The sequence below is a fragment of the Aethalodelphis obliquidens genome, unplaced genomic scaffold (assembly GCF_003676395.1).
Source record: "Aethalodelphis obliquidens isolate GAN/ISIS:26980383/991018 unplaced genomic scaffold, ASM367639v1 scaffold46, whole genome shotgun sequence".
Lineage (NCBI taxonomy): Eukaryota > Metazoa > Chordata > Mammalia > Artiodactyla > Delphinidae > Aethalodelphis > Aethalodelphis obliquidens.
The window spans coordinates 1,679,035-1,823,213 of record NW_020837990.1 but is presented as its reverse complement, the minus strand read 5'-3'; the positions used below and the strand labels follow the sequence as shown (position 1 = coordinate 1,823,213).

The 144,179-nt window shown below is 44.9% G+C and overlaps 2 protein-coding genes and 2 non-coding genes across 6 annotated transcripts; all 4 read right to left on the bottom strand.

Annotated features, from left to right (window-relative positions):
- Positions 1-35,108: 35,108 nt before the first annotated feature.
- HSPA8 (heat shock protein family A (Hsp70) member 8) lies at positions 35,109-39,801 on the bottom strand. Its single transcript, XM_027081981.1, has 9 exons — positions 39,686-39,801; positions 38,767-38,976; positions 38,290-38,495; positions 37,945-38,097; positions 37,302-37,857; positions 36,889-37,091; positions 36,430-36,628; positions 35,849-36,081; positions 35,109-35,541 (listed from the first exon to the last, which is right to left on the bottom strand). The coding sequence occupies exons 2-9, from the start codon at positions 38,969-38,971 to the stop codon at positions 35,344-35,346; spliced, it is 1,953 nt and encodes a 650-aa protein (XP_026937782.1). The 5' UTR covers positions 38,972-38,976; positions 39,686-39,801; the 3' UTR covers positions 35,109-35,343.
- On the bottom strand, positions 35,661-35,747 carry LOC113607218 (small nucleolar RNA SNORD14). The gene has a single exon (XR_003427845.1). It is a non-coding gene; the product is annotated as a small nucleolar RNA SNORD14 (small nucleolar RNA).
- LOC113607207 (small nucleolar RNA SNORD14) lies at positions 36,745-36,830 on the bottom strand. Its single transcript, XR_003427836.1, has one exon. It is a non-coding gene; the product is annotated as a small nucleolar RNA SNORD14 (small nucleolar RNA).
- Positions 39,802-45,104: 5,303 nt separating the features above from the next.
- On the bottom strand, positions 45,105-134,504 carry CLMP (CXADR like cell adhesion molecule). 3 transcript variants are annotated; one of them, XM_027081982.1, is made up of 9 exons: positions 134,319-134,504; positions 133,399-133,730; positions 63,268-63,425; positions 51,381-51,476; positions 48,821-49,022; positions 47,957-48,124; positions 47,362-47,484; positions 46,655-46,796; positions 45,356-46,061 (listed from the first exon to the last, which is right to left on the bottom strand). In XM_027081982.1, the coding sequence occupies exons 2-9, from the start codon at positions 133,424-133,426 to the stop codon at positions 45,761-45,763; spliced, it is 1,218 nt and encodes a 405-aa protein (XP_026937783.1). In that variant the 5' UTR covers positions 133,427-133,730; positions 134,319-134,504; the 3' UTR covers positions 45,356-45,760. The 3 variants fall into 3 exon arrangements, with proteins under 3 accessions (XP_026937784.1, XP_026937783.1, XP_026937785.1); XM_027081983.1 differs by lacking the exon at positions 51,381-51,476 and having other exon boundaries at positions 45,105-46,061; positions 134,319-134,498; XM_027081984.1 differs by lacking the exons at positions 133,399-133,730; positions 134,319-134,504 and adding an exon at positions 70,984-71,076.
- Positions 134,505-144,179: the final 9,675 nt, after the last annotated feature.

The following is a 144,179-nucleotide window of genomic DNA, read 5'->3' as shown; positions in this document are numbered from 1 at the left end:
CGTGTGCCACAACTACTGAAGCCCACACGCCTAGAACCGGTGCTCTGCAACAAGAGAAGCCACCGCAATGAGAAGCCCCTTCTCGCTGCAACTGAAGAAAGCCCGCGTGCAGCAACAAAGACCCAACTCAGCCAAAAATTAAAAAATAAATAAAAAATAAAAAACTTCTAACTAAACAAAGATTATTGATCATCTGATATGTATAAAGTACTTTACCAGAACATAAGTTCTTGAGACATGTAACCAGCAAATTAAAGATCTTTTAACATAATATCAAACAATTATCAGAGCATCACCGTTCCACCAGCTAGAAACCCCATGACTCTCTTCTTGTACATCTCACCTGTAAGTATCAAAATTAATTAATTGCTTTGTTCATTCATTGATTTTTAAAATTAAAGGACTAGGGACTAAGCCTCACGCTGGGAATACAACCATGAGTAAGCCTGACATAAATCCTTACTTTCAGTGAACTAAACGTCACATGGAGATAAAACAGTCAATTACAAATTGTATAATAGGTGCTGTGATGTATTAAGCAATTGTGGCAGTGTAACATCACACACAAACTCTAAGGCTATATTTTCTGGATTGAAATCCTGGTTCTACCACTAGCTGTGTGACTTTGAGAAAGATACTGAGCTTCTCTGTGCCTCTATTTTCTCATCTGTACAATGAAGGTGATAGTACTATATCTGTATCCTATAGTTGTTGTGAAAATTAAATGAGTTAATTTTATAAAGCACTTAGAACCGTGCCTGGCACATAGTAAGCTTTATAAAATAAATGGGAACAATGGGTAGGGGGTATTTAACCCAAAACGTAAAGAAGGGGAGTATTTAAGAAAAAAATGTTCCACAGCAAGTGACATGTAAGCTGAGACCCCAAAAGCAAAATGACTACCAGCCTTCGCAAAGGTAGAGAAATGAGATAGGGCAAAGAGATTCACAAACCTGAAAGAAGATGTAAATGTCTGGAATTATGAGTGGTGAGTAGTGAGAAATGAGGATAGGGAGATAAATAAGCAGGGACTAGATCATGCAGGGCCTTTTATGCTGGGTTAAAGAGTTTGGACTTGATACCTTTAAAACTATGGGAAAGAAAAGAAAAAGAAAATAAATAAATAAAACTATGGGAAGCCAGGACAAGATTGAGGCAAGAGGCAATGTGACCAGTTTGCCCTTTAGAAAGATTTCCAAGGCAGCAGAGTGGAGATTTACAGAGGATCACATTGGAGCCAGGATAGTCAGTAGGTTTTTGTGGTGATCCAAATAGGAGAGGGTGGCAGGCTGGACAGAGAGAAATAGACAGATTTGAAAGATACTTAGTAGGCTGAATTAATTTACTTTTCACTAAGATATGAACACTATGAGAGGAGAATTTTTTTTAAATATTTATTTATTTTTGGCTGCATTGGGTCTTAGTTATGGCACGCAGGATCTTTGTTGCGGCACATGGGCTTCTCTCTAGTTGTGGCGTGCAGGTTTTCTCTCTAGTAGCACGGGAGCCCATGGTTTCTAGTTGTGGCACGTGGGCTGGAAAGCATGTGGGCTCTGTAGTTTGCCGCATGCGGGCTCTCTAGTTGAGGCACGCTGGCTCAGTAGTTGCGGCATGCAGGCTAAGTTGCCCCACGGCATGTGGGATGTTAATTCCCCGACCAGGGATCAAACCTGCGTCCCCTGCATTGGAAGACAGATTCTTTACCACTGGACCACCAGGGAAGTCCTGAGAGGAGAATTTTTTAAACATCTTTATTGAGATATAATTCACATACACACAATTCACCCATTTAAACTGTACAGTTCAATGACTTTTAGAGATGTGCATCCACCACCACAATCAATTTTAGAACATTTTTGTCATCCCATTCCCTTTAGCAGTCATTCCACGTTTCTCCCCAAACCTCTTCCCCAAACCCCTCCCCCAACCCTAGACAACCACCAGTCTTCTTTCTGTCTCTATAGATTTGCCTATTTTGGATATTTCCTATTAAAAGAATTATATAATATGTGGTCTTTTGTGACTGGCTTCTTTCACCTAGCACAATGTGTTCAAGGTTCATCGATGTTTTAGCATGTATCGGTACTTCGTTCCTTTTTATGGCTGAATAATATTCCATTTATGGATATATCACATTTTATTTATCCATTCATCAGTTGATAGATGTCTGAGTTGTTGACACTTCCTGGCTATTATCGATAATCCTGCTCTGAACATTTGTGTACAGATTTTTGTGTAGACATGCATTTTCATTTCTCTTGAGCATATAAGTAGGAGTGGAATTCCTGAGTCATATAGTAACTCTGTGTTTACCTTTTTGAGGAACTGCTAGACTGTTTTCGAAAGTGGTCACACCATTTTATGGGAGTTCCCTGGCAGTCTAGTGGCTAGGATTTGGCTCTTTCACTGCTGTGGCCCGGGTTTGATCCCTGGCCAGGGAACTGAGATCTCGCAAGCTTCATGGTGTGGCCCCAAACAAACACACACACACACACAAATGGCTGCACCATTTTACATTCACACCAGTAGTGCATAAGAGTTCCAACTTTTCAACATCCTAGTCAATATGAAATGGTATCTTGTGGACTGGAGGTGCATTTTTCTGATGGCTAATGGTGTTGAACATCTTTCCATGTGCTTCTTGGCCATCTGTATATCTTCTCTGAAGAAATGTCTATTCAGATCTAGTCCCCATATTTAAATTGGGCTATTTTTCTTTTAATCACTGAGCTGTAAAAGCTTTTTATGAGTTCTTGATACAAATCTCTTATCATATGTATGATTTATAAAATCTCTCTCCCATTGTTTTGGTTGTCTTTCACTTTCTTTTTTTTTTTTTTTTTTTTTTGCGGTACATGGGCCTCTCACTGCTGTGGCCTCTCCCGTTGCGGAGCACAGGCTCCAGACGTGCAGGCCCAGCGGCCATGGCTCACGGGCCCAGCTGCTCCGCAGCATGTGGGATCTTCCCAGACCGGGGCACGAACCCGTGTCCCCTGCATCGGCAGGCGGACTCTCAACCACTGCGCCACCAGGGAAGCCCCTTCCCTTTCTTGATGATATATTTTAACATGCAAAAGCTTTTAATTTTGACGATGTCCTGTTTGTCTATATTTCTCTTGCTGCTTTTGTTTTTGGTGTTATATCTAAGAAACCACTGACCAAATCCAAGTTCACAAAGATTTACACCTATGTTTTCTTCTAAGAGTTTTATAGTTTTAGCAGTTGCATTTAGAACTTTGATCAATTTTGAGTTAATTTTTGTATATGGTGTGAAGTAGGGGTCTAAATTCTTTATTTTGTATGGCTATTCAGTTGTCCACCTTGATGAGATTTTGATAGGCATTGTTTTGAAATCACTTCCAAGAAGAGTGGGGAGGGAATTCCCTAGCGGTCCTGTGGTCAGGACTCTGCGCTTTCACTGCTGAGGGCTCAGGTTCGATCCCTGGTCGGGGAACAAAGATCCCACAAGCTGCGCAGTGCGGCCAAAAAAAAAAAAGAAGAGTGGGGAATGGAATCTAGGAGCGTTCCTCGAGTAACACTATTGGTTAAGGAACAGCAGAGAAATGCTGGCATTTCTGTTATTCTATAGATAGAATAGAGAAAACCCAGGAGAGTGTGATGTCAGAGAACCCAAGGGCAGAAAAAAGTTCATAGAGAAGAGAGACATTAACAATGTCAAAATTCTCAAAGAGTTCAAGCAAAATAAGAACTGAGAATATCCATTGACTTTAGTGACCAGTTGGTCACTGGAAATAAGGAGAGAGCAGTGTTGGTGGAAGGTGGGGTTCACAGCAGAGTCGAGAATGAAGGCGAGGAGGAAGGAGAGATGGCAGAAGGAGACAAGTCTCTGAAGTCGTTTGACAAGGATGGATTGAAAGCCTGAAGTAGAACGACTAGTATTCATCATGCATCTACTATGTGCCAAGAACTTCCATAAATTTCTGTCATTTATTCTCTTCAACCACCTATTACATCAAGACTCCCTACGTCTAGAGCATGGCCTTGTCAGAATGGAAATTATACCTCATTCTTCTTTCAAAGGTACGTCTCCTTCAAAAATGGCAGAAAACATTTCTTTTTCATGATTTATTCTATAACTTTGCCATGATCAATTTCATTATTGGTCTATAGTTGGCAGAATATATCTTTCCTCTGCCACATTTATCTATTTTTTTGCTTTCTGATATCAATTTTTTTTCATAATTCTGTAGCCAGGACTGATATTGTTTCTGTGATTAAGTGGATTCAAGAACATAGCTTCAGAAATACACAAGACCTAGAATAAATAGCCTTATGTCCTGCTTTCTTTGCTTCCCATCCTCCATAACTTCTAACCTGCCCCCCATCAGCTCAAAGAACACAAATGTCACTTCACAGACAGCTCTTATAAAAGCTCCCCAGCTTTCTCCTAACATTAAAATACAGCTTGACATTAAACCCAGACCAAGAGAAACTGGGCAAATTTTGTTACTCAGTTTTATCCACTGCCTGCCTTCCCATTTCCCTGAGCCCTGCTGCCTGGTTTTTAAATGGGGCCCACTCTGATTATTTTTAGGCATATGGGGCCAGGACTGATTTTCTGAACTGTTTTCAGCACAATAGGGCATTCTCACTTCATACAAAAAAAAAACCCCACAAAACCATCATGCTTTCTTCACCTGCTCAAAGATGCAGCCCCACCATCCCCATCTCCCTAAAAGCTTTCTGCAGCCCACTAAAAATATCCAATGTTGACAGATGCAAACTATCAATACAGAGAATCAAGACCCCAGGGTGAGAAGTGGCCAGAGGTGAAGTCTTGATAAACAGCTCAAATTGGCTCTTACTCCACAGGTGATGCCTAGTTTATCTGGGTAATTGTAAAGGGCATTTTACAGCAAATCAATTAAATGAAAATCTTTTAAACCCTTTTTAAATGGGGGAGGAGGGGGAGGGTGGAAAGGGCCAACCTTTGTAAGCTAACAGGTGATTTTAATTGGAACCAGCAGTGTTATACCATGGATTTGACCCATTCGGTAAAGGCAGAAAAAGAAATCAATAAATTTCCATCAGCATTTGCCCTCCTGGAGTCTTATAAGTAGAATGGAGACACGAACCCCAGTTAATGGCTTCATCAAGCACCTCACTGATTCTCTAACAGAATTAAATAGGTTGCAGGTCTCTCACCACTGTCCTCCACCAATGAGACTCAAAAGGCCCCAGGGTGCTGGGTGCTGCTAGGTGACACGTCGGGTACCATCCTCCTGTTTATAAGCACAGGTTCCCCTGCCCTCCACTAGGCCCAGTCATGGCAGAATCTCCTAAAGCAGTCCTGTGTCAGGGATGTGACATCCACATGCTGATCCTTTATTGAAAGCAAAACACTGAAGCTCCAAGTTTCACTCCTGGAAATAGATCCATAGAGAATCCACAGGGCCTAAGTGTCAGGAGTGTGACTTCAGCCGCATATCAGCTGTGTAACCTTGGGTAAATGACTTAACCTCTCTAACCGGCCATTTTCTCATCTTTATAAGGGGAAGTAATGATACCAGCCCCCTACCTCCTTGGTTGTTCTGACATTATTACTGTATGTCAATATAATACTTAAAAGTCCATGCGAAGATCTGAACAGGCAGAAAAATGAACATAGTCATCCAATACATGGGAAGACTCACTACCTCACTCATAATAAGGGCAATGCAAAATAAAACTATATTGAGATACTGCTTTACATCTATCAGATTGGCAAAAATCCCAAAGTTCAAGAGTATATTCTATTGATGAAGTGGTGGGGAAATAGACACTCATTCGATGTTGGGGACTCAAAAAGGCATCATTCTATTAGAAGGGGATTTGTAAATATCTAGAAAAACATGTGCATTAACCCTTTGATCCAGAAATCTCACTACTAGGAATCTACCCCAAAGATACACTAGCAAACATTCAAAACAACTTATATAAAGTTAATCTTTGCAGCATTATGTGTAATTGCAAATAATCGGAAACAATTCACAATTCAAACGTCCATGGATGTCTAGTTGAATGTATGGTACATGCATGCAATGGATACAGTGAAGCTGTAAAAAGTAATGAGATAGACCCGTATATGCTGATGTACAGTGATCTCTAGGATATACTAAGTGAAAAAAGCAAGATGTGGATCATATATGTATATAGAATGTCACCTTTTGTGTAAAAAGGGGGAGGAGGAACCAAGTGCAAATATGCATGTGTATTTGCTTATATTTGCAAAAAGAAACACTGAAAAATAGATCAAAAGCTAATAAAAGTGAGGGAGAATTGGCAGGATGATAGTTGGAAGCAAGATTTCTTTAAATATAACATATCAATTTGACTTTGGAAACATAAAAATGGTTTATATATTTAAAAATGACAGTATGTATGTTAAAAAGTAATTTCTAAAAGTTAAAATGAGCAAAATTAACTATAAATCAATTTGATGAATAAACACTCAGAGAGAAGAATTAGTCCAAGTGACGTTAGACCACAGTAATAGAGAAATGTATTCTAAAGGCAAATAAAGCTGGAGAGAAACTTTAAACTTCATTTGGTAGTTCAATTGTTAGTAATAATATTAATGCAATTATTTAAAAACTGTTTTATGTATTGTAGAACAATGCTAATAAGTAATTATACTAATGTTGTCAGAAACCAAGATTTTTAATGTAAGAAAAAAGATGTAAAGGGTAAATTTTTAAAAGCTAGTAAAGATCTTGGCAAATAGAGATTATGCAATAAATCCTAATTTCTTCTTCTTCTTTTTTTTTTTTTTTTTAATTTTGGAAAGAGACCTTCCACCTGGATTGGGTATGGACCAAAGGGTCCAGAATACAGGGAGTTTCTTCCCTTTGCCTGGGGTTCTCTTATACTGAGTATTCATTACAAGCAACAGAAATAGCCTCTGACTGCCTTGAGGGGAAAAAAGACCTATTAGCAGGATAGTCACAGGCTCAAACGAAGTGCTGACCAGTCACGCTTTGGGGAGAGCCCTTCGAGTAGGACAGGCTGGGAGCTGTTTTATTTTTCTATTGCAGCAGAGCAAACCAGCACAAAACTTAGTGACTTAAAATAATAGCATATTACTTCTCATTCCCCTTATGTGTTGGCTGGAAATAACTTCGGTTGGTTTCTCCTGGACTCACTCATGTGACAACATTTAGCTGGTGGACAGACTGGGGCTGGGCTCAGCTGGGAAGGCTGTGAAGACTGGCCCTCTCTTTCCACTGATCTTTTATCTTCAAGGAGGCTAAACCAGCCTCTTCACATGGTGATGGGAAATGCTTCAGGGGGTGAGAGTGGAGCTGTAAGGCCTGTAACTTCTCTTATGTTCTGTTGGTCAAAGAACCTCACCAGAATAGCCCAGATTCCAGGGTTGAGGAAACAGACTCCACCCCTTAATGGGAAAGACCACAAAATAATTTGTGTCCATTTTTAATTTGCCACAGTCCATCCTTGGGCCACAATTGTTTGCAGCTCCTCCCATCAAGAAATGGAGTTCAGGGCTTCCCTGGTGGCACTGTGGTTGAGAGTCCGCCTGCTGATGCAGGGGACACGGGTTCATGCCCCGGTACGGGAAGATCCCACATACCGCAGAGCGGCTGGGCCCATGAGCCATGGCCGCTGAGCCTGCGCATCCGCAAAAAAAAAAAAAAGAAATGGAGCTCAGGGACTTCCCTCGTGGCCCAGTGGGTAAGACTCCACACTCCCAATGCAGGGGCCTGGGTTTGATCCCTGGTCAGGGAACTAGATCCCACATGCATGCCACAACTAAGATCCCGTGTGCCGTGAGTAAGACCCGGCACAGCCAAAATAAATAAATATTTTAAAAAAAGAAAAAAAGAAATGGAGTCTATGTCTCCACCCCTTCACTCCAGACTAGCTTGCAGCAGGTTTTGAATGGTAAAACATCGGGGAAGACTTGGGCTGCAGTGTCTTGCCTTTTCCCTCTTGGAACACTGTCTCAGCATGTGAAGAAGCCTGGTCTAGACTTCATGAGGATACAAGACCACATGAAAAGAAAGCCACCCCAGGCTCAGTTCCCAGTCAATCTGCCACCTGGATGCAGCTGCATGAGTGGGCCCAGAAGAAGAGCTTCCCAGCCAATTCACAGAGCTATGGGAAACCATAAATGTCTATTTGAAGCCACTACACTTTGGAGTATTTGTTATGCAGCAATAGGTAACTGCTACAGGGGCTCTCCACAGCAGGAGTTGTGCAAAGTCTGAGTTGTCATTATGTGACTGCTCCAAAACCTGGTGTCCAGGTCTCTTGGCTACAAGTTTGAGTCAAGAGTCTACCTCTGAATCAACCAGCTGGGAGGTGAGGGGCCAAGTCTCCTGGCACAGACGGGTGCCCAGGAGTCACCCAAGTTGAAAATCTCCCATCACCTCCATGCTGTATCCCAAGGAGGCTGCTATCTCTGCTTTTAACCTTCAAACCCAAGCCCAGGTAGGATGAGTGTCCTTCCTCGCTTCACTTTAGCACAACTGAAAAATGCTGAAACTTAAAAAAAGAAAAAAAAAATTGCCCAAACTTCAAGAGGAACCAAAGAGACCAAAATAAAGGAAAATGAGAAGTATCTAATAATGTAAATAACAAGGTGTCTGATGTGTACAGACTACACATGGCTGTCACGATGAATTCTATCGGTCCTTACATCTCACATGCTGAGAACAGTTCTGTCCCTGTTGCAGATCGGACAGCATATCAATATCTTGACCATGCAATACACGTCTGTAGAACGTGGGTCTATTCCAGAAACTTTTCATTTACAAATTCCACTAGGGGAAGTTTTTTGGGGGGAGACAGTATTGCACAGTGTTTAATATTATGGATTTTAAAGAATTAGACTAGTCTTCTCATTTGTAAAATGGGAATAAAATGTATTACCTAAGATTATGGGGCAGACTAAAAGAAAAAAGCATGTACAGGCATCCCTCGGCATCTGCGGGGGATTTGTTCCAAGACCCCCACAGATACCAAAATTCACAGATGCTCAAGTCCCTTATATAAAATGGCATAGTACAGCTGGCCCTCCACACCTGCGGATGCAGAACCCCCGGCAAGAGAGGGTTGGCTCTTACAGCATAGCTGGCCAACAGTGCTCAATAAATGCTTACTGTTAATAATAAACTGAAAACAGCTTTGAGCACAGGGACTTGCCCCTTCATCTTTGTACCCTCAGATACCCTCAGCATATCCTAGGGGTACAATAAATGTTCACTGAATGAGTCACTATGTCTAGGGGTTGGGGAGCACAAGGACACCCAGCAATAAAGACATTTGCCACTCTGCCACTTCAGAGCAGAGTTTATAAATCTCTCCAGTGTGGGTTTCCCTTTAAGTCTCTTGCTTCCGGCATGTTTAGATCGTACCTGACTGAGCATAAGTCTTGGGGAGAAAGATTCAATCAAGGTTCCAAGTCTGATTCTATTCCAGCCAGAGCTGAGTGTCTGTCTCTCCTTTTCCCTGGGCCTGCGACAATCTTGACAAATAGGCTTTTAAATTAAGTAGTGATTTGGAATGTAAGTGAGTGCATTTAAGATGATAAGAGACAGATCCTAATGGCTGAAATATTTGTCATATCACAAGTAAACGGAGTGTTTCGGGGAGTCACTAATATAACTAATTTTTTCCAAACCCTCCTGTGTTCTGTGTGAGAAGATGAGGTCAGCACAGGTTGAGCCAGCCCGCAGTGAGCAGCTGTCGGGGGACTGAAGAGAATACTGATGGATGGCCCAGGCACCCGGACTGTTTTCCTAGGGAAACCAGGGCCCAATTGCGCAAATTAAGCTGCGGCTGCCCAACAACCAGCGGCAGGTTGCTGCAAATGAAAAGGTGGGGGAATGAGCGTGCAGCCCAGACGGCCTCCCCCCAGAGAGCAGACATGCTGATGGTTTGGGCTTAGCTCCATGCTGGGGGCTCTGAAGGGAAAGTAGAAATAATCTCACGCAACGCCCTCCTCCTCACTCCCACCCCCTACTCTTGATTCTCCTCTGCAGCAAACCCAAATCATGTTCAGCAAACCTCTTCTTGACTGCTCCCAGAGTCTGGGTTCTCACTACCTCCGAGGCAGCCCACTTCAATCAGCACGTTCAGCAGAACCCAGCAGTGTCCTTTACAGCAGCCTTATTAACATTCTGCTTGTGTTGGCAGTGAACCCAAAGGTGGACAGCCCGGTGAGTAGGGCTTGGTGCTTGGAGTGTTTACACTTCCAGCCAAAAACCTGAGTTCAGATCTTGACACCACCACCAAATCTGCTGTCCTATCTTCAACTAGGAACAATGCTTGCTGAGACCCTTCTGGTTTGTAAAAATGGGGATGACATCTACCCCATGGACTTTCCCAATGGGAAGTGTTGATGGAGAGAAAGAGTCATTTCACCTGAGTCTCACATTAATGAAGCTCCCTAAATTTACATTTTGACATTATCTCAAAATGAGTGTACATTCAACTGCAGAGAAATACTGATGAGAGCGAAAGATGTTCATCCTCCACTTTCAAGCTGATGTGTCACACAGCTTCACCACACCTTCTGTGGCACATTCTAAAGGATTTTTTAAAACAATTTTGTCTGGGACAAGCATATGGCATTGTATTTTTTAAAGTATTCATTTATTCCATGTAATAAAAATGTTAATATATCACAATTTTTTAAATCTCAGTTTCAGGTTTCTTAATATCTTCAGAGTCTAAAAAAGAAAAATGGAAATGGTCCAGGACTCTAAAAGGCTCTGTCCTACCTGCTTATAAGACTATTGTTGTAGGACTTCCCTGGTGGCGCAGTGGTTAAGAATCTGCCTGCCAATGCAGGGGACAGGGGTTCGATCCCTGGTCCGGGAAGATCCCACATGCCATGGAGCAACTAAGCCCGTAAGCCACACTACTGAGCCTGCATTCTAGAACCCACGAGCCACAACTACTGAGCCCATGCACCTAGAGCCTGAACTCTGAAACAAGAGAAGCCACCACAATAAGAAGCCCGCACACCGCAAGGAAGAGTAGCCCCTGCTCGCCGAAACTAGAGAAAGCCTGCGTGCAGCAACGAAGACGCAATGCTGCCAAAAATAAATAAATAAATTTATTTTAAAAAGAGATTGTTGTAATCAAATAAGATTAAGACGGTAAAAATTAGTTGGCTATAAAAAGGTCTTACATATTATATGAGATTTCTAGAATAGTCACCGTTAGAAAATATAATGGTACTTCTACTTTCCCAGGGGCTGGGGGGAGTGGGAAACGGGGAGTTGTTGCTTCACGGGTGCAGAGATTCAGTTTTATAAGATGGAAAAGTTCTGGAGATTGGGTGTACAACACTGTGAATATACTCAACACTACTGCACTGTACACTTAAAAATGGTTAAGATGGTAACATTTGTTATATGTATTTTACCCCAATTAAAAATATTTTAAATCTTAAAAAAAAACTTTTTTAACATTTAATATAAATATTAGGTGTTGCTGATAATATGAATACTAACAGTAATTATATACCCAGCCTCTCTTTAAATACATCTTTGTGTATCTACTCTGCACAGTGCCGGACACCATGCAAGGCCCTAGGGAACTTTTAACTATAGGTGGTGAACCAATATAACATAGAACTTCTTGAGATACGTGACAGGAAGTTTATAAAAAGGTAATATAAATTAGTATCTGAGTGTTGGAAGGCTCACCAAACGGAATTCCAGCCTAGAGTGGCAACCTGCCCTACCATCAGCATGGCAGCAGGAGAATGCTAGAATGAAGTCAGTTGTCCTAGACTCTAATCTGGGCACTACTGCTAGTTAACAGCAACAGAGAGAAAATGGGTAAAAGTAGGAACTCAAGCCAGAAATCTTTGGTCCAAACCTCGGCTTTGCAATTTATTATCTGTGTGATCTTGGGCAAGTTACTTACCCAGGCTGTATTTTGGTTTCCCACCCTAGGAAAGGGGGATTTATAACAGTACCTACAGGAGAATGTGATTATGGTTTAAATGAGCTATTTATCAAAGTGTTTAGAACAGTGTCTTCTATATAGTAAGTGCTATATATAAGTATTAAATGAAACTTTCTTGACAGTAGTTAAGTCAGGGTCCAGTGAAGAAACCAGAAACCATACTAGTGATTTCAATGGAGAGAATTTCCTGTAAGAAACTAGGTACTGGATAACTGACAAAGCTAAAAGGGGACACTGAGGTAATACAGAGATAATAACTTCAGTCACCTCATCCAAGGCTGGGGCACAAAGGGACGGGGAGAGGCTACTGGAGCCTAGAAGCTTAGATGAGTCCCCAATAAAGCTGGACCCAGACCTCTGAGGAAGGGCACTGCCTCGTTACTGCTGGGACCTCAGGAGGTTGGAGGGGAGCCCAGTGGAGCTGTGACAGAGACCTCTGAGGGGGCAGTTTTACCCAGTGCTGATAACCTCTGAAGGGCCACAATGATATTTGCTCCGGGTGTGCTGAAAAACAGCTGAACACTAGAACAAATTGCCACTGTCATGGCAGAGGGCCACTGCTGAGTAACGCTATCAGTAGCAGCAAACCAGAACATGGACGTCCCTTATCCTTCCTCCTGCTCTCCAGGCTCCCTTTGATGCCCCCTAACTGGCGAACTTAACGATGATCCAGCTGGAAAGGAGAAATATGATTTTCAGAGTCCCAGGCCCTACATCAAAAAGCAGAGTCTTGGGGGCTTCCCTGGTGGCACAGTGGTTGGGAGTCCGCCTGCCAATGCAGGGGACACGGGTTCGTGCCCCAGTCCGGGAAGATCCCACATGCTGCGGAGCGGCTGGGCCCGTGAGCCATGGCCGCTGGACCTGCGCATCTGGAGCCTGTGCTCCGCAACGGGAGAGGCCACAACAGTGAGAGGTCCGTGTACCGCAAAAAAAAAAAAAAAAGCAGAGTCTAAAAGAATTGGTTTGGCACTAGAGAAAATAACTTCATAACTGACAGCCCCCAAATTGCTTCCTGTTACTTCAACTCAGCCACAGATGCCGGTTCTGACCTCCAGAGTAACCCTGATATATTCACACTCTTCAACTATGAAGAGTAGGTAGCCCACAGATTCAATGCAATCCCTATCAAATTACCAATGCATTTTCCACAGAACTAGAACAAAAAATTTTTTTAATTTGTATGGAAACACAAAAGACTCTAAATAGACAAAGCAATCTTGAGAAAGAAAAATGGAGCTGGAGGACTGAGGCTTCCTGATTTCAGACTATACTACAAACCTACAGTCATCAAAACAGTATGGTATTGGCACAAAAACAGAAATATAGATCAGTGGAACAGGATAGAATGCCCAGAAATAAACCCACGCACCTTTGGTCAATTAATCTATGAAAAAGGAGGCAAGAATATACAATAGAGAAAGGACAGTCTCTTCAATAAGTGGTGCTGGGAAAACTGGACAGCTACACGTAAAAGAATGAAACTAGGGGGACGAGGGGAAGATGGTGGAAGAGTAAGACACGGAGATCACCTTCCTCCCCACAGATACACCAGAAATACATCTACACATGGAACAACTCCTACAGAACACCTACTGAATGCTGGCAGAAGACCTCAGACCTCCCAAAAGGCAAGAAACTCCCCAGGTACCTGGGTAGGACAAAAGAAATAAGAATAAACAGAGACAAAAGGATAGGGATGGGACCTGCACCAGTGGGAGGGAGCTGTTAAGGAGGAAAGGTTTCCACACACTAGGAAGCCCCTTCGCGGGCGGAGACTGCGGGTGGCGGAGGGGGAAAGCTTCGGAGCCGTGGAGGAGAGCACAGCAACAGAGGTGCGGAGGGCAAAGCGGAGAGATTCCCTAACAGAGGATCGGTGCCGACCAGCACTCACCAGCCCGAGAGGCTTGTCTGCTCACCCGCCGGGGCGGGCGGGGCTGGGAGCTGAAGCTCGGGGCTTCAGTCGGAGCACAGGGAGAGCACTGGGGTTGGCGGCGTGAACACAGCCTGCAGGGAGTTAGTGCACCACGGCTGGCCGGGAGGGAGTCCAGGAAAAGGTCTGGAGCTGCCAAAGAGGCAAGAGACTTCTTCCCTCTTTGTTTCCTGGTGCGCGAGGAGAGGGGATTGAGAGCGCTGCTTAAAGGAGCTCCAGAGACGGGCGCGAGTCGCGGCTAAAAGCACGGACCCCAAAGACGGGTATGAGACGCTAAGGCTGCTGCTGCCACCACTAAGAAGCCTGTGTGCGAGCACAGGTCACTATCCACAACCCCCTTCCGGGGAGTCTGTGCAGCCCGCCACTGCCAGGGTCCCGGGATCCAAGGACAACTTCCCTGGGAGAACACACGGCGCGCCTCAGGCTGGTGCAACGTCCCGCTGGCCTCTGCCGCTGCAGGCTTGCCCCGCACTCCGTGCCCCCCCTCCCCCCGGCCTGAGTGAGCCAAAGCGCCCGAATCAGCGGCTCCTTTAACCACGCCCTGTCTGAGCGAAGAGCAGACGCCCTCTGGCGACCTACATGAAGAGGCGGGGCCAAATCCAAAGCTGAGCCCCTGGGAGCTGTGAGAACAAAGAAGAGAAAGGGAAATCTCTCCCAGCAGCCCCAGAAGCAGCGGATTAAAGCTCCACAATCAACTTGCTGTACCCTGCATCTGTGGAATACATGAATAGACAACGGATCATCCCAAATTGAGGAGGTGGACTTTGAGAGCAAGATTTATGATTTTTTCCCCTTTTCCTCTTTTTGTGAGTGTGTATGTGTATGCTTCTGTGTGCGATTTTGTCTGTATAGCTTTGCTTCCACCATTTGTCCTAGGGTTCTATCCGTCTGTTTTTTTTTTTTTTTTATTTTTTTCTCTTAATAATTATTTTTTGTTTTAACAACTTTATATTTTATCTTACTTTATTTTATTTTACTTTATCTTCTTTCTTTCTTTCTTTTTTTCCTTCCTTCCCTCCTTCCTCCCTCCCTCCCTCCCTCCTTTCTTTCTTTCTTTCTTCTACAAATTCTTTCTACTTTTTCTCCATTTTATTCTGAGCCATGTGGATGAAAGGCTCTTGTTGCTGCAGCCAGGAGTCAGTGCTGTGTCTCTGAGGTGGGAGAACCAACTTCAGGACACTGGTCCACAAGAGACCTCCCAGCTCCACATAATGTCAAATGGTGAAAATCTCCCAGAGATCTCCATCTCAACACCAGCACCCAGCTTCACTCAATGACCAGCAAGCTACCGTGCTGGACACCCTATGCCAAACAACTAGCAAGACAGGAACACAACCCCACCCATTAGTAGAGAGGCTGCCTAAAATCATAATAAGTTCACAGACACCCCAAAACACACCACCGGACATGGACCTTCCCACCAGAAAGACAAGATCCATCCTCATCCACAAGAACACAGGCACTAGTCCCCTCCACTAGGAAGCCTACACAACCCACTGAACCAACCTTAGCCACTGGGGACAGACACCAAAAACAATGGGAACTATGAACCTGCAGCCTGCAAAAACGAGACCCCAAACACAGTGAGATAAGCAAAATGAGAAGACAGAAAAACACACAGCAGATGAAGGAGCAAGAGAAAAACCCACCAGACCTAACAAATGAAGAGGAAATAGGCAGTCTACCTGAAAAAGAATTCAGAATAATGATAGTAAAGATGATCCAAAACCTTGGAAATAGAATAGAGAAAATGCAAGAAACATTTAACAAGGACCTAGAAGAACTAAAGATGAAACAAGCAACAATGAACAACACAATAAATGAAATTAAAAATACTCTAGATGGGATCAATAGCAGAATAACTGAGGCAGAAGAACGGATAAGTGACCTGGAAGATAAAATAGTGGAAATAACTACTGCAGAGCAGAATAAAGAATGAAAAGAACTGAGGACAGTCTCAGAGACCTCTGGGACAACATTAAATGCATCAACATTCAAATTATAGGGGTTCCAGAAGAAGAGAAAAAGAAAGGGACTGAGAAAATATTTGAAGAGATTATAGTTGAAAACTTCCCTAATGCGGGAAAGGAAATAGTTAATCAAGTCCAGGAAGCACAGAGAGTCCCATACAGGATAAATCCAAGGAGAAATACGCCAAGACACATATTAATCAAACTGTCAAAAATTAAATACAAAGAAAACATATTAAAAGCAGCAAGGGAAAAACAACAAATAACAAGGGAATCCTCATAATGTTAACAGCTGATCTTTCAGCAGAAACTCTGCAAGCCAGAAGGGACTGGCAGGACATATTTAAAGTGATGAAGGAGAAAAAGCTACAACCAAGATTACTCTACCCAGCAAGGATCTCATTCAGATTTGATGGAGAAATTAAAACCTTTACAGACAAGCAAAAGCTGAGAGAGTTCAGCACCACCAAACCAGCTTTACAACAAATGCTAAAGGAACTTCTCTAGGCAAGAAACACAAGAGGAGGAAAAGACCTACAATAACAAACCCAAAACAATTAAGAAAATGGGAATAGGAACATACATATCAATAATTACCTTAAATGTAAATGGATTAAATGCTCCCACAAAAAGACACAGACTGGCTGAATGGATACAAAAACAAGACCCGTATATATGCTGTCTACAAGAGACCCACTTCAGACCTAGGGACACATACAGACTGAAAGTGAGGGGATGGAAAAAGATATTCCATGCAAATGGAAATCAAAAGAAAGCTGGAGTAGCAATTCTCATATCAGACAAAATAGACTTTAAAATAAAGACTGTTACAAGAGACAAAGGAGGACACTACATAATGATCAAGGTATTGATCCAAGAAGAAGATATAACAATTGTAAATATTTATGCACCCAACATAGGAGCACCTCAATACATAAGGCAAATACTAACAGCCATAAAAGGGGAAATGGACAGTAACACAATCACAGTAGGGGACTTTAACACCCCAGTTTCACTAATGGACAGATCATCCAAAATGAAAATAAATAAGGAAACACAAGCTTTAAATGATACATTAAACAAGATGGACTTAATTGATATTTATAGGACATTCCATCCAAAAACAACAGAATACACTTTCTTCTCAAGTGCTCATGGAACATTCTCCAGGATAGATCATATCTTGGGTCACAAATCAAGCCTTGGTAAATTTAAGAAAATTGAAATTGTATCAAGTATCTTTTCCGACCACAACGCTATGAGACTAGATATCAATTACAGGAAAAGATCTGTAAAAAATAAAAACACATGGAGGCTAAACAATATACTACTTAATAATGAAGTGATCACTGAAGAAATCAAAGAGGAAATTAAAAAATACCTAGAAACAAATGACAATGGAGACATGACGACCCAAAACCTATGGGATGCAGCAAAAGCAGTTCTAAGAGGGAAGTTTATAGCAATACAATCCTACCTTAAGAAACAGGAAACATCTCGAATAAACAACCTAACCTTGCACCTAAAGCAATTAGAGAAAGAAGAACAAAGAAACCCCAAAGTTAGCAGAAGGAAAGAAATCATAAAAATCAGATCAGAAATAAATGAAAAAGAAATGAAGGAAATGATAGCAAAGATCAATAAAACTAAAAGCTGGTTCTTTGAGAAGATAAACAAAATTGATAAACCATTAGCCAGACTCATCAAGAAAAAAAGGGAGAAGACTCAAATCAACAGAATTAGAAATGAAAAAGGAGAAGTAACAACTGACACTGCAGAAATACAAAAGATCATGAGAGATTACTACAAGCAACTCTATGCCAATAAAATGGACAACCTGGAAGAAATGGACAAAATCTTAGAAATGCACAACCTGCCAAGACTGAATCAGGAAGAAATAGAAAATATGAACAGACCAGTCACAAGCACTGAAATTGAAACTGTGATTAAAAAATCTTCCAACAAACAAAAGCCCAGGACCAGATGGCTTCACAGGCGAATTCTATCAAACATTTAGAGAAGAGCTAACACCTATCCTTCTCAAATTCTTCCAAAATATAGCAGAGGGAGGAACACTCCCAAACTCATTCTACGAGGCCACCATCACCCTGATACCAAAACCAGACAAGGATGTCACAAAGAAAGAAAACTACAGGCCAATATCACTGATGAACATAGATGCAAAAATCCTCAACAAAATACTAGCAAACAGAATCCAACAGCACATTAAAAGGATCATACACCATGATCAAGTGGGGTTTATTCCAGGAATGCAAGGATTCTTCAGTATACGCAAATCAATCAATGTGATACGCCATATTAACAGGGGCTTCCCCGGTGGCGCAGTGGTTGAGAATCTGCCTGCCAATGCAGGGAATACGGGTTCGAGCCCTGGTCTGGGAAGATCCCACATGCTGCGGAGTGACTGGGCCCGTGAGCCACGGCTACTGAGCCTGCGCGTCTGGAGCCTGTGCTCCGCAACGAGAGGCCACGACAGTGAGAGGCCCGCACACCACGATGAAGAGTGGCCCCCGCTCGCCGCAACTAGAGAAAGCCCTCGCACAGAAATTAAGACCCAACACAGCCAGCATAAATAAATAAATAAATAAATAAATTTATATTAAAAAAAAAGAAAGCCCAGAGATAAACCCACGCACATATGGTCACCTTATCTTTGATAAAGGAGGCAGGAATGGACAGTGGAGAAAGGACAGCCTCTTCAATAAGTGGTGCTGGGAAAACTGGACAGGTACATATAAAAGTATGAGATTAGATCACTCCCTAACACCATACACAAAAATAAGCTCAAAATGGATTAAAGACCTAAATGTAAGGCCAGAAACTATCAAATTCTTAGAGGAAAACATAGACAGAACACTCTTTCACATAAATCACAGCCAGATCCTTTTTGACTCACCTCCTAGAGAAATGGAAATAAAAATAAAAATAAACAAATGGGACCTAATGAAACTTCAAAGCTTTTGCATAGCAAAGGAAACCATAAACAAGACCAAAAGACAACCCTCAGAATGGGAGAAAATACTTGCAAATGAAGCAACTGACAAAGGATTAATCTCCAAAATTTATAAGCAGCTCAATAACAAAAAAACCAAACAACCCAATCCAAAAATGGGCAGAAGACCTAAATAGACATTTCTCCAAAGAAGATATACAGACTGCCAACAAACACATGAAAGAATAATCAACATCATTAATCATTAGAGAAATGCAAATCAAAACTACAATGAGATATCATCTCACACCAGTCAGAATGGCTATCATCAAAAAATCTAGAAACAATAAATGCTGGAGAGGGTGTGGAGAAAAGGGAACACTCTTGCACTGCTGGTGGGAATGTGAATTGGTACAGCCACCATGGAGAACAGTACGGAGGTTCCTTTAAAAACTACAACTAGAACTACCATATGACCCAGCAATCCCACTACTGGGCATACACCCTGAGAAAACCATAATTCAAAAAGAGTCATGTACTAAAATGTTCATTGCAGCTCTATTTATAATAGCCCGGAGATGGAAACAACCTAAGTGTCCATCATTGGATGAATGGATAAAGAAAATGTGGCACATATATACAATGGAATATTACTCAGCCATAAAAAGAAACGAAATTGAGCTATTTGTAATGAGGTGGATGGACCTAGAGTCTGTCATACAGAGTGAAGTAAGTCAGAAAGAGAAAGACAAATACCGTATGCTAACACATATATATGGAATTTAAGAAAAAAAAATGTCATGAAGAACCTAGGGGTAAGACAGGAATAAAGACACAAACTTACTAGAGAATGGACTTGAGGATGTGGGGAGGGGGAAGGGTAAGCTGTGACAAAGCGAGAGAGAGGCATGGACATATATACACTACCAAACATAAGGTAGATAGCTAGTGGGAAGCAGCCGCATGGCACAGGGAGATCAGCTCGGTGCTTTGTGATCACCTGGAGGGGTGGGATAGGGAGGGTGGGAGGGAGGGAGACGCAAGAGAGAAGAGATATGGGAACATATGTATATGTATAACTGATTCACTTTGTTATAAAGCAGAAACTACCACACCATTGTAAAGCAATTATACTGCAATAAAGATGTAAAAAAAAAAAAAGAATGAAACTAGAAGGCTCCCGAACACCATACATAAAAATAAATTCAAAATGGATTAAAGACCTTAATGTAAGACCAGATATTATAAAACTCTTAGAGGAAAACATAGGCAGAACACTCTTAGACATAAATCGCAGCAGCAATATCTTTTTCAATCCGTCTCTTAGAGTAATGGAAGTAAAACCCAAAATAATCAAATGGGACCTAATTAAACTCAAAAGCTTTTGCACAGCAAAAGAAACCATAAACAAAACAAAAAGGCAACCCACAGAATGGGAGAAAATATTTGCAAACAATGTGACCAAGAAGGGATTAATCTCCAAAATTTACAAATAGCTCATACAGCTCAATATCAAAAGAACAAAAAAAACCAACCAAAAAATGGGCAGAATGGATGGGAGGGGCGTCTGGGGGAGAATGGATACATGTACATGTATGGTTGAGTCACTTTGTTGTGCACCTGAAACTATCACAACATTGTTAATCAGCTATACTCCAATATAAAATAAAAAGTTTAGGGCTTCCCTGGTGGCGCAGTGGTTGAGAGTCCGCCTGCCGATGCAGGGGACGCGGGTTCGTGCCCCGGTCCGGGAAGATCCCACATGCCACAGAGTGTCTGGGCCCGTGAGCCATGGCCGCTGAGCCTGCGCGTCCGGAGCCTGTGCTCCGCAATGGGAGAGACCACAACAGTGAGAGGCCTGCATACCGCAAAAAAAAAAAAAAAAAAAAAAGTTTAAAAAAATGTGCAGAAGACCTAGATATTTCTCCAAAGAAGACATACAGATAGCCAAGAGGCACATGAAAAGATGCTCGACATGGCTAATTATTAGAGAAATGCAAATCAAAACTGCATTGAGGTATCACCTCACACCAGTCAGAATGGCCATCATCAAAAAGCCTACAAATAATAAATGCTGGAGAGGGTGTGGAGAAAAGGGAACCCTCTTACACTGTTGGTGAGAATGTAAACTGGTATAGCCATTATGGAGGACAGTATGGAGGTTCCTTAAAAAACTAAAAATAGAGCTACCATATGATCCAGCAATCCCACTGTTGGGCATATATCCGGTGAATAACATGGTTCGAAAGGATACATGCACTCCAATGTCCATTGCAGCATTGTTTCCTGAAGCCAAGATATGGAACCAATCTAAATGTCCATTGACAGATGAATGGATAAAGAAGATGTGGTACATATATACAATGGACTATTACTCAGCCATTAAAAGGAATGAAATAATGCCATTTGCAGCAACATGGATGGACCTGGAGATTATCATACTAAGTGAAGTCAGAAAGAGAAAGACAAATATCATATGACATCACTTATATGTGGAATCTAAAAAAAGTGATACAAATGAACTTATTTACAAAATAGAAATAGACTCAGAGACTTAGAAAACAAACTTATGGTTACCTAAAGGGGAAAGGGTGGAGAGGGATAAATTGGGAGTTTGGGATTGACACATACACACTACTATATTTAAAACAGATAAACAAAAAGGACCTATTGTATAGCACAGGGAACTCTGCTCAATATTCTGTAATAATATTCTGTTATTCTTTTCCCTAAATGGGAAAAGAATCTGAAAAAGAATAGATATATATATATGTATAACTGATTCACTCTGCTGTACACCTGAAACTAACACAGCACTGTAAATCAACTATAGTCCAATATAAAATAAAAATTTTTTAAAAATAAAAATTTTGGGAATTCCCTGGCAGCCCAGTGGTTAGGACTCCACGCTTCCACTGCAGGAGGCACAGGTTTGATCCCTGGTTGGGGAACTAAGATCCCGCATGCCGCATGGCATGACCAAAAACTAAAAAAAAAATAAATTAATTAAATAAAAATTAAAAATAAATTTAATTAAAAAAAAAAGAGTAGGTAGCTCAGCTGCCCCAGGCTTTCCTTTTCCAGCCTAACAGAGACTTATGCTGATTTCTCCACTGTGGGCTCCTAAGACAGAGTCTCTGGGACTCATTTCTGTGCCCCTCTGGAGTCAGCATAACACTACGAACACACCAGGTGCTTTCTCAGCGTTGATGTGAATTGTCAGATGGCTCTAAATGTTGGGAAGTTAGTCTTTATACTCAGCCCAAATCAGCCTGTCCTTAAAGCAAGTGGTCTATTCAATTCAGGACACCACCTCACCCACTTAAGACCCTGGCATGATTACAGTTCAGGACTCCCCAGATGAGAACTCTCTGCGTGCCCTTTGCACCTTCCTCTGTCACTTGGCCTAGCTGCCTTCTCCTCCTCAGATCATGCAAGCACTCTAGAGCATTAGCCAGTGGAGATTCTTTGTAAGAGTGGTGGGCTTTCAGGAGGGATCAATTTTGGCCAATTTCAGGGATAGTCTTGCCTGGCATTGCTCATGGTAGGCTCAGTACAGCGTGGAGGGGAACCAAACAGGCTTGGGAGTCACCTGTGTTCACATTTCTGCTGTGTTCCTTCTTATGTGAACTTAGGCAAGTAACTTGGGCCTCACTTACTCAACTGAAAATTAGAGTCAATAATGGCACTGAACTCAGAGCGTTGTTACTATTCATGACATATAATAAATGCTCAATATATATTAGCTACTTCTGAGCACTGGATACTTGATACTGTACAGAGTGTCCTTTGCTACCCTGTCATTTAAACCTTTGCGTGCCTTGTGACTGGGTATATCACCCACCTTTTACAGATGAAGACACTGAATGTGAAGTGGCCACATAGACAGAAAGAGGCAGTGCCAGGGTTTTTGAACCCAGAGTGATTTCTGAATGTCTTCCAGATATTCATGTAGATGAAAAAGCTTTCTAGGGCTTCCGTGGTGGTGCAGTGGTTGAGAGTCCGCCTGCCGATGCAGGGGATACAGGTTCATGCCCCGGTCCGGGAAGATCCCACATGCCGCGGAGCGGCTGGGCCCGTGAGCCATGGCCGCTGAGCCTGCGCGTCCGGAGCCTGTGCTCCGCAATGGGAGAGGCCACAGCAGTGAGAGGCCCGCGTACCGCAAAAAAAAAAAAAAAAAAAAAAGCTTTCTATAAATAATGTTGTATAAAAATAACATGAAGTCTTTTTTGCACAATTGAAAAATACACTGAATTTTTCCAGAAGGTGAATACCATGTAAAATAAGAAATGAATGTCCTTGCTTCATTTGGGACAATACAAAGATTTGGTCAGCATTTCAGAAGAGTGTATCTTGACAGCAGTGCCACTGATGTCTAAGCCACCAAAACAATGGCCTGAATTCTGCTTTCACAAGGATTCTGCAGAAGGGGTGAGCATCCCACTAGTTATGTCTTCCAGTTTAACTGAACTTGAGCGTCTATTGAAACACACGTCATTTTATTGCAAACTTTTTCTTTCACTCTTCTTCAGATTTATAATTAGAACATTAAATGCAATATTTTGATTACCTATGAATTTCATTCCAGAATAGTAAACAGATATTATAAAATATTTGTTATAAAAAAGAAATTCAAGTTCTAATTGGATTGGGAACTCCACTGCATTACAGTATACACTTTCTAAAGCCTGGTAGGATTTAACTAATTAAGTTTCCACTCACCCTGTGTCTGGGACCATGCAAGATTGTCCATTTGTTCATCTCTAAGCCACACCTCTGTTCCAGTAAAAGAAACTGTGTCCCTTGATTCAACACATATGCACTAAGTGCCTACACCCAAAAAACAGCAGGTAGCAACTACCTCTAAGATAGGTATTATTATTCCTTTCTTTATAAATGAGAAAACGGAATCTCCCACAAGTAAGAAACAACTTAGGTACAACTTCTTAGAAGGAAATCATATTTTAAAGAAAAGCATTTTCAGAGGGAAAACTTGTTGAAGTTTGCACAGCTGGAGGAACATGCTACGCAGACCCCAGAGCTCTGATTCTGCTCCGTGATTCCCAAGGAGGCAAGGCCTCAAAGGGGTAGGGGGAATATGAAAATGGAGAAGCCTCAGTCCCTACCTCAAAGGATCTCACTGTCCACGGGGAGAGAGCCAGCCACACAGACAGCTCCAAAATGTGTGAAAAGTGCTCTACTAAAGGTATCAAATGTATAGGGAGCAATGAATGGGGGCGTCACCCACGTTGCCCAGGAGAATCCCGAGAGGGACTATTTCAGCTTTTGAAAAATGAATAGATTGGGACTTCCCTGGTGGCACAGTGGTAAGAATCCACCTGCCAATGCAGGGGACACAGGTTCGAGCCCTTGTCCAGGAAGATCCCACATGCCGCGGAGCAATTAAGCCCGTGTGCCACAACTATTGAGCCTGCGCTCTAGAGCCCGCGAGCCACAACTACTGAGCCCATGTGCCACAACTACTGAAGCCCATGCACCTAGTGCCCGTGCTCCGCAACAGGAGAAGCCACCGCAATGAGAAGCCCATCCATGGCAACAAAGAGTAGCCCCCACTTGCCACAACTAGAGAAAGCCCGCATGCAGCAACGAAGACCCAACGCAGCCAAAAATAAATAAAATAAAATAAATTTATTAAAAAAAAAAAGAATAGATCAGCAGGTGGAGAGGAAGAAGGAAGCCATTCTAAGCCCACAAGTCCCATCTTGAGGATTTTATTCTCTCTTGGCCCTACCTATGTCCATTCTTCCCAGGCAGGCTGTCTCTGAAAACCACATTTTGCAACACTTCCTGTTTTCAGTTTCAGTCACTTTCTTTAAATTGTGAGCACCTACATTTCTTGCGTTAGTCTCCTTCCTCCATCCTGGTCTTTGCTGGCAGTTTTATCACGGACAGGCTGCCATGCTCAAATTTACCCTTAATACAAGCATGATACCAAAACCCAATTTGTTAAAGAATATCTATGAAAAACCCAAAGTTAATATCATACTTAATGGTGAAATATTAAATGCTCTCCTCCTAAGATCAGAAACAAGGCAAAGGATGTCCACTCTCACCATTCTATTCCACATTTTACTGATGGTCTCAGCCAAAGCAATAAGGAAAGAAAAATAAGTAAAATATGTACATATTGGAAAGGAAGAAATAAATCATCTTTCCTTGCAGATAACGTGATTGCTTATGGAAAAAATCTTAAGAAACTCTTCAAAACCAGTACTGGAATTAATAAGTGAATTTAGCAAGATCACACAATACATGGTCAACATTTAAGTTCCGCTGTATTCTTACAAAGTAAGAGCAAGTAATTGGAAAATGAAAATTTGAAAACAGTTCTATTTACAATAGCATTAAAAAATGTAAATGAAAACCGATTAAAAAAAGGCAGAAGCTTTCTTCATTCTAAACTACAAAACATTGCTGACAGAAATTAAAGAAGACCTAAAAAAACGGCAAGCTATGCCACATTCATGGGTTGGTATTCAATATTGTTAAGGTATCAGCTTTACCCAATTTAATCTATAGTCATTAAAATTCCAATTATAATTCAAGAAGGACATTTTTTAAAAGAAATGAGTTGATTTTTTGGGCTTCCCTGGTGGCGCAGTGGTTGAGAATCTGCCTGCCAATGCAGGGGACATGGGTTCGAGCCCTGGTCTGGGAAGATCCCACATGCCGTGGAGCAACTGGGCCCGTGAGCCACAATTACTGAGCCTGCGCGTCTGGAGCCTGTGCTCCGCAACAAGAGAGGCCGTGATAGTGAGAGGCCCGCGCACCGCGATGAAGAGTGGCTCCCGCTTGCCACAACTAGAGAAAGCCCTCGCACAGAAACAAAGACCCAACACAGCCGTAAATAAATAAATTAATTTAAAAATTAAAAAAAAAACTCAAAGAAATGAGTTGATTTTTTAAATTTACATGGAAAAGAAAAAGATCTAAGAGTCAAAACAAATTTGAAAAAGAAAAACAAAATTGGGGGACTATGACTGCCTGAATTGAAGACTTACTATCAAGCTATGGTAATCAAACTTAATCAAACACAAACTTTACCAAACTTAACTGTTCCAATTACCTGTCACTGTGTAACAAATCGCCCTAAAACAGTAGCTTAAAACAATAACAATCATTTATTTTGCCCATAAATCTGGAGGTTGACTGGGCTCAGTTGACCAATTCTCACTCAGGGGCTCTCTGAATGAAGATGTAGTCAGTTGACGGCTGGGGCTGGAGTCAACTCCAAGGTTGCTTCACTCATGTGTCTGGTACCCAGACTAGGACCACTCAACAATGAGGTTCCTCAAGCATCTCTTTCTATGTGGTCTTTCCACATGGGGGACTCAGGGGACCAGACTTCCTACAGGGCAGCTGAAGACTCTACAGTGAATGTCCAGAGAACCAGGTGGAAGCAGTAGGAATTTAATAATCTAGACTTGGAAGTTACCCAGAGTTGCCTGCTCCACCTTCTACCCATTAGAAGTCAGTCCCCGAGGCCAGCCCATATTCATGGGGAGAGGAATTAGACTCCATTCCTTGATGACAGGAGTGCTCAAAAAAATTGCAGACATGTTTTAAAACCACCACATGAACTAAACAAGTGAAGTAAAAATCACTCTTGGCCTAGAAGAAAGTATGGTAGAAACACAAAAGCATCTGACAAAATGATGGGAAATACCATCCGGGACTTTTTGAGCTTCCTGAAGCTCCTGATGAGCTTTATCAGCATGACAGGCAGGTAGAAGACAAGAACCCAGGTTGAGAGAGGGACCTGTCCCCACCTCATACAAAGTATTGGCCTCAACTAGATGAGGTCTCCAAATTTCTTGGGCCTTCTCTTTCATTGCCAGGCCTTTCCAACATGCTGTTCCACTGACTAGCATGCCCTTCCTCTTTCCTATGACTACCTCCTACTCATTCTTCAGGTTCAGTTTAGGAATTTGTCCCTCCAGGAAGCCCTCCTTGACCCCCAAGCCTGGGTCAAGGCCCCTCCCATGGGGTGCCATAACTTCCTATACTTTGCCCCTTCTCAAGGCTCATTAGTGTCTTGTGGCTACTTATTTACTTATTGATCCCTCTACCGCTTACTAGAGTTGAAGTTCCCTGAGGGCACAAGGCAGTACTTTGTACTCTGGGAAGGCTGATGAATGACTTAAGTGAGGGTGTGGAATATTCCTGATCTAAAATAGGACTCAAAGCTACACAAGGAAGTGGCTGCGAGATCTCTTGCATCACCTCCCTGCATAGGCAAACTAGAACTGGGCAGAGCAGATCTGACAAGAGTGACTAGCTCCCTCAGTGTGAACAGCTGACACTGCAATCTGCTCAACCATGGCCTCCCCTCCAGCCTCCCCAAATCAGCAACTCCCCTTCCCAGCTCCTCTCTGAGAGTAGATCGACCTGCTTCCCACTAAAACCATAGATGCGATAATAGGAGGAAAAAAAGAGGGTCGAGGTTAGGACAATTGGTGGCAACGAGATGAACACAGATTAATGACGAGGACCTCGCCCTGGCCACCCACCCCAGCCTGGGCTGGCGAAGGTTCATAGTTGATACCCATTAAAGAGCTTAATTAAATAATTATAATTCACACCCCAGAGCATCAAAGAATCAATACCGGGGAACTTTGGGCCACTCTGGGGGTGGCATCCCACTGGCTTCACAGTTCAGCACAGCAGGCAGAGCTGGTGGAAGTAAATGCAGTTGACACGGAAGTTGCATTAAAAGAGGGCAATAATAGATTAAAAGCTGCCAGGATCCTGGCGACTGGCTGTCAATATCCTTTATTCCCTACCTCGCCCCAATTCTGCCCCCTCCACACACTATTAGCCCAAATCGATGGGCTGTCAATTGACAACACCAGCTCCAGCATTAATGCGAGCTCACAAAAGAAGCCCGGCCCCATATTATCACTTCTCTTGCTTCCAAATTACCACATAATGCAGGCCGCGGGCAGCTTGTGACATATTAACACCATACACGATTTGTTGGGATTGGACTAAATATTTCATGGCTAAAGATTTCATCAGAGACTTGATGACAGAAATAAACTGCTGCCCACAGGGAAATCACTGGAAATAACAGAATTAGGCATTGTTGGAAAATCCAGAGGGACCAAGGGCTGGTAAAGGGATAGAGAGGAACACTGCCCACAGCTGGTGACCTGCGGTTCAGGGAAAGAGACTGCAATGAAAAAGCCTTTTTATTGGTCCCACAAAAGAACAGGTATTTCGATTTCGTCTTGTTTACTTTCTATTCTTGTGCAAAAGCTGGGGAGGAGATTCCTCTTCTTGATAACAGGGAATGTGATTGTTATGGGTTGAACTATGTACCCCCCCCCCCCCCCCCCCATAAAAAAAAAAAAGTTAAAGTCTTCATCCCCACAACCTCAGAATGTAACCTTATTTGCAAACAGTCTTTACAGGGTAATCTAGTTAAAATGAGGTCACTAGCGTGGGCCCTAACCTAGTACAACTGGTGTTCTCATAAAAAAAGGAAATTTGGACACAGACGTGCACAGAGGGAAGACAATGTGAAGACACACAGGGAGAAGACAGTCATGTGACTGGAGTGCTGCATCCTTAAGCCCAAGGACACAGGAAGCCACCCGAAGCCAGAAGGGAGGCACAGGACAGCTCCCTCCCTGAGCATGCAGGGAGCATGGCTCTGCCAACACCGTGATTTCCGGCTGCTGGCCTCCAGAACCACAGCACGATACACTTCTGTTGTCTAAGTTTTTGGTACCTTGTTATGGCAGCCTTAGGAAATGTTAATATTATCACTTAATTCATTTAATTAATAGTTAATAACCCTTACTAGCACGTACTCTATGCGTCAGGCACAGAGCTAAACTCTCCACATACCCTGGCTCACTTAATCCTCATAACACACCTAATGGCTGATTATTATAATCCCCATTTCATAGGTGAAGATAATCAGCTTCAGGAAGAATAATTCACTGAAGGTCACACAGGTAGTAAACAACACAGCAGGTCCCAGACACACGAGAAACACTAAATCAACAAATAAATAAGGTTTCTGATGAATATCTGCAATGTCTGTTTTGATTTTTTTAATGTGGCTTGATCTAATTTTTTTTTAAATTTAGTTAATTTTGTTTGTGTTGGGTCTTCATTGCTGTGCGCGGGCTTTCTCTAGTTGTGGTGAGCGGGGCCTACTCTTCGTTTCAGTGCGCCTTATTCTCATTGCGGTGGCTTCTCTTGTTGCAGAACACAGGCTCTAGGTGCACAGGCTTCAGTAGTTGTGGTACGCAGGCTCAGTAGTTGTGGCGCACGGGCTTAGTTGCTCTGCGGCATGTGGGATCTTCCCGGACCAGGGCTTGAACCCGTGTCCCTTGTGTTGGCTGGTGGATTCTTAATCACTGTGCCACCAGGGAAGTCCGTTCAAATGTATTTTCAAGTGGTTACTTGCCTGCAGCCTGCTTTCTTTTCAGCCCAATCTAATTTTTTCAACTCTTGGGTTTGGAAGCTGTATCAGCTTGGTTTGAGAGTCCACAGTCTCAAAGGGATGTGTAGACATTAGAAGGCAACAGCATAGGGCAGTGGAGAAATGGGAGGATTTGGTGAAAGGGTACACACTTCCAGTCACAAGATGAGTAAGTTTGGGGGATCTAATAATGTACAGCCTGGTGACTATATTTAACAACACTGCATTATATACTTGGAAGTTGCTGAGAGTAGATTTTAAATGTTCTCACCACAAAAATGAAACAGTAATTATGTGAGATGATGGAGATACTAATTAACCTCATTGTTTTTTTAATTGGAGTATAATTGCTTTACAATGCTGTTACTTTCTGCTGTGCACCGGGAAGTGAATCAGCTATATGTATACATATATCCCCTCCCTTTTGGATCTCCCTCCCACTCCCCCTCCCCCTCCCCCATCCCACCCATCTAGATCATCACAGAGCACCGAGCTGAGCTCCCTGTGCTATACAGCAGGTTCCCACTAGCTATCTATTTTGTATATGGTAGTGTATATATGTCAATCCTAATCTCCCAATTCATCCCACCCTCCCCTTCCCTCACTGTGTCCACATGTCCGTTCTCTATGTCTGCATCTTTATTCCTGCCCTGGAAATAGGTTCATCTGCACCATTTTTTCTAGATTCCATATATATGCGTTAATATACGGTATTTGTTAAGTCAGAAAAACTAACCTTATTGTTGTAATCACTTCACAACATGTATCAAATCAACACTTTGTACACCTTAAACTTATACCATGTTATATGACAATTATGTCAATAAAGCTGGGGGATAAAACGGAAAACCACCGCACAGCCAATGTTATTACTTACTTCCTTGAGAGTAAGAATATGGTTTCATATTCACATACATTCTCTCTCCCCCCACTTTGGGGAAGCCAGTTCTGCAGCCTCCTTCTTTTCTAACTCAAAAAAAATTTTTAAGTGCTTTGTTGAAATACTATTCATATACCACACTATTCATTAATTCATCTATTTAAAGTATGCAATTCAATATTTTTAGTATATTCACAGAACTATGCAACCATTGCCACAACCAATTTAGAATGATTTCACCATCCCAAAACCCCATACCTGTTTGCAATAACTGCATTTTCCCCCAACTGGCCTTTCCCCCAGCCCTAGGAAACCACCTCTATCTCAAAGGATGTGCCTACTCTGAACATTCCACATAATCATACAGTATGTGGGCTTTTGTCACTGCCCTGTTTTCAAGGATCATCCATGTTGTAGCATGTATCAGTACTTCATTCCCCTTTACTGCTGAATACTATTTCATTGTATGGACATGCCATGTTTCACTCATCCATTTGCTGATGGACATTTGGGTTATTGCCACTTTCCGGTTATTATAATCCTGCTGTGAACATTTGTGTATAAATGTTTGTGTGGATTTATGTTTTAATTTCTCTTGGGTACATAACTATGAGTAGAATGCCTGGGTCATATGTTAATTCTAACTTTTGAGGAACTGCAGATTGTTTTCCAGACCTGCTGCACCATTTTACATGCGCACCAGCGGTGTATGAGGGTTCCAATTCCTGCACATCCTTGCCAACTTGTTCTTGTCTAGGCATTCTAGTGGATATCAAGTTCTGCCTCACTGTGGATTTGATTTGCATTTCTCTGATGGCTACTGATGTTGAGCTTCTTTCCATATGATTATTAGCTATTTCTGTATCTTCTTTTGTCCATTATAAACATTGGTTTCTCTTTTTTGAGTTTTAAGAGTTTTTGTAATACATGCTGGATAGTACTACTTTGTTAGATCTATGACATGCAAATATCTTCCCCAAGGCTGTAGGTTGTCTTTCTTCACTTTCTTGATGGTATCCTTTGAAGCACATTTTTACTTTTTATGAAGCCCAATGTTTTCTTTTGCTGCTTGTGTTTTTGGTGTCTAATGCAAGGTCAAGATTGGCAGCCTTTTCCTTAGGGTCCTGGGGCTGCTGCATCCTGAGTGTTCTGTGGCCCAGCTTTAGGCTTCAGTTCTCCTGGCAGGCCCTGACTGTCCTCTCATATTGCAGAGACTATGTACACTACTTCTGCTCATCCCACTCACGCCACACACTGCCCAGATCTCAGGGGCAATCTGAAGACTGCAGGTGGTCCTTTAGGTCAAAGACTTGGACAGTTCTGTTACTGCCAACTTTCATTTGGCTAGAGCTGCTCTGGGCTTGATCGTTTCCTCATCTCATGCCGCTCTAATGTTGGCTCCCCCACCCTGCAAGGAGGAACTGTAGTGGAGATCTGCAGGGAGCCTGAACTCAGCCAGCCAGCCAGCCTCTCACCACTCCAAGAGCCATGACCATAGCATCATAAAGCCCAAAGGGAACACATTCTATCACTAACTTCTGGGGTGCCTGCTCCATCCCTTCTCATTCATTCACTTGACATATGTTTACAATGGGCCAGACACTGGCTAGAACTGTAGGAGTGCGTGGATATTCTTGCACTCATGAGTTTCAGTTTGGTGAGGAATTCAAACATTTCATACAAGTCATGAGTCTCAGGAGTCAGAGTCAAGGGTGATGAGGGAAATAACACAGCGTTTTAAACTAGAAAGAGCGGATCAGGAAAGACTGTTTTCTCTTCCCGGGGAGACTCATCTTTTTTTCCTGTGTATTTCAAAGCTCTGTCTGTATTTAACCTGTCTGTCCCAAGTACCCTAAAAATCTCTCCTCAAACCCATACCCCACAGTCAAGACACTTGCTCAACTTATTCAGCCGGGAATGATTTGCCTGGAACGTGAACATTCGGAGCTTTCTTTCCTCAGCATTTACTGTGCTTCTAGTTAGGCAACTTGTGAAACAAAAAGCACAAACCTTAGTGAAAATGTTCCAGCAGCCTCTCTCAGCGACCCAAGTAGTTTTCTAAATAGCTTACTGCCATCTAGTGGATAAAGATGTCCTTACAGCCATATACACCAAAGAAAAGAAAATCCTCAGCCTTTCCTATTTATGTCCCACCAATCACCCATTTCACCTTAACAGAACCCAAAAGGCTATTTTTCCTAAGAAAGTATATTGTAGGTACTCAATATTGTTTCAGCAAAGCATTGTTTGCAGGCATCGTTTTCTTTACAGTACATTTTAAGTACATAAATAACTGCAGTAATGTTACTGGGAGTAAATGTATTGCTGTGGCTTCTAAGACGAAAATTATTCCCTTAGATTAAAAATTACAATTACTGTTTCTCCATAAAAATACATTTTTAAACATAACCATGTTACTGCTAAGTCCAACTGAAACCAGCATGTAACTCTTAAAATTGGACGTGGAGATTGAGGGCCACTGAACTTTTTTGCTCTCACTTTCTGATCCAATGGTGCCCTGTGCAAAATTTAAATGCCAGGCATCCCAGGGCCATGACCTTAGATTTATAACAATTCATTATAATAATCCACACAAAAGTGAAATTACTTTTGTCATCACCCTATACAGACTTACACATGCACAGCCAGACGATCCAACCATCACTCTTAAGGTTGTTAGGATAATCAAATAGAGTAAGACAAGCCAAAACCATTAAACTATCTAGACTGAATGGAGAACTGTAAATGCTGTTCTTATGGCCACCTTCTCCACATCATCTTCTAGGCTGTAATAAACAATCTAACTTACACTTACTGCCATTGTTTCCCCGCAAAAAGAGTGCCATTTTGTAACTGTCTTCATCTTGTGAATGTCAGTCTCTCCTATAAGGCTGGAACACATCTTCCCCAGCTTCTGTATCTACTCCTGCAGTCAGGGCTTAGCCCACAGCAGGAAACTAAAAAATAAGGCAAAGTGAAAGACAAAAATTGACTTGAGTCATTGGGTTCAAATCCCCAGACTGCTTAGACTTCTCGCAAAACGTACGTCTCCAAGTTTGAACACCCAAAGGACTGATGGGGGGAAAGAAAGACAAACGGAATTATCTGAAGGACACTGGGACCAAGTTCTTAAGCACGTAATTGCAAGTGTTTTCAGAAGCAAGATTACAAATTCCCTTGGTTTAAAGAAATCCCTTCCAGTACACATGAACCCCAGGCTCTACATTGAGATGAACCAGTACTTCATAATTCACTACACTGGGATGCAGGAGGGAACATACAGGTCTTGGAATAAGTCTACCCCAAATTCGAATGCCTGGCTGGCTCCCCCCCTCCACTGTATAATTAAACCTAGCAAATTGTTAACCTAATCCGTAGCTCCTCCCTGACCCCACTTATTTTCTACTACACAGGCCCAGCAATGCATTGTTTCTCCCACCTGTGTAAAGGAAATAGTTTTATTTCACTGATGAAACTTACAACTTATGTAACTGTTGAAATTCAACAACTTCCAGTAATGGCTACTACTGATAACCTTCCACTAGGCCTTGTGCTAATTTTCAGTCACACTCGATCTTCAATTTTCTTACCAAGATCCCATGGTTCATGCACGAGACCATGTTACTTCCTTGAGAGTGGTCTCAAAAAACCACCACACATGGTTTGCTCCAGGTTCACAAACAATGCAGTAAATACTAAAACACAGGTCAGATTCCCACTCACTTGAAAACAGGTGCAAAAAAAAGGTATATCAACTACGCTTTCATTTGTAACCCTTGGAGAAAACAAATTGGGTGCAGTGCTATAAACTCCTGGAGAGTTGCCAAACATTAACACACACCTAAGGCACTAAACTTAGTCAATTTGATGTATTTTTAGAAGAAACATCAGCTGTTTTACGAATTATAGCCTTTAGCTATACCCACTAACCTGAACAAGGGAGGGTCAACGCTAGGTAGTTATTGGGGAAACTCTTATGAAGCTCAACTGTCATCTGCATTATGCTAGTTGGGTCATCCAAGAACTGCTACAGAAAGGTGAAGGAAAGCTAAAGCAGAAACTAAGATTGGGTCATTCTGCTGAGAATGAACTGTGACCCAAGACATCCCACCATACCAAAACTGAGAATCTTCCCAAGTGACCACTAGGTGGCTGGTTGGCACTAAGCAGGCCCATCTCACACAAACATGACTTTACAGGATTCACTCAGGTGCAATACCTTCTGGCCTGTCAACTCAAGCTAACATACCAATGGCCCAATGAACAAAGAACCAATGAGAAGGCCTTTGCTCCTAAGCAAGCTTACCTAAAGACAGTCCAGCGTAATTAGGCTTGGTAAACACAATTGTTCTGCCTGAAGTTGCTGAGTTACGGTTGGCTATGATTTAAGATGGGATCAGAATTAGACAATTTCCTTAACGTCTGTTTCAAAGGGGTCAAGGGACATAACTATGCCAACCTTACAGCTAGCTCCATTAATTCCCAGCCCTTAATACTCAGGTGAGAAAACAGAAAAGCCTCTGCCCACGGATTAAAGGATTTCAAATGGACACTCTACCTGAAGTCACCTGTGTATACCACATGTTGTTACTTCTGACAGGATATTTCCTTGTCCTAATTTTGGCCTCAAATTTATCCTCTTTTGAACCCTCAGATGGTTTTAGGTATACCACATGGAATACTCAAAAATATCTGGGATGCCCCTTTCCAGTCTAACAAACACTGGAAAGCACGATGACCTGCAGTTCAAACTACGCTAACACTTATGTAGACTTAGTACTAAATGAGCCTAGCTAGCAAAAGGTCTACACATTTTCCCATTTTTTATACCTTAATTTAAAAGGTTCAGGCAGTTGCCTAGACGTAACAATTTGTCATTGACAACCCAGATGCTGTTGTAATACTTATTAGGCCAGAAAGTTGTTCAACCCCCAAACCCGAACACTACCTTACTGCCCTTGTAAACAGAATCAAAACAATTTTATGGTGCCAATTTTAAATACAGTTTTATTTAAGACATTGCATTTTCCACTTACAATACAGTGCTTGTAAAGTGCAATGTTATTTGCTTTCCCTGTGCACACGTTCCATGTTCAAGTATCAAGAATGCCCAGTTTACTACAGCAGCTCAACTTTAAAACTGCCATGGAATTTGCTACAAATTTAGGTCCTTCAATGTTGTGTGGAACAATGCTAAACCTATGCTAAGCTGGCTTAATCAACCTCTTCAATGGTGGGCCCAGAGGAGGCACCACCAGACGGAGGAGCTCCACCACCAGGGAAGCCCCCGGGCATTCCTCCTGGCATTCCTCCTGGCATGCCTCCTGCGCTCTGGTACAGCTTGGTAATGATGGGGTTGCAGACTTTTTCCAGCTCCTTCTGCTGATGTTCAAATTCTTCCTTCTCTGCAGTCTGAGGAAAATAAAAATATTTTATTACAAGTTCTTCAAATAGAAGACTCTAAGCCCGATGTAATCAATCTGACACACTAGACACACAACAGCACGTGAAGTTACGTTTAAGATCTTGGGTCACTCAGACATCCAAGGAAGGAAGTTGCCAACATCTGTAGTTCTGGTGGAAACCGCGAATGTTTTGAACCATTCTCATCATCGTGACCCTACAAATTTGTAAAACCCACCCACCCACCTAAGCTTTTGCTAAAGCCCTTTACACCCAACCCTGCACCCTTAAATCTTTGGCAACAGAAATTACAAACCTGGTTCTTATCAAGCCAGTTGATTATTTCATTACACTTATCAAGAATCTTCTGTTTGTCCTCATCATTAATCTTGCCTTGAAGTTTCTCATCCTCAACAGTAGCTTTCATGTTGAAAGCATAGGATTCAAGAGAATTCTTTGAAGACACCTTATCCCGCTGCTTCTCATCTTCAGCTTTATACTTCTCTGCTTCCTGAACCATGCGTTCAATGTCTTCCTTGCTCAAACGGCCTGTAAAATTAACCAACCTTTTAGGCAAGACAATCACCTGCAGTTCTGCACCATCACCCTGCAACTCCATTTAGCAGCTAAGTATGATCTCCGCTAAATGCCCTTGGAGTAGGAGTAGAAACACTTGGAAAATAAAACCATTATAAACCAAATTCTGCCTCTAAAAAGCAGGTAAGAGTGCCACAGGGTCCAGGGTGCCACAGAACAAGTCAGCATTTGATTCTTCAAATCAGGTATGGATGACAGATACAGAAATTGATTCCCTCTACGAAGGAGTCAATCTCAATACTGGCCTGGGTGCTCAAGAGTGCGCACTTAGCACACTCACAGAATACTGCCCAAACTTACCCTTGTCATTAGTGATGGTAATCTTGTTCTCTTTTCCTGTGCTCTTATCCACAGCAGAGACATTGAGGATGCCATTGGCATCAATATCAAAAGTGACTTCAATCTGAGGAACACCACGGGGAGCAGGAGGTATGCCTGTGAGTTCAAACTTGCCAAGCAGGTTGTTATCCTTGGTCATGGCACGCTCACCTTCATAAACCTTGTTATGAAACAGAAATAAATTCAAAATTACAATAAAAACACAAAGACAAGAAAGAAAAATCACAAATATCTGTGCTACTTCAGATTTGTATTAGCTTGATTAGGAAAGACTGATCGCTCAGACATCCAAGGAAGGAATTGGCCAACACAGGATTTCTGGTGGAAACTACGAATGGTTTTGGAATCCATCATCACAGCGGAACAAGTCTTCCCCAGTTTTACAGGACCTCAAGTAATCTAGGCCACAGAGAAACATACCTGAATGAGTACACCGGGCTGGTTGTCCGAGTAGGTTGTGAAGGTCTGCGTCTGCTTGGTGGGAATGGTGGTGTTGCGCTTGATGAGGACAGTCATGACTCCACCAGCAGTTTCAATTCCAAGGGAAAGAGGAGTGACATCCAACAGCAGCAAGTCTTGAACATTTTCAGATTTGTCTCCAGATAAAATGGCTGCCTGGACAGCTATATAATTAAAAAAAAATTTAAATAAAGCACAGTACTACAATAACTCATTATGTAACTAACCATTCTCAATCACTCAGACATCCAACAGTTTTGCCATCATTAGCTACAGCTTTTGGTGGAAACCACAAATGTTTAAAAATCATTCATCAGTTAGCTAAGACCTAACAGGCTGCCTGCTAAACTGTTTAACTAGAATAGAAAGATTACCTGCACCATAAGCAACAGCCTCATCAGGGTTGATGCTCTTATTCAGTTCTTTCCCGTTGAAAAAGTCTTGTAGAAGTTTCTGAATCTTGGGGATGCGGGTTGAACCACCCACCAGGACAATATCATGGATCTGAGACTTGTCTAGCTTGGCATCCCGAAGGGCTTTCTCCACAGGGTCTAGTGTGCCACGGAACAGGTCAGCATTCAGTTCTTCAAATCGGGCACGGGTAATTGAGGTATAGAAGTCGATTCCTTCATAGAGGGAATCAATCTCAATACTGGCCTGGGTGCTGGAAGAGAGAGTGCGCTTAGCACGCTCACAAGCAGTACGAAGGCGACGGACAGCCCTCTTGTTCTCACTGATGTCCTTCTTGTGCTTGCGCTTGAATTCTGCAATAAAATGGTTGACCATCCGGTTGTCAAAGTCTTCTCCACCTAAGTGGGTATCTCCAGCTGTAGATTTGACCTCAAAGATTCCATCCTCAATAGTGAGGATTGACACATCAAAAGTGCCACCACCTAAATCAAAGATCAGCACATTTCTTTCTGCTCCAACCTGCAATTACAACACAAATTATTCTCATATCTATTGTGGTGACTCAAACTAATCTCGAGTGACGCATACATAAAACATGGTACTTACCTTTTTGTCTAAGCCATAGGCAATAGCAGCAGCAGTTGGCTCGTTGATAATTCTAAGTACATTGAGCCCAGCAATAGTTCCAGCATCTTTGGTAGCCTGACGCTGAGAATCATTAAAGTAAGCGGGTACTGTGACAACAGCATTGGTAACAGTCTAGGAAAAAAAAGATTAAAACTTAACCACTGTATCATCTACTTGGACACACAAAGATACGTCCTCAAACAACGTTCTGGTTTTACCACCCATTTTGATAGATTTATCTACTGCTCACTCTTACGCCGCCATTATCAGGACACCTGGTAATCCCCATCTATATCCTCCCCTGCAGTACTGTGCACTACTCACCTTCCCAAGATAGGCTTCTGCTATTTCCTTCATCTTTGTCAAAACCATGGATGACACCTCCTCTGGATAAAAACTTTTTGTCTCTCCCTTGTATTCTACTTGAACCTTAGGCCTGCCTGCATCATTCACCACCATGAAAGGCCAATGCTTCATATCAGACTGGACAACAGCATCATCAAATCTTCGTCCAATGAGGCGTTTGGCATCTGCAAAAAGTATCAATACAAACGTTACCTTGAATTTCATTACACTACACCCGTTCCAAGACCAAATGCCTATGGATTCAAATTCTGAATGACCAAGATGCCGCAAACCTTAAGCCTTAAAAGGATCATCACTGAAGTTCCCTACAGAAAACTTTTCCTATCCTTAGGGCTTTCGTGGCCGCCTCACATTTAACAACCTTCTGAGACAACTTCTCAGATTACACACTGCCGAAATCACTTAAATTCATACCATGAAGATTTGCTGGCTTACCAAAAACCGTGTTGGTGGGATTCATCGCAACTTGGTTCTTTGCAGCATCACCGATCAATCGTTCGGTATCAGTAAAGGCGACATAGCTTGGGGTAGTTCGGTTCCCCTGATCATTGGCAATTATTTCCACCTTTCCGTGCTGGAAGACACCCACACAAGAATAGGTGGTGCCAAGATCAATGCCAACTGCAGGTCCCTTAGACATGGTTGCTGGGAAGAGAAAAAAAAAAAGTCCATGGTTTGAAAGGCGGCTCAAGCACTTAGAAAACGTTTATCAAGTCAACGCGACCAGATACGACCACTCCGCAAATTATGCTTAGAACCTCGCCCCAGAAACTGCTCTCGTCGGAAATAACCACGCGAGGTCAGAGCAGGCATGGCGTGCTGCAGTAAGGTTGCCGTCCGAACCGCAGAGCCCGCCGCAGACGGAAGCACGCACCTGCCAAAAGGGTCTGCGCCACACCTGAGCACGTGGTCCCATGCCCCGGGCTGAACCTTAGCCCTCCCCTCCCCCCCCCGCGCCCGACACAGCAAGGCCTGCAAGGGTCCGACGCCCCCTCCCCCACTTTGGGCGCGTGCCAATTATGACTTCCTCCTTTAAGAAAAATGGGTCCTGAAACAAGGAAATAGGGCACGACAAGCTCTAAGGCGCCGGTTCCACGCCCCGCAAACAGGCGCGGCCTCTTCTCCCTCCGGGCGGCCCGACCTCCGCAGCCCACTCCTCCGTCCCGACTGCACCCCAAGGAGGCTGCCTCCCCTCGGAAACAAAGGTCCCCAGCCGGGCAAAGGAACCGCCGCACGCACCCTGCCTGACACACTCAGAAGGCCCCCAGCCGCTGCAAACCCATGCAGCCTGAGCAGGGCGGTAGACTCCCGTAAGGGCCGCCAAAAGCCTTGGAAGACAGAAATCCTAACTTACCTGGAGCGCAGGCCCGGGTGCACTGGAGGAGAATACAGCAACCTACAGAGCTGCCGCCGCGTTCAACGAGACCGGTTTCCGTCCTCCGCCCCGTCTCTTATACCCTGCCTCAGAACCTTCCAGAAGGGGCCCGCCCCTGTCAGGGCCCATCACGGCTCTCTCGGCCAATGGGCGCGCGGCCACCTCCGCAAGCCCCAATGACGAACCCGGCTCTACCTTTCGGGCCTCCCCTCTCCCGCCCCAGCCCGCCCCGCCTAGCGATGACGCACTCACCGCAGCGTTCTGGAACTTTCATTCTCGCCCCCGCTGTCCGAAAGGCCCAGGGGAAAGGGAGGGTGGGGCCGACGGAGCCCGCGCGCGGGAGTCCTCAGTCACCCCGGACGCAGGGGAAGGGCTCGTCTGCCTCTGCGCATGCGCCCCAGAAATCGCAGGCGGGAGGGACGAAGGAGGGGGAGGAAGAGGGGCGGGCCAACTTGGAACCAACCAATGACAGCAGCGCGATCGGCGATCTGGCTCCTGCGGAACCCCCGGAGCGAGAGCGCACGGCCTGCAGGGAGGGGTCCGGCGCCTGCAGCCCTGGAGAGAAGGCGGAAGTGGAGCGAGGACAAGATGGCCGCGAAGGTGGTTGCGCCCCTCCCCCACCATCCTCTTTCCCCTACTCCCACCCCGGCCTTGTAGATGGTCTTCTAGGCCCTCCGGGATTCCACACACCCACATAGCCAGCGTGGCTCTGTCCTAAGACTGACCCCGAGCGACGGGGCCGAAGTTTCCGACCCCAGGGCGCTGCGAGGGTAACTTGCCCAATGGCACCCAGATCTGGGGATGGAAGGAGCCGGCCGGCCGCCGCGGCGTCTCGCCTCTGCGCGGGATACGACAGGTTAGCCGGGCAGGCCCCCGGGACCCTCCGTTCATTGTGGTAGCTAGAGGCCGGCTGACCCCGACGCAGAGTGCGGAGAGGCCCAACTTCTCAACCTCCAGGGTCCCGATGCTGTGTCTGTATCCTTAGCGAAATAGATGGCTAAACTCGCTTCTTGGAGCCCGGATGACTCCGTCACCCCCCCAGCGCCCACCGAGAACAGACTCGGCTTCTTGGCTCGGCCCCTTCTCCACCCGCCCGGGCCCCCTTACTTCTCAGTTATTTGTTTAAAAAAAAAGAAAAGCTAGGGAGCTCTTTCCTTGTAAGTGAACCAGGCGTAAGGAACCTAGGTTCCGGTAGCCCTGTGTCCTTGATTGAGACTTCCTGAGCCTCTTACTTTCAGTAATTTGAGGTAATATCTTTACTGCCTTGACTTTCGGCAAAAACTAAGCGAGAAACCAGGCAGAAGCGCCTTGAGAATATTACTGAACGAGTGGAGTGCACAAAACAGTACCTAGAATTTCAAATTGCGGCGCATGATGCGGTGTTTGGGGCCTTGTCATTCTAAGCCTTTCTCAGCACGTTGAATGCTTTCTAGTGAGCGCTTTCAAACAGGCTGGGCAGGTAGTATTCCTATTGAGTAGATGAGTGGGCACAAATAGGTGAAAAGATTTTTTTTAAGACCACCTAGCAGAACTTTTAGTGGCGTGGCTGGAATTAGAAAGGTCTCCAGACTTCGAGAAGGGCCGTCAGACGAGAGATACCTTGTCCTTGTCCAAGCCAGTAAAGCCTAGAGACAGATTCGAATATTGGATCAAAGGATGTCCTTTCTGTATTTGCCTTCTGGGGGAAAATGTGAGCTTGAGTCCTTGGAGGTATGTACCTAACTTCTCCCCACTTCCCAAGGAGTTCGTTTTATATGATGCTTTCACAGGGTACAAAGTGCTTTCATTTATTATTTCATTTAATCATCAAAACGATTCTCTGAGAGAGAGAGAGAGATCATTCATTCCTGTGTTAGGAGAGAAATGAGGTTCAGAGATGTTATTTGTGGGAAGTTAAACATCTGGCTGAGCTACAGTAGAACCTAGCTCTTGATTCCAGAATCTTTGGTCTTTTTTTATTAGTAATTTCCTTCCTGAAAACACGTGTAACTCGAACTGCCGAGAAAGATGTATACTTCTTGCAGTTTTCTTTAGCATCTGCAGACTTCTCTCCCCACCCAATTTATCGAGTACAATCTCTGAACCACACCCTACATTTTGCAGCTTTTTAAACTAACCTCTGAACTACCTACAAGATTTGAACCGGTGGAAAGTAGAACGGGTGCCTAAATCCACGGGTTTGGGGTATCCCACCTAGTAGCAGTGACTACAGAAAGCTGAACAGGTAACCTTCCCTTCTGGTCATTTTCAAAACGTGTTCTAGGATTTGAACTATCTTCTTATCGACTAGAATGAGAGTTTATGTGTTATGTATAAAGTTCAGATAATGATAAATGTCCTGTCTCCACCTCTTTAAATGCACAGGGTTTCAAACCCACTCAGGATCTAAAGTTAAAGTTTGGGTGCCTGGGGCTCCAGCCTGAGGCCTAGAGTTTCTGACTAGGGAAGGGGGTCATGATTAACACTTTTTGAGTGCTTGTCACAGGCCAAGCACTGTTCTAAGTGCTTTGCATATTATCACCTCATTTAATTCTGTGAAATTTTTTTCAGATTTATTTAAATCTCATAGTGTTTACTTTTCAGATTTCTTTGAACCCCTTAGTGTGTACTTTTTTACTGGCACTTCACCTTGATATAAAATACTGGCTTAGTAAATATTTGTTATTTTGATAAAGTCCTTAAGGTCGGAAACTGTCATGAACTTTGTCGTCACTTGGTTTGTCCAGGACTACTTAGTATCTCGCCTTGTGAGAAAAAAGTGCTTGGTATATTTGTGACTGGAATCAATAAATAATAGATCATATTCAGTCTGAGTTCTTCTGTTCTTCAGTTGGCTGCAAGCTAATAAATAAATTTCCAATGCAGGTTATATGAGCTTCAGCCTCTCCTACAGTATCACCTTTACTTATTTATTTTTAAATTGCCGACACAGATGCACCTGTAATAAATACTTGGTTTTTGTGATCAAACACAGTCCCATTTACAAGGCAACTTAGAAGTTAAAATTGAAGTATAAACAGCTTAACACGAGAAATGAAGCAGAATTATATATGTCTTTTTCGCAACGGCAGTTTTGAAATTGTTCTTATACAGGGTAACAACAAAGGCATCACTTCATTCTTTTACAGTTCTAAGTTTAGTGTGTGCATTTTATTGAAATGGTTATTTTCTAAACATCCGCATCATTCCATCTGTATCTTCTTCCTACACTTTTTCTTCCACCATCTATTTTATCCTTTTTTGTTTCATATTAAAGAATCAAATTTGTTTGACTTGCAAGGTTAATGGAATATGGTTTGAAACCAGTAGTGGCTCAAACTTTATCTTAAACCCAGAGCCTGTCATATCTGAACCCAAAAGCCTGACTGAAAGAGAAACACACTATCACTAAGACTTCAGCACCTTATCTCTCAGAATCTTCAATTCTTGGACTTTCTCAGATTTCAGGTAATAATTTGTTTTGTGACATTTTTTGTAGATATCCAGTATGAATGGACTTCCAAAATAATATGGATATTCAACTGGTATTTTAGTCTTCTAATAACTAACCTGTTTAAATAATCAAAACCTCTTCACGCAAAGGGGACTGATTCCTGCTTGCAGAGGCATAGACAGGAAACCTTAGGTTCAAAGGTAATAAATAATGATAAGAGCAAATTTCGAGTGATGGTAGAGCTGCAGCTGCCACAGCATACTCATTTGGCTTAAGTACTCTAGGAATGAGAATTCTCAGAATTACAGAGCAGATGTGTTATGTTGCCTGGACACCACACTACCAGAAGAATAAGGAAGTGGAGTAAGGAGTTTATGTCTTACAATGAGGCAGTGTTAGTATAAGAAGCATTCCAAATGTGCTAGCCCTCTTAAACTAATGGCAGGCATTTTTTACATTACTTCCTCAATGTCTCTTATGTCCCAACTTTTTTTGGGGGGGGGTGGGGGGCCGGGGGCCATGCCGCGTGGCTTGCGGGATCTTAGTTTCTTGACCAGAGATTGAACCCATGCCCTCAGCAGTGAAAGCATGATGTCCTAACCACTGGACTAACAGGGAATTACCCCCAATTTTTTTTAGAGGAAGACAAAACTCAAGATGAAACTTTCACTCAAGGATAAAACCCTATTTCTTAAAGGATTTTGGAAGGAAATGCATTTGTACTATGTGAGAATTAGTTGTAAAAATGAAAATCAGAAATAGGACAAAATCCCAGATCAACTTTTTCCCTTTAAGCGCCTGATTCCCATTTTAGGAACAGGGCTTTTATCACCACATTCAGCACTACTTTTTCTTTCCTATAGCCTGCTGCCTTTTTTTTTAAAGACTTTATTTTATTTTTATTTATCTATTTATTTGTTTATTTGTACTTTTGCAGGGCCTTAGTTCCCTGACCAGGGCTTGAACCCTCACCCTCAGCAGTGAAAGCGCAGAGTCCTAACCACTGGCCTGCCAGGGAATTCCATGGCCTTTTAATAATAAAAAATATTTTGCTCTACCACTGGTGATCTGTTGACACTTGCTTCAGAGTCTTTGAAGGGCTATTTCAGGTTTAGCATTCTTGCCATAGGATGAATTTGACTAGCAGAGTCATGAAAACTATTAAAAAGGCAAGTTGTATTGGAGGCTGCTTTCTTTTAATTTCTCAGACACCTGTCTTCTCCCATGTGTCAGCTCTTCTGAGAGCTATCCTGGTAAATCATTTCTGCTAATTCTTTCCAAGATGCCAACAGTATTTAACAGGCACTAACCTAGATCCCTCCTGCCACCCACTAGTTATCCTCACCATCTCTTCCCTAAATGTTAATATCCTATCCTTCCAGCCCAGAGCTAGGCTTCCTGAGAGGCTAAACTGGGAAAATACTGAATTTCTCTCTGTCTCCACCTCTCAGGAGGGAATGGTATGATGTCCATGCAGTGCCATCAGGAAAGGCGGTCAGTCCCTGAACTTTTTGATAATTTAAGGCCTAGAATCAACAAAAGTCCCAGGTTCACATCTTTCTCCGAAAATGAAAGCAATGGAGGAAGCTCCAAGTTTGGTGCAATGCTGAACTTCTGATGCCACTCCTTGACATATTAAGAGAAAGCTGATCTAATCTCCCTTTTTAGTCTAGTCAGTCTTGAAATCCTGATTTCATATGTTCACTGAAAGAAGAGACTGTGGTTGGATGATCTTCCAGCATTCTGAAAAGATCTCTTCCTCTAGAAGACTTCTTTCTAAGGAGATTGTTAAACGACACCTAAAGATTGTTTTCTTGCTCCAGAGATATCCAGCAGGGAAGTCCTTAGAGACATCCAATTTGAGGGAAAATCCACAATTATTCCAGCATTATATTTCTGATATTTGTCAGTGGCCCTCAACATCAAGATGGAAAGCTTTTCACAGTCCCTTGTTACACATTTTGGACTCCCTTTTTTTTTAGTTCAATATAAGTAGGAAGATTAGTAGTGAACAGAGTGGGAAAATCTCAGTCATTCTCCATCTCCCACTATTTCTCAACTCCTCTTGAAATTAATATCCAAACTTTCTGGTAAATAAAGTCAGGTCAGGATGGAAGAGACTTGTTTCCTTTTTTGGAGTTTTTCATGGTGCAGATAGGTGTGATATAAGGCTGTGGGTTCTGCTTGACTCTGAATAATCATAGCAATCCAGTAGGTTTGCAGAAATGCATAGAAAATTTATGAACAACACCTCATTTCTTAACAGTGGTGAGTCAAAGTGTTGACACAAAACAGCCCAAGTGAGGAATTCTAAGTGTGTTCACTTCCCCTCTCCCCAGCCTTTCTCACCACAGGTCCTGGTCCCCAAATGCACAGATTTGGCCCCCGCTCTGGTCTAAAGGCACAGTGAGATGCCTTTTTGGAGACCATCAGCTTACATCCTTTTCCTTGTTTGCTGTCATATGAGGAAAGTGTTCATTTGAATCTCTCCCATGCAATGGTCACTGCTACTTAAATGACCTCTCGTTTGGTCCGAGGCGGTTGTGTGGCTGGTGACTGGGCGTCAATGACAAGAAGAGTCCTGACTCCTGGGAAAGGATGGGAGTCAAGTCCGCTCGAACTCAGACAGTTTGGAAGGCTCTGCTCTGGCTGGGGATCGTGCCAGGAGTGCTCTCTGCTTTGGTCAGGGTAGCGTGGTGGACTTTCTTTGGTTCAGACCCTCTTGCCTCTGGCCCCACGGGACCGTAGGTGTGGGTAGCCAGCCCTGGCCGGGGCGCCGCTTCCGAGGACGGTGTCTGCTGGCTGCGGGAGCCGCTGTTAGCCGTGGAGCGCGTGGAGGAGGAGCCCGAGCGTGAGCTCCGAGAGCCCGAGGAGGAGGAGCTGGGTTTCACAAGGCGGGCTTTCGGGGCTTCGGCATCTTCTCTGAAGAGGAAAAAGAGCAAAGATAGATTTTAGGGCCACAGGACTGTGAGAGCTTCCGCTGCGCTGCTGCTTTCTGAGGTTGCCCGATCAGCTCCTCAAGGCGGAAACCTCGAGCTACCACGTAGGGAAACAGGGACTCCCCCTGCGTCCTGCGCCCTTCCGGCGGGCTTGGGCGGGTGTGCGGCCCCTTGGCCGGGAGGTCCACCCTGTTACTCTGGGGGAATGGGCACTCCCTACTGGATGTCTAGACAGCAGTCCCCTTGACTGGGAGTTTGTCTGCAGAAGCCCTTTCATGGCCCGTAGGCTAGGCCCATTCTCTATTGCATGGCCTTTACAAGTGGAAGGCAATGAGAAGGAACGCAGAGTTTAGCTATTACGTCCCTGTTGCGTCCCTGTTGCGGATAGTTTCACAAGAAAGCCAAGGTAAACCAGTCCTCCTGCCCCTAGGCTGGAGCTCCTTACCCACCAGAATAATCCTTTTAACAGATTTAAGGTTAAGAGGAAATGGGACATTTTTGTTGTCACTAGGGAGCTGGGGAGCTGGCGGTAGAAAGGCAGCCTAGGTGAGGAAGGGGATTTTCCGGGAGGTTTACCGGATTTCATTCGGTCTCTCTTCCTCCTCGTATCTCTCTTTGTCTTTCCGTCGGATTAGCAGCCACACCAGGAGGAAAATCAGCAGGGCTCCAGCCACCATACCTGTCACCGCTCCTGCAATCATGCCGATGCTTTGTACATCTGTTTTCTCAGAAACAAAAGCAAAAGTAAAACCAAACATAAGCTAAGCAACACATAGACTTAAAAAACATAAGCTCTGGACAAGATGAGTATTTCCAGATCTTTGTATCTATCTTCCTGAGTTCCCCATATACCCTTTCTTGGTGTATGACTGTCCCTCTTGATATTGAAGGGGAGCAGAATATGACACCCCAAAATATGCCTCGTTGACATTAGGATTATTTTTAGCTGATTATTTTTGAGAAACAGCAGACACAAGAGAAGCTCTGAAAACAGAGTAGAAGTTACCCTTTGTAAGGGTATATCTATAAAGGAAACCTCCATTTGGTTTTGGTCCCCTCCTGGATATAATAAATTTCTTTAGGGGGCTGGAAAATTCACACATACTATAAATACAGAGTTAGCTACAACTGTTGAACAGTCCTTGGTAACTACTGAATTTATTTCAGTGATAGCCATGTTCTTCTGTAGATAAAGATGTTGACCTTACTCTTACTTGTGATTAAAAACATTTTACGCTGAACCACTGCAGAGACAAAACCAAACCAACCCTTTGCGTACTTACACTGAACAGTCACTCGCACCACACAGCTCTCCTTCCCGGCCTCATTGCCCGCTGTGCACTGGTAGAGCCCAGAGGAGGACATGGTGAGATTCTGCAGCAGGACGCGTCCAGGGTGGTTGTAGTCTACGCAAGCAGAAAGATGACTGTAATCCCCTAGTGACAAGGTCTATATTTATCGTTTATTGTGTCACCGACCTAAGATTCTATCAATATAATACGGTTTGGTAAGGATGAGGTGAGAGAATCGATCCCTTTTTGGAATGTGGGAAGAAAGGTGAACATTCCTTTAAACTGCAGTGCATCCTCAAAAGTTACAAAAGATTCTGAACATTTAAGGGATACTAAACACAATAATTAGATATAATGAATTTACAGAGTACATTTATTCCTAATCTCCTTACCACTTTTATTTTTGCCATTTGAGCAAAGAAAAGACAGATTTTTCTGTCCCCGTTTAGGGATGAAAAATGGAAGTTCAAAGAGGTCCAGCAGTGTGTTCAAAGTCACCTTGTGAGTTGCTGACAAAACCAGATTTAGAATTCATGGAGAGAGTACTGTCCTGCTATCTCAACAGACCGGTAGAAAGATGACTTACCAATCCTAGATTTGGGAGGCAAACGTTCATCCTCTCCCTCCTTTTCCCGGATTCGCTGCCAGTAATACACAATGGGCTTTGTGCCAGAGGATGACTCACACTGTAAAGTCAGGTCACTTCCTTCTGTCAGCTCTCCTTCCAATTCACACTTGGGTTTTGATGGTCTCACTGGCAAAAAAAAAAAAAAAAAAAAAAAAAAGATCCCCAAACACCCGATTCAGTGGAAGAACTACATCCTGTTGACTTGTTTTTCCACCCATATGGTCAACTTTTGAGTGTGGATTCAATAGTACTTTTTTACCTCGCCATGCTTTACACCACTCTCCCAAATATACCCACTTCCATCCCCTGCACACATATACACCCAACTCCAGCTGTTTCCAGTGGTGCTGTTGTAACTTTTAGAGACTGCCTCAGAAACTCTCTCATCACTTCTCAAAGAAGAGAAACTTTTATAATTGGAAATTTTAGGAAAGTTGAGTGTGATTTTACTAACTGAAACAGGGACAAAAGTTCATTAACTTGTAAGCAATTAAGAACTTAGTAGTTCTTGCTATCACAAAACAGAGAAATGGACTTGAAGCAGATCTGAGAGATTTGTTAAGTATGAGGATACTATTTAAACATTAGAGGATATTTAAATTTTGTAATGGGCTACCGTGGAAAACCGTGATTATTTTTTCTTCTTTCATTACGACTAAAATACAAAGCATACACACTTCTTCCCAGGGAACTGGACTAGGTGACGTCTGTATAATACGAAGGATTGAACAAGAAGTTTTGTACCCGTGTGACACATTTGCCTATCCGTCACCAAGACCTTATTAATAAGATGTAGGCATTTACGAGGGCACTCTGTCTTACCTAAGACTTTTAAGATGACGTGGCTCCACACATAGCGCCCTGAATTCTTCACCTTGCAGGTGTACCGGCCCTCATCGCTGGGCTTCAGAGGCTCAATCTGCAGGGAAGCATCTCCTGCCAGGAAATTGGAAGCAAAGGCCACTCGGCCCTTCTGTTCCTCAGTCAAGTTATTGTAAACATGACGACTGGAGTAAGTGATCACCTGTGGGACAGATGGAGGCAGACTCAAGTTGTGTGGCTCTCAGCCTTGCCCTCTAGCTGAGGTCAAGATGAAGAAAGGATGGGAATTCCTGGTGGTCCAGTGGTTGGGGCTCTGTGCTTCCACTGCAGGGGGCGCGGGTTCATTGGGGAACTAAGATCCTGCATGCAGCCACATGGTGCGGCCAAAAAAAGAAAAAGACGAGGAAAGGAAAGGAAATGGAACAAAGCAGTCAAGCCTGGGGGTGATTCTAAGAGTCCAAGAGATCTGTTCTAAACAAACCTAAATACACTATGTTTGTCTAGGCCTTCCTTTTTCTAAGAATACGAACACCTCATATTTGTGTAGCATTTTAACTATAAAGTAGTAATTGTTGCATTAAATTCTCAGAACTTTTCTATTTTACAGGTAAGGAATTTTATTTAAAAATTTTTTATATGTGTATTTTTTTATTGAAGTATAGTTGATTTAGAATATCATGTTAGTTTCAGGTGCACAGCACAGCAATTCAGTGATATATATATGTGTATATATATATATATGTATGTGTATATATATACACATATATATACACATATATACACATATGTGTGTATATATATACACATACACACATATATACATATACACACATACACATATGCATATGTATACATATTCGCATATATACATATACACACATATGTACACACATATATACATAATACATGCACATACACACATATGCATATATACATATACACACATATATACACACATATATACACACATACACATATATACACATATATACATGCATGCACACACATATATACATACACGTACATACACATATGAATATACATACATACACATATATACACACATATATATAAAATCTTTTTCAGATTCTCTTCCCTTATAGGTTATTACAAAATAGAGTATAGTTCCCTGTGTTATAAGGAATTTTAAATTTGAGTTACAGACTCAAGTTCTCACAGCTGAGTCCAGGAAAGAAGTAAATGCACAGAACGGTCCCCAGAGTTGACTCTGAGGGGAATTGAGAGAATGGAGGCTAAGGAGGGGAGAAGACTTACCTTTCCCCTGCATACCTTCCTCACTTTTGCATTTCCTACCACTTGCACATGATCTGGTCAAAGTACATACAACTCCTTGTGTTAAGTGCTTTTACATCTAGTTTACTTCTCACAGTTTTTCCAAGTAGGCGTTATCTATCCCCATTTCACAGGCACATAGCAGAACCAGGATTTGAACACGGCAGTCTAAAGCCATCCAGTTCATTGTTTTGCTTACCACAGTTACCTCTCCTTGTCCCACCTGCACTCATTTCGCTGCTCAGAAACTGCTGTTCCAGAAAGTTTGGAAATGAAGGAGAAAATGTGAAATGAAAAAATGTGTTTTGTTTTTACAAACGTTTCGAGCCCAGCTGAAGTTAAGGAGTAGAAGTTTATGGTTAAAATCTAGGTTTGATACTGAGGGATTCATTGTTGGCTTTCCTTCTTTGTCTGGCTTCGCTGTGAAGTAGTAAGTTAGGTGGGAAAACATTGTGTCCTTTCCTTCCATAAAATACACGTGAGCTTCACGTCTTTGTTTTCCCTGGTAGGGAGACCAAACTTCAGATTTCCCCAACAGGAAAAAACAATCATGATTTTTACTGGATTTTCATCTGCCTGCAACACCACCTCTAGTTCTTGAACCTTTTCCTGGTTCTCTTAGTCCATCACCTCCTGGTAATCACGAAAACCATGCTGATCTTGTCTACCAAGACCTCAAGCCATATAACTTCAGTTCTGTCCTCCCCGCCACTTAGCAATCATATTCCTAAAATTACTTGATTTAAACATCAGCAAACATTTATGGAATGACTGCTCCCCATCAGGTCAGGAGGAGGCTATACAGATGAAGTAAAACCCCCTTCTTATCATCAAGTAATTTATAATCTAGCAGGATTAACAAGGAGAGAAATGAAAACATAGAAAAAGGAATGATTAACTTGAAAGAGTATCAAGAGACAATGTCCCAGAAGAGTTGGTGGCATTTGAGTTAGGCTTTGAAAGATGAGTAGACTAAATAAGAGATTAGAGAGGCAGGGAGAAGCCTGCTGGAGGGGGCATGCCAGATACACAGAACAGCACTAAAAAAAGGCCTCAAGCATATGGGAATCCCCCAAGCACATTTCTGGCTGCAGCTGTTCCAAATTGTTTCACTCTACTTTAAGCCCTTAACCCTACTGTCAATCACGTGATGCTCTGCAGCACAGGAAATGCTTTCCTGAAAAGATACGAAGCCATCCAATAAAATGGCCATAAATGCTCCCACCATTGTATCAAAACTTTTCAGTATCATCCATTTTGCCCTTACCACCTCTCTGAAAAAAAGCGCTTTCTCCTTTTTCTGCATGTTCTTTTTCTTCAGCAAATGTTTATTGAACGCATCTGCCAGGTGCTTTGCTGGGCACTGGAAAACAAGCAGGAATAAGACACAGTTCCTACCCTGGGGCCTCACAGTTTTGTGGGGGAAAAAAAATGGGGGAGCAGCAAGTAAGAAAATTAAGGTAAACACTGTAATCGATAATACACTTAAAACGTTTTCAGTATTCAATTTTGTCCCCTCACTTCAACCAACACCACAGTTGTGATAATTCTGACATCTTTGTCACTATCGCCAACATATTTTTGAGCTCCAGTTTTATATTTCCAGCTACCTGGCCCCTATAGATGTCTGTCTTCTCCAGTCTACCTTACATAATAATGTAAGTTAATGCCAAGTTAATATTAATGTAAAACTCATGCTAGCTCTTTCCCAGATCAAAAGCCTTTCATGGCTCCGCGCCACCTCTGAATGATGACCAGATTCAGACCAGGGCCATCAAAATGATCTCTGCATTACCTTCCCAACCTCATTTCCTATTTCGTCCCCCTCACATTCTTGAGTGTAGTCACGGTACATTTCCCTTGCTTTCACGTGAGGTGCGCTTTCTTTATGCTCACATACCTTTGCCCACTGCATTTTTCCACTTAGAAACTCCCCTTTCTCCATCTCTCCACATAAAGAATCCCTATTCATTCTTTTAAACCCCAAATCAATGTTAATTCCTTATGAAACCTTCCCTGATAGGACACTCAGACTAAGAATGCTGTCATCCATAGCATGTCTTGGCACCATTTTTTTTTTTTTTTTTTTTGCGGTACGCGGGCCTCTCACTGCTGTGGCCTCTCCCGTTGCGGAGCACAGGCTCTGGACGCGCAGGCCCAGCGGCCATGGCTCAGGGGCCCAGCCGCTCCGCGGCATGTGGGATCTTCCCGGACCGGGGCACGAACCTGCGTCCCTTGCATCGGCAGGCGGACTTTCAACCACTGCGCCACCAGGGAAGCCCCCTTGGCAGCATTTTTATGTGAGGAGAAAGTGTGAAAGACAACACATTGGGCAAACAGGTTGCTGGATCCTCTTTCTATAATTCTGGGCATTGTCTGGGAGATCCTTCAGGCCACTGTGATTTTATGTATGTCTGTTGCCATCGACTGTCTTTGGCTAGGCAATTTTGCAACCCGGCAATCATTTATTTAATAAACACTAATTGAAAACATACTCTACACTTGGCACTGTTCTAGAGATGATAACAATACAGGGAAATGAATTTTATAAGTGTTGTCAGGGACCAGGACATGCCACCCCCAAACATGCCACTTTGCATATGCATAAGGATAAGTTTCAGCGGAAGTCACTTGAGCTTCTGAAATCCCTTCTCTGCCCAAAAGCAGAGCCTCGCCAAAGAATTTGTGTCCATAAATCCCCTTTCCCAGGGCAACTCTAACCTTCCCTTCTGGGAGATCAGAGGTGGGCATCACACCCAGACATTGTCACAAACTACCACATCTCCCATCTATCCTTCTAAGGGCCCATTTATCTTTCCAAAAGGTCATTTGCTTTACCATAGGTGCCCTTTCCACCCCTCCCTTCCCACACTAAATTAGGTGTACTCTAACCACCTCTTTGATTACTCATTGCTGAGTACTCCCAGGTGTTACTTACACAATGCATGGGTTAATAAAATGTTTGCTTTTTTTCTTATTAACCTGTCTTTTGTCAATCTAACTGACAGTGCCCCAGCCTGAACACCTAGGAGGGTAGAGGAAAAAATATATTTTTTTCCTCCCTTACAGTCTTAAAGAACAACTTTTTTTTTAAAAAAAAAGGTGAAATCGCGATTCTCATATACGTAGAAAATAAACACGTATCAAAGATTTTACTTAACTCGTTAATTAATGATGGAACCAGAAAGCTGTTACAACAGGTTCACAGGAGAATTGGACTAAAGAGTTTATATTCTCCTTTGGACAAAAATTCATTTGCATCTCTATGAACAGGAACCATTTCCATCCTATGGATAGGAAGCTTGGCATCACCATCAGCATTCCCCAAGTTAACTTCCATTTCTGCAGAAGTTAATACGTGAGGAAAATTAGACCCTAATTCATCTCCAGAAAACTTGGACTCTAAGCATAAAGCTGATGTTCAGGAGGCACCTCCCTATGGTGTATTGCAGGGAAGGGCCAAGTCTTCAGGCTCGGGTATGGAGAAAGCCACTTTGGTATGATAATGAGGGGAATTAGATCCCTTGAAGGCTGTTTCCCCTGCGTTCCCGCTCCCCTACAGCTGCCTCCCTTAGGGTGTGGTCTCCAGGTTCAACTCGCTGAGTCTTTACATTAGAGAACCTGAAAGGTTACTGGGAACAGCACTATGGGGGTGTCTCCTTCTTACTGGGATGAGGGTGGAGGGGGAATTGGGGCAGCTTCGCTAGGACAGCACCATCAGGCTGCTCCCTAAGACTAAGGTGAACTCTTCAAAGACATCGTAAAGCAAGTTGGGGGAGTCCCCTAACCACGTGGTCCAGTGGTTAGGACTCTGTGCTTCACTGCAGGGGGCACGGGTTTGATCCCTGGACAGGGAACTAAGATCCCACGTGCCACGTGGCACGGCCAAAAAAATAAAACAAATTGGCAAGCGTGGCCAGTTAGAGAATATTTAGGAGAGCGAAGAGAGGGCAGGAGGGAGAGTCATCCATAGGTAAGGCTGGACATGTGACCAAAGGCTGGACTTGAATCTTAAACTGAAGAGATCCAAGATGACAGTCATTCATTCAACACATTTTGAGCCTCCACTGTGCCAGCACCTTTTTAGGCACTGGGGAAATATCAGGGAACTCAACATGTAAAAATCCAGCCCTTGAGAAGCATATATTCTAGTGATGGAAAACAGACATGGAAGAACATTACATGGGAGACCCGACAGCGTGAAATACTATGAAAATACAGAGTGGGGGAGGGGGGTTGTGGGCCAGGAAGACAGACTGCAATTTAAATAAGGTCATCAAGGTAGACCTCACTGGAAGGTGAAATTAGAGCACACAGTTGAAGGAGACACAGACTTAGCCTTGGAGTTATCTCGGGGCAGAGAGGCCTAGGCAGAGGAAAGAGCCAGTGCAAAGGCCCTCAGGTGGGAGGGCGCCTGGCATGTTTGAGGAACAGCAGGGAGGCCAGGTAGCTGGAGGACAGTAGATGGAGTCAGGCACTGGGGCCTCATCATGTAGGGCCTCATGGGCCACTGTAAAGATGGCTTTTACTCTGAGGGAAATGGGGGGCCACTAGAGGGCTCTGAGCAGAGGAGTATCAAGACCGATTAATGTTTTGAGAATAGGCTGTAGGAGGCCAAGGGTGGATACAGGAAAACCAGTCAGGAGGCTATTGTAGTGAAGATCCAGGCAAGAGATATGCTGCCTGGAAGGGAAGCAATGGAAGTGATAAGTCATCAGATTCTGAATGGACTTTGAGATAGAACCTACTAGATTTCCCAATAGACTGACTGAGCAACTTATTGAAATGTTTGTGGCATGAGAGTGTGAACTAAAATTCGTATTTATGGCAAGACAAGAACGATTTAAACGTAAAGATTCTTCTTTGCCCTTTGCCCCCACCCCCCACCCCGCTCCGCATCGTGTGTCTGCATTTTGCATTGACCACACCCCCCATCAGCAGGAATGCCTGCTCAGCTGTAAAAAGCAATTCTCCTAGCCTCAGCAAGACCGCTCCTTAGAGATAATATTCCTTCTTGATCTTATGAAGGGTCACATGACCCACCACGATGGTGCTTAAATCTGAATTATGTAACCTGTCGATCATATGTCATTTAATGTACAGCCCTCTGGCTCAAAAAACGTATATAGGGCTTCCCTGGTGGCATAGTGGTTAAGAATCCGCCTGCCAATGCAGGGGACGCGGGTTCGAGCCCTGGTCCGGGAGGATCCCACATGCTGCGGAGCAACTAAGCCCGTGCGCCACAACTACTGAGCCTGTGCTCTAGAGCCCGCGAGCCACAACTACTGAGCCCGTGTGCCACAACTACTGAAGCCCGCGTGTCTAGAGGCCGTGCTCCGCAACAAGAGAAGCCAGCGCAATGAGAAGCCCATGCACCACAAGGAAGAGTAGCCTCCGCTCGCCGCAACTAGAGGAAGCCCGTGTGCAGCAACGAAGACCCAACGCAGACAAAAAATAAATAAAAATAAAATAAATAAATACATAAAAAACATTATAAAATGTGTCTTGACTTCTAAGGGGCAGAACAGTTCTCAGAGCTTTCTGAGATGCTCTTCCTGGGTTACAATCCTCAAACTGGGCTCAAATAAAATTTTCCAATTCTTTCTTAGATTGACTGATTAATTTTTCATCGACAAGAGAAAGAGGAGTCCAGGACTACTCCCAGGTTTTTGGCATGAGTCCATGCAGGGAGAGAACTGCCCTCGACCAAGAGAGGGAAGACTGCACAGAGCAGGTTTGGGGTCAGAGCATGAGGAGTGGGGAGGGGTCAGGAGTTTAGTTTTGGACTTACTCCATTTGAGGTACCTGCTGGACACCCAAAGGAGGTGTGCAGTAAGCAGCTGCATACTTGTGAGTCTTCTGTGCCGGGGTGAGGCCTGGACTGGAAATAGGCATGTAGGAATTACAAGCATGTGGTTGGTGTTTAAAGCCAGGAGGCTGGGTAGGATCGCTGAAAGCATGAATAAGAGACCAGGAACACAGAAGGGAGAATGAGGCTATTCATATAGTGGATATGGAAACACAAGAACGAGAACTCCAGTAAAATACCAAGAACCTCAGAGTAAAACGAATGACTGTCATCTTGGATTGCTTAACATACAAGTCCCGCCTCACCTCTGGATGACAGCTTGTCTTCCTCCCACCCTCTCTTCCTAGAGGCTCTCTGAGTCACTGGTGAAGTCTCAGTGAGACCACAGACCAGGAGGAGGCCTTGGAGGCATGGGGGCGGGGAAACAGCCAACTGGAGAGCTAATTCTCCTCATTGTCATACCAGTAGAGGCTCTCTCCCTACTCCAGCCTGAAAACTGCCACCTGCACAACTTACCCTCTAGGGAGGTGCCTCCTGAACACCGTCTTCAAGCTGAGGAACATTCCAGAAAGTACAGGAAATGCATGGGGAGGGGCAGAGGGCTTTAACTCTAGGAATCTTGGGTTCAGATCCGAGCCCTGAAATCTATCAGGCAAGTCCTTCATGTTTGCAAGTCCGAAAGGTTTAGAGTCCAAGTTTTCTGGAGATGAAGTAAGGTCTCATGTTCCTCACATATTAAAAGAAAACTACTGTAACAATCCTTACCCTACCGACTTCACAGGCTTATAGGAAGAATTAAATTTAAGATGGGAGTTCCCTGGTGGCCGAGTGGTTAGGATTCTGGGCTTTCACTGCCATGGCCCAGGTTCAATCCCTAGTCGGGGAACTGAGATCCCGCAAGCCATGTGGTGTGGACAAAAAAAAAAAAAAAAAAAGTTTAAGAGACGACGTTTGAGAATGGGCACAATTTCTTCCCTCGATAACCATTTAGCAACTCCTCTGCCTGCACAGTGCTTGGCTCTGGGATCAAGCATGTGAATTAGATGTAGACATGAAAATCCACCAACACAATACAATACACCCACTCAGCGTTTTTTGTTTTTATTTAACAAACACGTATGTGGTATTTATTTTGTGCTGGGCACTGTTCTAAACACTTAACAAATATTAACTCCTTGCATTCAAGAAAAAAAAAAAAAAGGCAGCATCATACAGTGAAAAGTTTAAGACAAGATGAAGGAGATTAAGGAAGTAGGCTCTCCCGTACACTGCTTAGATTTAAGGCCTTTCTTTTGTTTAATAAATATCTGTAGAGTGACTTCCATGGGGTGGGTACATACATCTTTAACCTGAAACTGGGGCCCTGCAGTTGAATCCTGCTAGAATGGGGTAGTTCTTTTGGGCCCTCCTGTAGTTGCTAATTAATAACTGCATTTCCCACTGAGGCTGGGCATCCCAGGGAGGAGTTCTTAGGACCCGGGAGAGGTTTCTCTCCTATTCTTATCCCTTAAAAGGCAACCAGCCTCATGTGCCAGGAGGTGGCCAGCAACATTTCTGAATAATTTCTTCATCCCACCTCACTACTTTTTGTTTTTCTCCCAATCAGATAAAACCTATGAACTCTGACCCAGAAAAATGTACACGACATCTTATTTTGCAGATAATTCCTTCGGGTTCCTGGTGTTCAACTTAAAGCCCTGTGCCTTAGACTCAGACCAGGAGGAGCTAGGACCACATCCTCCCGATATTGTACTTGTTCGTTTTAAATGTTTGCAGGGTTTTCTTGCCCCACCTCCTGTTGCACTCCGTGGGAAGAATAGGTTTCTTACAGGGTAGAGGAGCTGCCATAGAAATGCCAAACCAGTGGGACAATGGGGAGAGGATGAAACACATTAGCAACAGGAAAAAAGTTTAGAGCTCACCTCCTCTCTAAGAGGGAGAAGGGGGGGCTGATGTTTGGAGATAGAACAAGTAAGCGTGGAACACTTACTAGGCACTCGATGTTATTTTCTCTCTTTCTGACTTTTTCATATTTGTGTACATTTATGTAGGTGCACATCACCTATGTGCTTCCTAAGAAGAACAAAGAGACTCTAAAGCTAGAAATCAGTACAGAGCTGGGTGATTTTTAGGGACTTTTGGGTTTTGTGGGCTGTGGGAGGTTGGGGACTCTTTGTGGTCTAGGGAATTTCTTCCTTGTTCATTTTAGTATCTGGACTAATATCAGGAGATACATTTGTCTCAAAAGGTACTTTTGACTTCGGAGAGCCTTAGGAGGTGTGGTCCAGAGTTGAATCTGACTGCTTTGGACTGTCAGAAGTTCACTACCGTAGGAGCTTTGTAACGTTTTGAACAGGCGCACACTAAGAAATACATTTTTCTTCCTGACCCAGCACACACAGAGCGTACACACATATAACTGAAACATAAGTTTCATGAAACAGTGTACGTGCCACATGCCCTGATACTTTCTAGTCTATGTTAAAACAAAATGTCTTGTTGCTCAGGATCCACTACTGAGTCCTAATTTTGAGAAACGCTACTGGCTGGGAAGTCGGTAGTCCTCTATTCAAATGAGAGTTCCTCCACCTACAGCTGTGTGCCTGGGCTCAACTAATGAACTTCTCTAAACCTTAAGGTCCTCAACTGTCACACAGGGACAAGCTACTTCATAGGACTTTGGTGGGATGAGAGAGTAAGCGTTCACGATCACTTTTATTAGGCAGATTCTGGGTTCAAGGAAGCCCCTAAGGTTTCCAAACTGTTCAGCCCATTCATTCCATTCATTTCTATAGTGAAGCTCTCCTGGCTAAAAGCCTCCATTGTTTCCCATCACCTGTGCATGCTGTGGTCTACGGTTTGACCCTCTGAATGGCCCCTAAGGCTAGTGCAGCCTGGGCCACACCTCAGCTTTGACCCCTGCCCTCACATCTCTGAATAGCCTAGTCCCCAAACTTGAGTCCCTGGATTCCGAACAACGTCCTCTGTGTGTCTTTGTCTTGAAGCATACAGTCTTCTCCTTCTGAAATGCCTCTCCTTTTATTTTTACCTAAACAACACCTACACAGGTCTCAGGATCAAGCTTGAGGGTCACCTTCTTGTATACAGGCTTTCCCGGTATATTGCTTTTCCCTCCCTTTCCCCCAAATCCTGTCCTAATATTAAATGAAGAAAAAAGAGATAACTACAGGTAAGTATTTAACATCTTTGGGAAGCAGAGATTATGCAACTTCAAAATCATTTTTTTTTTTGGCCACGCCACCCAGCTTGCAGGATCTTAGTTCCCAGATCAGGGATCGAACCGTTTCCTCAGCAGTGAAAGCGCGGCGTCCTAACCACTGGACTGCCAGGGAATTCCCCCAAAATAATATTAATAGGGACTTCCCCGGTGGCTCAGTGGTTAAGAATCTGCCTGCCAATGCCTGCCTGGTCCGGGAAGATCCCACATGCCGCAGAGCAACTAAACCCATGAGCCACAACTACTGAGCCTGTGTTCTAGAGCCCGCGAGTCACAACTACTAAGCCCGTGTGCCAAGCCCGTGTGCCACAACTACGGAAGCCCACGTGCCTAGAGCCCGTGCTCTGCAATAAGAGAAGCCACAGCAATGAGAAGCCCACGCACCGCAACGAAGCGTAGCGCCCACTCGCCGCAGCCAGAGAAAGCCCACGTGCAGCAAGGAAGACCCAACGCAGCCAAAAATAAATAAATTTATAAAAAAATGATCTTAATATAATTAAATAACCCTTATTTAATACGAGAATTTCACAACACTTCTGACATGGGTTGGGGCTCAGTTACAGCCTTGCAATTTGACTCTTTTTTTTTGTTCAGACACACATTGAATCTCAGATGCTTGTGTGCCTCTCTGTTTTATTTTGTTTTTTAATTCTAGGGGATGTAATGCTGAGACTAAGCCATGGATCAATAGGGGTGTGATGGGGGAACAGTGAATAAATTTAATCCTTCTGCAAACAAACAAATTAAATATATGAATCGCAGCTGCTGTAGGGCTGTTTGTCTTATGACATTCCTGGTGGACCTGCTCCGGATGCATTTTTAGGGAAAGAAGGCAGGACAATTTGTTAGGACTCGAGTGGAACAGCGCAACTTTCTGGCAGTTGCTCTGCTGTGCCAGGCCCTATGTAGCAGTTGTGAAACTGCTTGAAGGAGATGGACGTAGACCCCTCTCTCTATGTTTTAGATCAGGATTTTTCTTGCTTAAAGCCAAAGAGAAAGAGGAAAGGGTGAAAGAGTGGCCAAGAGGGTTGGCATGGGAATTGGAACACTTCTGTCCTGATTTCTCCAACTGAAAAATTGTGAGTTCCTGACTGACCTTGGGGGAGGTGAGCACTCTTACTTTGGAAATTCTACCGTGTTTCCATCCTAGAACCAGGAGGAAAGTTCCAGGTTTCTAGTGGCCACGCTCTCTAGGTTGAAATTCAAATATTCCTAAATGTTCCCTGCATATCTGAGCATCCTAGACAAGAGGGATGAAAGTGTTTCTGCTCAGATTGAAAGGCAAAGCTAAGCTTGGGATATAGGTCATTGGTTAGCCTCACATCCGGAAATTCCCTGGTGGTCCAGTGGTTAGGTCTCTGAACTTCCACTGCAGGGGGCACCGGTTCAATCCCTGGTTGGGGAACTAAGATCCTGCAAGCCGTGCAGCGCAGTCAAAAAAAAAAAAAAAGAAAGAAAAAGAAGCACTGCGTCTGTTGCAACCCTTCCTGTATTTCATTTTCTTCCTTGGTCCCCCTTACTCTCACTCCCAACCCCTTGGCAATTAACCAGCTCTGGCAACGGCACCCACTGCTTGGTATCCCAACTCCCCATGACTGTAGTTTAAGCCCTTATCGTATAGCTGGAAACTGTTCAGCTGACCTTGTTTCTACTGGAGTCCCGCTTAGAGCAGCCTCACAGAGCCAGAATGCATACTCTAAAATGCAAAGATGCCCTTTTCACTCTTAAAAGCCTTCAAGAACGCCATGACCTTGTAAGGAAAATTCTCAGCTCCCTGGTATGAGAGACAAGACCTTTCAGTTTCTGGTCCTGCAACCTCACAGGCTCACACTTGCACTCCTTGAGAAGCACACCTTGACCTCTCCCCTCCTTCAAAGGCTCTCAGCCAGCGGCTCCTCCTTTGTTTTCCTCTAGAACACTCTGCTTATCTCTATCATGATATGTATCTCTTGAAGTAGCTCCTTTATGAGAGAGGGTATGTGTGTTTAGTGGGAATCCAATATTTATTATATTTAACTAAACTGATTTTTGATATTTCAGAACTTCCAATAGTGCTCAGCTTTTTCCAGCAACAGAGTCTCTGCATAATTAATTCTGTCTGGAATAATTTTCTCCCCATATTCTCCTTATTTCCTATAGAGCAGCACATTTTCTAATTTCAAATTATTTATGAAGGTGACATAGCTAGTGGTTAAGAGCCCAGGTACCGATGTCAGCGTGCCCAATTTCAAAAATGGTGACTTTAAGCAATTTTCTCACTTTGTATGTGTATATGCACGTGCCTTAGTTCCTTATTTGTGAAATGGCACCAATAATCCTGGTTATGAGGATTAAGTTAAGTGAGATAGTATGCGCTAAACAGATCTGTGCCTGGCATGTAGCTAATATTTATTGCTCGGTCTTTAAAAAAAATTTCTTGGGGGAGATTGGGATTGACATATATACACTAATATGTATAAAATAGATAACTAATAAGAACCTGCTGTATAAAAAAATAAAATAAAATAAATTTTTTTTTAATTATTGAATGACATTTCGCTTTAAGCTCCAAGAAGGCAGGGATGCTGCTATCTTCTTCACTATTGTACCCCAGTGCCTACCGTAGCATACAGTAAGTGCAAAATAAATTCATGCCATGTGAATGACTGAACAAATGGCAATCCTTACTTCAGAGCATTCACTGAAGATAAGTAGGGAACTGTGCCTGCTTATCAGAGTGATAACAGAAGCCGTATCAGTGGCCTTCCTTAATCAACCCTTATGTTCACTTGGCTACATAACCAAGCAACTCTTTTTTTCTTTAGTTTAAATGAAACCCCTTGGGTGAAAGTTAGATGAGTGGTGTCATTCTTGGATTTTTATTAGAGGAACATGGCCTCTTATTTACTTCCTTCAGAACTGAGAGTATCATGTCTAGGGTTGACTATGAAATTGTTGGAATAAACATGCACAGGTTAAGGTGACCTTGCTCTCGAGAGAACAGAGTGAGTCTTGGGATGATGTACTGTGAGAACAAAATGACAAGCAGTATCAAAATAACAAGGTGATGTAGGCAGCTCTGTAAGCAAGTTAAACTCCAACCGTGATCCTGGATTTTCTTTTCAGCGAAAACCTTTGCTTCTCCCTGCATAAACCACCTTATGAAATTAGTAGTATAGACAGAGGAGAGGAAAGGACAACTTTGCACTTTTTGTAGGGAAAGAAGTAAAGTTCTGAAAACGAAGCAAAGTCTAAAGTCAGCTTCCTAGGTTATAGTTTTTTGTTCGCCTGTTTGTTTTCTTAAAATCACAAGACTTTCAACAAAAAGATTTTTAAAAATAAGCCAATGGGTAAAGGGAGTAAGAATAGTTATGCTAGAAAACCTAGGTTGAGGCAAGGTACAGTGGCTGAGGGCAGCCAAGGCAGAAAGGATGGTAACAACAGGATACCTACTTCTCATTCTCTAATGAAGACCAGGCCAGGGGGTCACCAGGAGCAGAGAGTGACAAGTTCTGTTCACACTACCAGAGGTTTGTAGAAACCAATGGACCACCCTGGTGGTCCTACAGAACCTGAGCACTGCAGACCCAGGGCCAGCTCCTTTGTTTTCCAACTCTAGAACCGGTATCAGTTCTTTTGCTAACCAGTTATACATGTGTTAAACATTTCCATTTATGTCCTGTACTTGTTCCCCTGTATCCTATATTGTTTATCATATTACACAGTCTTAGAGTTCAGAAGGCATGAGTGCGCAAAGCTTAGGCATCGGCAGGTGGGGACGGTTTCAGAGGAGAAAGAGGAGCAAGATTCCCAGTGCAGGTGTGGCTCTGGCCCATCAACCAGGCAATCAAGCTACTTCATCCTAGCCCCCTTCATAGGAAAGACCCTACTGGGGCAGATTCCCTCCTTCGGCAAATGATAGATGGCTTTCTCGTAGTTCTTGCTTGCCCAGGAAACATAGAATCTCTTATCCTCACAACCCAGTACCCTTTCTTGTTTATAGTTTTGCATCTGGAAGACTCTAGCCTTTTTCTAGCTAGAAAAGCAGTTCTAGCCCTTTCTGACACAAGGAGAAAGGCCAGGGAGGATGGGGGAGAGGAGGCGGGGCTCTAGCCGGCGCACACTCACCACTTTTTGGTTCCCTTCATGATCGGTGAGCAGCCATTCGATATCCAGGGTGTCTTTTTCTGGGAGCCCCAGTTGATGGTGACAGGGCAAAGTGACCTTTTCCTCTGCCACTCTCTTGATCTCAGTGTGAGTCCCCAAGGTTCCAACATAGTAGGAAACTGGAAGAGGAAAACCTCTGATGAATCACGCAGAAACTGGATGGCAACGTGCAGGAAGCAAATATTACAACTAATAGTTATTGGATGTTTCTGTGGGCAAGGGGCGAGTCAAAGTGTTGGAAGAATCCTGGACCAGAAGTAATGGAAGTCCCGGGTCTCACACTGGCTCCTCCATATTAATTGAATTCATCATATCTTCCTTAACCCCCCAAATTACAGTCCAACTAATGCCCACCTTTCCTACCTTACTGGGTTTTTAGGAACAATGAAATAACTCAGGTCAACAACAGCTTTGTCTTTTGACCTTTCTCTCCTCTACTAGCAAAGGCCTCCAAAAGAACGGAACTTAAAAGGGAAGGCAGGGTTGGCCTCCTCCCAGAACAGGCTCCAGATACCGGTTCACTCCTGAGAATCTTCTTAAGGTCAGGCTGCCCTCACAGAACTCTGAGTAAGTGCAGCATTGCCTCTGGGAACAAGTGGGCTCTTACAGGCAGTCCCTGCTTCCTTTATGGACACACATTCTCCTACCTTGCCACCCCCGCCAACTTCTCTCTTTCATTCTCTGTAGTTTCTTTCCTTTTTTTAAATTGAGTTATAATTGATATAATATTCTACATAAGTTACAGGTGTTCAATATAGTGATTCACAATTTTTAAATGTTATACTTCATTTATAGTTATTATAAAATATTGGCTATATTCCCCACGTTGTACAGTATATCCTTGTAGTTTATTCTATACATGATGCTTTATACCTTTTAGTCCCCTACCCTTTTATTTTCTCTGTAGTTTCGTATCATAGGGCTTCAAAATATCAAGCAGCACCTTCTATCCAAAGCAGAATTCCAAGTTACCACATTTGGATCCTGTCCCTTCATCCATCCAATATTACTTTGGCCAATAGGAATTCAGTTCCACTTTTGCTTTCTTTAACTGTCATCTTTTTCCAGGAATGGTATGGTGTCAGCAACTTTACAGCCCAAGTCCACCTTCTCTCCTTCCTATGCATCTCTTAGTACCTGAGTTTTTCTTTTTCTTTTTTGTAACTTTTTGGCTGCACCACATGGCATGCGGGATCTTAGCTCCCCAACCAGGGATCGAACCTGCGCCCCCCTGCAGTGGAAGCTCGGAGTCTTAACCGCTGGACCTCCAGGGAAGTCTCTCTTAGTACATGACTATTAAATCTACAGTATTGATGACCGATAAATTGATATGATGAAACCTCACCTGATTCTAGGTATGTGTCTGGCATTCAAGGTGTGCTTTAGCTCTGATCCTCCTTTATCTCCTTACACAGTGATAAAGAAGATCAGTGTCAAAAATGACCTCTTTCAAGCCATTCACAATGGAACAGAATCACACAACCTCTAAGATGGAACAGCCCCCAGTGCCAGGGCTTGTGTGAAGCCCTCTCGCTGGCAGAGAACTCACTTTGTCACTTTAGAAGAGTGTTAAGCACTAAAGACCAAGAGTCGTGACCAACAGAAGCATATAAACTACCTCTCTTATTCCCTGTTCATTTCCCCAAATTGATTAGCAGCAAATCTGTAGGAAGGAGAAGGGCCTGTCTTCTTGCCTGCAGGGAAGTGAAACAAAGAAGAAGGGAGCAGAGGAGACTGTGGTTCTCGCTCGGGGGGCTGACGGGCTGAAATGCAGGGGCCCTCGGAGGTAGACCCCAAGAGAAGCAGCAGGTGGATTCCCAAGCTCCATGGCCAAGAAAGGAGACTAGAGAAATCTGCTGAGCATAAGAAGGGGCCTCAGAACCAAAAGACAAGCCCCTCGTGGGGTCTAACGGACATTCTCAAGAAGCTTTCCGTTATCTGTTTAGAACTTGACACTGCCGTGGGCGTGGCCGCCATGTAGTGAGCCCTTCCAATGGTGCGGCTCTGCACTGAGCAGCCACTCTATAAAGAAAGGGTTATTATCCAAAATCACTGAGGAAATGTAAAGAGGGGGTTAGCAACTTGCCCAATATCATACAGCTAGCGCAGTGTGGCAGTGCTGGGCTCCACCCAGATCTGTCTCACTGCGAAGCTCACGCTGACAACCATGCTATGCTGCACATGCCCTTTGCTTTTTTTTTTTTTTTTTTACAGTTTGTTGGTATTTTAATCTTCAACATCTGAGTGCTTTATTGGGTCTCTACACAGGTGACCATTTGTGTTTGATCTCTACACAAATTACCATTTCTCCAGTGCTTTTTCTGGAGAGACGACAGAGACAGCAAGGTCTCAGTTACCTGGCAGACACAGGGCAGTACTTGATGAACTGGGGAAAGAACTCTCCAGGGCTTCTTCATCCTCCTCTGTCTGATTTTCATTCTTTTTTTTTATTCTGCTGGTGGTAGAAGACTAGTATCATTGACTTCTTCCCTTTCTTACATTTTTCCACACTCTGCCAAAGGGCTGATCTTACCTTCACGACTATCTTCCGTACCTTCTCACTTTCATAGTCCTGGAGTTGATCTCTGAATCCGAGTTAGGCTCCTGTGGTTTCTCAGTGACCTCTGCCATGTTGTAGCAACAGTGTGATCTCGTGCCCTTTGTTTTATGTGGCTTCCTGGATGTCTGGTTCTCCCGTTAGCCTCTAAGCTCCTTGAGATCAAGTTCTGTTCACTACTGCATGCCCAGAGCACTCAGCCTGGGTCTCACACGCTGCAGGTGCTCAATAAATATGTGTTGGATGGATTTGAATCTAACCCACGCAATGATTTTACCAATGAGCAACCTGAGGTCTGGGAATAAAGGAGTCGGCCCAAGGTCCTACTGTTAGGGGAACCACTGACCAAAAGTGCCCTTCCTGGTCAGGCACGACAGTAACCACTTGCATGAGTTATCTTACAACAGGAGGTCCTGGTAAGGAACTCGGAACTGACAAGCCACCACCAGTCGGAAGAAGTCAGGAAAGGTCAAAAGGAGAGAGGAGGTGCCAGTCCGTATGTCCTACCAACCTCCCAGAATCCTTCTCGCTGGAATCCATCTTGGCTGAGCGAGGCACATGTCACCAGGAAGGACCCTGAGTCTGAATGATTGGCCAGAGACAACCTGGAAAGTAGCCCATTCCCATAAAACCTGAGACTGCAAGCCACATGGCAGAGCCTTTCTCCCGGGTTCCCTTACCTGCTGCTCTCCACCCAGGCGCCCCTTCCCCATAAAGTCTCTTGCTTTGTCAGCACTTGTGTCTCCTCAGACAGTTCATTTCCTAGTGTGAGACAACAGCCCACTCTCGGGCCCTGGAAGGGGTCCCCCTTCCTGCAACACTACAACTCATTTAGTGGCAGAAATAACCCATAGAAAACCCATCCTCCCTCAGTCCCCACAAAGCAGAGGCGGTTTGCACTGTACTAAGCTAAGCTTGTAAGAAGGAGGTCTGGCTTCCATCCCTGATCATTCCACTGGACACGACAATGTTCAAATGAAGCACTCCTGGCAAAGCCAGAGAACCCAGTACCAATTTGGTGCATACAGCAGGCGCTCTATACCTTGAATAAATTGCAAAGAATCAGCTATGTAAGCTGCCGATTTTAGCCACTAGAGGGAATCAAAGGCTCAGATTTGGTTGCTGTCCCACAAGGAAAGGAACGTAGTGGTGGGCGGCGTGCTTTGCCAGAGCCCCAAGCTCTATTCATACCACACCCAGAATTAAACACAGCAGTGCAGGGACTGGCCACTCAGTGAATACAAACGGCTTTACCAAGGCAGGGGGCCTCAAGATCAGGGTGCACGCACCTTGAGTCTTCCCTGAATCTCAGTTCCCCAGGACCCCTGGAGATTTCTCAGGTCCTTCTGTGCTTTTTAACCCACACTCATGTTCTACAGTCTACACTGTAGAACAGGACAGGGGCCTGGGCTCTGATTACCACCCCCAGGCTCGGCAGTGCTCATGGGGGATGCCGAGCACGTCTGGCCGGTGAGCAGGAAGGAGCAGTCCCAACACCCAGGGGCCATCCTTGGGTTCCCTGGACACTGAACGGTTTGTCTTCATTGAGAAATACCTTAGGGATCATCAAAATTTAACTGCAGCTTGGAGAACTGAAGCGTCAAGTCACAAAGCTGGTTGGTGGCAGAACTGCAAGTAAGGGAATTCTCTCTATCGTGTGACTGGGACTTGTGGCGTTTGACAGTGGGGACAGGTGCTGGAAGGCGGCAGTGGTAAGGACTCCCTCCATGTGCAAATGCAGTCATGGATGCTGCGGCCGCTCCCTAAGCTGAAGCCTTTGCCTACAGCTCCAGCACTTAACAAAGGACCCCTGTGAGCTTGGGAGAATTACCCTCTCTGAGCCTTAGTGTTCTCATCTGCAAAATGGGAATTAAGCTGGACGCTGAGGCAAAGCAACTGGTGATGGCACATAGGGGCCTCCCCCTAAAATGTTCTTCTCTAGTACAGAAAGGAGCTTCTCCTCAGATGACGGCTGCCTACATTTGTTAGGATTAGTTTAAGGTTTTATTCTCTAAAGGGCATTTACATTTATTAAAGATTCTCTTGAACCTTCAAGACCTCCTTCAAAGAGAAGGGGCAGGGGTAACTTTATTTTTTCAACATGAATACTTGTATATAACTGAGGGAAAATAAGCCACATATTTTGAAGATGAATCCACTGAGGAGATGAGTCAGTTTTTATTAATTAATTAATTTATTTTTGCTGTGTTGGGTCTTCGTTTCTGTGAGAGGGCTTTCTCTAGTTGTGGCAAGTGGGGGCTACTCTTCATCGCGGTGCGCGGGCCTCTTACTATCGCGGCCTCTCTTGTTGCGGAGCACAGGCTCCAGATGCGCAGGCTCAGTACTTGTGGCTCACGGGCCCAGTTGCTCCGCGGCATGTGGGATCCTCCCAGACCAGGGCTCGAACCTGTGTCCCCTGCATTAGCAGGCAGACTCTCAACCACTGCGCCACCAGGGAAGCCCGATGAGTCAGTTTTTAAAAGGCGATTTCTATAACCAATTGACTATTCACATTAAAACACTCATAGTTGACTATTCTACTCACATAAAACATTCACTCTCAAATCGCCTTTCTAAAAATGTTATATATGAAGAGCTGGCCTTGTTTCAGTGGTCAGGTAGACGCCTTGGACAACACTTTCAAGGAAGCTCACTTAGGCCAAGTAAGTGAAGCTTATAGTCTTCAAGCCCTGACAAAAACACTGTTTCCCTCGTATACTGAGGCCCTATTTCTGGATCAGACTGTATGGGTTCGAGAGATGTGGCAGGAGTGAGAACCCTGGCTGCATTTTCTCAGATGGCTCTCCTAGGGCTGCCAGTGACCCATCTTGCTTTCACGGATGCAAAAAGACAAATGGCCAGGGGTAAATTTTAATAGAAACCAGGATGCTGCATATAAAATATCTATTTCTCTTTTCTTTCCCTAACAGAGAAATTTTCTACTTCTCAAATACTTACTGAATGCCTACGGGGTACAAGTTGCCCAGGGTCTGCTTGCTACTCTCTCCAAAGAATGGATCCTCTCTGCTGCCCTCATCAACACAAGTCATGCACACTATTTAGTGTACAGCAGGGCACCTGCTAACAGGCTATGGAGGGGTGCAAGCACCCGCTTCCACTCGGTGGTTACACTCTTTTCAATGGACCTGTTCTCTTACCTGAAGAGGAGGAGAATTTTCTTGTGTTTTGCTTTACATGGAATATTTGAGAAAGCCTCAAGAAAATCAAAATCATCGAACGTCATTTAGCAAAATTAAAAGATTTTGGAAATTTAAAAATAGACTTCTCTTAATTTATAGATCAAGAAATCGAGGCTCAGAGAGAAGTGACTCACCCAAATTCCTCCTGATTTCTAAGACTAATATATATATATTATATATATATATAAATTCTGTAGGGGTGTGTGTGTGTGTGTGTGTGTGAAGGCGTGTACCTTCCAGACTGTATGGAACACTGTATGCAATTCAAGTTACAGCAGGATGCAATAGAAAGAGCATGAGTTTGGAGTGAGACAGATGTGGACTTAATTGGCTCTAAGACCAATTAATTCCCTGACTGCTCTTTTTTCCTTCTCTGTAAAATGAGCATAAAAACATCAACCATGAAAGGTGATTTTAAGGGTTACATTTGATGTATGTAAAGTGGCTGGCACTGGCACATGGTATACAGTACATACTCAACATGTGTTCATTGTTATTATTAATAGTTGTACACGCCATGCTTTGAAAGACAAGGAAAACCAGAAAAACATGCTGAGGAGGTGAAGAAGAATTGTGAGGAGTCTGAAAGTCATTTTGCTAGATAACTCTTAATATTTGGCCATATTTGCTCTCTCTCTCCATATATATGTATGCATCTGTATATATATGTATGCATATGTATATATACATACATATATGTATGTATACACGTATATTTTGCTGCATATTTTTGCTGCTATGTTTCAACATCTTGATTACACCTAGGAAAAGTGATCATATTGTATGGAAGATCAATCATTTCCGACAAGAGTGGTTAAGGAAGACGCCAAAGAGTAAGTGGGATTAAGCTGGTTCTGGAGACAACAGGCTTTTCCTGCACAGACCCCAGGGAAGGCAGAGAACATTCCTGGTGGAGAAGCAGCTTGAGCAGAGGCAGCCTCTCTCCTCTCGTCAGCCTCTCAGGCGCCCTTGCTGTGAACCAGGCAAGTTTCTCTTCTCTCTATTTTGCTTTCCCAGTCCAAACCCAGCATCTCTCCAGCCAGCTGCCTTTATGAGGTGTTCGGAAAAGGAAAACCAATTCACTCTGAGCTGCTAGATTCATCTCAATGTCTTCTCAGAGACAAACGTATAATTGATATTTAGAGAAAGCCTGGAGCTGAAGGAACGCAGTTGTGGTTATCAGTGGAATTTCAGGCATCTGGGAATCAGTGTGGTGCCTTGTTTTTTTCCCCCAGGAGGTGAGCATTTGTTCCTGTAATCCTAAAATTAATGTGGGTGCAAGGACCAAGATGGCAGCCTTGGGCTTCAGTGGCGGGTTTGGAGGTGGGAGTGTATAGAGCTTCCTCTGGCTTCCCAGCCTAGGGGTTGGTTTCAGAGGAGGAGAAGGAAGGCAGAAGGAAGTGGGGAGGAAGATGGAGTAAAGGAGGAGAGAGGGAGGGAAGGATCAGGGCTAGATGTAGGGGGGAGAGGAGAGGGGAAAAGGGAGAGCCTTATGCAGATAGAAGATAGTTGAAGAAGTTTCCAGACTAAACACAGGCTGATTAAAAATTATCAACTCATGGGCTTCCCTGGTGGCACAGTGGTTAAGAATCCGCCTGCCAATGCAGGGGACACGGGTTCGAGCCCTGATCCGGGAGGATCCCACATGCCGCGGAGCAACTAAGCCCGTGCGCCACAACTACTGAGCCTGCGCTCTAGAGCCTGCGAGCCACAACTACTGTGCCCGCGTGCCACAACTATTGAAGCCCGTGCGCCTAGAGCCCGTGCTCCGCAACAAGAGAAGCCACCGCAATGAGAAGCCGGCGCACTGCAACAAAGAGTAGCCTCCGCTCACTGCAGCTAGAGAAAGCCCACACACAGCAACAAAGACCTAATGCAGCCACAAATAAATAAATTAATTTTAAAAAATGATCAACTCACCTTCCTTCCCCTCTGTGAAAACCTGTCTCAATATGTACTTTGTGTGTATTTATCCACATTAAAAAATTGTACGGAGCTCTTCACCTATCAGGTATAAAGGGAACACATAAGATAACAGTTTCTCCTCCCTCCTCAAACCATTTGAAAGCTAATGATTAATAATACTATACATTTATTTAGCAATTAACAATTAACTCAGCCTATTCAAATGCATCATCTCACGTGGCCCTATGAGCACACGATGAGCTCATGTTATCACCTCTGTTTCAGAGAAGAGAAAACAGAGGACCACACAGCTGAGGCCACACGGCTGATGGTTGGGACTGTGGGGACATGGGCCCACCTCCAGTGTTTATTCTAATCTCTTTCCCACACCAGAGGTCATTGCCTTTGCCTTGAAATTGGTTGGAAACACAGAGGTCATGTTTATTAAATATGGGTGGCACAGAGCTAGGTAGCTGAGCTAATCTGAGTGAACACATTTAAGATATATAATTATCTTGCTAGCTGGGATTCTGAGCCAAAGGCTAGATGAAATTTAACAGAGACAATTGTTAGAAGTTATAGCTAGGCACAAGTACAGGGTGGGAAAGACCTGGAGGACCTGGGGGGCTACAAGATTTACACTGACCAGTAGTATGATATAACTGCTGAAAAAGCGCATGGAGTTTGGGTTGCAAAACCGCTTTGAGGAATAACTGCTTCATTGTCCTCTATCCTAGACAAATGAGCACACCCAGAACATCTGTGTTCAGTTCTAGAAGCTGCACATGAGAGGGACATTGACAAAAAAGTTGGTATCCAGGGTTGTAACTGGGAGATGATGGGATCTAAAAACATGTCATATGAGGAATAGTTGACACAATTACTGGTGAAAAGGTAGCAAGACGGAAGACTAAGGGGCAACATGGTAGTTCCTTTCCAACATTTAAAAGCCTACAAAACAAGTAATAGGCTTATTGAGTGTTGTTCCAGAGAGTAGAATTAGGTCCAGATGGTGTAATAGATTCAATCATAAAAGGATAAACTGGGAGATCTCCAACACCTCTTTCCAGTTCTGAAATGATATGATTCTCTTACAAAGGATCTATTCCATTTGGGCTTAATATCTTTTTTAACTGAATTATAGTTGAATTACAATGTTGTGTTAATTATTGCTGTACAGCAAAGTGACTCAGTTATACATATATATATTCTTTTTCAAATTCTTTTCCATTATGGTTGATCACAGGATATTGAATATAGTGCCCTGTGCTATACAGTAGGACCTTGTTGTTTATCCACATCTGGGCTTAATATGTCGATAGACTTCCTAACAGTTAGTCCCTGCCTGATCGGAGAATGCACTGAATCATTTAGTGAATTTTCCATTCCTGGAGTCACTCAAGTGTGGGTATGTCAGGGGCTGTGAAAGGGATCCTTATGTGTGGATGTTAAACTCAATATTTCATGTCCTTCCTAACATTCTATGAAATATTTTTCCAACGCTTGATACAGTCAAGGCATGGTCCTCGCATACAAAGTGTGAGATACAGATGTATACTATTAGCTGTCAATGTATTTTGTCATCACCTATCAGCTCTTACACAATTTATACAAATAGTCTAGTTTTGTTCCATTGTAACATTACTTTTCAAGATCACTGACGGGCTCTTTGATAGAACTAAAAGGAACTGGCCCCATGCAACTGTAGCATTTCTTTCCCAGCTGTGGATATTTTAATCCACAAGGGGGCAGAATTTGCTTAGCGAGATTAGCCGAGCCTCACCTTATGTTTTTATAATAGTAAAAAGGATTAAAATTGACAAAGAATTATAGACGACCTTGGATTTAAGCTTGAAAAGCACTTTGTTGCCATTTGTGGTTATATGCTAAATTTCAAACTGTACGCGTTTAGTTTCCAAGGGCCATGGAAAAAATGGAAATCTTAGAAAATATGATCAGGCATCTGAGAATAACGTCATTAAACAAATAGAAACACACACTAAAAAAATAACTTAAGGTCACTGGTTTAACTTTTTCCAACTGAAATAGGTGTTTACTTTGTCTAAGACCAAAAAAACTTATTTTCATTGCAGAACTTTTATGAAACAAATCAATTACTCAGGTACTGTGAAGTATCATCTTCAGAGAGTTGGTGAGGGAAGGAACAAAAATCCATCCCAGGTGGCTTAGAGGGGAGAAATCAGCAGAAGAACCCTCAGGGTCCTTTACATCTTGATGTTTAGCCTTTGTTTTAGGTTGGTAATTTACTGAATTACAAAATCCTAGAATGCTCTGGTTCTCTGTAACCTAGAACTTGGGAAGGCCCCGAAGGTCATCTTGGTCATTATCCTGCCTTCAGGTCAATTTCACATTTAAAACTAATCTGCTAAAACATATGAAGTTGTTCCTAGTCTCTCATTATCACTGAGAATCTGAAATCATAGGAAAACTTTTATAAGTTCTTGACAGGTCTGTTAGTATCAAATTGTTTATTATTGTATATCATAAGATGTTCAGGAATACTGATTTCTATTGCATTTCCTTAAACATCTTATCCACCATGCTTCAGATTCTGGGTGCCACAAACTAACGGGAACATTGACAAAACAGTTGGCAGCCAGAGCTGGGTAACCAGGAGTGCACAGTTGTTCAAGCAATATGAGTAGCACTCCTGTTACCACCCTAGATGGTGCCGGGCTACAGAGATGAACGACATTGTCTTTTGTCTATGAAGACGTCCCAATAATAGAGAAACAAAAGAGGCACCCAACAAATCCAGTTCAAGGCAGTGTGTGTGATAAATATGAATGTGAGGGTCAGAACATGCTCTAGGATTTAGAAGAGGAAGATCACCAAGGCGATCAGGGATGGCTTCATACAAAAGGAAGTATTTAACCTGGGCCTGAAGAATAGGTTGGACTTTTAGCAGCTCTAATTCATAGGTGATGACATTCCAAAGACTGGGAATGGCGGCCTGACTGCTTAGGAAATGAGTTGTCAAGCTGACCTCAGGGTTTGGCAGATTAGAACATCACTGTGGACCCTCGATCCTGGTGAGGTCTCACAGACTGGTCTGCAGTATTACAAAATCAGCCTGTAAGCTCTACCTACTACTGTCCTACACCTGGGGGTTGGCCATCTGGGAGTAATGGTGTACCCTGATTTCTCCAGTACTAATTGTCAGGGTAAGGCTACCAATCTAGTCTACAGGGATCACTCTGCTACTAAAAAATATACCAGTTACCCCTCAGAATTCTGTTCGCAGTAGTATGATTGTACATGTTCTGTGCCTGTATTCATGTCCACATATGCAGCACCACACACACACACACACACACACACACACACACCTGTCTAGAGACCCCACAAGCATGCCCATGTCAGTATGCAGATCAGACAAGAATGTATGCCTTTGATGCTGAGATTCCAAGAGCTAACCTGTTTCATTGACATGCCTATTTATAGCCGCTATCTCATTCCAAATGCTAAGTCGCTTTCTAAATCTAAATCTTTTATTACCTCAGCAGAGATTTGACCAGAGGGAGGAAATTAAAAATAGACACAGACTGGCTACTGAGAAAGCAGTAGTCAATTTTTAGGGATTCACAGCAATGGAGACTTGAGATTATGCTTATAATTAAAATCTATTGATAAGTTAAAGCCTCATTTCAGCCTTTAACTTTATCCTTCCTCCTCCACCTTCCCATCAAAGCTAATTACAAAGAGAAGATGCCCAGTCTGAACTTCATCTGTTTCCCTCTCCATCACCCACTCTAGGGACAGACAGAAGAGCCAAGAAACAAAATGACAGTACAAATTGGTCACCCAATATATGTTTTAAAAACTCCCGATGGAGGGCTTCCCTGGTGGCACAGTGGTTGAAAGTCCGCCTGCCGATGCAGGGGACACGGGTTCGTGCCCCGGTCCGGGAGGATCCCACGTGCCGCGGAGCGGCTGGGCCCGTGAGCCATGGCCACTGAGCCTGCGTGTCCAGAGCCTGTGCTCCTCAACGGGAGAGGCCACAGCAGTGAGAGGCCCGCGTACCGCAAAACAAACAAACAAACAAACAAAAAAACCAAAAAACTCCCTATGGAAACATTTATCAATAATAGCTAACAATTTTTGAATGCTCATTTTGTGCAAAGCATTGCACTACTCTATTTATATTTATTTATTTTTTTATTTTTAATTTTAAAAAATTTTTGGCTCTGTTGAGTCTTCATTGCTGTGCGCGGGCCTTCTCTATTTGCAGTGAGCGGGGGCTTCTCTTCGTTGCAGTGCACGGCACGGGCTTCTCATTGCGGTGGCTTCCCTTGTTGTGGAGCACAGGCTCTAGGTGCACGGGCCTCAGTAGTTGTGGCACGTGGGTTCAGTAGTTGTGGCTCATGGGCTCTAGAGTGCAGGCTCAGTAGCTGTGGTGCACGGGCTTAGTTGCTCCGTGGCATGTGGGATCTTCCTGGACCAGGGCTTGAACCCGTGTTCCCTACATTGGCAGGCGGATTCTTAACCACTGCGCCACCAGGGAAGCCCTCAATTTATATTTATTTCCATTTTTAAACTTCTCAACAATCCTGTGAGGTAAGCACTAGTATTATTCTCATTCTATAGACAAAGATGCTGAGGCACAGAGAGATTAATTTGCCCAGATCACACAGTTAGTAAGGAGTAGAGCCATGATTCTAATCCAGGCATGTTATCTGTAACACCCATACTCTTAACAGCGTATTATACTGCCTGTCAGTATATATATATTTAACCAACATTTTATTGCTCTAGAGTTCTGCTGCGATTCTTGTGAATTCCTGCAGACCTTCTCATCATCTTCTTTTCTACTCTTGGTCATATACAGAGATGCTTCTCAATCTTTCTCTATTATGCTCCCATTTTTACATATATATCAACTCACACTCTTCTTTACTACTATTTGGAATAGATTAAATACTGTAATTAAACAATGGCATTTTAGAGCAGGCCTTCAAAAACTAGACAAGAGGAATGTACTGCTGACCCAAAGAAGGTAGACACAAAAGAGTACATGCTACGTGCTTCTGTTTATACAAGGTACAGGAACAGAAAATTCATCTATTCTGTTAGAAGTCCAGATGGTGGTTACCCTTTGAAGAAGGAGGAATGGGTTGATGGGAACATGGGGAGGCATCCAAGGGGCTGACTAAGTTCTATTTCTAGATTTGGGTGCTTGTTAACTCAGGAGTGTTCATTTGTGAAATTCATCAAACTGTACACTTATGACTGTGCATCTTAGGTATGTATCTTATACTTCTTTACTAATTTTACCTCTTTCTGCATAACAAATCGAACTTATTCCAAAACTTAGCAGTTAGAGTTTCAAACTCATTCCAAAATTTAGCAGCTTAAAACAACAAACATATTTCATAGTTTCTGTGGGTCAGGAATCTGGGCACAGCTCGGCTGGGTAGCTTTGGCTTAGGGTCTCCCATGAGGTGCAGTAAAACTGTTGGCTGGGGCTGTGGTCTCATCTGAAGGTTTGACTGAGGTAGGGAGACTCCATTTCTAAGCTTACGCACGTGGCTGTTGGAAGGTCTCAATCCCTCACTACATGGGCCTCTCCAAAGGGCTGCCTCATCCCATGGAAGCTGGCTTCTCCCAGGGTAAGTGACCCAAAAGAAAGCGCAAGAAAGTGTCGAAGATGGAAACACAGAGGAGACACCTGTTGCCATATTCTTTTGATATTTGTTATAAGTGATTACATTATTCCTGCCCACAATCAGGCAGAAGGAATACTAGGAGGGAGGAATTCTGGAGACAATCTTAGAGGCTGCCTACCACATCCTTTAATAAATGTTTAATAAATTATGCATTAGCTTCCTCTACCTCCCCATTGACAATGATAATCACCGTCTCATAGAATTAAAAATGCTTTAACTATTCACAAGTTTTTTGGTAACCACAACAGCCCTAGGAGTAGGTTATGACATGAATTCTTCATTCTGTTTTATAAAAATGTAATGATAAGCTTGATATTACCACTTTTATGTCTGCATAGCACTTTTTAGATTTCACAGTTCTTTCCCATATATATTTTGAGTTTTGTTATGCAGAGTAGGTGGGAATTGTAGTTTAGTGTTAGTTTATCTGAAAGCACTCTGCAATCATAAAAATGCTTTATAATATTAACAATATCTAACATTCATTGAGTGCTTACTATATGCCAGTTACCGTATGCTGAGGAATACATACATATATATACATTTTATATATATAAATTCATTTAATCACTTAACCCTATGAAGCACGGTTTACCTCATCTTACAAAGCAAAACCTAAGACTCAGAGAGGTTAAGTAATTTGCTAAGATCTCAAAGTTAATAATTTCAACTCAGTCTGACTTCAGACCTCCCATGCTCTACACATGATATAAACTATACTCTTCACGTCATTCCGGTAACACATTTTCCTGGACTATGTCATGGGGAGATGTTTACAGAAGCTGTGCCATCCTAGTATCATGGGGGCAAAAAGAAATCATCTTCAAAGGTTACGGCAGGTAGAATGTGGAAGACAGTAATTCCCCCAAATGGCCTTTGTATCCAAGATTCAAGAATATAATCCTCCTGCCAATGCAGGGGACATGGGCTGATCCCTGATCCGGGAAAAGCCTGCGTGCTGCAGAGCAACTAAACCCGTGTGTCACATCTACTGAGCCCATGCACCACAACTACTGAGCCCACGTGCCTAAGGCCCATGCTTCACAACAAGAGAAGCCACCACAATGAGAAGCCCATGCACCGCAACAAAGAGTAGCCTCTGCTCGCCACAACTAGAGAAAAACCCAAGCGCAGCAACAAAGACCCAACGCAGCCAAAAATAAAATTAATTAATTTTAAAAAAAAAGGATATGGTCTTTCTCCAAGAGGCTGATGCTACTGACCTATTATCATTTGGCTGAAGTGCTGGAATATATTCTTACTAATATGCTCATGAAAAGGTGACCATTCATTACCATTTAACACAGATTCTTTTTTGTTTTCTTACGTGGCTTAGTGTTATTTTTTTTTTAACATCTTTATTGGCATATAATTGCTTTACAATGGTGTGTTAGTTTCTGCTTTATAACAAAGTGAATCAGCTATACATATACATATATCCCCATATCTCCTCCCTCTTGTGTTTGCCTCCCACCCTCCCTATCCCACCCCTCTAGGTGGTCACAAAGCACCGAGCTGATCTCCCTGTGCTATGCGGCTGCTTCCCACTAGCTATCTATTTTACATTTGGTAGTATATATATAAGTCCATGCCACTCTCTCACTTTGTCCCAGCTTACCCTTCCCCCTCCCCGTGTCCTCAAGTCCATTCCCTACATGTGTAACACAGACTCTTTTAAAAGGGCTTATAAATCACTACTGAATTAGATAAGTTCTTAAGGACTGCAATAAGCTTTCATATGCTTCCTACATCAAGTATGTGAGCAGAACTATAATCAGACTTAGCTCATGCTTCACAAGAAACATCTCAGAGCTTCTCTTCTCCCAGAGACAGAGAATGGCAATTAAAAATCTGGACCTTGATCTGTGTGCTACGTAATGATGGTATACAGCTAAATCGGCTAACCCAGACTTCAGCTTCTCATGTTCAGGTGGCAATAAGAGACCTAGCGTTGCAGTCTGGCTCCCTACACCCAATATACATCCCTGCAGAAAATGTCAGGTCTCAGCAGGGGAGGGTTTACAGTGCCAAACAATTTCCCCTAGCTTTACTTCCTTCCTCTCACTCACCCACACCCAAATGACTCAAATGGCTGCTTCATGCTCATTTATCCTTTCATTCACTCCTGTATTTATTCAAATGACCTAATGATGAGTCTTGGCTTTGGCTCGCCAGAGGACTGACTTCCAGAAGATCTTTGCATTTTCACCAGTGCAGCAAACAGGTCCTGGCTGACCTCCCTTTCTCCCTGCCTACTCCATGCTTACAGGAGAGGAGTGGAGAACTGGTAATCATCCAAGGGCTTCTGGTGGCTTCCAAATTTAATTAACTATTGGCATCACTTAAAAGTGATTTCTTGATTCTAAACTTTTTGGAATCATGTGATAAGCATATGGTAAACATTCAAACAGAACAAGATGGTCCACAGTGAAAGGTAAGTCTGTTACCCACACCTAGCCCTCAGTTTCCCTCCTACAGGTGACACTTGTTACCAGTTCCTGTGCATTCAGTGTGTCACACTTGACTCCTGGCTTGGTTGCTATGGAATATTAGGTTGGATACAGTTTTCTCAATTCCGGAAGGCATTGCTCCATTCACTTCTGGCTTCCAGAGTCACTGTGAAGAAGTCTGATGCCAGGTTTAATTCCAATCTTTCATAAGTGACCTCTTTTTTCTCTCTGAAAGTTTTTAGGGTTTTATCTTCATCCTCGGAGTTGTCAAATTTTGCTAAGATGGGTTTTGGATTGTACGTCTTTTTTTTTTTTTCCCATTCATTTATTGTTAGTAATCTGAAAGCTCATTTAAATGTAAGGCAATGTTATTATACTATTTAAAAATAATTCCTTCCATTTTCACTTCTTCCTCTTTGTATACATATGTGTTAGATGTTGGACCTCCTGGGTTGATCCTCTCATTTTCTTACCTTTTTCTCATGTTGTTTGAGTTGTTCCGAGAGTTCTTTTCAAAGGATCTCTTAGAGGTCATTAAAATCAGCAACTCAAATACATTTAGTACGTACTCCTTTCTGGTTATATAACCTCTGACAAGTTCCTTACCTTCTCTGTGCCTCAGTTTTCTCATCTATAAAATGGGGAAATAATTGTACCCAACTCATGGGCATTTAATGAGGACTGTTGATTTATACACCCTACTATATATAAGATAGATACCTAATAACAGCCGACTGTAGAGCACAGGGAACCCCACTCAGTATTCTGTAATGGCCTATATGGGAAAAGAATCTAAGAAGAATGGATATATGTATATGTATAACTGATTCACTTTGCTGTACACCCGAAAGTAACACAACATTGTAAATCAACTATACGCCAATAAATTTTTTTTTAAAAAGATGTGGTATATATATATACACAATGGAATACTATTCCCTAACTATTAAAAAAAAAAACATAAAAAAGAATGAAATTTTGCCATCTGCAGCAACATGGATGGACTTGGAGAGCATTATGCTATGTGAAATAAATCAGACAGAGAAAGATAAATACTACATGATACTGCTCATAAATGGAATCTAAAAAATACAACAAACTAGTGAATATAACATAAAAGAAGCAGACTGACAGATATGGAGAACAAATCAGTGGTTACCAGTGGCGGGGGAAGGGCATTATAGAGGTGGGGGAGTGGGAGGTACAAACTGTTGGGTAGAAGATAGGCTCAAGGATGTACTGTACCACATGGGGAATATAGCCATTATTTTGTAATAACTGTAAATGGAAAGTAACCTTTAAAATTGTATAAATTTTTTTTAAATTTTAAATTAAAAAAATGAGGATTAAAGCATGTAATGAGGATTAAGTTAAATACATGCCTGGTACATAGTAAATGTTCAATAAATACTGTTATTATTATTATTAATCTGTTCCTTTTGCATAACATTCTACAATTTCTTCTCTTATGTCCCTTAGGATATTGATCATAGGGCTCCTTGCACAGTCTCTGTTTCTATTTGTTTTCCTCTTACTTTTCTCAAATGTCTCATGTTAGGGAGAGAGACACCAAAAAGCTCTTTGGAAGTGCTGTGAGCCAACAGGGCTTTTTGTGCCACGGATTTCTCTGTAGGCTTTTTCACTGCGGGATTCCCAAATGTCAGCATCCGGAGGCTTTTTCTTTGAAGCTGTTCTCTTTCTCCAGAGAATTCTCAAGTCACCCATCTGTCAGTGGGAGGTGAGTAATGGCTGCCAGTGATCTCTGAGCTGGGTGGCCAGGGGGTCGGAGGGAGAGTCCTGTTCAGAAATCCAACAGCCTCAAAGAAAAGGCCTCCAGACCTTGACTTTGGGAAGCCCCATGTTTGCAGTTTGGCCCTTTGCTCTTTGCTGTGTCTGTTGTCTCTGTTTCTCCAAACTCCCTTCTCCTGTAGGGTGGGGGAGGAGTTGGGGCTTCTCTGTGGAGGGTGCGGAAGGAGAAACTTAGATCTTTTTAAACAGACTGTCACCTGATCCCCCAGCGTTAAGAACATGCCTCAGCTCATCTTTTTGCTCCACGAGCCGGCTGCCCTCTACAAGCAGCAGGTTTCAGCCACGGGGACCTGGTGAGTCAGTTCTTCCCTTCATCCAAATGTTTGCCGACATTTCTCTTTCCCCTCCATTTCCTCCCCTATTCTCTTGCCCTTGGTGGATTTACAGCCGTTTTACTCCTTTACTTTCATCTTAATGGGATTTGGGGAGGAAACAGAGAAAAACACCTGTGTTTAACCCAATAGGGGATTGGGGGCGGGGAGCAAGCGTTGTCTTGCCCTAGACATTTTCTCTGCTCCATGTTTGAGACCAACTAACAACTTGGTAACACCTGTGGCTTTTTATCCTCCCACTTCTCCCGTTCAACAGATAGTCATCTTTGCAGGGTGTGTCCCCCGACTGTGACACTGATATCTGACCCTGTGCCCGATGGGACAGTCCTTTGGGAACAGAGCTGCGTGTCCTTTTCCTCAGGCCGCTCACGTTGGTGTTGGCGACAGGATGGTCACACCCCTGCTGGAAAGTATTTCTGCTGCAACCTCCTTTGTTCAGCCTGATAGGAAAGGAGAAAGGACGCTTCTGTCTTCTCCATTGGACCTTGCCTGAAGAGCAGGGTACCAGAACAATGTGAAAGCGCGTCTTATCTTGTTGTTTCTTTCCTCCCTCCCTCCCTCTCTTCCTCCCTTCCTACCTTCCTTCCCTCCTTCCTGTTCACCAGGCATGTTGTATTTCAACTATTTTGGTTCAGAGTGGGGAAAAATGAATCAAGGTTTTCAGAACGCATTGAAGCAGTTCAGAAACCCTGGGGATAAAGCCATCCTGCCCAACATAAAAGCAGCCCTGTTCTGCCCAGCACCCTCCTTCCTCTGCCCTCACCTCTTTTGCTGCGTTTGCAGCTTAGAAACCCTATGAGAGGCCGAGGCCCTCCTAGGAAAAATATTTGTTTAAAGTTCTCATTTTCTCTGTGGTTAAAAGCCACTGTGGTTCTTAGTCCCGGAATCAGCTTTTCTGGGCATATCACACTGGTCTCCATCTGTGACCTTTCTAGGGGCATGAACTCTACAGAACTCTAGCAGAGATCTGAAGATTTTTGTTCAGGAGAAATTGGTGGCGAGCCCTGCAAGGAGCTGCTTGGGACATGCAAGCAGACTTCCTTGACCACTAGCTCCTGTGTCAACCAGGGAACCAACAGCATGAGCGTGTATTATGTCCCCACTGTGCACAGGGATTTTGTGAGAGATACGAGAGTAGGATTAACACAGGATTCCTGATTCCTGCTCTCAAGGAGCATCCAATATAGTTGTAAGTGGTGTGCAAGAATCAGAATGCCATGAGACAGTACAGAATGGGCAAATCCTGGGAATTCCCTGGCAGTCCAGTGGTTAGGACTCCACATTCTCATTGCTGAGGGCCCAGGTTCAATCCCTGGTTGGGGAACTAGGATCCCACAAGCCGTGCGGCGAGGCCAAAAAGAAAAACCAAAAAACGAAACAAACAAACAAAACCCCCCAAATGGGCAAATCCTGTAAAGTCTCAGGAGCTCAGAGGAAATAGTAACCCAGGGATGGTGACAATCAGTAGAGGAAGTAACCCCTGTGGTCTGAAGGATCGCAGCATTTCAGTAGGTAGGACGGGTGACAGGTAGAGGGGGACTTTGCCAGGTAGAGAGTTGGGAGTAGAGTAGTGCTGGATGTTTGGGTGGGAGTGACATGATCACTCAAAGTTGGGTTGCAAGGGAAAGAGAAGAGGAGAGCGCAAGTCATTTGCGGCGAGATTCAGGATACGGAAGCTTCTAGAGAAATACTACTTAAACTGGCCCGCAGAGCACAGCTCTAATTTTTCTTTTGATTGTTTTTAGTTTAACAGTAGTCTCAGGTTTTATCAACAGTCTTCCCGCCTGACCCGGTTTACTGTTCTCTGAGGTTAATCCAGAAGCAGATGGAGACTTAATTTCGCCCGCTCTCCACCCCGTGAACCCCTCTTAAATCTCCAGGCTTTTGCTGGGCTGAAGTGTCACAGGTGAGTAAATTGAGATAAAAAGGCATTTAGACATATTTCATTCAGCACCACAGGCCTATCTGGCAGCAGAGGCCTGAAGTGTCCCATCCCCACTTTTCTGGATCGTGCCTCTGAAATAACCTAGCAGGCATCTGCCCATATCGTTTTTAGGATATCTGGGGGTCTGAACATGACGAAACCCACCCCTTTCCATGACCCACAAGAAGTTGCTCACTCTCTATTGCCTCACCTTCCCTGCCTGGAAAATCTCTCTCCCTCTCTCATGGAAACAGCCCAGGTAGGTGGCTTTGCCTGAACAACATGGCTTTCTTTTATCCCCTTTCCCATAGTACTCAGCAGACACCTATTAGAGTCTTCATATTTTGTTGTGCCTGAATATTTGTTCGTCTTTTCTCCCACTAGACATTAAGCTTCCCAGGCAGGGACAGTTTTGTACCCATCTTTGTAGTTATACAATGCTTGTCACAAAACAGGCCTTCAGTGAAACGGAGCTAATTTTTCAGAGGGACATGCAAATTCTCTGGGAAGCTCATCTGAAAGCATTAATTTATTCATCATCTCTCCATTCATTCATTAAATACTTGCCAGCTTTCTACAACTGAGCCAGGTTTGTGAAGATAATAGTAAGGAAAACAGAATTAGTCTCTTCCCTCATGAAGCTTATATTTGTGTGATAAAGACTCACAGGAATAAAAGAAAAATACTTAATCGTAAGTATTAAGTTATATTAAATGTGATCAATTAAATGGAATTAAATAAAATCTGTAAAAGTAAAAAATGTTTTAAAGGAAAAGTACAGGAAGCTATGAACATATATAATTCCTTTTTTTTTTTGCCGTACGTGGGCCTCTCACTGTTGTGGCCTCTCCCGTTGCGGAGCACAGGCTCCGGACGCGCAGGCTCAGCGGCCATGGCTCACGGGCCCAGCCGCTCCGCGGCATGTGGGATCCTCCCGGACCGGGGCACGAACCTGCGTCCCCTGCATCGGCAGGCGGACTCTCAACCACTGCGCCACCAGGGAAACCCTATAATTCCATTTTGAAATATACTTTGAGTTCTTAATATTCCACACAATTATATTGTTTGGATTATAGTAGAATTCTTCTTCCTTTTAAAACCTTTCCTTAATTTGTTCAAGCACTTTTTGAACTATATTTTATAGACTGTTCTACCCCTTGAGATAATGACTTCTCTTCCATTTTGGTAAATAAGACTCTTGTGTAGGGAAGGGGAGGGTTGAGAGGAACATTTAAAAATCAGAGCTAAACCTTCCTGGAGAGGAGGAGTGAGAGTCATTCTACATAAACTCTTTTAGAAAACAGAGAAGGAGGGAACACTTCCCAAAACATGTTATCAGTATTACTCTGGTCCGGAAAACCAGATAAAGATATCATACACACGCAAAAGAAAATCAGACCAATATCCCTCATGAACATAGATGCAGTCAGCTCTTAACAAAATCAGATCATGCAATATATACAGAGGATAATGCATCAGATCAAGTGGGTTTTATCCTCAGAATGTAAGATTGATTTAACATTAAAAAATCAATCATAGTGGGCTTCCCTGGTGGTGCAGTGGTTGAGAGTCCGCCTGCTGATGCAGGGGACACGGGTTCGTGTCCCTGTCCGGGAAGATTCCACATGCCGCAGAGCGGCTGGGCCCGTGAGCCATGGCCGCTGAGCCTGCGCGTCCGGAGCCTGTGCTCTGCAATGGGAGAGACTACAACAGTGACAGGCCCACGTACCACAAAAAAGAAAAAAAAAAAAAATCAATCATAGTAATCTCCCATATTTATAGAAAAGGAGAAAAGAAATGTCATTTCAGTAGATGAAGAAAAAGAATTTGACAAGTTCGACACCCACTTATGATAAAAGAAAAAAATTATTGGCAAACCAGGAAAAAAGGAACTTCTTAAAAAACAAAAACAAAATAGAACTACAGTGGGAAGTCTGCAGCCCGAAAGAGGGTCCTCACCTGACCATGCTGGCACCCTGATATCAGACTTTCAGCCTTCAGAACTGTTAGAAATAAATTTCGGTTGTTTTTTTAAAAAATAGAACTACAAGTAAAAAAGTGAACATTACTTAAAAATTTAATCATCAATGACCTTTTTTGCAAATTGAGTCATAAAATGTAGAGGTGAGAGGAGCCTTGTGGGACTTCTATGCTAATAGCTCTTTTTTTTTTTTTTCCCGACCAGGGATTGAACCCTCAGGAGTGAAAGCGCAGAGTCCTAGCCACTGGACCCCCAGGGAGTTCCCATTAATAACTCATTTTATTGATCACTTCCTAAGAACCCTACGAACATTATCTTATTTAATCCTTAAAACCACTCTATAAAATAGTTTCAATTTTTATTCCCATTTTACAGATGATGAAACTGAGGCTTGGAGAAATCAAATGAAGTGCCTAAGGAAATGCAACTAGTAAATGGCACAGCCAGTATTTGAACCATGGGTCTGTCATTTGGCATTCGTGGTCAGCACTCATTTAGCCACTTTACTTTATAAACTAAGCAACTGAGTGTTGGGTCACACCGATGCAGGTTACTGGCAAATTTAGGACTAGAACCCAGGCCTTCTGACTCTCGGGGCACTATGTGTTACTTTCACATCTAATCCTCCCACTCCTTCCTTTTCAACAAAACACACGTTATTCCTCCTTGGAAACTCCAGGCCCAAAATACTAGAGAAATAAATATAATTTAGAGAGCCAAGAATTGCATTTCATCTCCTGCTTTGTTTAGCATTCAAAACCACTAAGCCACATAGAAGACTGCCCACGGTCAGAAAAGAGCAACTTAAAGCAGGATCGAGTGGAATCCTCCCTTCATAGGAATGCAGATGGTGAGAAAGGAAATGTACTAAAGGGAAAAGGAGGTAAAGAAAGTTAGGGGTGAGGGTAGAGAATGCTCATGGTTTTCATCTCTCAGAGATTTGAGACTCTGCCCCCCACCCCCACCCCAAGAACAGAGGAATGCAGACTGTGTAAGTGCCCCAGGAGACCTCAAACTGGCCCTTCTGTGACAAAGATCAGTTCCCATCTTCCTACTCACAGCCCCCAGGACTCCTTAGAACCATCTGAGAGGTGCTGGGAAGTGGTCCCAAGGGCATCAAGGCTCTGGAGCTTTGCTCTGCCCTCTGGAAAGGTTTGGCAAAGATAAAAAGAAAGGAAAAATTCTTTGCAATTCAAGAAATGTGAATTAAGAAGAGAAATGGTATGGGCTGGATGGTGTTGAAGCAGGTCAGGAGGGAGAAGAACAATGTCAGCATCCTTCCTTTTAGATGGGCTGAAGTTCCCTAAATGATGCTCTCATCCGGACAGAAAGGAGCCCACCTTCCCTGTCTGGCACCACCCATCGTGACCGGCATCATTCCTGTGTCCTGCACTACATAGAGGAATGTGGAGCAAGCATTTTGAATGATGAGCGCTGAGCTGTTGAAAATGGTTGCAGATTTCTTTCCAAATTATAGCATATTTTCAATATAGAGGAAATTAGAATGAAGGAAGTAAAAACCACCCATTTCTTATATCATCCAGAGACAACCACCGAATTCGTCCAGAATTTTATTTTTACTTTTGTTAAAATACTTTTTATTTTTTAACAAAATAATAGTGCATCTATAATGCTCATAAATATAACAGTGATCTCCCCCTCCACACTTTACTTCCCAATTTTTGTTCCCCAGGGGCAATCACTCTGAATTATTCTAGCTATTTCTCTGTCATATCCCTTTATTAAAAAAAAAAAGTTAGATATTATCTGCTGACTTTCTCCTACAGAAGATGAAAGTTTACACTCTTTTTTCCTTCCCACTCCTTGCCTCTCAAATACACACTTCCCCTCCAGCAATGATCACAATGGAGTTATATCACATTTCAACATGTGTATTCAGCATATATATTATTGTGACTGTGCAAATAATACTCACAACTGAGCCACGCAATTAATTCTGATTACATTTTCTTTATTGTATGATTTTTTAGTATTGAATGCTGTTAATATTGAAAAAAAGAAAGAAAAGAAAATGGTTGCAGAAAAAAAAGTAGTTCAGGAGTCAGAAAATATTCACAAATCTAAAACTTGGTTGAAAGTTGTTTCTAAACACATCATGGTACACATGTGCATATGATCTTCACTCAGAACAGAAAAAGTGTGCCTAAGATCTGCAAAATCTTTGTTATTCTTCCCCAGGTGGATTTCAAAACTAATGTACATCATTCCAAAGTAGGATGGATGTACAAGATTGTTCTTCCTTCCCCCAAAATAGTTTGATCATTTAGTTTTTGTTCCTTGTTCTCCTTCCTCAAACGCAAAGGAATAGGGGCTTCCCTAGTGGCGCAGTGGTTAAGATCCGTCTGCTAATGCAGGGGATACGGGTTCGAGCCCTGGTCTGGGAAGATCCCACATGCTGTGGAGCAACTGAATCCGTGCGCCACAACTACTCAGCCTGCGCTCTAGAGCCCACGAGCCACAAATACTGAGCCCACGTGCCTAGAGCCCCATGCTCCGCAACAAGAGAAGCCCCTGCTCGTCGCAACTAGAGAAAGCCCGCGCAAAGAAATGAAGACCCAACACAGCCAAAAATAAATAAATAAATAAAATATCATTTTAAAAAAACATAAAGGGATAGAAATTTCACTTGCCCATCAGTTGCATTAAGAAATATTTCCTGGTAGCCACAGAGATTAGAAAATAAATATGGAAAAGAATATTTTGAGTCTTGGAGGGAATTCTTAACTTCTCTTAATTTTATGTATTTAAGATTAGAAGCAAAACAAAACAAACAAAGGACAGTAACAATAAAACAAGCCCCCACTTACTTCCTCCAAAGTCTTAAAATAGTAATTTTAAACACAGCGTGGAGAGTGGTCACCCAAGCGGGCTTGGGTCAGGCTGAGTCCTGATCCTGCCTTTCACTGGCCAATACCATGTGGCCTTAAGATCCTTAAACTTGTCTAGACCTGATTTTATTATCTGTAAATTATATAGTAGTAGTCCCTTTTCCACAGGGCTTTTGTAAGGATTAAACAAAGGAACGCTTGTTTTAAAGCACATGAATGCTTTAAAATATGAAATATGTCTTCGCTGCTATTATAAATAGTACAAAAGTGGAAAGAAAGTAGTCATTCTAGGGAGAGGGAGGACATATATGTAAGAAACTTCTGAGGAAGGAGCAAAATTGACCCTAGGTACAGAGGCAGGGCCTCTGCTAGGACAAACAGCACCTTTTTTGAGCAAATGGCAGAAAGACGATTTATATCTTTCTGTGGGCTGATTTGTTCTGATGCCAGGGCACATGGCTGGTGAGTGGGCAGCAGCTCTTATTAAGGGACTCAGCAAAGGAATGATTACTTTGGGGAATTGTCGAAGACAAATACATCACGATCCCACTTATTTGTGGGATAGGGAAAGCTTTTTGGAGCGTTGCTGTGGAGAAGGCTATTTCCTAAATAACAGCTTCTCCAATATTTCCTATTTCTCTGTGGGCTCTCAGGTTATAATTGCGGACTAAGGAATTCCAGAGTTGTTGGGATGACCTGGAAATATGTTCAGGGTAGGATGAGAAATTTCCAGGAACTTCAGCATAGAGTTGACAGGACCTAATGACTGGATATGAGCTGCAAAAGCAGGATAGGGCCAGGCCAGGAAAACTTTGCCTGACATACTAAGAAGACTGGAGTTTATCCTTGATGCATAGGTAATGGGAAGCCATGAGAGTTTTTAAGCAGGAGTGTTTCATGCTAAATTTATACTCTAGCATGAGAACTCTGTTTACCTGTGTGACAAATGGACCCTGCACGGGGAGGGCTTGGTTCATGGAGGCTGGGTGCTATAAATCCATGAGCAGCAATAAATAAATTAACAGCTTTTGACCTTGTGAAAATTCTCCTTTCTCCTTATCCGCCTTGAGGACAACAGAATACCTGAGAAACTTGTCAAACATCCTTGTAATGTTTGTACTGACAGTCTCCAGAGTAAAGTATTTCTATGAAAATGGCAATCCTGACTTATAATATCTGTAAACTACATGCATGTTAAGGTCAAGGCTAAGGACTGAAAGTTAATGTCCCAAGAGGGAAGAACAGTGAAAAAAAAAAACCAAAAAACCTGAATGAGGTGTCTGTCATAGATATTTTTCAGGAATGTGGGATGGGTATTGAATTGTTTGAAGCAAGATGATTACCCATAGGTTTTCATTTCCAGTGTAACAGTTCATGGCTGGAACCTAGCTTATTACTTTTAAACAATACATCTGAAATGTAGGCCCGAAATGTAACTTTAATAACTTGCCATAAGTGGAATCTTACTTATGGGCTGGCTAACAGCCTCTGGTTTTAGGTGTTACAGGCTGCCAACACAGACTGACAGGGTTTATCCTCATTCCAAATTGGGTAAGTAGACCTCCGGTGCTCAGTTGCCTGAGCCCCAGAGAAATTTCCAGCCACTCTTCTTTACTAGAGAACCAAATTAACTTCCCATGTTGGAATTTTCCTTGCAGTCCTCTGTTTTAAAGTTCACCCAGTGGTATCAAATTCAGAGGAAAGCATCTCAGAGGGAGGGAGGGGGAGGAAGTGAGAGAGGAGGAAGGCTGGCCGAGCCCGCAGGGTCCCAGAGGGGAGATGGCCATCTCCTAAGAATAAACTGTTTCACCAGAGGCTGCGCTGGGGACATCTGCTGGCTGTTTGCTTTGGACAGAGCCGGCCAAGAGGTCTCAGGGTTAGTGGTCCCCAGAGATCCCGAGTGGCCCCAACCTAGCAGCCCAGCTCCCTGAGCAGCTGCCTGAGCCTGCAGCCTGTTGCCTGAGGCTGCCCTGCGATTTCCGGAATTTTACAGAAGGGGGAAGGCCGAGCCCCAAGACGGCTCTGAGGGCAGCCACCCTCGCGGGGTCCAGCTCCTAGCAAACAAAGAAGTCAGATGGGCGCCCGGAGCTGGAGCTGCCGGGCTTCTGCTCTGTGATTGAAGCCACGTGGGCTGCAGGTTTTCGCGCCCCGGCCCACATGCCGGGGAGCCTGCGGCCTCCTTCTCTCTGTTTCCACAGTCAGATGCTCTAAGGGCTCTAGACCCCCAGTATCCCAGCAGAAAGAGCAGTAAGTTGCTTCCTCTTTTTCTTTTTTTTTTTCAATGTAATGAACGTAATGTAATTCCACCCCCTTCCCCAACCCCAAATGACTAGAAACCCCCAGGGGCCCACGGGCCTCTGCCTCGAAGCACTCTCCTAGATTTCCCTACCTACAGGAGACCTCAATTCCCTGGCAGAAACCAGCAAGGAGGGGTGGAGTTTTGTTTCTGTTGTTGGTGTGGGAGGGGGTGGTGAGGCTTATTTATCAAAATAGCGTAAGATACACAATAACCTTTTTTTTTTTTTTTTTTGCGGTGTGTGGGCCTCTCACTGTTGTGGCCTCTCCCACAATAACCTTTTTAAAGTTTAAAACTTTATGAAGTTCTAAGACTAATACATAACTGTAGTCTCACTATTAAAAAAAAAAGAAAAAGAAAACACTTCAAGGCTTCCCCCGACCCATTCTTTTTAATCCTCCTCCTCTCCCCCAGGTAATTCATAAAAGCTATTACTTTGGGAATTCCCTGGCGGTCCAGTGGTTAAGGCTCCATGCTTCCACTGCAGGGGGCACAGCAGGTTCGAGGCCTGGTTGGGGAACTAAGATCCTGCATGCCATGCGGCGCGGGCAAAAAAATATATATATTACTAATTTTATGAATATTCTAGATTTCTTCTTTCCAGGTTGAAGTCCCACATTTCACCTTTGGGGTCTCCATAGATCCAGGAAGGGGCATGTCAAGAAGCCAGTAGAGGCTCCTGGCAACCTATTTCCTGTGTGGGAGCACGGCTGAGTTCTAGGTGGTCTTATTTCTAGCTCCTACTCCCCAATTTTTTTGCAAGCTGCCTAAATGTTAGGGAACCATTGACTGAAACTGCCTGCCACGGCCAAGCAGGATGATATAGTAACCACTTGCATGAGTTATCTCACAACAGGAGGTCCCTGACAAGCCGGAAGAATTCGGGAGGGGCCAAAAGGAGGCAGGAGATGCCAGCCCATAATATGCCCTGCCAACCTCCCAGAAACCCTTACGATGGAAACCATCTTGACTGAGAGATGCGCACGCCACCAGGAATCAGACCAAATATGGGCACAGGAAAGATGACTGGCCAGAGACAACCCAGAAAGCTAACCCCATTACCATAAAACCTGAGACTGAGAGCCACACAGCTGAGGAGTTCTTCTGGGTTCCCTTACCATGCTGTTCTCCACCCGGGCATCCCTTCCCAATAAAGTCTTTTGCTTTGTCAGTATGTATCTCCTCGGACAATTCATTTCTGAATGTTAGACAAGAGCCCACTCTTGGATCCTGGAAGGGATCCCCCTTCCAGTAACAAAAGGGCAGGACCCATGTCTCACTGTACCTATGTGGAAGAAGGGATACTGGCCATGGAATCAGAACACATGGACCTTAGTTCCCTACAACCTAGTCATTCTCCCCAACCCTCACTGCCCACCTCTGTGAAATGGGGATAATACCACTGTAGTGACAGAGCTAAAGGTGGCCCACATGCCCCCACCTCCTGGTGTTCATGTTTTTGTGTAATCACCAGCCCTTGAGTGTAAGTGAGACCTGTGACTTGCTTCTAACCAATAAACATGGCCAAGGTGATGATGGGCTGTCACTCATGATTATGTTCAATTACAAAGAACTCCCTCCTAGTGGACTGGAGTTAGAAGCACTCCTGCTGGCCTTGAAAAACAAGCTGCCATGTCGTAAGCTGCCTATGGAGAACGGCCCATGATAGGGACCTGGGGGTGGTCTCTGACCCACAGCCAGTAAAAAATGGAAACTCTCAGTCCTCCAACCACCAATAAACTGCATGCTGCCAACAACCATGTGAACAGGTACATACGTCCTTCCCCAGGTGAGCCTTCAGATGAAAACCTAGCCCTGGTTGACACCTTGACTGCAGCCTTGAGAAACTAAGCAGAGGGTCCAGCTAGGATGTGTCTGGCCTCCTGACCTGCAGAAATTGTGAGATAATAAATGTGTGTTCCTGTAAGCAGCTAAGTTTATGCTAATTTGTTACATAGCAATAGATAATAAATATACCTCTCCCTTTGGTTTGTGTGTGAAGAGCTTTGTAATCTGCTGGGCACTGTACGTGCATAAAGCTTTACTGGATCCAATATCTAACACAGTTTCAGGCACACTGTACTCGCAGTAACTACTTGTGCATGATGACATTAAAATGGAAACCAAGGTGAGCATCATGACAGAAAAGAAGGCGTACAGAGCAACAGACTGAGTTTTTTTCAGGGCAGGGAGTCCTCCACCTTGCAGATTTATGGGCTGATTGCACATGGCCCTGAGGTTACCAGCTGGTGGGTCCCCCTCGACCCCATCTCTCTGGCTGTGTGGGGTCTGTCCCCATTCCACTGCCTGACTGGAGCCTGGAGGGACCCTGACCGTCTCTGCTGTCCCAGCCCCTCACACTTACAAAGGCTCTAGAGCTATGCCAGCCACCCAACCACACTGGGCACTTGAAATGTGGCTAATTGGAATTGAGAGGCACCTTTGTATAAAATACACACAGATTTTGAAAACTTAGTGCAAATAAAAAGAGTGTAAAATATCTTGCTAGTAATTTTTTATATTGATCACAAGCTGAAATAATCATATTCTATACATTTAGGGCTAAATAGAATATATTATTAAAATTAATTTCACCTATTTCTCATTGCTTCTTTTTGACGTGACTACTAGAAAATGTTAAATTACAAGTGGGTTTGCGTTTTATTTCTGAATTTTTTATTGGGCAGCGTTGCTCTAGAGCAGGGGTCCCCAACCCCAGGGCCATGGCCCAGAAGCGGTCCATGGCCTGTTAGGAACTGGGCTGCACAGCGGGAGGTGAGAGGCGGGCCAGCGTGGGAAGCTTCATCTATATTTACAGCCTCAGGTTACCGCCTGAGCTCCGCCTCCTGTCAGTATTATGGTGAGTTGTACAATTATTTCATTATATATTACAATGTAATAATAATAGAAATAAAGTGCACAATAAATGTAATGCGCTTGAATCATCCCGAAACCATCCCCTCCACTGCCGCCCCATCCGTGGAAAAATTGTCTTCTGCGAAACTGGTCCCTGGTGCCAAAAAGGTTGGGCACCGCTGCTCTAGGGTAACATTAAAGGTTAACTTTGTGCTCTGATCTAGACTGGCTGGTGGAGAGCTGCTGCCCAAGGTAAGGGCTGTCTTAGGTCTGGGCCAGGGAAACCCAAGTTAGAGGACACCCTTTCCCTTGTGCACCTCGCGCTGCTCCGGGAGTGGGTTCAGCTCCGCTAATGGTGTGAATGTGCTGAGTGAGCTGTGCTCCTGACCGGGTAATGCAGGGACGACACAGCGTTTCCGCCGCCTCCGAGACCTAGTGAGCCTGATGAATGCACTGAGAAGCAGCAGCTACTGCATCGCCATCGTTACTCGGCATATCCGCTCCTGCCCGTCAACTCACACCTATAGCCCTCCCAGGGGGAGAAGATTCACGGCCCCAGCAAGCCCGGTCTGGGCCAAGCGCAGGGAGCTCCCAGCTGCCTTAGTTTCTCCCACTCGTTAAACGCACGCTCACCACGCCTAGGGGAGGCTCTCGGGCAAAACCCCAGCATTATTTCCTCTCAGTTCTAATAGTGAGGCTTATAATTCTAGCCATTCTTAAAGGTTTAAAGATTTCTTTTCCCCTGGGAGGGGTAATGGGTTCAGCTTTTGTCGATGGGCAGCATCACATAGTGGTTAAAAGCAGGGACACTGGAGTTAGACTGCCTGGGCTTGAAATCAAGCCCCACTGCTTAATAGCTGTGTGACTTTGAACATGTTTCTCAACTTCTCTGTGCTTCACTTTTCTCACCTATAAATGCAGATAAGAAGGTAATGTACCTTTTTTTTTATTATGGTAAGAACACTTAACATGAGATCTACCCTTTTAAATTTTAAAATGTTAAAAAACAAGGTCCTACTGTATAGCACAGGGAACTATATTCGTTATCCTGTAACAGATCATAATGAAAACGAATATACATATATTCAGTTACATATATATATTCAGTTATATATATGTATACATATATATACGTGAATCACTTTGCTGTACACCAGAAACTAACACAATGTTGTAAATCAACTATGCTTCAATTAAAATAAAATAAAACGTACAATAAAGTCCTCAACAATTGGCGCGACGTTGTACAGCAGGTCACCAGGATTTATTCATCTTGCATGACTGAAATGATGACTGTTGATTGGCAACTCCCATCTCCCCCACCCCCAGTCCCTGGCAAGCACCGTCGCACTCTTGGATTCTAGGAATCCGACCATTTGAGATCCTCATGGAAGTGGAATCATGCAGTGTTTGTCCTTCAGTGACTGGCTTATTTCACTTAGTATAATGTCCTCAAGGTTTGTCTATGTTATCTCACATTGCAGAATTTCCTTCCTTTTTTAAGGCTGAATAATAGCCCATAGTGAGAGAGAGAGAGAGAGAGAGAGAGAGAGAGAGAGAGAGAGAGAGAGAGAAGAGCATGTACCTAACAGCACAGATGTGAGGATTAAATCAGATTATCCAGGCAAAGTGTTTAGTGCTTGGCACATGTGTACACAGCAAGCGCTGGCTCTTCTCACTTCCTTACTCCTCGTGTATTAAGTGCTTGCTATTTTGGGGAAACAGAGATGAATCAGGCCCAACCCTGTTCTCAGGTCACAGCCTTGGTGGGTAGGTGATGTGTAAATAAGAAGTCGGCCCACCCCTCGTGGGTGACGTGTGCTCATTTCTAGAACTCTGCCTTTAGCTTGTGTGACACGCCGTCTCTGGGTTTCCTCCTTCCTTGTCCCATCATTGGGTCTTCCTCTTGGGAATGTCCCATGAATGCAGGCGCTGCCCCAAGGCCCCTCCTTCAGCTCTCTTTCGTCTCTCCCTGTGCGCTCCCCTGGTCTTCGGGGGCTTCCACGCACCTAAGTGCTGATGACTTAACTTCCTATCCAGCCCTACCACCCAGACCTCTTCCCCAGGGCCTGCAGATGCAGGGAAAAGAGCTCTCCTTGCATGTCTCACAGGCTCCTTGAACTCAGAGGGAGGGTCCCAAACTCAGCGCTGTGCCTCCCATTTTCCTTATTTGATTGAATGGCCCCTTACTTCCAGAGCCAGAACTGGGAGTCACGCTGACCCCTCGCTCCTCCTTTACTTGACGTTCACCCCACGCCCATCCTGTGGATTCTGCCTCCTGACACCTTTGACTCTGACCCCTCTCCATCCTCGCTGCCCTGCTGTAGTGCAGCTGCCCAGGATCTTCACTGAGTTACCTCCAAAATGAACCCCTTGCTTGCAGTTTTATACTTTCCAATTCATTCATTATTGTTTTCTGAAATGCTATTTTTTCTCTCAGGTTCAACCTCAAATTCAGTAAAAGACCCTTGGAGATCTGACTTTGCTCTCCAACATCCTCCCTTGTAACCGGTCCACCCCCATGCGACGTTCCAGCCACAGCGAACTGCTTTCTATTCTGCACGTGAACTGTTATACCTTGGTCTTTGTTACACCTTTGTCACTGCTTCCTCCATCTAGAGGGCCTTCCCTACCCTTCTAGCCTGCCTGTGGCCTCGTGGTCTACCCTCCACTGGTCCCTTGAGACTTAGGGGGTCACATCTTCCTCTCTTGATTGCTCCTCCTCTGTGTTCCCCTAGTGCTGTCTGCACACCTCTGACCCAGCCCGCTGAGCTATGACATCTCCCCCTCTAGACTGTCAGTGCCTGGAGGGTCAAGGCTGTATCCTTCCTCACTGCATCTTCAACACCTTGTGCAGAGCTGGACAGAGGTGGCGCTCAGGAAGTGGCTGCTGAAGAAATAAATGAAGACAATGTACCTGGTGGGAATGTAAACTGGTGCAGCCACTGTGGAAAACAGTACGGAGGCTCCTCAAAAAACTAAAAATAGAGCTGCCACATGATCCAGCAATCCCACTCTTGATCTAGATTACAGTTATACCCCACAGGAATAGAAGAAGGAAGGTCATGTGATTCCAACCCACCTGGGACCTCTCGATAGACGCTGAAAGGAGAAAAAGTCACGCTGATGTATTTGGTTCCTTCCCTCTTATCGCCCCACCTTTTTCTTTTTATCCTTCTTTTTTTTTTTTTACTGAAATGTAGTTGACATACAATATTATTAGCGTCAGGTTGCTACATAGTGATTTGACGTTTGCATGCCTTATGAAATGATCACAAGTCTAGTAACCATCTGTCCCCACACAAAGTTATTACAATATTATTGAACCTATTCCTTACACTGCATATTACATCCCTGTGGCTTATTTATTATGTAAATGAAGGTTTGTACCTCTCACCACCTTTCTTTTAAAGGTGGACTTGTTCATTCAGCAGGTGTTTTGGGGGCCCCGCTGATACGCAGCAGGGGTGGCAGCAGCAGGGAGGACAGGAGGTCAGCCAGGAGCTTGCGGGGAAGGACCCTGGAGCACTGACAGGCTGAGGCCATGGAGAGGAAAACACTGGCTTCTGCCCATAAATCTGTTCTTTGAAATAAGTTATTTCACGTCATTGGTGCCATCTCCCTAGCAATTCTGTACAATAAAGTCCATATGTGAAAAAGTCTGCTGCCTGCAGTGAGCTGGTGGGCAAAACCACTTCCTTGAAGTTTCTCGGTCTTAACAGAGATGTCTGTTAGGTCCATTACCTGACTGCAGAGGAGGCTGTCCTGGGGACCCCTGTGAAGTTACTGACACTTGCCCTCAAGGTCCTCTGCCTCTGCTTTTTATGCTCTTTCCCTCCTCTGTGTCGGTGTCCACCTGCTCACTCTCATTCATTCATTCAAAAAGTGTTTATTGAGCTTCTAACTATGGAAATGTTTTACTAGGTACTGGGTATGCAAAGATGAATAAAATACTGTCACTCTCCTAGCAGAACTCATGGGCCGGTGAGGGAGCAGACATATGAATATAATTACAGTGCAATATACTAAGTGCCTGTAAGAGACACACAGGAGCACAGCTGCACTGGCGTCCTCCCTGCCCCTGCTCACCAGTCAGGGAGGAATCTGATCAACTAATTCATGCTGGGAAACAGAAGCCTGATGAAAACCAAATGCGTTACCCTTCCCAGGGGCATTTTTGCTAATCTCGTAGCAGCTTCGTTCTTAGCATGTTTATTAATCAGAACCAACGTAGTATGTCTGTTTAAATTATCCCACTTCTGGTACCAGAATTCCCCTAATTCAGGCTTTCATCACTTCACTCCTGTTCTGATTTCTAACAGCTCCCTGCCCCTGCCTCTTCACACCCCAAAGCCTTCTTCACAGCCTGTCAGATTAATCTGCCGACCGCACAGTTCTGATCACAGCCCTTACATCTGCTGGTCAAGCAATTTAAACTCTCGCCACCTCAATCTCCTCATTTATAGGATGGTTATAAAGATGTCCTGCTGATTTCGTTAAATATCTGTGGTGAGGAAATGGGATAATGTATATGAAAAATCTTAATAATTGTAAGAGGCTGTTCACATGTGTTATTATTGTTCTCGTTTTACTACCAGTTTAAAAGCCCTCAGTGGGAAACAGTCTCTCTGCAGCCTAGCCCTCCACGCTTGAGTTTCAGCTTATGTCCTCAAGCTCTTCTCCTCTCCTTTCCTATAAAATGGATGCTCCAATCTTACAGGACCAGTGTAGTCAACATCCTCTGAGCACGTCTTCTTAGAGCCCCACCTAGACCATTTCCCATGCTATTCCACCTGGAATGCGCTCTCCTCCATCCAACTCCCTTCCTCCACTCTCATCCAAGCCTTACTTTCCTCTCTAGCTAGTTCAGTCCCATCAACACATGAATGGATAAAAAAGATGTGGCACACACACACACACACACACACACACACACACACACACAATGGAATATTACTCAGCCATTAAAAAGGATGAAATAATGCCATTTGCAGCAACATGGATGGACCTAGAGATTGCCATGCTGAGTGAAGTTAAATACCATATGATATTGCTTATATGAGGAATCTAAAAAAAATGATACAAATGAACTTATTCACAAAACAGAAGCAGACTCACATAGAGAACAAACTTATGGTTACCGGGGCAGGGGTGGGGGACGGGTTGGGGGGAGGGATAGTTAGGGAGGTTGGGATTGACATGCACACACTGCTATGTTTAAATGTTTAAAATGGATAACCAACAAGGACCTACTGTATAGCACAGGGAACTCTGCTCAATGTTATGTAACAACCTAAATGGGAAAAGAATTTGAAAAAGAATAGATACATGTATATGTATAACTGAATCACTTTACTGTACACCTGAAACTAATGCAACGTTGTTAATCACCTATGCTCCAGTATAAAATAGTTAAAAAAAATAAAAATGAAGGCCTCCTCAAACCACTCAGGCTCATGGCAATTCCTCCATCTCCTGAGCTCCTTCGTAGTAGCACACACCTGGCAGGTAGCACAGCTGCCTAACTGATAGATTAACATAACTTTTCACATGGTTATGAGTTGTTTCCTCCTCTAACCTAAACATCCCTTGTTATGGACTGAATTCTGTCCCACCCAATTCATATGTCGAGGCCCTAACCCTCAGTACCTCAGAATGTGAAGGTATTTGGAGAGAGGGTCTTTACAGAGGTAACTGAGTTAAAATGAGGTCATTAGGATGGGCCTTAATCCAATATGACTGATGTCTTTACAAGAAGAGGAGGTTAGGACCTAGACAGGCACAGAGGGAGGACCATGTGAGGACATAGGGAGAAGACAGCCATCTGTAAGTTAAGGAGAGATGCTTCAGAAGAAACCAACCCTGCTGACACCTGAATCCTGGGCTTCTAGTTATCCAGAACTGTGAGAAAATCAATTCCTGTTGTTTCCATCACCCAGTCTGTGGTACTTTGTTACGACAGCCCTAGCACACTAGTACTCCCATGAAGGAGCCCCTGAAGGGCAGCCACTTTTGCTTTTCTCCAAAGCTCAAATTAGGGAAACATTTGCCAAGTACCTTGTCATCTTCCTTTGACTCCATCTTTGCCTCTGTATCCTTGCATGTTGTATATCATGTATGTCCCAACCAGACTGTACATTCCGAAAGCTCGGGGCCACGTCTTTTATTGTACATACTCAGTAGGGCCCAATAAGGGACTTGGAGCACAGAGGTTTTGTAAGAAATGCCTGAAGGGGAAGCATGTTAAAAGTATTTCACCACTGGGCTGATACAGACTGCCCTCAAAGGAAGTTGATTGAGGACATTTGTTCTTTTTTCTAAAGGTTTTCTCTAGGAAACGAAATCTCTTGCCTTGAAACGCATCTGGCTGAGAGAGTCCAGAGCAATGACATTAACCGTAATTGACATTAAAGCATCTCCCTGGACCGCTGTTGATGGGGCTCCCAAGGTTTCAGGGCTCGTGTTGCAGGAAGCACTGACATTCAAGCTTGCCCATCGTCTGGAACACTGAACTCCTCTCCTCTCCCCAGGCACAGAGCAGCCTCCAGGGTTTGAGCAAATAAGAGCTTCAGCTATTTTCTCTTTATGGAGGAAGGCACAACTGAAAACTTTTATCTGATCTTTTTCTCTGAAGTTCCTTTTTTCTCCTGCCAGCTTTTCTCCTTTGAGTCCTATTGCCATGACCACATCTGTCCCCAGAGATTTACCTCTCCCGCTTAAAATTTTGGCCCAAGTATGGAAAATAGAACATCTTCTCTCTTCATGTCCACTAATAAAGCGGAGGCAGGCAGGAACATTCAAAAGGAACTTTACTGTGAACTAACAGGGGAGTGAACATATGTGTTTATATGTAATACATACATGCAACAACATACGTGTGCATATGAGCATAACAACATTTATGAAGTATTTGTTTTTAAACAATTGGCCCACTTAACATGCTCATAGGCATTATTCTTTCCACCTCTAGGCTGAGGAAATTCCTGTGTAATTCTTTGGCTTTTCTTCCTTTGGTTCTTTTCTTTTCCCTTTCAGAGAAGGTACTGGAATTAAACAGTTGTCATATACTGACCTGCTGGTCAAAAAGTGGGTCGCAGGAATTCCCTGGCAGTCCAGTGGTTACAACTCCACGCTTCCACTGCCGAGGGTCCGGGTTCCATCCCTGGTCGGGGAATTAAGATCCTGAAAGCTGCATGGTGTTGTAGTGGGTCGCAGGTCCACCCCAGATGAATGCGGAACCCTCCACTTCTCAGCTCTCATTCTCCACAGCAAGACAGAGGGCATGCAGAACCGCGCCCTCCCACCACCTCCTCCGTGCAGGTATTGTAACAGATGACGTCATTGCCCCATCCTGACTTCTTTTTTTAAAATATTTTATTTATTTTTTATTATATTTGGCTGCGCGGGGTCTTAGTTGCGGCGCGTGGGCTCTTCGCTGCGGCGCTTGGGCTTCTCTCTAGTTGTGGTGGGCAGGTTTTCTCTCTCTAGTTGTGGTGCGTGGGCTCCAGAGCACGTGGGCTCTATAGCTTGCAGCACGCAGGCTTTCTAGTTGAGGCGCACGGGCTTAGTTGCCCCGCAGCATGTGGGATCTTAGTTCCCCTACCAGGGAATCGAACCCGCGTCCCCTGCATTGGAAGGAGGATTCTTTACCATTGGACCACCAGGAGAGTCCCCCTGACTTGACTTCTATTTGTCAGTGAGAAGCTAGTTTCTCTTTGTGATTGGAGCGTATCAGAAAACTTGAAGACACAAAACTAGCTCCCTATCCAAAAGCTCTGATTAAATAGCCTGAGAACTTACAGGCATATTGGCTAGTGAGGCAGCCTTCCATGGAGGCCACACAGGCAGTAGCCTGTTCTGCGATATTTACGGGCCCACAGTGGTAGGTTTGGAGGTCTTGTTCATTTGTGCTATTCATTCAACCTGAGCCCTGAGAAGGATTTTTTATCCTGGATTTTTACGTTAGACTGAAAAACACCATAGATCTCTTATCATGTCAGATATAATGACCTATAGCACAGCACATCAAATAAATAAGGTGACAATTTAGAATTAGGGGACGATCATTGGTTTGGAATTAGGAGGTCCAGGTTTGAGTCCTAGTTATATCATTAACTAATACAAATGACCTTTCATCTCTCTGGGCCTCTAAGATGATAATTGCTTTGCTTTTCACTGAAATTTTTATCACAACTCAGTGTGGAAACACTGACGGTCTCTCACTGATCAGAAGTTCTGATGGGCAGTTATATATGCCTTTGATGAATTTAATGGGAAATGAAATGTGTAGTTAATGTAATTTGGGGATCAAAAGTATTTCAAACTACGGGTCTCACTGGGAGAAAAAAAATACAACCTTGGCAGTTAAAAAATTGGGATTATTAGACTAGATTATACAGAAGTCCTTCTAACTCTGACAATCTAGAATTCTTGTCTGTATTGCCATTGTACAGGAAAAGTATGTGAAGACTGGGCAAGCGCTGGAAGTGGGAAGAGCAAGGTGGTGAGAGACGAGAGAAGGCTGGGGAGGGAAAGAGTATTTACTTGATAACCACAGTTTGTGACTCAGCACATCTGTTCTCTCCCTTAAGACAACCATCCTACGAGGAAAGGTATCATTAGCCTATGGTGGAGAAACAGGCTCAGAGAGCTTTAGTGTTACCATAGCCCTCAAGTGGTGGAGCTGGGCTTTGACTTCGCCTCCAGGTCTGCTGGCTGTACTTGGAGATGAAACCTAAGGTTAAGTGAGGTCATACAGGCAGGGCCCTGATCTGACACAAGCAGTGTCCTTATAGAAGAGGCACCAGCGCACTCACACCATCTCTCTCTCCCTCTCCCTCCCTCTCCCTCCCTCCCTCTCCCTGTACCCATGAGGTCACAGTAAGGAGGTCCACCTGCAAGCCAGGAAGAGAGCCCGCAGAAGCAACCAATTTGCCGGCACCTTGATCATGAATTTCCAGCCTCCAGAACTGCGAAAAAATATAAGTCTGTTTCTTAAGCCACCCAGTCTGTGACATTTTGCTGTCACATTAGCCTGAGCATGCTAATACCAAAGAAACAGATCCTTCGGTCTCAGCCAAGCCTTCAGATGACTGTAGCCCCAACGTGACTGCAAACTCAGGATCCCAGGCCAGAACCACCTGGCCAAGCCTCTTCGGAATTCCTAACCCACAGAAACTGTGAAATAATAAATGCTTCTTGTCTTAAGCCACTTAACTGGAGGGCGGGATAATTTTGTATGCAGCAATAGACAACTGACGCAGAGGTGAGGGAGAGGGCTGTTGATGGCAAGGCAGTACCCGTAGGGCATTTTGCATAGCCAAGGAAGGAAGCATCATTTGTGAGACTTTACCTGTGGGACAGAGCCCAGCTATGCTTTGTCCCACAGGCAAAGTCTCAGACGATGCTTCCTCCTGTGGCTATGCAAAGCGGTGGAGAGATGTGGGAGAGAGGTGGCCAGCTATGCACCACCCCACAAATAACATCTCCCAAATGATGCTTCCTTCCTCTCAGAAACATTTGCTGAGCATCCCCAGCAGCAGTGCATACAGCTCCAGGGAAAAATCTCCCCAAATGTCACTACTTGGACACTTGCTTTCCTGGACACTGTCTTTTATTTTGCTAATAAATTATTTTGGTTAATATTTCTATTGAATGCTGAAGCTTATGACCAAATTAATGTTTAAGAGTTTTAGGAGCAGATACACTGAGGGGATACAGTTACAGTACTTCCAGGAGAACACTGGAATCATGGATGGTAAATACCTGGGAACAAATTAGCAGCTGGCTCTGTATTCCAAAATAAAATTCAGAGGAACTGGGAGAGGAGGTCACAGTGGCGGAATATTCTGAGAATGTTTAGGATATCAGGCCTAACCTTAAATCATCCCAGTTCAGGAGAATCTGAGAATTTCAGAGCTAAAATATCTTAAAAATCACCCAAGATAAGCTCTCTATTTCACGATAAAGGAGAAATGAAGGCCCAGCAGCTGAGTCACTTGCCCAAGCGTACGTGATGTGCGTGTAAATAATGGAGCAGAGCCTGGAGCTCTGGCCTTTGGATTTTAGTGCAGGCTGTTCTGTCCCAGGGCTGGGAGGAGAGCGCCAAACCACTGCTTCTTCTAAGGGGGATCTTGACCACTTCCCTCCCTGCAGCCATTTCCTCATTAGCTGATTTTTTTTCTGCTCCTTCCTGCGTGATCCCTTCTACACAACCCCCCCAGGTCTGCTCTCGCAGGTTTCCACACATAGATCACTCAGCCTACCTGAAAGTACCCTCTGCTGCTTTGCTAGAACTCTGATAGCCAGCAAGCCTTTGTCAGGTAGGAAGGTAGGGGGAAGGGAACGTGCCCCGGACGGCAGGGTGAGGGACTGGGGCTCCAATATCGATCGGCCACCAAAGATCGGCCCTGGAATCTTAGGCAAGTCACGTACTGCTTCTCAGCCTTGAAGTGCCCTTCCAATTATAGCCCGCCGCCCCATCAGTCAGAGAGAGCCATCCTTTTTAATGAGCTAGCTAGCTCTCAGTGTGCCTACATAATGGAATGCTGCAGTCTTGATGAAATGCCTCTCTCCTGGAGAAGACTAAGAGAGAGAACAAAGGTGGAGAATTCAGACATTGTGCAAGCTGCTAGAAATCAGCCTCGGGGAACCTAGGGACAGTGCTGCCTCAGCCTGCCTGCTTTGGACAGACCCGGGCACCTAGCTGGGCCTCATCGTCTCCCCCTTGAAAAGGCACTGCTCGTTATTTTCTCATACATGTTATGCCGTCGCGTATATGATTCTAGTTTTGCAATAAATCACAAAACCAGTAGCGTAGTTGCATATTTCAGTCCCTAAAATCAGAGTCAGTTCAACTCTAGTCCTCATGTGGTGCGGTATCAAACACACGGGCTTTGGAAATAGACAGACGTGGATTCAAAATTGGCTTTACCACTTCCTGGCTGTTGGACTTGGGCAAGTTACTTCCCCTCTCTGAGCCCCATGCTGTTTCCTTCTACCACGTGTGGGGCTAGTAATCCACAGCCCACCGGGTGGTTGTGAGGGTCACACTAAGATCATCACATAAAGGTCTTCACAGTGCGGCACGAAGAAAATGCTCAGTGAGCTTTAGCTATGACGCTTGCTCTTCTGTGCCTAATTCTCTGAGCTCCTTTATGTGCCAGGGATTATATTAATCACTGGGGATTCAAATAAAAAAGACAGTCGTTCCCTCAAGAAGTTCATGAAGTAGCTGCCTTGCGTGCCTGGTTCTAAGACATTTGGAAAATGTGGAAAGCCCAAAGATCTGTCAAAGCATTAAAAAGATGAATGTGCTTAAATATGGATGGGTGTGTGTTATTTAAACAAATGGTTACAACAGTGTCTGGAAAGCCCAGCAAAAACCCAGTCTCTCCAGGGAACCATTTAACCCCTATTTTGAATGAGAAGATAAGTATCAGGCTATGAACCTTCCAGAAAGTGCACCTATCAGATTCCCCATGGGCCACTGTGCAAACAGAGCTGCGTGGCCCCCCATGGGGCGAGCCTGGGCAGGGGAGGGAGGTGCAGGGAGACACCAAGACCCAGTGGTGAGACGGGTGAATGGTGTCCCGGGTGTTTCCTTTGGGTCCCCACTCCGCAGGCAACAGATGATATGGGGATCACCTGAGTGTGTGTTGCATCTGGATGAGAACATGAGAACGTGGAGCATGCTGGATGCTGAAACAGATGCTGAAAATCTGTGGGCTGCATCAAGCTTAATTTACATTAGCTTCTCTACTGCTTCAATCTTGAGATAACTGTCTCAAGCATAACAGAATAGGGGCTGGTCAGCTGACATGACGAGGCAGTGAGGTAAGTGCTCTCATGGTGGCAAGAGGCTGGGCTGTGCTGCGGGCACAAGGTCGGGGGTCACAGCGTGCGGACCCCAGAGGACGGCTGGGAGGCCTGCCCCGAGTCTCCGAGGAGGTGTACCCATAATTCTCCACAAATCCTCTGGATTAAGAATTGCTGTTCTAAAAAATTATTTTAAATTTCTAGCCCTAAAGGGAAAAAATGAGGAATTCATCCATTTTTTGCTTAAATTTGCCACGTTTGTTATTAACACCTCCTGCCTAATGGTGATGATGGTGATTTTATAACAAGTTATTAAATGTTCTGAGAACCACAAGACAGACCCTGGTGATAAGAATTTATCTCAACAATCCAGGTATACCCTCATGAACTTAATTTTTTTCCTGAGGAGGTAAATAAATACTGACATTTTAGGAAGGACAGTCCTTAGAAGCGTGTTTTCCTGAGTGGCTTCTCTACGTGTTTTAATGATTTCCTAAATGCTGGCTCACATGAACACTGTTTATTTTAAGGAAAATCAGAAAGCAGATATGCAGCACCACAACCATTGGAAGAGGGGCTGAATCGTGCTGAATTAGTCGGGATGGTTTGGGTTAGAGACACGTCTCTGATGTGCTGATTTCCTCAGATGCAGAGGATGCGTGGGCCTGCTGTAGTTCTCTTGCTTAGAAACCTCCTCCCCTGTAAACATCTTAGGCATGGGCACTTCAAAGAAGTTGACAAGGAACATGCCCTCCTCCTATTCATTGATTGAAATGGGGAATTTGAGGTTTCCTTGGCTTTCCTGTGACAGCAATACTGAAAAGGAACAGGAAAGGCTGCTATTCATTCAAAGGTATGTATTGAGTGCAAACTTGGGGCCTAGCCCTGGGCTCTGCCTGATGGAATTTGCAAGAGAAGTAGTTGAAGACTTGGTCTCTAACTGCAAGTTACTTATATAATCTATTTGGGGAGGTAGGACTAAGGTAGATGGAGCAAAGAATTTGATCCACTAAATAGTTATGAAGTCCCTACCGTGTGGTAAGCCCGGCACAGTCAGCCCATGAAAAGCTCTGTGGCTTCTTTTCTTTCTTTCTTTTTTTTTTGTCTTTTGCAGGATCTTAGCTCCCTGACCAGGGATCGAACCTGCACCCCCTGCAGTGGAAGTGCATCTTAACCTCTGGACCACCAGGGAAGTCCCTGTGGTTTCTTTTCTTTAGATACAGAATGGCTGGGCCTCACCCCCAGAGCAGTGGTCCAAGAGTCATTTTCAGAGCAGCATCAGTCATCTGGCGACTTGTTACAAATGCAAATTCTTGGTCCCATCCCACAGTCTCCAGGGTAGGTGCCAGCCATCGACGTTTTAACAAGCCCTCCAGGTGCTTACGACACACACACACACACACACACACACACACACACACACACGCGCACATCTGAGAACCATCTGATTCAACAGGCTTGGTGTGGGGTGGGGGGCTCTGGGCTCCTGAATATTTCCAAAGCTGCACAGAGATACTGATGTGAGGCCAGGATTGGGAACCACTGGGCTGGTGATATGAGAGACACAGGGATGCTGAGAGCACGGCCCCTGATGTGAAGGAGCTCACAGTTCAGTGGACGGTATTAAACTAGATGCTACTGGAGGCCACGGAACAGCTCCACCTTGGGTCGGGGGGGAATTCCTGGAGGAGCTGGAGCTCACCCTGCACCTTAAAGTTGAACAGGATTCCAAAGAGCTGCAGGGGGACCTTTTAGAGGGACAGATGAGCAAAAGGTCCAGAGGCAGGAAGGAGTGGGAAGGGCAGACAGCAACCTGCTCTTTACTCGGCCCTGAAGCAAGCATCCATTTATTCATTTTACAAACATTTCCTGAATGTCTACTCTTATGGCTGATTATTTATGATCTCTAGCTCGCCAATTTCCAAACAGGATTTGAGGTGGTTTACGATGTTAAAACACATCTAACACAGGATCATAAATAAATGCAAATGGAACAGATTCCCATTAAAAGGAACTGGGAAACAGATCTTTCAGGCACTAGGATGTATGAATCGAGGGCTGGCTGGGAGCAAAGCCCTGTGAGAGGTGCTATGGGGTTTGCTGAGAGAGATGAAGGACCCCACCAGGGAAGATGAAAGTGCACATAAATGACCATATTTTAGCCAAGAGCTGTGGCACTTTCGAGATCATTCTGAGCTGGGGAAGTGGGTGTCCGTGCCTTGAAGGAGGGAGAGGATTTGGGTGCTGAGATTAGGGCCACAGTTGGAAGCGGGAAGGGGCATCAGTGGGAGGAAGAGAATCCACGAAGTCCCTGAGGCAAAGAAGTGCTGGAGAGAAAGAATAGGGTAAATCAATGAGAATCATGAGATTTCTCACACTGAAGAGGCTGAGGCTAAATTCGAGAAGGTCTGAACTGCAGCCGGAGGAATCTGTGTCCCGTGTCCTAGTTAGTGGGGAGTCGCGGAAGGCGTTTTAGAGGGGAGCAACCTGGGGGCACTTATGTAGGATGGAGTGGAAGTAGAATGTATAGGTGGGGAGACCACTGAGGAGGCTGGGTCTAACCTAGAGGAGGGAGGATGGCCTGAGCTGGGGGTGGCAGCAGCAAGAGAAAGGCAGGTCGTTGAAAGAGAGGCTTTGGAGTTATAATGGACAGCTCGCTACTCCTGGGACTTGCAGTACCAGCATCACCAGGGAGCTTGTTAGAAATGCGACCTTAGGCCCCTCGCCCGACCTCTACTGAGTCAGAATCTGCATTTTAACAAGAGCCCCAGGTGATCCGTATGCACAGCAATACTAGAGAAGCAAGGGTTACCAGGACCAGGCAAGCTCCTTAATGCAGGGAGTAGGGGAAGGAGAAGATTCGAAGATATCATCAGATTTTTTTTCCTTTTTTTTTTTTTTGCGGTACGCGGGCCTCTCACTGTTGTGGCCTCTCCCGTTGCGGAGCACAGTCTCCGGACGCACAGGCTCAGCGGCCATGGCTCATGGGCCCAGCCACTCCGTGGCATGTGGGATCTTCCAGAACCGGGGCACGAACCCGTGTCCCCTGCATCGGCAGGCGGACTCTCAACCACTGCGCCACCAGGGAAGCCCCATCAGATGTTCTGAGGACTGGACCATAAGGGGTTGGGGGTCGAGTCAGAGTAAGTTTGACTTGAGGCTGAGAGGACCAGACTACTGACCGGCTGTGGGTTCAAGGGCCTGTAGCTGGAGGCATGTGTCGGGAGCCAGAGTATTTGCTTAATTTGTTTACTCCAAATCATTGTATGGTGGAGTCACTTGAATCATATTTTGTAAAATTTTCTCTGTAAAATGGAGAAATAACAATATCGTCCAGCTTCTATAAATTATGTAGGAAAAGATCCATATTAATTCGCCAAATGTTTGCTAACAACAGTAATAGTGATGATAATAACAGCAACGTATACTACCATTTATTAAGTGCTTGCTCTGTTCCAGGGAAAATACTAAATCATTTACTACTGTGCAAATCAATAGTAATATGCCTACCAAATGTTGCCCTTGATTGTTATAGATTTTTACCTCCTTTGCTCCATATAATTTATCTATTTATCTATTTATTCATCTGTCTCCCCCATTCAACTCTTCTTAGTTTTTCTAGTACTTAATATAGCGCCTTACAGTGAACTCATTGGGGTTTTTTAATGAATGAAAAACCAGTCGAGTGAGACTAGCTATGTGTACGATGCTTTAAACATCTTGATGTTTAGTCACACATTACATTGCACTTGATAATGCATCTGCCTCATACAGGAAGAGACAAACTTAGTCATTCTCCTGTTCCCAGTATTGAACCACTGTCAGGCACATAGCAAGTACTCGATAAATTTGGATGAATGAATGAATTTGTAGTTTGCAGTAAAAGGTTTTTAACATGTGACAACAAACCCCTAAAGTTAATAAAAACAGGACCTCAGAATCCTCGGATGTGAAACTAACCACAGAATGTTGTAACATAACCAAGTAGGTTTTCATTTAGCCAAGGAAGAAAGGATGTCATCAGAGAAAGGTCATGATCTTTACAAAGTTCTAGAAAAATGAACCAGAAAAATGAGATTGTGACAGTGTCATTCCACACTGTGCAGGGGACAGACTGTTCTGATAAAAACAGACACCTCTTCAGACTGGAGACAGTGTCTCAGCTCCTTCAGCCTGATGGAAGGATCCTCGTATCCACTACAGCGACTTCTGGTCTGTCCTCTGGCCTCCCGAGCACATGTAACTCCCACTCCCCCTATGGGAGTGTCCTGAACAAGTAACTAACCTTCAGCTGCTGAAAAGGCCTGACAGAGTAGAAAGAAGTTTGAATCCCAGCTCCATCACAGGCTAAGTCTGAAACCTTGAGCAATTTACTTGGCCTCTATGAGACTTAGTTTCTTCATCTGTAAAATAGATTGAAACTGACCTCTCAAGATAATGAACATTAAAAAATAAATTAGTGTATGTAAAGCGCCCAACCCAGTATCTGGTACCTAGGACAATAATATCAATGCTCCTGTCCATCCCCTGCCTCTGCCCATCCCTCACTCCTGCTCCCCCCATATCCCTATCATGGTGAACAAGGACATTATTACTATTTTGCATTCCTACACATGCACGCAGGCCCGTGGTGACCACCTCAAAGTACTGTTTTCCTGTGGCCTCAGCCCCCAGTAAGCCTTCCCCTTTTACCACCATTACTTGGAGTTTCCCGTCTTGCTAGCAATTCACCCAGCTGGCTTTGAGGACAGTGTCCTTTTTACCCAACCCTGACTCCGCAGGACTGTTTCTAAACGTACCTCTTCATCTTTCATCATCATAGGCACCAAGAGAGCGCAGGGTCTACCTAAGACCCATGTAATCTAGTGCCGTCCCCGAAGCTGATGCCATGGAAATCACAGTAATAGCAACCACAGCTCACTGTCCAGACTGAACTGTGGATGCTGTCAAGCCGTCTTTCCCTTTCCCAAGCTTCGTTAAAGGTGTGCTACTTCCAGTAAAAGGGTCTTGAATTACATTTAAGGGAAAAGTCATAGAAAACTTCAAGGGGCACAGGGACTGGATTCCCTGCCACAAAACCATACGGGCTTGTCCTGCATTAAAACTCGTGTGGCCACGCTCCTTCGATCCCTTCCACCGTCCGACCTCCCTTCGGCACTGGCCTGCTCTTTCATCTTAGGCCTGAAGAAGGAACAGCAGAGCACGGGTTCTGGGAAACGTGTAGCATGTGGAGGTAGGGAGGTGTTTGTAGTGACCCCCAGCCTCCCCACGGCCAGGTGCCTCTCCTCCAGCTTCATCATTTTCGCCCAAGCCCAGGGCTACATTCGCTTCAGAGGGATTGACTATAAATGGTCATCAGGGGGAAGCGGCCAGTATGCCAAGAGCTACAAGCCTGACAGAACTTGTGTATCAGCCTGACAGCTTCAATAGCCCAGAGTCTACATGGAATCCCAAACAGCCCTTGTTTCTTCCTCCCCAGCCACAGGCCTCCTGCCTGCCTCCCTGGCTTTATTTAAACAAGATGAGAGCAGGCTGTGTCTGGACCAGAAGACCAGGGACCTTCCCCCAGCACCAGAGGGCAGGTCAGCGAGTCAGGGCTCAGACTTTAAGGCAAACTGCTCTCCTGCCTTTAGGTCCTCTGACTCGTATAAACTGGAGACCATAGGAACTCCATCATCTCAGAATCAAAGGTGAGGCATGTCCGTGACCAGTGCCGATGGCTGGGGTCTGCGTGTGGTAACAATTACGGCGCCGGGCTCGGGGCGGGGTGGGGCGGGGCTGTGGTGATGCCTGTCCAGTGCTCAGCACGGCACATATGGTATACAGTAAGTAGTAAGTGAGAGCTCTTACTATCAATAATCAATAATCTTATAGATCATCCTACGAAGACGTATTGTTATTCATTATTACCCTTTTTTCTTTGTTTTCTCTTTTGTTTTTTGGCAGCTGAGGAAACAGACCCTCAGAGACGTTCAATAACTTATTCCTGGTTTCATCGCATTCAGGTCAGGGTGTAAAGCCAGACGTGGTACTGTAGCCTCTGTTCTGTGTCACTTCTCACCGTGGGGACAAGACGACCACGTATTATACTCCAGCTCTGAAGAAGTCACCTCCTCACTCTGGGCTTGACGTATGAGTTGAAATTAAAGACCCCTAAGGATCCTTCCCGTGTTACCTGCTGTGACTTCAAGTTGAAGATCTCAGGGGCAGGGGAACTCCTCCCTAGCTGAGAAGTCTGTCTCCTTCCCCATCCAAGAGAGGCTGCAGTGATGGGAAGGATGACTGCGGTCCATGAGAAGCAGATGCAGAGCCTGGGCTCTTTTAGCCCCAAGAAAGAAAGATGGAGAGGAAACTAGGGTGAAGGATGCTTCAGAAAGCAGGATGCTTGTTCTTAGCCTCACTGAGGGACACCAGGTCAGCAAAGGAAGTGGGACTGGAGAAACCTTGTTCAAAGAATCTGAGCTAAAAATGCTGTCAGAGGTTGGAAATCTGCCACCATAATTTCCTCCTTCCACTTCATCCACTGCCCTCTCTAGTCCTCTAAGGGATACATGTGTTTTCTTTGCAGAGCAAGCTGTAGAGGGAGAGTCATGTATCTGGCCAGGGCAGAGCTGGGACACCACATCCCACAGCTGGGGCCGGAAAACACCGAGGCACCCACTCCGGGCTCTCCCATACATGTCGGGATTCCACTGGCTTCATTTCATGGCTTTTCTCTGCAAGCCCTTCTTTCCTTCCAGACTTGGAAACAATTGAGGTAGTTGGGCTAGTTACCTTGGAACGAGACGGGGCTGTTTTTGGGAGTCTGCGAACCTCCGGAGCTGCTGTCTCTCTGCCGATTGCCCTTCCGCACCCCTGGGTGGGTGAAGGGCAGCCGATCAGCTGTCCCTGCCCAGTAGTCGGTACCCTTCCCAACTCCATCCTTTTCCTGTCAAAATTCACCTCCTCCAAGAAGCTCTGAGGTTGGATGGAGCCAGACTTCCTTCCTGCCCTGCCCCCTCCTGGGAGTTTACGGGCTTCACACACTGCTGATTACCTTCTCATTTACATCTCCCTGCAGCTGGTACTATGTCTCAGGTTTCCACTTTTTGATTTTCCTTCTCTGTTTTGTATATTCCATTAGACTGGGGGCTGTTTAAGCACAAAAAGCCCAGAGTGTCCTTACTCCCTCAGCTCTGCATTTTACAGCACAAAGTCAGGGCTCTGCCCAGGGCTGTGCTGCATCCATGCTGTGGGTTCACTCTGCCTTCTAGTGTCCAGGATCCAGGCTGTGAGACGGACAGCAGGGAAACCCCTGGTCTTCAGAGACCTTGGACCACCACGAGGGGGGTGGGGCAGAACAGAGCTGGTCTCCCAAAGGGCCAAGTGTCTATTTTTGCACCCCGAAAATGAGCTGTTGGGCCCCTGGGCCAGGGAATAGCTGCACAACACTGGGCTCCCCGGAGGCAACTGGGCTCAGAAAGCCCAGGAGGAGGTGCAAAGCGGGAGAGATGTTACTTTGGCTGTGAGGGCCTCTGGGACTCCTGGGTGAATCCACAGGCCCCATATATATTTATGTGAACTTAAGATGCTAATGAATGGTGTGGAGCCAAGGGCCCTGCTGGGCTCTGTGAGCAACTGGCTTCACTCTTAGCAGTCTTCTTTGTCTGCGGGCCTTTAGGTTCAAATTGCAGATCTGGGTTTGGAAGTACAGCTGACATGGAAACCTGCCCGGGGCTTAGAGCAGAATCACAGCGGGCTGGAGAGAAGCGGGGAGCCTCCCACCCAGCTTCTTCGGACAATTCACTGAAGCCTGGGTCTGGCTGAAGTCCCCATGTCCACCTTGCAATCACAACCCCTCTTACACAGGGAGGTTTCTACCCTCTTCTGAAGGCATCTCCTTACCCCAAACATTCATCTATTCCAGTGATGGCAAACTGTGCAACTTTTTTGGCTAACTTAAATCTGTTTGGCTGCAGTGGAATGAAGGTCAGTTCACCGCCATATTACACAGATGACCTCCTTGGCTTTAGAACCCCCTGCTGCCTCCTCTGGTCCAGCTCAGTCACCGGTTTTCTTACCTATCCATCCCTGGACTCTGTGCCAGTCACCGGGCACACCAAGATGAATGAGTCTCAAAATTGACCCTCACAATCATATGGTCTTACGTAGGGAGGAAGTTGAGGGGGAGTAGAATATATTAAAATACATTTATTATGATAAATTATATTTACTAACACAGAGCTATAGGCAAAGTCTTTGGGGACAGAGCCAATAGCAACCAGCTCTGCTTGGGACTGATGGGTAAGATTTCATAGAGGGGCTCACCTCTGAGCTTGGCCTTCGTGGCAAGTAAGGCTTTCCCAGGTGGAGAAGGAAGGAAAAGGGTGTTCTAAGTAGAGGGGAGACCATGCATGAGGCCAGAAGATCTGAGAGTCTGGTCTGTGTGGTTGAACAGCAAATCATACAAAGGAGTTTGAACCCTACCTTCTAGTCTAAAGGCAACAGGTAGTCAGAGTCTGTATTAGACCAACGGTATTAAACCTGATCAGCTTGGAGTCACAGAAGACGACCCTGGAGACAGTACAGGCTGGGCTGGGAAGCGGGTAGGATGGGAGGAAGGGGTGGTGGTTGGGAGGCTGCCGTACTTATTCAAGCAAAAGAGAAAGCCACTTAAGGACAGCACTTAGAGATTTCAGCAATTCTAAAACTAACATTTAAAAAAACAGAAGTTATGTGTACTTATTATACAAAAACTGGAAAACAGGGACAAAAATAACACAGAAAATAACAAACACCTATAAAATTTCCTTCCAGTCTTTTTTCTATGCATACATACACACACACACACACACACACACACACACACACACACACACATTACAGATTTTACTATATACATAGTTCTGACGTCTTTTTATTGCTTTTTATGTCATGAACATTTATACAAGTCATGAAAGTTCTTTGTTACCTGTTTCACTAACAGCATTATATTCAATTGTATGGATTCACGAATTGTAATTTACTTAGTCACTTTCCTATTCTGGGACATTTAGTTTGTGCCAGTGTTTTTACTGCAGCAAACATTTTAATACATAAATTTTTGCACATTCTATTCAATTATCTCTTTAGCATAGGTTCCTAACAATGGAAGTATTGGTCCAAGGCTATGAATGGCTTTAAAATTCCTGGAGCAGACTTTTAAACTGCTCTTTAAAATGGTTTGTGTTATTAGCACCCCACTAATTATGCATGAGCATTGCACCCTTGGGTGCAGACCAGGAGTTCACTCCCTCTTTATCATTTCCTCAAAGTCCACACTCTTTTTCCCAGACTTCCCCAGAAGAGCGATCAGTCAGAGCAGATACGGTGTTTGCTTTAACCTCTTAGAAAGAGCTCATTTCTGAGGTGGGACGAGGCTCATCCCAGAGCAAGGGGAGTGTCACTCATGCTGGGAAGATCAGAACTGGCATTAGAGCGCGAGCAATCGTCTGTGACCCAGGATTGCTTTTCCTGTGGCTGGAGCCACCGCCAAGCCTGGATTTCTGGGACAGTCCCTGGGTTTGTCCATTTATTCTTAAAGTATACTCATGCTGGTCAGAGCACAAAATTGCTTCTGTTTGTAAAGTACAGTCTGACATGAATGTCTTCATGGACACATGTAGAAGTGGGCTGACATGTCTGTTTGCACATGCCAGGTGGAAGTCTGTGCCTAATAGCCACCAGGGATGATTGCACAGTACCTGGCTCACTGCAAACATTTCAGTGCCTATGATCTCATCTTGGTGTGGTTAGGGAAAAGAGCACAGGTTTCGCAATAAGATACCTACTGGGCTGTGACTTTGGCCAAGTTTATGAATCTCTAAGATCCTTACCTTCCTCCTTTGTGAGATGGGAATGCGTATCCTCATTCTGTAGATAAGGAAACTGAGGCTCAGGGGTAAGTGACTTACCTAAGGTCACAGAGCTGATAGAAAATGGAGCTATCACCATCCAGGGCTATCCCCAGCTCCCACCAGATTTTAAAAATTCCAGCCCTATGAGTCTAAACTTCCGTGACATGGAGACTAGGACTCGCCCTTCAGATTAAGTTCTTCTTACACTTACTTAAATGTCCTTTCTACTACATTATGCTTCCTCACGTTTCCCTCCAAATCTAGTTCTTCGGGAATAAGAAGTAGTTTGAAAATTTTTTGTTGCGTTCTGTCTATAATAGGAAGTTCCAACTGTGTCTTTCTTTCTTATTGGGAAGCAAGATGGTTAAGGGGAAGGGATGAAACAAGCAAAGATCATCTGGACTTAAACCACTTTCTATCCTGAATCTGGCTCCCTTTCCATCTGGATATTAAAGCACTGTCTCCGGAAATGGAATATTTCACATCTAGGTCTGACACTGGGTCTCCTTGAGCTGATGTGTTAAGCACTGGAAAAATAAATAACAGTGCCTCCCACTTGCTTCCTCCTTTTGAAGGTGTGTCTGGTCTCCGGGGAGACTTAGCAATGGATGACCTCGCTGGCCTGCCCATCTTCTGAAGAAGGCCCTTAAGTCTAGAGGCAGCATCTTAAGGGCCTTTGTATTCTCTTTCTATTTCAGGCCTCCATGAATTTCCTTAACCCAGAAGTTAGGAAACACATAGGAATTTTTTTTACGTGGTTGTCTAAGGGTTCTTTAACTCATACCCTGTTACCCAACCTAGCCTTTTTTCCCTTGGCTTTAGCCATCTGGTTTGTATTCACTGTGAAACATGATAGCGGGATATTAAGTTTTTCAAAGTACAGGCAAGGAAAGGGGAAAAAGGCTCTGTCTTGCAAAAGTGGTAGCTTTTCCTCCATTTCTCATGACCCAAAAATGTAGTTGGAAGCATTTTATCTTTGGCTGGGTTGTGATTTACTTGGGTCATTGCATTTGTAGATAAAAGCTGCAAGCTTGAGAGTCTCCGCTGCAACTGGGAACGGAGCTCGCTGGTCCCACATCTCAAAGAAAACTTCAGAGGAAGAGCTTTGTCATCTGGATCCCGCACCAAGCGCTCACCCTGAAGGGTCACGTCCTGGCCTCTGCATCAGGCGGAAACTTTAAGGTTCATGGGAGTTTGATTCCTAGGGCTGTGAGTGACCTCTAAAAATTCTCTCAGCTAGTGATTCCCTAACTCTCGGGTATAAACTGGTACCATTGGTCCATGATGAAATTTTCATGGTTTCACAGGGAAGGAAAAATGTAGATGATATAATATGTATGGAGTAAGATGATAAAAGTAAAATATTTAGAATGGCGCCTCGCATACTGTTAGCACTCAGTAAACGTTAGCGGAGACAGACAGCTGTCTGTGTACGGCTGTCAACTGCCTTTTTGTTTCTATTATTGTTTTTGTTGTTGAAATGTCATTTCTTTTTAGGAATAATTGTAACAGGATGGTAGTTTACATTTTTGTCTAACGTCAATAGTCAGCAATATTTAAAAAGTGGGCACCTGATTTCATATCCAAATTTATTTTTGAACTTTCACTGGTCTCTGAAATCTAAAAGTCTGAGAAACGGTAATCTAGGCGCACCTATACTTCGAATCAAATTTTGTCTAAAACATGAATGGATTCCTTTCCCAGCGACCTAAGGCATCTAATCACTTGGGCCTTGCCCCGTCTGTCCACAAGGAATGGCTGTCTCTGGACGGGGAATTGGACTGGCAGCCCACAGGTACCAGGAAGCTGTAGACTTCTTTCCAAACGGGACCCTAGTTGCTGAGCCCCCCACCCCGCCTTGCTCAGAACTACTCTCTCCCGCTTCAACCACCTGCCTTCCCCTGGCTCATCAGTACCAGCTGGAAGCACTGGAGGCGGGAGCCACGTCTCCCTCGGAGACAGCCTCACCAGCGACGGCAGGCTGACCAGTTATCAGCAGCCCGTTGCCTTCCGTGAGCCAAGCCTAGCAAGCTAAGCCTCACCTTTGCTGAGAATTAACAGTGTGTGCGAAGATGGTGGATGCATCTTTCTGGCTCTGTTTATATCACCCAAGTGAGAATCACATTTTGGGTGTAATATACCCCTACTCCATGTGTGACATCTGATGTGCGAGACACTGGGATAATGCTAGGCTCAGCTCTGAGTCCTGCCTAAGCAAAGCGACACGGCTCTTCCCTGAGGTTGAGGACAAGGTGGGTCATTCATTCATTTGTTCAACGAGTAGCATGTGTACTATGTGTTAGACACTGCAGGGGATGCAAAGACGGATCAAACCAGGATCATGCCTGAGAAACCAGACAGTCCAGAAAGTGAATAATTATATTTCTAAGGGTAGAAGGTGATTGGTGACACAATGATAGTTTTGGGAGTTTAGAGCAGACAAAGATTACTTCAACGGAGGGAAATGAGGGCGGCCTTAGAGTGAAGAGGGTACTTAGGCCATTGAGCTACCCCAGAGCAAGCCTCTGTCTTTGCATTCAGAGTCCTTCCCTGGAAGGACTTAGGGTGTCTTTGCTCCCTTTAATGCAGTGTGTATTTGGGGACGGGGTTTCAGGAGGCAAGGGTGAGGTAAGAGGGGCAGCAGGGAGATAGGAATTGGACATTGACCCGGTGCCTCCTATCTCCTGGAGACTCGGATGGGCCATCTCATCATTACTGAATCCAGAACCCTGAAAAGACGGGCCCCTGAACTGGAGGACCAGCCCCATTGGGTTCCATATTACTTAATTTTTCAACCCCAAGAACTTGATAGTTAACTTATTACTGAAAGGTTCACGGGAATCCAGAGAAGCCAAACAGGGCTGGAGATGTGGGCTCTGGCCTCAAGGTCAAAATAAGTTGGAAAACTGCCAAGTAGTAAGAACATCTAGAAGCAAAGGGAGCTGGAGGCTCCTGCAGATCTGGACTACCGCTGACCTCAGGTCTAAACCTTCCACAAGGCTTTCCAGGGATTGGAGATGGTTTGCGTCCTTCCTGGGTCCTTATACTAGACCCTCCATGAAGATCAGAACCCCCCAAATTCATAAGTAGGCATGTCATCCTTCTGGATTTATGACATGTATTTAAAATATCTGGATGGTGGTGATGGTTTCATGGGTGTATATATATATATGCCAAAACCTAACAAATTATATACCTTAAATATATGCAGTTTATTGTACATCTCAATAAAGCTGTTGGGTTTTTTTTGAAGTACTTAGAATTGGTGTGAAGTAACCTTCTCAATAACAAAGCCCTCAATAACTCTCAACCTGCACAGATGCGGCTCCCCTGAAGGCCCAATTTAGTGCGTGGTGGTTGTGTAAGGGAGGCCATGCCTGCCAACACAATAAAGATAGTTATGATGGGAGAATGTCCAAGCTTGCATCATCTCTCACCCGAATCCCACTGTCCTCATGCCATCCCTTCACCCCGCATTCTTCTCATTTTCACAGCTTACGAGGCCCAGGCTCAAATCCTCGCTTTCTGTCACTTATTAATTAAGTGACATTGGACAAATTACTTTTCTGAGTTTCAGCACTTTGCTCGTCTACAAAATGGAGATGTCTTAAGGTTCTCGTGGAGATAGATTCAGTCTACATACTGGGTCCCTGGCTCATAGCATGGCTTCAGTTAATGATGGTTGTAATAACTGGGGAGAAAGGTTAAAGGAAATAGGAGGGTTTAGTTTGTAAAAGGAGAGAGCAGGATAGGAGACAAACATGAAAGAACGTTCTTCAACTATTTATAAGGAGGATGGGCAGCTATGATGCAGTAGAAATGACATCGGCCGTCTGTCTTGAGACGAGTCACTGAATCCCTCCCTCAGTGTCCATATGTCAAAGGCGGATTGATCACTACATACTTCAGGGTGTGCTTGTAGTATTACATGAGGTGACGTGTATATGAAAATGTCTAGCACAGTACCCATCACAGATAAATGCTCTTAAAACATCACTTTACAAATTGGAGGGCCCTTTACTTGTAAGATTATGGCAGTCCTAATCTTTGTAGCCTTGGGAGGTGGCAGTTTCAAGCATCTCCAACTGAGAGCGGAAAGTCCCTCCCAGGGTTAAGAGCTGTCCTGGAGCGGATGGGGCTCTGCAGTTTCTGAGTACCCTGCAGTGTGTTCCACTGGAGGATGGACGGTCATCTTCCAGGGGGACTTCTGCTGGGTGGGAGGGGGAACAGACCGATGTGTAAAAGTGTTCAGAAATTGAATCTTCTGTGTCAGGAAGGCAGGAACTGGGAAGGCTGGGGAAGGGTGGAGGCGGCTCAAATGAGCTGATGCTCCCTGTAATAAATACTATTGACATATGCGCAAACCTTAGAGCAGCCAGTGGGAGCTCGGTAAACTGGAGATAATGGCACGTTCTGTCCTGGGCGTGACAGCTTTTGTTTTGAGAGACATGAATGGTTCCCCAGAATTTCCAGACCTCCTCCAAGCACACACACTCAGCCGCCAACGTGTGTGATCTCCGCGTACCCCCTCCCATGCCCTCTGCCTCGGGGACGGAAAGAGGCCCAGCAGCAACCAGGTATCCTGGTCATGATGAGCAGGGGGCACGGGCCAGCATCTTGGGCCCCTTTGCAATCTCCAATTCAGGTGGCTGTATTCCTGCAAACGGTCTCTGAAGATGTGTACATGCTTTAAAATCCTTGGGGCTGCTGAGCCATTGAAAGAGCTTTAGGCTAGGAGCCAGGACACCAGGCTGGCCATGAACTAGCTACATGATCTAAGGAAAGCCACCTGGCCTGTCTGAGGCCAGTTTCTCTCCCTCCGTCTCTCCCTTCCCTCCTGAGAGGTATTTTCCATGGACCAGCAGGAAACTTGTTGGAAACATGGAATCTCAGGCTCCACCCCAGACCTCCTAAATCAGATCTCGCATTTTAAGAAGGTCCCCAGCTGATTCATAAGCACCTTAAAGTCTGAAAAGCGCTGGCTTAGGCGACCTGAATAGCACGTGAACTTACGGCACCAGCTCTGCAGTCAGACTGCCTGGGTTCAAACCCAGACTTCACAGCTCACTAGCTGTGTAACTCTGGCAAGGACTTCACCTCCTCTGTAAAAGGGGATCCTAATAGTACCTACATGGTAGAGTTGTTATGAGGATTAAATGAGATAACATATACAAAGAGCTCTGCACAAGGAAGGCCTCATTAAATAACTTTTTTCATTTATAAAATGTCTCGGTTGCTAGGCACACCATAGAGAAAAAAAGCAGATGTTTATTTGTCGTCTCTTTACTGACTACTTATCTCTGTGTCAAGCACTGTGGGGATACAGAAGTCAGTGATACAAAGTCCAGACTCTCGTAGAAAGAGACAAGAGACAAGTGCATGAGCAGAGGTAAAAAGAAGACTTCAGACTGTGATAAATGTTAGGGGGAAAATAGAGCAGGGTAATGTGAGGTGATCAGGCCAAGGCTCTGGTTAGAGGGGAGGCTGAGTGGAGCTCAGGGAGGGTCTCACGGAGGAAATATTTGCACTGAAACCTGTAAGGTAAGAGCCAGCCTTGCAAAGACCAGGAAGAGAGCGCTCCAGGCGAGGGACAGATGTGCAGAAGCCCTGGGATGTGAGCATTTTCAGAGGCAGAGGCCTGGGCAGGTCAGACTGTATGTGGGTCTATTCTAGTGCCAGGGAAAGCACTGGGGGCAGAGCCAGGGAGCTGGGGGAGCAGGGAGAACTGGTGGGGGCACAGGTGAAGCATCAGCTCACAATGCCTGCACGGGGAGGATGGCGAGGGATCGTTGGGGTCTGAAGCCTCCCGCTAAGGAGTACAGCTGAGTCCTCCTGCTGCAGAGTGGGAAGGACCTAGAAATTCTCCCCTCCGATCTCTCCTGGTGCACGGTGACAACTGAGACCCAGAGAGGGAGTTGCCCAAGGTCCTTCTCCACACTGCCTGAGGTAGGTCCCCAAACTGGCCTGTAAACTATGACTGCATGTTATTTCCAGAGTGAGGCTGAATAACTGTTTCACAACTACTCCCCACCCCCCGCCGTGTCCTCCCTGCCCCCTCTATGCCCCCAGCTGCGCGTCTCCAGGCTCCTGACCCCTCACCCACCCCCTGACGCAATATCTTCATCTCGCGTGACACGTACTCTTGCTCCACTGTTTGCTGAAGATCTTACACCTTAATGACTCTCCTTTTCCAAATCCCGCATTTCACTTCCTGTCTGTACCAAACATTCTGGCCTTTAACTACATTCCGTCTGACATCGTTCACCATTTCCTTTTTCCTCTGTCAGTCTGGTCCCCTGATAGGACTTGGATGAGCAAGTATCCAGCACACCACACAGGAGTTGCTTCACAATGGAAATCTGTATCTCCTGATAAAATCCACCCACAGCCAAGCCCTTGGAGCTCCCAGGGAAAACAACATGCACAGACGAAACTGTTACAAAACCAACCTAGGTCAGAGGCATCTCTCCCTATTATAAGAAAAGCGATGGCTTGATTTCTCGGTGTCAGGGTGGGATTAAAATCACAGCAGAGGGCTTCCCTGGTGACGCAGTGGTTGAGAGTCCGCCTGCCGATGCAGGGGACGCGGGTTCGTGCCCCGGTCCGGGAAGATCCCACATGCCGCGGAGCGGCTGGTCCCGTGAGCCATGGCCGCTGAGCCTGCGCGTCCGGAGCCTGTGCTCCGCAACGGGAGAGGCCACAACAGTGAGAGGCCCGTGTACCGCAAAAAAAAAAAAAAATCACAGCAGAAATCGGCTTTGTCTGAAACGGCTCTAACTGAGCAGATGAACACATCCATCTCCAGGCCTGCCTGTCATCCCCTCCCTTGAGCTGCCCTTCTTTCAGAGTCCCTACTGAGCATGTGACTTGGAACAGAGAGAAAGTGGACCAATGTGGGTTATGCTTCATTTAGTATGAGGCTGCTCCGCCACCCCAGCCTTACAAATGTCTTTTCCTACCTTGCCTGGTACCTGTGGTTTTCACATGTGACAGTCAGGTTTGAGAGCAAAGAAACTAACAGAAGATGACACACCACCACCATCACTCGAAGGACGGAACACCTGCTTTGACCCAGGTTTACTCTAAGATGAGCCAAGGCCTGGAGAAGCCTGTGAAGCGTGTGAGGAGCTGGCCAACCACCTCCTCGCTGGAGCACAGGTTCAGTGATAACTTCTATTTACGTCCCAGTGAAGTGCTCGCCGTGGGGAAGGAAGGGCCAGGTAGCCGCTGCCGGCTTGCTTGCAAAGCTAGGTTAGGATCCTGTGACGAGGAGCCAGGCGTCGCACAGGAAATCCTGTAGGTGTGGAGCGCTGCTTGAATAGCCTACTATTCCTTCCATAACTAGCTTGGAGAGTCTGCTCTTCGGCGAGCACGGCTCAATTAGGTGCTTTGCCCTCTGTGCTCTCATTTCCCGTGTCTCCAGGCCCCAGGGGCATAGGCCGCTGCTGGCCCCAGGCAGACCCTGGGTAATTTGCTGTCGGCCACTGCCCGCTCCAGCCTCGCCCCAGTAAAAGGAAAGGAGAATCCAGGAAACTTCAGAACCTTTATAACGTCATCATTCCAAGGACAGACAGAAAAGCTTAACCATGCATCACTCATGCCCACACAGCACCAAGACACCCTCCAGCCTTCTCACCCCCATGTGCTCAACTCTGGGACCTTTAACTCTTTTCCTCTCAGCCTATAAGCCTAAGTCTTGAGTGTCAATGGACATCACCTGAGGTTACAGCAGGTGATAGTCCCAGGTCAGGGAACTCAGGTGCACATCTTCCATTTCCCCAACTCCTGCCAGAGGTGCCCGAGGTCCTGCTCTGGAGCTTCTCAGATGCTTCTTATGTTCTGCAGGGAGCTTGCAGAGCCTGGTTCGGTGGGTCTGGGTGGGACCTGAGATGCTACATTTCTAGCAAGCTCCCTGTGCTACCCCTGCCACTCATCTGAGGATCACACTTTGAGTGGTCTACTGCTTGGGCGACCAACCAGATGGTTTTCTCAGGACTGTCCTTGTTTTATCATTGAAAGTCCTGTGTTCCACATCCTGAGAAACCTCCCAGTCTTGGGCAGATCAGAGCGGTTCATCACTAGACACAAATCTCAAGCCTTCCCAGAGTTGAAGGCAGCCATATCTGGTGACAAAGCTTATGCATTGCCCCCTCCATGAGCTGGTAATGAGACACTGGAGGATGAGAGCCAGTGAGGCGTCCTGCTGTGGGGTGTTGCTGCCATGCATAGGGAGGCTCATGGTCCAGTGGAGGAAGGGGATGAGCAATGGTTTGGGAGCCAGAAGACCTGACTTCTCCTTTTGATTCTGCTACTAATTCGCTGTATAACACCAGGAAAATGTCTTAACCTCTCTGATCCTTTTCGATAAAATGGAGGCTGACAATACCTGTCTCACAAAGCTGTCGTGAAGATTAAATGCGCTAACATACACATAAGCACTGAGCTGGGAAATAATATTTTTTGAATCCCACCAACACTTTCTGTAATCATTGACTTGTGTTTCCTCTGTTTGCCCTACCTCGGATACCCTAGTGGAGTTAGTGATGTGCAGGGTGAATCCACCAAGACAAAGGAGAAAGAGGGAGGAAGAGGACCTTTGACTCCACGTGCCGGGCAACACAGGAAAGACGAGATGTACAGAGTTCACACTTGCCTGTGCTGCATGTATGTGTGTGTGTGTGTCTGTGTCTCACTCTGTCCCTCTCTCTCTGTTTCTCTCTCTCTCTGTCTCTATCTCTTTGTGTGTCTTTGTCTCTGTGTGTGCATGTCTGTTTCTCTGTCTTTCTTTGTCTCTTTCTGTCTCTTTCTCTGTTTTTTCTGTGTCTCTCTGTCTTGCTCTCTTATCTCTCTCTCTCTCTCTCTGCTTCTCTGTCTCTCTCTCATTAAGTACCAGATCCGAGAGCAGCCACACTGGGTCCAGAGAGAGAGAGGGGAAGAGCAAGGGGAAGGTCAGGCTCAGGTGCCAGGCATGTGAGGACGGTCACCTGGATTCCTCAGGGCTTGGGAAGCTACAGGACTCCGGGAACAGGGAGGGAGAGGCAGTGGAGCAGAGACGGTGGCTACGGAGAGGTGGCCCCATTTCCGGCTCTCCTCCTTTGAGGATGGAGAGGCCGCAAGGCGGGAGCCTGAACTTTGCTATTGGCTGGAGGGATGGGGGATGGACCTCCAGCCAAGGAAACCAGATGGAGACCAGGCCTCGGCTAGAAACCCAGACTCTACCCGCCTGGGCCAGGAATCCATTCTAAGTGGGAATTCTAGGTCTGCGGAAATCTGGGACACCCAGTTTAGCCCACACTCTTTGTTGTTCAGGTCAGTGAAAAAATCAGACATTTTCCTTCCCACCTTGAGCTTTGCCTTTCCTCCCAAATTGAAACAGGAAATACAATTCAACATGTCTCGAATGTGGGTATTGGGCTCACTGGATCTAATTTTGGTCAGGACAAAAGTAGAGGATGCAGAGCCTTGCAGCTCCATCTTGGGCCAAATCCTCAAAGACCACATGGTGGCCTCCTATCCATGTGTCCCCATAGGTATGTCATCCATCTGTCTCTCCACTCCTGTCTTCCCCAGATCATTACTGAAGCAGAAAGCAAGCTCAGCTCCAGTCTGTACAGCTGTACAGCCTACGACAGAACACCTGACCTCTTCAGTCTAACTTTTCTGACCCAAAATAGGGATGACAATAATACTGGCCTTGCAGTGGACTTCCCTGGTGGCGCAGTGGTTAAGACTCCACGTTCCCAATGCAGGGGGCCCGGGTTCAATCCCTGGTCAGGTAACTAGATCCCATATGCATGCCACAACTAAGAGTTTGCATGCCACAACTGGGGAGCCGGCGAGCCACAACTAAAGAGCCGCAACTAAGACCAGTGCAACCAAATAAATAAAATAAAATAAAATTAAATTAAAATTAAAAAAAAATAATACCGGCCTCACAGATTGTTGTGAGGATACCAGAAATTTCTGGTATGAAAGTCCCTAGCATGATGCCTGCTACATAATAGGTGCTCAATAAAACACTACCTGACAGCGAAGGCAGAAATTAACCAGCCTGTGTTTGCCAAGGCTGGACAGCCCAAGCGGGCACAGGCCTTGGGGAGCGTGTGATGGAGAGGGCAGAGTGGGGAACATAAGTCTGGCCCCCTGTGATTCAGCTTCAGCAACCTGCAGACAGTATGCAGGGCAGCAGAAGGAAGGGCGCCTCTCGCCTGGAGCTGAATAACACAAAAAGTTACTCTCCTAGAGCAGTTACAGACAACTGGGGCACAGACAGGGTTTATGCACCTCTTGGGATCCTGGAGCAGGGTGACATTCCCCGAAGGACATCTGGGAACTCATCTGCAGGATGGAGGGGCAGTGGTGACCGGAGCCCTGAAGGCTGGCCCTGCTGGCCTGGTATCTGCTGGCTTCAAGCAGACCCTCCAAATACCTCTGGGCTGAGCCTCTCCCAGCAAGGACAGTCATGGGAATCAGGACAGCCATTTATTAGCTTATTATGTACCAAGCAGGATGCTAAAATTCTTTGTATGCATTGCCTCATTTAATTCTCACAACAAACCTATGAATTGTTAATAGATGTGAGAACTGGTGAGAAAACTAAGGTCAGGAAGGTGAAGTGCCCAAGGTCACACGGTTATAAAGTGGCCTAGCCAGGAGCCCGGGGCGGAGCTCTTACAGAAGTGGCTACGCGGCACATCCACATGGCCACCTATGTGCCTTCCCCCACTCTTCCCGTGAAGAGTGATTGGAAATAAGTGGAACTGTCACTGGAAGTAATGAGAAGTGACAGAGGCTGGGTTGGAAGGCTCATTGCTCCAAGTCAAAATGATCTCCACAAACCCAAGCCTAAATTTAAACAGTGAAGTCGCAAAGCACTTTCCCTCTCCAGGACTTGACACCCCCTCACCCCGAACCCTCCCAACAAGAAGAGAAGTAAGGTTATGTCAGGGGCTGAGTCTGTTCAATACACCAGATTTCTTCTGGAGCAAAACATTCCTTTCGGCTTGATCCTATTCACTTTCCCCATGGACAAATATTACTAACACCTCAGGCGACCAGACCACCGTTCTTAATTAAGAGATCCAAATTCACTGATGTATTTCTTCCTCTTTTTCTTTTCTTTTCTTTTTTTAAACATCCCATGAGGGATGAGGAACCAGAGGCAGCTATGTAACTGGCAGGTTGTGAGGGAGAACGAACCATAACTTTCAACAGGCAAGGATGTCGGGAGGTCCGACCCTTCCAGAAAGCCCCTGGCTGAATGCCAGGACACACAGCACTGCATCCGTCCCTTCTGATGATGACGGGGGGTCCATCAAGCCACCAGCTGTTTATTTAGCACCGGCCCCACTAATGTGCAAGTGCTGTGGATGACAGGGGAACACAGCCACCGTCCTGAAGACGCACGTGGGAAGACACAGCGCATCTCCGTAAGACGGCACAGAATTGAGTTGCTACCCCCCCAGGACTCCTAAAAGCCCTGGTACTTGCCTTGATGACAGCGCTCTCATATATCTGCAATTCCCTGTTTATGACTATGTCGCCCCACTGGGCTGAGTTCTTAGACGGTGGAAACCGTGTTCCATATCAGTGGCATCTGAGAGCCTAGCACAGGGCCTGAACTACAGAAGGAGCCCCCCTCCTCTAGTTGTTTTGTGAGTGAGGGTGCATGAATGATGTCGAAAATGTTATGGGACACACATGAGAGTCCCTGGAAGCTCCTGAAAGCTGCTGCCACTCTCCGTGAAACAGAAAGAGCTCAGAGAAGCTGCTCTGTAAATGCCAGCAGGGCCGAGCTTTTAGCTTTTGCGTCCTCGCTCTCTGTTTCTGTGTCTTCCTCTTTTCCTCCCGCTCCTCTTTCTTCTCCTCTGTCGCCTTTCGTGACCTCAACTCTCCAGATCCCCTTGCTGCCTCGCTTCAGAAAAACCTCCCATATTCTACACCGACCTCGGAAGACAGCTGCCCATGTTCCCTTCTCAGTGTGGGCACAAAGGCAGCGGCTTTCTCCCCTGTGTACCGTGGAGACAAAGTAGCCTTCAGTCTTATCACCAGCAGACTCTGGCCGAGGCTCCACACACAGTGATCCAGCCACTGTCACTAACAAAATAAAGGTTGTCGGACTTCAGCATTCTTCCCCATTCTGGTCTATGTGTTGCCAAAGGAAATAAACTTATTTTCCCAGACTCTAGACAGTTAGGAAGCTCAGATAACCAGATTTTTTTTTTTTTGGTACCGAATGCATTCTTCTTTGGGAAGAAGTCAAAACTGCTGAAAAGAGGAATTTAACTACAAAAGGCAACATATAGGGTGAGTTGTAGCCAATACACTCGCCACCCATAGCCTCAGGACTAATAAGGAGTTCACGCAACCAACCCCAAAGCAAGGCGAGGTCTCCACAACTACGAGAGTCTTCCGATTCGTTAGAAGGAACTAGTAACCCATGTACGACATACATAGTAATTCTGGGTTATAAACAATAGACATTTCTTAACAATTTGAATAGAGTTGGGGGGGGGGGGGGGGGATAAATGTTCTAACCGAACTTTCCACTGTAGGATTTATCGTTTGGAATCCCGTAAATGAAGCCTTGCTTCAGCCTGATCCTCTCTTCTCGGTAACACAGAAGCCTTGATTTCAGAATAACTATGTGCCTCCTGATAATTGGAAAGCAAATAGTTTTCGGAACCCAAAATGTTGGGTCAGTGTCCTGGCTCAGCTATTTACTTGAGAGGGTCATCTTGAGAAACTCACTTTATTTCTCTAGGCCTCAGTTTATTTACCTGTAAAGTGGCATAATAATGACATTTACTCTCAAAGAGTGATTTGAGAATGAGATAAGGTATGTTAATATATTTTGTAAACTGTGAAACTTTGCACAAACGTTAGCAATAAATTCTACTGCCGTCATAATCCTACCCACATAGTTCTCTCTCAGGTACTACGAGTGAGCTAATAATATACAATTCATATTTCAAAACCCAACCACAAGTTCAAATCCATGCAGGGAAATCATTAAGCTACATACTTAGTGGGTGCACTTTATTGTATGTAAATTATGCCTTACTTTTAAAAACTGAAGGAAATGCTAATGCCTGCAAACAGTTTCATGCAACAGACCCTCTACTCAGAAGTCTACCCTGGGTGCCCATGCTTGGGGTTGTTCTGTAGGTAACTCTGCTCAGGATGAGGTCCTTTTGGTGAGTATTTCAGGTACTAAACTTCTAGGGCAGAGGTCTCTGGCCATCTACCCTGACCTTGAATGATGCTGCCTGGCTAACAGTGCCCCAGTGCAGACCCAGGATGGAGTCACTACTGCTCTCTTCACATTAGGCAGCCAGCCGTTCTGTATTCATAATCATATGCTACCTATTGCCATGAGGGCTCCGTGCCTGAAAAAAATCAGATAAGCATGGTAACACCCATGCGTTCTGATCACAGCCACATCAGGACCAGCCGGAAAATTCTCAAAATTATAAAAAAAACAGAGAATGTTAATGGTATAAGGAAACATAGAGATCACCTGAGTCTAGTAATCTCGTTTCACAGAGAAAGAAACTGAGGCTCAGAATAGTAATGACTTGCCGAGAATAACCCAGCAAAATTATGAAGAAGCTAGAGCTGTTGATTTCCCTTTCTATTCCTGTAGGCACACCTGCATCTTTAGGACTTTGCGTATAATCCCTTTTTCCTGAATATACCAGACATTATACAAGGCACTGCAGAAGTTTCCAGGATTTCTAGTTATGATGGCTAAACTGAAATGTTGTGACATCGGCCCTATTTTTCAGACAATTTCTCAACATAAAACCGATGGCAATTATTCAGCACTGACTACATTTAACTGAAGCATCTGAAAAGCTTAACTACGTGAGCTGAAAAGGAGGGAGAGAGATTTTCCACTTCGAGAAGGTGTGATAGGACAGACTATGGAGTTAGGGGGTCTTGTCTTGGCCCTTCTACTAAGCTACCTGTTTAACTTTAGCCAGATCTCTCTGAACTTTGGTTCTTTCTTCATCATAAAAGAAGGGGTAGGTTTAGATCAAGGATTTACTTGGGTTCCAAGGAACGGTATCAGGAGGTCAATGAACCCCTAGAAGTTATAGGAAAATCTGATGTATATGTGTCTTTTTCTAAGAAGTGGATTCAGGGTTTTCACTGGATTCTCAGAGGGGTCTGGGATTCAAAATTTTAAGAACCACTGATTTAGATAGTGTCTTAGCTTTTCCCCCTGTCTGCTAATCTTTGATTCTACCTTTTAAAAATGTCTGTCTAGTTCATCACCATTAGGTACATTTATGAAATATACTCATGTGTACTTTGCCCAGCTGAGCAAAAGATAAAAATTGAATGAGACAAGATATGAGCCTACCGGGAATGTATCTATATTATAACCATCACCGTTAATGTGGGAAGACGAGGGGAGGACATGGAATCCTGCTGAGACCCGTCATTAAACCACAGGCCAGTGGACCAAGCATTCAAGCACTCCTCAAACTCAGTTTTTTGGGAAACAAAGCTCCTTCCCCATCCTGGCAAAAGTTTCCATGAATTCTATTGTTAATGTCTGGTACTAACGTACTTGATATATTAAGTTTGTATAACAAATGTATTATCTGGTCCTTGTCCATGTAATGTTCTATGTATAATTGTTTTGAAAACAGTACTCATTGTGTTTGCATTAATGGACAAGGCAGCACAAAAGCAAACAGTTAAAACTGGGCTCCTCGCAATTGCGTTGTTCCACAGTCAAAGAGTAATAATACTCCAGATCTTTCACCTCTCTTGACCTTAAATGTTCCAAATGTTTCAAATATCCAATTATTTTAACAGATACTTCGCAAGCTTTTAGTTTCTGCTAGGTACTAAAAGTGGTACCCCGATGAATGAGGCATGGACCTTACACTCTAACTGGAGTGTTAGGTAAGTATTCAGATCGCTGTAATACAAAGTAGCATAATAGAACGGCTACTGGGATTCAAAGGAAGGAAAAAAGTATGTTCTGCTGGTGAGATCATGGACAGGTGTATGGAGGAAGTGGTATTTGAGGTAAGACTTGGAGAGTGAACATGATTTTGATCTGGAGGGTCAACGATCTGTAAGGGTGGAGAGTAAGAGGGCATTTTTGGTGGAGGGATTATCATAAACAAAAGCATAGAGCCAGAAAGAAGCATGGGGCATGGTTTGAGTACAGGAAGTTAATCCAGGTTTCTTGGAGAGTTGTTGGGCGGTGAGTTGTAAATGATATTGTGTAAAATCTTTAATATGAGAATGAAGTGTATATACTTGACATTATAGGCAATGGAGACTACTAAAAGTTTATGGAAGAGCAGAGTAAGATCATGGAATCAGAGAGAATGCGAATTCAAAATCCCTCCACCCCCATTCTGCAGTCAAGGAACCCAGAGAGCTTGCCAGATTCCTAATCCAAATTCTTTGCCTTATACCAGCTGTTTCACGAGGTTACTCGGGTAGCAGTATGTAGGAAGGGAAGAGAGAGCTTGGGCAGGAGACCACGTGGCAGCTATTACAGAAGTCCAGGAAGAAGTTCAGGTAGGATAATGAGACCTGAGCAACAGGGGAAGGGGAGTGGTGGTGGTCAGAGGAGGTGCTGGGGGAACCCATGAAGTCCCCCTTGTTTCTCCTCCGTGGGGCTCAGAGCATTCCTTTTCATTCACATCAGAAAGGCAGGACATTTGATTTCACTCACTGGCGGGTCCAGAAAGCAAGGAGTCAACTGGCCCATCCTTGTTCAGACTATGAACTCTTAGCCCTCCTGATTCCCCTTCAATACTGTGCTTTCTCTAGAAAAAAGAGGCCAGAAATCACGCTAGCAGTGGCCAGAAGCCACGCGGGATCTGTTCCTTTCAGGGAGCAGGAGATGATTTTAGGATTCAGGCAACACTGAGGGCTTTCTTTCTGGCTTTCCTAAAGAGTGCCCGTCCAGGCATCCCAGGGCTCAAAACCACTTTGCAAATAAGGCTAATCCAGCCCACAGGAGTGGTTCCCCAGGGGCTGCTGACCCATGCAGGGATTTCAGTTCCTTCAGTGTTGCTCCCCTCAAATGCTGGTCTCTGGCTCTCCAACCTCATCTCAGGTTTTCTGCCCTGTCCCTTGTCCTGACCCTTCAACTCATCTCCTCTGTGACTTCTTACTTGAACAGTTTATTCAATTCAGAGCTGGGATGTCATATGTCATGACAAGGGCACTGATGTGGCAAAAGCTTAATGGTAGGTGAACGTCCTATTATTAGGTGAGTAGTAGATGAACATCCAGTTATGAAGAATTTCTAAGTCAGTGGTCCACTTTTTCTCTTCTACATGGCATTTGGTTTGTAACAATTTTATAAAGACAGAACCCTCCCAAAAAAGATATCATGAGAGACAACTTCTATGAGAAAGACATCAACCCAACAGATGATATTCTCACCAGAGGAATGATACACATAGTAGGCACTCAATAAAAAATGGCTAAGGAACCAATGACATCTTTTGATCCATGTCTTGGTCTGTTCCTCTTTCTCATGAACTAAGACGTTGACCATCATCAAAGCCAGCTGATTTCAACTGACCATGCGGGCCAAAGTCACTTTCCACCAGAAACTGTGCCCAAATGGCCCAGTAGAGCAGGTGCTCAAACACTCTTAGCTTTGTTTCCCTTTCCCAGGCTCCTCCCACGGGGCAGGATCTCGCTGACGTCTCCTGCTCCATGAATAGGACTGAACTGGATCTCAATGCAGAGAACATCTTTAAGAGTCCTTCTGTGGTGCCGGAAGCCTATAACATGGCGGTTTAGCAAGCAAACAACCTGCATTCAAATCCTATCTCTGCCAACGAGGAGCCTACAGCTGTGAGCAAGTTACCTGACCTCTTTACATCTTGTTTTCTTCATCTGTAAAATCGGGGTAATAATAGCGGGTGGCCAATAGGGTTGGCGTGAATAATAAATGAGTCAACGAGATAACCCACATAACATGCTCAGCATAGTAAGTACTCAGTGAGTTCCAGCTGCTTTTAATAAGGCTGCTCTGCCGTTCGAGCCTACTGACATCGGGTGGTTGGTGGCTTAGGGGTAAGGCCAGCAGAAGTACCATCCAGCTATGCCATGTGCTCAGGAGCGGCGCTGCCATACTTGGCTGGTATTTACAAGAGCCTAGAAAATCGTGGCTCCTCACCTGCCCTACCTGAGCAATAGTTTAGGTTAATCCACCTCTTTTATTCCTCTAACCTGGGTGAAGAGTTATTGTTGGCCTGAGGCTGGCCTAGGCAGGCATGCATACGGCCTAGTTGGTTTGTAAGGTTTCAAAAAGAGAGACAGAGAGCTCTAGACATCTAATTCAGAGGGAGTTTTTAGTGCCTCTTCACTTTTGTTTGGGGACTTTTCCATCCATTAGGTCCCTGACAAACTCCTGGTGTTTAAGGCTGTCAGAGCCAGAAGGGACTTAGGAACCATCTCATTTGCTTGTTTTGGAGCGAAGGGAGCTGAAGGCCTGGTAGTAGGTAAGTGGTCCAAGGTCACCCAGCGAGTCAGTTCGAAACCGGGACCAGTTCTCACCTGGCCTGGTCTCCAGGGCAGCGCTCACTTTACCACGCCTGCTGGCTCTTTGGTTTTCTGAACTCAGGCTCACATTTGGTCCTGGCTCCAGGTGTAGCCCTCGTTTCCCTGGTTCCTATCATGACTTTCCTTCAGCTCCCCAGTCGGCCTTCCCTGACCTGGTGCATCTCCCTCCTGTCAGCTCTTGCCCACACATCCTTGATGGGCACTGTCCTGCCCTGTCCTGTAAACTTGCCTGCTTCCAGCCCGGGTGAGTCTATGCCTTAGGGCCTCTGAGGCCTCAGGAATCCCCAGAAGGGACACGCGGGCCAGCACTTCTCTTGGCCCCAGAGCCTGTTTCCCTCTATTCTCTCCTCCGCTCCATTTTTCTCTGTCTTGATCAGTCTCTCTCAGGCTTGCTGTTCTGCCTCACATCCCTCCTCCTCTTTCCTCTCTCCCTCCCAGCCCTTTCCCTTCCCCTCTTCGTCCCTCCCAGTCTGTCCGCACCTTCCTGGTCCTCCTGGGGCTCTGCCCTTTCCCCTCTCCTGCTTTCCTCTCCCCCTCTCTTCTCCCACTCCCTTTCGCTTACCCTCCAACACATCTGTTTCTAATCTGCGCCCTCCAGGCGCCTGTTTGAAACGAAAAAGCTCCCCCCACCCTCAGGAACCTGGCACGAAAATTCCTGAATAATACCTTCCCTCTCCCAATTCTCCAGTTTCCCCAGATACTCCTGAAACTAAACACCACCCCCAAAAGCACCCGCCACACCAGGCGGTTCTCGGCCAAACTCAACCAGGAAACACCCCAACGCCCAAGGCTGCTCCAGGGCCCAGATGTGCGAGACGTTTTCGATGGCCGACTGGGCGGCCCTCCGCTGCCAGATGTGTTCCTCCCTGGCCGGGAGGCAGGGACACTGGCGTCCGGCTCACTCCGGGGGCCGCGGGGACAACCGTTCGGAGCCCGTATCGCGGCCCGGGTGCGGGACAGTGTGTGCCCGGGGCCACCCGCCCTCCCCAGGCACTCACCTAGCCCGAGCAGGACGAGGAGGATCATCCCGATGCCCGGGCGCGGGCTCCTCCCCGCTCAGTCGCTGCTTGGCTCCGGGGCGGGCGGGCTCAGCCGACGGACCTCGGGCGAGCTGGGCGCGGCGCCTCGGGGTGCGCGCGGGGCGGCTGCAGCCATGTGCCGGCGCGGGAGCGGCCCCACGCCTCGCGCCCCGCTCCGGGATCCCCGCAACGGGCGCAGAAGGGCTTCCAGCGCTCGCCCTGCCAGCTGGCACTCGGACAGGAGCGGGGACCCGGGTCAGCGAGGAAAAGGCGAGGCAGAAAGACCCTACCGCTTCGTGGAACACTTTTCCCTGTTTGGAAAGAAAAAGGAGTGAAGAAAGAGAGGGGGGGAAAAATAGAGTGAGCTGGAACCACATGGTTGCCTCCCACCGGCAGCCCCTCCCTCCCTCCCTTGCTCGCTCGCTCGCTCGCTGCTCCCTCCCTCCCAGCGCTCGGGGCGCGCAGGGCGCCGGCCGGGCAGCCGCGGGGGTCGGGCCCGCGGGGCTCCGCCGGCGGCGGGAGGGAGGAGAGGGGATGCGGCCGCTCGGAGGCCTGTGGTCGCGCCCGGCGCTCGGTGTGGGGTCGACCCTGTAGGAGAGAGCAAGGGACACTTGGCCACGAGCGAGGATGAGGCCTTGTCAGCCTCCTCGGTCTCCGTCCTCACTTCGTCCTTCTCTCCACTTCTCTCTCGCATCCTTTTCTCGCTCACACACACTCTGCTTCCGCACAAATCTGCGCTTTCTCCTCTTCCATCTCCTCTCTCCATTTCTCTCGCGTTTGCATTCTCCTTGCCTCTCCTCTCTCACCTCCTCCCTCCTCTCCTTTCCTTCCTCATTCCTCTTTTCTCCTCTCCTCCGCCCTCTCTGCCACGTTTAGTCGGGGTGAAACTCCAGACCCACCGTCCAGACAGCCCAGCCTGAAAGTGACAGGGGACTGTCAAGCAACGGGTCTGGTCGGGCGCTCCTGACTCCACGGCCTGTTTGGGCTCCACAGCCTTTCCGTCGGCCTTTCGCCCTCGCTGTTTCTCCCTCGGCGGTAATCACAGCAGCCCCCGCTAGGATCCTGCCGAGCTAAGCGAGCCATCCCCCCCGGGGGGGGGGGGGGATGAGGTTCACAACTCAGTGGAAAGGAGTTCGTTAGGAAGCCCTGGAGCTGACCTCCCTGCACGTGACCCTGGACAAAACAGGCATCACCTCCTTTCAGAAAAGAAGGCAGAGAGCACGGATTCCCTCCTCCGTGCGAGGGACCCCGCCCAGGAGGCCCGCGGAGGGCCGCCCGCGAGCTCCCGGGCCGGCGCCTGGGGTTGTGTCTACCAGGACCCTGCTGCTCGGCGGTGGCGGGAGGGGACTAGAGAAGGAAAGGGCAGCGACGGCCACGCTCAGGTCTCAAGTGTCCTGAGGCTCCGGGAAAGCCTGGCCCTGCACTCTCTGGTGCCCGGGCTCTGGACGTCCCTGGAGCGGGGGCTGCTGCTTCAGCCAGACGGAGGCACGACCTGACCCGTGCCCGCGAGGGGAGCTGGGGCCAGCCTTCAGCGGCGGGGCAGGCTGCTCATCACACTTTCAATTGAGCCCGTTCGCCCAGTCCTCGCTCCAGGGGCCTTAGATGCCGGAGCTGTACGGTCCTTTCTAATTAGCTAGTCCTTTCCGGTGTAATGAAACCAACCCCATCTCATAAGTGAGGAAAGCACAGGCCTGGAGAGGTGACGGCGCTCTCACCAGGTCCTTCAGAGGGGTAACAAAAGCAAGGGCTGCTCTTGGGGCTTTGGGATCAGCTGTGAGAGTCGCTTGAGTAGATAGAATTCTGGCATTTTTTCCCTCTCTCCTCGCCCCCCACCCTTTTTTCAATAGCTGTTTATTATGCATCTACCCTGTGCCAGATGCTTTCGTAGGTGTTGAGGACACAAAGTGAGTAGAACTTGGTTGTTGACATTTCTTAAACATCTGGAACTAGGATATCTTGGCATCACCTATGGACCAGGAAGTGTATTAATTATTTAATATTTATCGTTTTATTAATTCTTATGATAATGCTAAGGGATAGGCAGTTTTGATTCCGTTTTAAAGATGAGGAAACTATAACCTGGAGAGGTTAAATATCATGGCCCAGATCACAAAATATTAAAACTCTTCTATTCCAATATTAATATTCTAATGTATTAGTATTAAAAATAAAACATTTTAAAAGTCTCTGACTACTTTTTTCCATTTAATACTTCTTGTGTAATAGGAGAAATAGAAATATTCATAACTATAATTCACATATGAATGTGCTGAAAAAATGTCAATTCTCTTAAAGGCTGAGGAAGGTAGGAGGGAAACTACAGAGAAAGTGACTTTTTGTCATTTCTGTCTTAAAATTTTATTTAATATTGATATATTTTCAGACTTAGAGAAAAGTTGCAAAAATAGTACAAAAAATCCTTGGATACACTTCACCCCAGATTTCTACTTTTTATTTCTTTCTAAAAGAGATATTTTTGTAAACGTTTTAAAGCCCCATCTCTACTCCTCCATCGCTGGTGGCCTTTCTCATGAACCTGGTGACACCATGTATTGAGTGAGGGCTGGTGTGCACATGAAGACAGATGGATGCAGGTGTAAACAGACATGTGTTTAAACCCACGTTGCTCAGGCTGAAGATAACAAGATAGCTTCAGCTCCAAGTTGTTAGTCAGTCACCAGCATAGGAAATGCCAATTTCATATGATTTTTGCTGAGATTGGGTCATAAACACTCGGTTTCCCCAGGTCTGAAGTCTTATAGCCAGTATATATTGGGCATAGACTCCTTGGGGAGAGTCCTTGGGTCTCTGGAGATGACTGTCCCTGAATCTGAAGCCCCCTTTCTGTTACTAGGCATCTGTGAGCCAGAAGAGTGCCCCAGAGCCCCTGGGGATGGCTCACAACTCAGAAACACATCGCCTACCTACGCTGTGTCCCACACTGATTGGGCTGGGATCCAAAAAGGTACCGGCAGTCTTTACCCTAAATGGACCTCTCAGTCCAGTGAGAGAGAAAACATCAACATTCGAAATCTTTCCACAACAAACACGAAAAGTTACGTAATTAAGTGACAGAATAAATTATCCTGACAGTAAGAAACACTGGGAATTCCAGGAAGGGAGGGAGAACTGTAGGCTGGCGTGGCTGTGAAGGTTCTTTGGGAGAACACTTCTTGAGCCAGGCTTTGGGGCATGGAGAGAACTTCACTAGATGGGAGGACCTGGGGAGGACCACTGGAGGGGGGGCACTCCTGGACAAAGACCTGGAGTTAGGAGTAGCTGTGGTGTATACAGGGGGTATTGAATGGAATGAAATCCGTGAAATGAAAAATTGGTGTTGGTGCAAAATGCCTTGTAACAGTTAGCCTGCAGCAAAATTGTGGAGAGTCCTGAATGTGAGGCAAAGGATTCTGGAACTTGTTCCACACCTTCTGCAGACTCACTGAAAAAATTTTCGCAAAATGGACCTTGATGAGAACCATACTTTAAGAGATATAAATTGGCAGTGCCCAGAGGTGACTGCAAGGGCTGGCCAAGGGTGGAGAGCTTTAGTACACTTTCTTATCCATCAAGCTCCCCGGCCCCATGCTTTAATAGAAACAATTACATTTCCTCAACATTTTGTAAAGTGATATGAATATGCAGCTTCGAGACAAGTCCCCGATCCTCCTCACTCTGTGTGGAGTCAGAGAGCCACCCTAAACCTCTTCTCTATAGGAATTCCAGAGCCACCACGGGGTATGCGTGAAGCATGGGAAGAAAAAGCTGAAGCAGAGAAACTGGCTAGAACCTACTGTGTTAAATGGGGAGATGAGGTGAGGGCGGTAAATCAAACATAGAAGATATCTGGGAGAAAGTTAAGCCAGGTTAAACATCCAGTGGTCATTGTGAGCGGAAGAGGGAGTGGAAGACAAGCGGCACCGAAGATAAGGATAAGTGATCTAATCTATTGTTATATATGCTAAGATTAAAGCTACAATTTATAGACCTTCTAGTATATTCCAGGGATTATAAGTGTCATCAACAAGCCTCACTATACGACATTACAATGAGGACACTAAGGTCGAGAGAGTAAATAAATTGCGTATCATTCCATGGTTAGTAAGTGATTGAGCCAAGATTTAAAGTTAGAAGATTGAAAGCCCTCACTGTCTTTTGACAGTAATGCTTCCTAGGAAGTCAAGTAAGTTAACTTGTCAGGAAGGGAAAGATCAATTTCATTTGAGACACGGTAACTCAGAGACGATGATAAACCACATCTATCCATTCTCCATCCATCCATCCATTCACTTTTTTATTTTTAGTTTGAATCAATAATTCAGTAAATCTTGGTTAAGTACCTATGAGGTGCCCAGCACTGGAAGTCAATGATGAACAAAGCAAAAGTTGTCCTTGCTCTCTAGAAGCGTATGGTGGGTTAAGGAAGATGGACAGCAAAGAAGCAATCACAAAGCAGAGTGAGAAATAGTCCGTAAGGGAAAGTGCAGAGTGCTACGGAGCTGACGGCAGGAGCCTGTACTCAGCGCAGGGGACGTCAAGGAAGCTGCCCTGAGCAGGAGGGGAAGGAGATGTCTCATCTTACAGGACACCTGGGAACCACGGCCCACTTCTTTTCATCTCTTTGCATTCCGGTGTCCACCTGTGCTCCATTCTCAGAGGAAGACACATTCCTGAGGGCATTTAGGACAAGAAGCTGTGGGATAATGGAAGGAGCTGTGGGCTGCGAGGCAGACAGTTTGGGTTCTGAGTGGCTTTGAATAGGTCACTTGACGTCACGGGGCCTTTTCCTCTTTTCCTGACGCTGTTATGAGGCAGAAATGAGCTTCTGGTGAAGGTGCCTAGCACAGCGTGTAACATATAGGAGACTCAGTAAATACTTGTTCCAACTAAAACTTAAGTCCACAGGACTACTTCCCTGCAGTAAAAAAAGAGCCAACTTCTGTCTCATTTCCTTTTTCTATTAAAACAAGGTTATCTTTACATATTCTCTCGTGTCCCACAAGGACGTCACTTCTCGCCTTGGCTGTTCAGCGTGCTGGTTCTGTGTGTGGCTGGACAGTAAGAGGCTCCAGCCGGCTATCGGGGTCTTGACTGGACAACCCTTACTGAGGCTGTGTCTGAGGAGCCCTGTGTGTTGATGGAGGCTAAGGAATGAGGGGTTCTCACCAAGGAAGAGGAAGCAGCTGTTCTCCCCACCGACGGCCTGGGGGGTGGGTGGGGCAGAGGTGAGACCGGCTGGCCCTGCTCTACCCCAAACTGCGAGATGACAGTCCCCAGCTTTGATCTGTGTGGTCAGCTGAGGAGGCAGGGATTTGGTGGGGCTCAGGTTTCCTGTAGGACATTTGTCAGTGAAGAAGGGACCTATGCTTCCCTCTGCCTGCCAGGACGCAGGATGCATAGGTCTGTCCTTCAACCCCAGTCCGCTTTTCAGGTGCCAGTGGGAGAGTCAAGAGGCGAGATGAAAAACAGAGAAGGTTTATGTAGCTGCTGAGCCTAAGTTACAGTCTGAGTTTTTGCTCTACACACCGCCTTCTTCCCCGAGGTCAGCTAGGTCTGGGGTTTCCCAGCTCCTCCCCACGTCCTACTTTCAATTCCTGCTAAAGTGATGCCCTCAGAGACGTAGTTCAAGCTTTGGAGAAAGACAGGCTGATTTTGAATTCGCGTGGCTCTCCTTGCCGTGTCTAACTTGGGCTCCCTCAGCCTCCGTTACTTCCGGTCATCTCTAAGAGTTCTCATGGGTTTTTGAGACGATCACCTGAAACTATATAGAGAAAGCACCTAGCACAGGCCCCCTGCTACTCAGCACACAGCAGCTCCCTCTGTTCCCCCTTAACTAATGCAACAGTGCATGCCTCCAGGATACCTTGTAACCAGGTCTGCAGAGGGTGCTTTCACCTCTCAGAGAAGGGGAGAGAGAGCATCTCCTTCCTCTAAGGGTGAATTGAAGTCTGGTGACTTCCTTAGAAACACACAGCAAAAGGAGTAGCGAAAGTATCCCTGTGCCATCTCCCTTTCTCATTCCCCATCTCTAAGTTAAGATGAAAATCAGAAGGCTTTTCCTTGGCTAATAATACTCAGAATGCCCACAAGACAAGCTGTCCTAAGGAAGCCTGTGAGAGAGGAAGAAGATGAAGCACTAAATTTCAGATCATTTGATTGAAAAGACTATCAGAGGCATCTAACATCCTTATTTCACTGAAAACAACTCAAGCTCAGAGAGGAGCAACGACTTGCCTAAAGCCACACAGCCAGCTGGTGGCACAGAACTGATCAGAGCCTTAGTCTGATGCCTAGTTCAGTGCTCTTGCCACCACCTCCTACGGGCCTGCTCTGATCACCAGCTAGGCAGGTGAGCAGACCCACGTCTGGCTTCATTCTGCAGCCGGACAGACCTAAGTGATTTTCCTGAGAATCCAGCAGCATGTTCTCCTCTGTAACACATAAGCACATGGCAGAGAACACAAACGGCCAAACCAGAAGACAGAAATCATTCCTATCTTCCCAGCTTGGGATCAGCCACTTGCTGTCCCCAGCTGCATGAGTTCTCCTGTGCTTTCCATTCATTCAGCCTTAACAGAAGTGTTCCAGCCATGAGCCCCGCATTAGTTCCACCTCTGTGCAGCTGCTGTCTCCACTATCAAGCTGGATGGGTCTTAAGAGTTCCTTTTGGTCGAACTTCCTCACTTTGTTGACTGAGACCCAGCCAGGGAAGAGCTATCTCAGGGCCACACTCAAGTTAGAGGCAGAGCCAAGCTTGAGACCAGTTGCCTAGAGGCCAGCCCATTCTCTTGCCAGCAGGGTGGACGATTATCACAGAGAGTGGCTCTCCCTCTTCCTAAAAGGTTAAGAATGAGAACAGAAAACTACATGGTGTCTGCTGGCAGAAACAGGTGTGACAGGGCCCCAGGAAGAGCTGGGTTTTTTTTTTTTTCCTACTAATGGTTGAGGCCGTCAAGCCATTGAATAAAACTGAGGACAATATATCCAAAGCCTGAACATGCCACTGGTGTCCTGTGAGGAGCTCATATTTTTGTAGGCTGAGATACGGGGAGCTGTCAACAGCTGCTTGCAGCTGCTCAGTGACAAGGCTGGTGACTGCAATGGGCAGGCTGAGGAGCCGGCAGGGGACAAGAACCATCCCCCACCTTCCCGACCACAATACTCGCACAACTGCATGACACAAACTCGGACCACTGTCTTGTGTTGTCTTGCATCTCCCCTGACTACACTGTCCCCAGGAGGCAGGGTGAGGTACAAGACAGCTATGGCCTGAAACCACTGTCTGAGAGGCAGTGGAGAGTGGTGGACAGAGCACGAAATGTGACATCAGGAGACCAGGACTAAGCACTTCCTGGCACTGTCATTTCCTGAGTTATCTTGAACAAATGATTTAATGTCTCTGAGTCTCAGTTTTTCATCTGAAGAAAATAGGGATGCTACAACATTGTAAATTTTTAAGCTCTTTATGAATGTGAGGGAAGTATTATTAGGAGTATAAATTGCAGGAATTGACACAACCTGATTAGAGCTGGTCATTCTTTTCTGTTCCCCTGTTTCTCAGTTGGAATAGAGAATCTATGAATCTAGGAGTGTTTATAGTGTGTACCCATGGTAGACACAGCACAGCATGCAGAAGAAACAGACCGGGCATAGGACTCAGGGTGGGGCCCTCCCCTCTGACTTCCCAGAAGATGTGTTAAACTCAAAGACAGGGCTGGCAGCCCCCGTTCACTGGCTGCCCAGCCCATTCCCTACACACCTCCACCGAGGAGGCTAAAATATTAAAGCACCTGCCCAGCGCCCCTTGCCCCAAGGAAGGCCAGGTAACACAGGTCTAGCCAATGAGTCAGGCATAAGAGAAGTTTGCTGGGGAGCTTTTGGTAAACATTTGCTTTATACGATGTGCAGCCCAGAATTGGATCTTCCCCCTAAGGGGCATCTAGTTTAAAGAGGGATATGTAATTTGCTCTTACATATCTTACATTTATGGTAAGTAACCATAAACCTAAGATAAAGCATAGCCATTGGCCTAAGAAAGGCACAGGTGAAGTGCTATTGAATTTAAAATATCCCTTCCTAATACAGTGATCGGGGACTGCTTCATGGAGAAGGTGGCACTTGAGGCGGGCAGGGCTTGAACAACACGAGGACGGGACATTGAGAAATAGACCCCAGTCCCAACCTCACCAGCCCTGAGCTTCCCCACCATCCTGAGCCATGTTACAGGGAAGCCAACAGTTCTTTCTAGGTGAGGCAATTATAACTCTGGACATGATCAGATACAACTGCATCTTGTATACACAGAGCATTTCCTCTAAAGTCCTTTAAAGATACAATCTAACTCATCCCTCTGACATGGGCAGGGGTGGATAAAGAAGGAAGCTCACAGACATGAAGTGACGTCCTAAGATTCTAGAGTTGTTTGGGAAGAGAGCCTGCCAATCCCTTTGGCCATCCCATCCTTCTGGGAACTCTGCACCTTCACTTTCATCCATGTAGAGGCACACCCTTGCCTATGTGCGCACACACACATCCTCTAGTCATGCAGGGAGGTGCCTTTGTCTAATGCGCATCATAGAAAAAATTCTCACTCATAGTGAAGATATAGGAAATCTCTATGAGGAGGGTCAGTATTTCAGTTCATTACCCTTAAGAGCATGGATGTGCTCGTTATTCAAGTGCTTTCCCTGGTGTCCAGTGGAATCAATGCTTCTGTGAATGCCCCTGGCTGGGCTCGGGGCTGGCATGTCAAGTGGAAGCTAGCCTGGTTTCACTAGGACCATTCTTTAACTCCTCCGAATAAACTGCCCTGACAGCCACATGTTTAAAAATTATCCATCTACACACTCATTAAGATGACTAATATCAAAAAACCCAGAAAATACCAAGTGTTGGTAAAGACGTGGAGATAGAAAAACCCTTGTGCACTATTGCTGAGAATGTAAAATGGTACAGCCACTATGGAAAACAATATGACGACTCCTCAGAAAATTAAACATAGGACTGCCATATGACCCAGCAATTCCACTTCTAGGTATATACTCAAAGGAACTGAAGGCAGGGACTCAAAGGGATATCTGTACACCCGTATTTATAGCAGCATCATTTACAATAGCCCAAAGGTGGAAACAACACAAATGTCCATCCACAGATGAATAATAAACAAAATATGACATATACATACATGGAATATTATTTGGCCTTAAAATGGAAGGAAATTCTGACACGTGTTACAACATGGATAAACCTTGAAGACATTATGCTGAGTGACATAAACCAATCACAAAGGGATAAATACCATTTGATTACAGTTGCATGAAGTATATATAGACGTCAAAGTCATAGAGACTAAAAGTAATAGAATGGTGATTTCTGGGGGCAGGGGGAATGAGGAGTTGGTGTTTGATGGATACAGAGTTTGTTTTGCGAGATGAAAAGAGTTCTAGAGATGGATGGTGGTGATGGCTGTACAGCAATGTGAATGTACTTAATGCCCCTGAACTGTACGCTTCAAAATGGTTAAGTTGATAAATTTCATGTTGTGTGTATTTTACCACAATTAAAAAAATCACTCATCTACAACATCACTTACTTAAAAATAAATCTGGTCCTAAGCTGTCCAGATCAAACGTGACCTAGTTTACCTTTTGGAGATCATCGTGGTCTAATTCAAAGAGCTACATCTCGAATCAGAAAACTTAGATTCAAACCTCAATTCTGCTGCTTGTTAGCTGTTTGACCTTATACTTACTGAGCCTCAATTTCCTTGTCTTTGGTCAAATATAATAACATCAGCTTTGACTCCTTCGCTGGGTAGATGTGAAGATCCAATGAGATAATTTATGTGAACATGCTTAGCAAACCACAGAACACTAAACAAATAACAAAAGATTTTTTGAGAGAGTAATGAGGTTTTCTCTGGGACCTATTGTAATATTTTCCAACTTTTCTTGCCAAGAAGTTTCTTCAATCAGACCTAAATTCCTTCCAACAACAGCTTCGGCCAGGTTGGAAATAGCCTTTCCGTTAGGACATTTCCAAATTCCCGGTTTAGAGATCCTTCCATCTGGTAGGTGTCAAAGGGGACAGCAGGAACCACAAGCAGAACCACGTGGAACCACTAGCTCTTTGGGCCAAGGACAGAATTCTTCTTTAGGTCTGGTCTGGTTTGCAAATTCCTGGCTGTCATAGTAACCCCCAAAGTAAAGGAGGACTGTTCAGCGTCATCTTTGACTGCAGGCCGGGCTGGGAATGCACTCAGGTTGGCCCGAGTAAACAGTGTTCGCTGCTAACCACTCTGTGCCTCTCTCTCTGGGCCCAGGGATGGGCGAGGCAGGGAGCTCGCCAACCTCAAGCCCTTTGGCTGCAGAGCTTCCTGCTGGTGTCCCGTTGGCGCTGCCAGGTCCAAAGTGGGGAGGGAGTTTCCAGAAGAGGGGAGGCCCCTGGGAGATGGAATGAACGCCACCATGGAAGCAAAAGTCTGCAGCCTGTGAAGATGTATGTAGATGCCTTGGGGAGAGGACGACTGTTGGCACTTCCGTAGTACTTCAAGTGTCCCTGTTAAGTTCACAGTTGACCTCTGCTGACCCCTTCAGTCAGGGCTGTTTATCCCAATGCTAGTGCTGGAGACCTAAAAATGTTGAAGATCTAACAAATGTTGAAGATCTAACAAATGTAGTCGGCTTCACAACACAAAAAGAAAACAGCGAAAATGAAATTATTAGGCACCTCACTAAATCTATAAAGATGCTATGATGCCA

What these genes read in the sequence shown, in the direction of transcription:
- HSPA8 (XM_027081981.1), bottom strand. Translation starts at nt 38,971, where the DNA reads ATGTCTAAGGGACCTGCAGTTGGCATTGATCTTGGCACCACCTATTCT. An exon ending in TCCCACCAACACGGTTTTTG is followed by an intron (nt 38,496 to 38,766) that starts GTAAGCCAGCAA and finishes TACTTTTTGCAG; the next exon opens with ATGCCAAACGCCTCATTGGA. An exon ending in CAGAAGCCTATCTTGGGAAG is followed by an intron (nt 38,098 to 38,289) that starts GTGAGTAGTGCA and finishes TTTTTTTCCTAG; the next exon opens with ACTGTTACCAATGCTGTTGT.
- CLMP (XM_027081982.1), bottom strand. Translation starts at nt 133,426, where the DNA reads ATGATCCTCCTCGTCCTGCTCGGGCTAG. An exon ending in CCTCGTCCTGCTCGGGCTAG is followed by an intron (nt 63,426 to 133,398) that starts GTGAGTGCCTGG and finishes TTCCTCTTCCAG; the next exon opens with TTTCCTACTATGTTGGAACC. An exon ending in GAGAGACCGAATGAAATCCG is followed by an intron (nt 46,062 to 46,654) that starts GTAAACCTCCCG and finishes TTTCCTCTTCAG; the next exon opens with AGAAGATGCCGAAGCCCCGA.